Source organism: Saccostrea echinata, unplaced genomic scaffold (genome assembly GCF_033153115.1).
Source record: "Saccostrea echinata isolate AGI-Se365-2 ecotype Australia unplaced genomic scaffold, CSIRO_AGI_Sech_v1 ptg000028l, whole genome shotgun sequence".
In the NCBI taxonomy this organism is placed as follows: Eukaryota; Metazoa; Mollusca; class Bivalvia; order Ostreida; family Ostreidae; genus Saccostrea; species Saccostrea echinata.
The window spans coordinates 1,962,346-2,106,524 of NW_026889777.1; the positions used below are offsets into that span (position 1 = coordinate 1,962,346).

The 144,179-nt window shown below is 32.9% G+C and overlaps 2 protein-coding genes and 1 long non-coding RNA gene across 3 annotated transcripts; 1 reads left to right on the plus strand and 2 right to left on the minus strand.

The window, feature by feature from the left end:
• Positions 1–6,783: 6,783 nt before the first annotated feature.
• Positions 6,784–31,535, minus strand: LOC133193621 (uncharacterized). Its single transcript, XM_061329578.1, has 7 exons — positions 31,407–31,535; positions 28,706–28,999; positions 24,389–24,424; positions 13,617–13,712; positions 9,936–10,052; positions 8,064–8,152; positions 6,784–7,700 (listed from the first exon to the last, which is right to left on the minus strand). Exons 2-7 carry the CDS (start codon positions 28,890–28,892, stop codon positions 6,972–6,974), a joined length of 1,254 nt encoding a protein of 417 aa, XP_061185562.1. The 5' UTR covers positions 28,893–28,999; positions 31,407–31,535; the 3' UTR covers positions 6,784–6,971.
• LOC133193894 (uncharacterized) lies at positions 29,794–53,561 on the minus strand. Its single transcript, XM_061329810.1, has 6 exons — positions 53,473–53,561; positions 43,371–43,508; positions 38,748–38,940; positions 33,459–33,664; positions 31,407–31,490; positions 29,794–29,807 (listed from the first exon to the last, which is right to left on the minus strand). Exons 2-6 carry the CDS (start codon positions 43,471–43,473, stop codon positions 29,794–29,796), a joined length of 600 nt encoding a protein of 199 aa, XP_061185794.1. The 5' UTR covers positions 43,474–43,508; positions 53,473–53,561.
• A 4,457-nt stretch (positions 53,562–58,018) lies between these two features.
• On the plus strand, positions 58,019–82,874 carry LOC133193622 (uncharacterized). Its single transcript, XR_009721953.1, has 3 exons — positions 58,019–58,103; positions 82,195–82,290; positions 82,601–82,874. It is a non-coding gene; the product is annotated as an uncharacterized LOC133193622 (long non-coding RNA).
• Positions 82,875–144,179: the final 61,305 nt, after the last annotated feature.

A 144,179-nucleotide genomic window follows, 5' to 3' on the forward strand; every position in this document is an offset into this window, starting at 1 on the left:
TGACTGGGAACCAAAGCGTCCGGATGAATGAGGCTCCACTGTATATATATATATATATATATATATATATATATATATATATATATATATATATATATATATATATATATATATATATATATATATATATATATATATATATACAATGTATATATATATATATATATATATATATAGAAAGCACTACAAAAACCAACAACACTGTATATCCTAAGTGTCGGATCTACTAGATAGATACAAGGTCAAGGATGGAAATTTATATAAAGCACTAAAAATGACCAACGACACGAACAATAGAAATTGTCAAATTTTCGGGACGCCCTGTCCCTTCCTCAGGATTAAGAAGTCATAAAAACAAAGGAAATAGAAAAACAAAAACGGCTAGCACTACTACTAAACTACCAAACACTATTTATTTACAATGTTACATGTTGAATTTGAATTTTATAATCAGTTGTAAAGAAATAAATCCGGACCGCTATGAAATGCGTCCGGTCTCTCGGGTGTACTCTGGTGAAGCAATTTCATTATGGGGGAACAACCAAACATTTTCAGTTGGGTGATTACCAAGCAAAAATTCCTTGTCAAGCAAAATTACAAAAAAAATTATTAAACGTTATTATTGAGGGATCACAGGAATAAACTACATATAGTTATGTTTTCTACAGTTTACTGTATGTCGATTAATAGATGTTTGAGCTCAACAAAGTTGTGGTCAAAATTCTGGTAAGCCATCACTTGTCAGAAATATAAATGTGATTTGGGAGAGTACGATGGCCTGTTGCAACTACTAATGAAATAACGCTCACTATTAAAATATTAATTTCAATAGTGGTTGAAAATACATTTCAAAACCCAAACAAGGTGGTTTCACTATTGAAACAAGAGACCCATGGGCCACATCGCTAACGAGAACATTGGCTATGAAAAAGCATAAATCAGTTTAGTATTGAAAAGTTTACAGGGGTTGGGGGGGGGGGGGGGTTGTGGCAAACTTGAATTTTATACACTACCAAAGGATGCTCCTATATCATTATAACTAATGGCTTCGCTGCTCTTGAACAGAGGATTTTTAAAGATTATTTCCTTTATATTCATTGTGCCCCCCCCCCCCCCACCCTTATCCCCGGCGGGGAGGGGGGGGGGGCATGCGTTAAACAGATTTAAATCTACATTACCTTAGGATGCTTCCATTTTAATATGACTAATCATGGCTCTACTGTTCTTGAGCAGAGGATTTTAAAGATTTATTTCTTATATATTCCTATGTTAAAATTTGATCCCCCATTGTGACCCAACTCTACCCCCGGGGGTCATCATTTGAACAAACTCGAATCTACACTACCTGAGAATGCTTCCATATCAATATGACTAAACATGGCTTTTCTGTTCTTGAGAAGAATTTGAAAGATTTTTCCTATTTATTCCTGTGTAAAACTTTGATTCCCCATTGTTGCCCCATCTTATCCATGGGGTCATCATTTGAAAAAAAAAAATCGAATCTACACTACCTGAGGATGCTACCATATCAATATGACTAATCATAGCTTTGCTTTTCTTGAGAAGATTTTAAAAGATTTTTTTCCTATTTTTCCCTATGTAAAACTTTGATCCCCCATTGTGGCCCCACCCTAACCCCAGGGGTCATCATTTGAACAAATTCGAATCTACACTACTTGAGGATGCTTCCATATTAATGTGACTAAACATGAATTTCCTGTTCTTGAGGAGATTTATTTCCAGGCTTTTTGACATCATTGACAGCTGCTTTTTCAATAAAAATGGAACTCGTAAATTTACTTACCTTGTCATTGGTCATTTGCAAAATTATTTTGTTAAAAACAATTTTATTGAACACACAAGTACTCTAAAAATGATATTGAAAAGATGCTTGTGTTTCTGATTGACAATATCTATTTGGTTTTTGGATACCAGGCCCCAAGACCATAAACTGAGAACAGACTTAAGTCAAAATTTTAAACCAATATAACTTTTGAAATAATTTTGATAATGAAACAAAATTTTTATCATATATTTGAATTTAAATGTTATGTAAAATTGCAAATTTTTAAGCAAATACATTAAATAAAACTCAAGATATTAAAAATCAAAATTTGGACTTAAGTCTATTCTCAGTTTATGGTCTTGGGGCCTGGTCTTCCAACGATCTGTTGGAATTCCCGTGGGACTTCAGTAGCATTGTGACATCAGGATTCCCATGGGTATTAATTGTGCCCTGTTGTTAGCATTCATATGAAGCATTATTTATTCAAAATCTTGTACATGAGAAAAAAAATCTCTTGTTTTAGCCTTCAACTCGAGATTTAGATATATCGATGACGTATTATCAATTAACAATAATTATTTCCATTCATATGTCCACACGATATATCCCAGTGAGCTTGAGATGAAAGATACCACAGAGTCAGACACATCTGTTTCATATTTGGATATATTACTAGAAAAGGACGTTAATGGTAATCTAACGACCAAGCTTTATGATAAACGTGGTGACTTTAACTTTTCAATTGTTAACTTCCCTTACTTATGCAGCAATATACCCTTATGACCCTTATCACCTGCATATGGGGCGTATATCTCTCAGTTGATTCGATACGCAAGAGCATGCTCTACCTGTACGTATGAACAATTTTAAAAACGAGGTAAGTTATTGACAAACAAATTAATGAAACAAGAATATCAATAGTCTCGTTTAAAGTCATCATTTCGTAAGTTCTATGGTCTATAAAATGACCTTGTCAGCAAATACAAACTATCATTAAGTCATATGCTGACTGACGTTTTTCATGCTATAATTGTTAAACAATTATTTATTATTTACACACTGTTCCGTTATTTACCGATCATGACAAGGAGCACATAGCGGGTGTGACCTGTCGGCAGGGGTTGCTCACTCCTCCATGGCACCTGATCCCATTTCTGGTGTTTTTGGAGATCCTTGTTTGCTCTGCTCCTGATTTGTATCGTTTTAATGGACTTTGAATAAATTCTGCTTCATATGAATGCAAAAAAAGGTCTGCTAACAACGGGGCGCAATTGGTACCCATGGCAAATAGATATTGTTAATCTGACAGGAACTGAAGTAAACATCCCCTGTTGTCTGGTCACACCCGTCACTTTTTTTTTTGATGATCGGGCAAACGGTAAAATCCGTAGACAATTCAGTGTGTAAATGAAATCATTGCTTTAGCAAATTAAGATGGAACCACTACTCACAAGCGATAAAAAATTATAGACTCAATAGGCTTCCACCTCTTGCCACCAGACATATTTGCATTTAGCAAGAAAACACTGAAAGGTGAAAAGGTTTTCTTAAGGTTTTATTCACAGTATTAGCATTAGACAAGCACATCCTCAACTTTGTTTCTAGAAGGTTATAAATCATTTTATACAATTCAAACAATTTGAGCTTAAATCTAATTTGTCCCTCAAATACAAGGTTTAATTAGTTGTTGTAAAACTTCAGGTTATTTGACATCATTATTCTCTTTGAATCAAACAAACAATATAACAAAAAGAAAAAAGAGATAAATTAGGGAATTTAAGTTCCCCACTTGAGGACAAAAATGTCATCACTTGAGAAATCTCTTTATAAAAGCTCAAAAAGGACTAAAGATATCTTCTGGAAGTCATTTTATGCAATACATGTCGATAAATTTCTGACCTTGCCCTTTCTGACTTTGCCCTTTTGACCTCAAAATCAATTCCATAAGTCACAGAGAGATATAAAAAAAATTCAATGCAAAAATTGAAGAATTTTTTCGAAATCATCAGGATGATGCTCCAAACAATTATGTTTTTTAAAGGACAGAATGATGGACAAACACAAATTAAAATCCCTGTTTTTATTGAAAGCAAAGAAACAGCTATTCATACCGTTACATGTAAATTGTAATCTTGACACTTTTCTTCTAATCTATTGCAAAATATTACAGAATGACTGTTCTTTAGTGCTTATGCTTAACTTTGTGTATCTTTTAGCTGCCTTGAAAGTATGTTTAACTTTATATTTCTTAAGTATTCATGTAACATAGGTTACATGTGCCTCAATATAATGATTAATATAATTTCACTCTGAAGAAAAGTTGTACATAATTATGTGCATGTATAAAGTATTCATGTACATTATACATGCACATAACTATGTCCAACTTTTCTTTGGAGTGAAATTATGATCATTATATTGAGGCACACGTAACCTACTTTAAAGAAATTAAAAAACTTCATTTAGAATTACAAAATATTTCCTTTCAAAAATAATTAACATTAAAATTAGAACCTTTACTACAAATGCCAAGACAATTGAAGATAAAAGCCAAAAAACGTAATGGCACATGAACATTGAACAGTTGTTAAAACCAAACCTTCATAATTTCAGCAATATGCAGACAAACATACACTGTGCTTAATGATAATAAATTATGACCCCCCCCCTCACCCCCCCTCCCCCAAAATGAAAAAAAAAATATTGGTATAAATTAATTCATATGACAACCCTTGAAGCAAGAAAATGTTGGAGACAGATTGGCCATTTGCTCCCAAATAATTTAAAAGGACTACAATAGCACTTTGACTCATAAAAGAATTAAAAAAATAATGTTACAGTATACTTTTTATAAATATAAAATTCTATAACGGCACATACTCTGTAAAAATAGACACAAAAATACATTGTACTGGAAAAAATAAAACAGATCAAAGACTCTTGGCTTTATACCCCTAATAGCCCTATCTAACACAAATTTTTGTACTAACTCTTTGTATACAATAACTGGCAATGATATCGCAGATCAATAATTCCTTTTAAAGTTATAATACCATTTAGAAAAAAAATAATACAGGAACACACAGATTTCATACTTTCATGATTCTGAGTAAAGACAACATATTACATGTACATATGTGTACAAAAGCCCACTGATCAAGAAAAGTATAACATACTCTTGATTTATGAATGAATATTACTATAAACAGAATATTGCACATTTTATATTGTTATAAAATCTATATTAATATTCAAATAGAATTAAAACTCTTAAAAGTATTTAAGTCAAAAATAAAGTTAGCCTAGATAGATACATGTACATGTATGAATATGTTTACATTTAAAATAAAAATTACAATTACCTGGAACATTTTACATTCAATACAAGAGTACTGTAGTGTAAGTAGACCATCTTAATTGGAATGATTTCAATATAATGTACAATAATCAAATATTAATGTATGATGATGTCTTCTCTGCTGGGGAGCTACCCACATCTTACATACACTGTATATAATATACATCACAGTGAACTGTACATTGTATTAACTTGCAAAATAAATACATTTTCAAATATATTTCACGAATATACATGTATATCATGATGCTTCTAGTATAGTTATATACATATATTTACATTTGCAAATGTTTTCTTTTATATAACACTATTAAAAGCAATGCGTATCTATATCTGTATAAACACCGATTCCTCGCGTCATAAACGTTCGACATAATTTCTCAGTGACGTCATAAAATGTCGACGCGCAATCAACAGATCAAACTTGTGCCGTTGAGTTTGAAAAAATAAAACATTTCACACGTTAAAGGTTATAATCAGGCTAAAATATAATATGAATAAGTCACAAATGTAAATACAAGTAATAAGGTATCATTTTAAAACATCTATCGGGATATAAATATGGGTTGGTACAAGATCAAATTTACCATAAAGCCCTTCGGGCTTTATGGAATTTGATCTTGTGACCAACCTGTATTTATATCCCGATAGATGTTTAAAAATGATACCTTATTTCTTAATTGTACAGTTAATGAAAATATCAACTTTAAAGTTTGAACTTATACACACACTACTTACTTTCAATGGTTGATGTTTCAAAGTTTAGGTTACTGTGTCAGTTAAAAAAAAGTGTTTAACATAAAAATCTAAAATGTGTCATGGAAACACTGTCATCACTAAACTTCAAATGAAATAAAGTTCAATAACATGATTAAGATAAGATTGTTCATGATGGCTAAATAAATTATGCAAACAATTTAAGATAAAAAAAATTATTAAAAAAAAAAAAGAAAGAAAAAAGAAAATTAAACTGTATGAAAAGCAAATACATTTTCATGAAATCTTTAGCAAAGTTGTTTTACAGGACTTAGTGTACATGTAGTTTACATAATTCATGAGACATTTAACTATTTTCTGATAAACATGAGCCCCCAAACAATTTATTTACACAAAGTAAAAGGACATTTTAGTTACATGTACTTCATATAAGGGTCATACCCTTTGCAAAATATCTTATCCATGTAAATATGCATTTATGTCTTAATTCAATAAATTTTCATAAACAGTCAAACATCGTTTTATCAAACTTGATGGGACCAAGAAAAAAAACTTATCCAAAGATTGAAGATATCGAAAGCGATATACTTAGAGAAGAAGTGGTGAGATTTCCAAATTACTTTGACATATCCATGGTATTCGAGATATCGGTGTTCAAGATAACCAAAGTTCAACTGAACCTTTAAATTTATCCTTATTTAGTATCTTACCTATAAGGGATGCATGATTTTATTGGTATACTGTCATTTTTAATTGCACAATATGTATCATAATACAAAAACTAAAATACCCATATTTAGGTACATAATCATAAATTTCATAAATTATCTATTTGTTCAAACTTTCAAATTACAATTACAGGAAGTTAAAAAAATGAATAAAATGAGAGAATGGCATTATAGCATCTAAACATGCTTTATATTATGTCAAAAAAAAGAAAAAAAGTGACGTTATGTTTTTCCCAACATACTTGTAAGAAAAATTATGGATATTCATTTAAAATATCATAGAAAAAATTGATGTGTAAAAATGTCATTACATTATTGTGATATTTTGAGGAAAAAATTGTGATATATCGCAATATCAAATTTTTGGCAATACCCATCCCTATTAGCTATCATCTTTCTTATTACTTCTCTTTCTCTCTTTAAAAGTCTTTTCAATTGATCTTTCTAAATAACTAGCAGCCAAATCCAAAATGCAACAAAGGTAACTAAAAAAAGAATAAAACTTATCTAACATCTTTGACTTTACTACCTTAAACATATAGGTAAATTTTTGTTTTAATTTTGAAACTGAATTTTTAAGACATCTTATATTAGATATTAGAGAGCAAAAACAATTTACAAGTAAGACAAGAAAAATGCCAAATACCCCATAGTGCCTCACAAACTCATGCACTTCTTTGTAATCTTTCTCACCAGTTAAAATGTAAGAAACTAAAGAAGCACAATACATTTTATCAGATGAGGTGAGACTATAATTTATGTAACCTAATGCGATCACTTCTTCTATTCTTAGATTTATTTCCTCTAAGGCTGTTTTATTTTTCGGAATGGAATACCAACGGATAAGTTCAACTCCGCACTTGAAATCAAAAAAAGTATTGTTAAAATTGGAAAAACTGACTATGGCCTTTTCACAGAAAATATATAATGGTACAGTTTTTGTCAGATGGAGAACTGTTATGGATTGGTCGTTTGTCTCCAGTGTCAAAAAATGATGATAATAATCATAAAATCCTAGTCGCCTCCTCACTCGGAAGTGAGATCCAAAGCCAACAATTCCATTTTGAATTAGTTCCCTTAATTGGTCCATATTCTTTATCTGCAGACTTTCCTGTAAATCAATTTAAACTTTTCATATTCTATTACAAAAAAAAATTCCATTAAATAAATGATATGATCATACATACAAGTAAAATCTCAATTTTTTTTTTTTTTTTTTTTTTTTTTTTGTATTTTCAACTAAAATGCACATGTTTTAGACACTAACTTTTTCAATTATCTGAAATTTTCTTCATGTGATAGGCAATAAAATTTTGTTGAATTTTGAAAGTGGAAGATTTCAAATGAATTATACTTTCTTGCAAGAACTCTTCTTGCTCACATATTATACATGTAGCATGTAAACAACCATATTCTATTTAAATCTAAATGTTTTACATTTTCTGAAGATAAATGATATGAAATATATACATACAGTGGAATTTTTTCCTGAGGGTACTTCTGTTTGATTGACAATACTCTCTTCTGAATCAGAGCACAAGACTTCATTTATATCACCATGTACTGAAAAAGAAGAAACATACATTTTGAGTTTAATGTTACATTTAATTTGATATACATATACAGTGAAACTTGTCTAATTCAGATGTTGTTTAATTTGAAATCTTGACTAGTATGATATAAACTTTAAGTCCTCTCAGGAAATTCAATTGTTTAAAATGTTGTCTAATCCGACCAATTTCTATGGAACCAGTGGTATCCAGATTAGACAAGTTTTACTGTATATGTATTTTTATTCTTTGTTTTCTTTAGATAATCTTTTATTATTAAATGCACTGAATATAATATATGCACAGTTTCAGTAATTAAACAGCTTGAAAATCAATGCATTTAATTACACTTTCATAGTACCTTAAATTATGAAATCCCTGCTGAAAACTGTATTATATTGTATTTTTTATAAACAAGAGGCCCAAGGGTCAGAACGCTCACCTGAGTAACTTTGGCATTGCTGTTTTTTCACATGATTTCTCCCATTGTAGTACTTATTGTGGCCCCGCCCTACTCCCAGGGGTCATGATTTAAACAGTAAGAATCTACACTATCCCAGAATGCTTCCACATAAGTTTCAGCTTTTCTGGCCCAGTGGTTCTTGAGAGGAAGATTTTTAAAGCTTTTTCCTATATATTTTAATGTAAAAATTGGATTCCCTATTGTAGCCCCGCCCTACCCCCATGGGTCATGATTTGAACAATTTAGAATCTACACTTCCCCAGGATGCTTCCACATAAGATTCAGCTTTTCTGGCCCAGTATTTCTTGAGTAGAAGTTTTTAAAGATATTTTCTACATATTTCAATGTTAAACTTGGGTTCCCTATTGTGGCCCTGCCCTATCCCTGGGGGTCATGATTTTAAGAATTTAGAATCTACACTATCCCAGGATGCTTCCACATAAGTTTCAGCTTTTCCGGCCCAGTGGTGCTTGAGAAGAAGATTTTTAAAGATTGTTCCTATATATTTCAATGTAAAACTTGGATTCCCTATTGTGGCCCTGCCCTTACCCCTGGGGTCATGAATTTAATAATATAGAATCTACATTACCCCAGGATGCTTCCACATAAGTTTCAGCTTTTCTGGCCCAGTGGTCCTTGAGAAGAAGATTTTTTAATGACCCCACCCTATTTTTGTCTTTTCTCGATTATCTCCCCTTGGAAGGGGGCTTGGCCCTTCATTTTAACAATTTAAACTCCTCTTCACCCAAGGATGCTTTGAACCAAGTTTGGTTAAAATTGGCCCCGTGGTTCTTGAGAAGAAGTAGAAAATGTAAAAAGTTTACAGATGGACGGACGACGGACAACGGGTGATCAGAAAAGCTCACTTGAGCTTTCAGCTCAGGAGAGCTAAAAAATTTGGTGGGTAAAGTAGTATTTATAACATCATGTATTAAGACATATTTTTCTCATTTGCATAATATACAATCAAATATTTTCAGGATAAATCTACTTTATGTGTGCCCATTTTTGCAGAGTTCATATTAAACTGCCAATTGCAAGCTACCACGACAACCCACATGAAACCTTCCCCTGATACAAGCATCATTATCATGCCTGACCAAGTTTGCTGATTCAAAGTCTTATACAAGGCAAGGATTGGTGTGGAAAGGATAAATAAACCCATAAAATGCCAAAATGAACTCACAGTTAATTAAACATGTTAAATTAGATAAATTACATTTGAAAAGTGACACACATTTCAAAAGAACATCAATTGAATATAAATCTGAAAAATTTCTCTGGATTAATCAGAGTACAGTAGAAAAAAGTTAAATATCAATTAATATCTTACATTGTACTGGTTCAGTCTCCTCTGCCTCTAGCTCAGTAAAGAGATTCTCAAGTGTGCCAAGATTTTCCACTGTTCGCAGTTCATTGGTTTGTGTTATATGAGCACCTGATGTAAAATCTAAAAGGAAAAAAGAGTAAAAATATATTTCTTGTTTAAAAAATAATGATACCTACTAAACCCTCTTTTTTTTAAGTACTGTTATATGATTTCATACTCAACAAACTTTAAATAATGCTCATCAAAATTTGTCAAAAAAAAAAAAATTGTTAATGAAATACTGTTGTTATGGGGTAAAAAGAAAAATAATTCAATTTTCTTTTTCAACTTGAACAAGAGGCCCAAGGGCCTTAACGGTCACCTGAGTATAATACAACAATTTAGAGGATCCATAGAGTATAAAATGAACTGAAAGAGGAAGCTTTGTTGCCCAAAAAGCAGGAAAAATAGGGTGATCAGGATCAACAGAATAATTAGTCTGGTATTCATTAACAGTTCATAAATTACATGTAGGTTCTAATCTGTTCCCCACTTATCACTATCACCATACAGTATATTAACAAACTATCAGTGCTTCTGTACTATTAAAATTCCTTGTTGAAATCTCATACATTGGCATCTCCTGGTATTTGATGAACATGTAATAAGACAAGTTATTTTTGTCTCATTTTTATTTATCTACTACTTACAAGTCTTCCTGATCATTAAAACTATGAAAATTCTTTTTGTATTATACAATAAAAATTCTTGCATAATTCTCTTATTCTATTTACCTTTCAAGTACATTATTTACAGTGATTAATTATCAAAAGTAAATGGCAAAGGGGAATAATTCCTCTCAGTAGAATACAAATTAATAGAGCCCTGGCAGGACCAGAACACTTGACCAAATGGTCCAGATGTTCAAAAATCTGGTAAAAATACCCTTCCTTATTAAAACTTTTGCCTCTGATATGCCCAGGTGCAGAGAAGATTTTTAAAGAAATAATGCATTTTTACTACAGATTCACTATATTATCAATAGAGCCCCCCCCCCCCCCCCCCCCCCTCCCCCACTGAGAAACACCAGAGCCTCTGACCCTGAAGTTTGCTCATCATAAGTAATCACTTTGTTTATCTGCTTAACACTAAGGAGCAGACAGGATTAATTAATAGAATTATTATTAATGCATTTACACTATATTATCAAGAGCCCCATCCTTACACCAGAACATCTGACCCAGGGGGTCATGCAATTTACTACTCTGGAAGAAGCACTCTTGCTCATCATAACTATACACTTAGCTTCTTTGCTTTTTAACCAGAAGCAGAAAAGAATATTTTCAAAGAAATTTTGCTTTTTCACTATATAATCAATAGAGCCCCCCCCCCCCCCTTTTTACCAGAACCCTTGACCCTGGAGCCATGAAATTCACAATTTTGGAAGAAGCATTCTGTGTATCATAACAATGTACTTAGTTTGTTTAAATAATACCCAGGCGTAGAGAAGAAGATTTTCAAAGAAATAATTCACCTTCACTACCGTATAACGGGTATTTTCTGCGGTTGTCCAATTTTTGCGGAATTTTGCGGATAGGACAAATCCGCAAAAATTACAATCGCAAAATATTTTTCAATATTTCTTCAGATAAATATTTTAAGTATGATTAGTGGTGCGTATGTCCTCGTTGGCAAGAAAATTCGGGTGTCATCGAAATTCGAAGATTTTAGATATCAGGATTTTTCCAAAACATATTGAATTAAAACGTTGCTGTAAATAATATCAATTTAATAAGTTTATACAAAAACATTTTTTCTTGTACCTACATGTACTTCTTTATACGGATATACATGTACATGTAAATGACTAAGAGATATTTCGCAATTAATAGTCCAAACTCCGATAGCTGCAAACAACACATAGTAGCTTTTTCTTTAACACTTTTTTCAATCTTGTGTTTTATCTGGAGACCATAATTACTGCTTGTATACACAAAGTGGCTTGATTGTCTCGTGAATTTCACACAATGCAGACGACTGACAGGATTAGCTACGCCTCAATGCACATGGCACCTGTGATTGTACACGGTCAACTTTAGGTTATTTGATTATGCAACTGTTTGTTTGAGCTTAAAATATAAACACCAGATTAATTTTGATGGCAATTATCTATAAGTGTATTTTTTAGAATATGGCTTGGATGCATTAATTATCTATATATTAAATATTTTAATAGATCGCATAAAACGTTTGTTACAATGTAGAATAGAGATTTTTTTATTGTTGTTTGGGTGGACCGATACTGCAATAATTCATTTCAATTGGGACTCGACATAATTTTACAAAGACTAACTGAAAGATAGTAGTTTAATTAAGCTTAATAGCTTAATACCAGTTCTCATGCAACTTTGATCAATATGTCTCAATGAATTTATAAAACGTAAACATGGCAGCTATCTAATAATTCTTAGAGATTGGTGATCATACCCAGTAAATAATTTTTTGCGGTATAATGCAACCGCAGAAATTGAAAACGCAGAAATTAATTTGCTATCTTTTAGGGGTTAAATCGCAAAAATTTCCAACCGCAGAAAATACCTGTTATACGGTATATAATAAATAGAACCCTGCCCTAACATCAGAACCTCTGATACAGGGGCCATGAAATTCACGATTTTGGAAGAGGCATCCTTGCTTATCATAACTATGTATTTAGTTTGTTTAAATAATACCCAGGAGTAGAGAAGAAGATTTTCAAAGAAATAATGCACTTTCACTATATGATCTATATAGCCCCGCCTTAGCACCAGAACCCCTGACCCTGGGGATATGAATTTCACGATTTTGGTTGAGTCACCCTTGCTTATCATAACTACATGTATGTATTCAATTTGTTTCAATAATACCCAGGAGTAAAGAAGAATATTTTCAAAGAAATAATGCACTTTCACTATATGAACTATATAGCCCCGCCCTAGCACCAGAACCCCTGACCCTGGGGCTATGAATTTCACAATTTTGGTAGAGTCACCCTTGCTTATCATAACTATGTATTCAATTTGTTTCAATAATACCCAGGAGTAGAGAAGATTTTCAAAGAAATATACACATTCACTATATAATCTATATAGCCCCGCCCTAGCACCAGAACCCCTGACCCTGGGGCCATGAATTTCACAATTTTGTTAGAAGGCTCAATGCTTATTACAATCGTGCCAACAGTTTGACTGCTTGATGTCCAGGAGTAAAGAAGAAGATTTTTAAAGATTGCATTAATTTTGGTGGTTTTAGCCCCTCAGGCCCCAGGGGGGCAGAGACCATGAAATTCATAAATTTTGTTACCCTTCACACATAAATGCCATATGCTTAAATTGGCTGAAATTGGTTCAGAGGTTTCAGAGAAGAAACTGAAAATGTTCAAATGTTAACACAAGACGGACAACGCACAACCACGGACGAAAACAGATAGCAATAGGTCACCTGAGTCACTCAGGTGACCTATTGCTATCTGTTTTCTAAAAATAGTAAAATTGATTACGGGACAGTGTTAGACTTAATGCAGCTGTGCCCCAATAACTAAATATTAATATTTTTGGCCTTACAGTCATCTGATTAAGTTGAGCATTTGCTTTTGCCTGTGTTCCCCTAATTACACTGAACCACTACAAAATGTTACATACAATTTCTGATACATATAAAACATACCTCTTTCATTCTCAATACGCCTGTTCTCTATCAGTTGTGATTCAAGATGATGCAAACTTTTCTTGATTCTCTTCTTCTGTTTTTTATCTTCAAAATCTTTCAAAAAAAAAAAAAAAATCATTTTACATTCTGCCACTGTCCTTGTCAATTTAACCTGTATATGTACACTGCCATGCAGCTATAACCCCCCCCCCCCCCCCCCATTTCTTTAATCATGAAATACATATTTTCAAAAATTATTTTCAGAAATATCCATCAGTAAATTTTGATTTTCAGAGATAACTGTAAAGCAATGCTACAGGAAGGCAGTTGCTATGAAACATACATATCTTGATCAAGATCTGTCATGCTACTAATATTTAAATTCATAAATAATCAAATCTCCTAACAAGCAGTAAACAAAGTTCTTAGAAGTAGACAGTATTTACAATGAAGGAAAACAGAATAATGTACCCCATATTTAAATGAATGCTACTGAGGGATTCTGAATACAAAAAGAATTTCAGTCACTTATAGTGTTCAATTTATTGTTTTATTTATAAAATAACTTAAACTAGATAACAATATACATTTCTATCAGAACTAGAAATATGTCCATATGGACATGAATGCCCCGCCAAGTGTATATAAGTAATGCAACATGAAAATTTGTAATAGTGTATGAAATTTGATGAGAATATCTTAAATAACTTCTTTAAAATTGAAATCTAAAAAATTGGATATAGATAATAAATTCACACCAAATTATGTATATGTGCATAAGCTTACATAAAAATATCTTAAATGGTTTCTTTAAAACTAAGCAAAGTGCAAATTAAAGAAAAGTGAGGTCAAGGTCACAGGAAAGTGCAAGGTCAAAAGATTTTGATGCAGTTGAATAGCTCTCACTAATGTGTATCAGCATAATAAGGCTACATAAAATTGAAATTACAGCTCTCAGGCCCATGCGCATCCGTTTTGAGGTAGCCGCATTCCAAATATGGTATTTTTGATAAAATAAAAAGTTGGTAATGTGGAGACTAATCCGAAAAAAAAGTTCCACCTCACTTTCTCATAGTTTAATACTCAACTAGAAATCTGACCAGTCAGCAAGGGCCCCGCCGAGGGGTAGAAATACAAGTATAAGGGTGCAGATTAGGGGATGAGAATTTTACTTGATAACAAAAATTTAAAAATATATAAAGAAGAATAAGCAATTGCTAGATATCCAACAACCTGTAAATATTATCCTTGTATTTACAAAAGGCAGTAAAAAAAATAAATCAATTAAATGTATATTTAAAGAAGAATGAAGCATGTGTTTTCTAAAATGTTAGCCTTCAGTGAATGCAAATACCACCCAAGCTTGACCTTAACTTCAAAACAAACATCAGCTGCATACAAAGGTGTTAATTAATCTTAAAATGACAGAAAGATAACCCTCTAAAATGTTTTGGAAGCAGGAAGATAATCAATCCCAGGGGATTAATTATACTGCTCTCTCATCCTTTTCTTCTACGTTTACAATAAGAATTTTTTTTTACTTTTTCAACAATGATAGAATGAGGTTATTATCTGAATACCTGTTAAAAAAATAGTATTCTTGAATTACATAAGGCAGAAAAAAAGACAGAAAAAATAAAAAATAAAATAATAATAAAGAACATATCTTTATCTATATTTTATTTTTAGAATTCAATAAAATCATAACTCATTGTGTATTTTAACAAAATAAAATATGAACATTTATTTATTTAAGAGCCATTCTCTGTAACAACTTGAACTTTTATATAGGAGCTGTGGCACGCATAGTCTCAGAATTTCTCCAAAGTCTTTGATAATGTAAACTCAAATCAGGTAGAAAATGGTTGCTACGTGACATGGTTACCATGGCAACATGTCCTAAAGTTTGAAAAATGGCATTTTTCAACATGTTCAGAGTCCCACAGTTAACGTTTGCAGCAAAGCAAACAAGTGGCAATGATTGTTTCTGAAAGATGAAGGCCTGATGTCTTAAATGCATGATAAACATGTTTGGTAAATCAACTATTACATTCGTTACTATGGAAACAAAGTATTCTAAAGTAATAATTTTGCCCATTTAATTTTATAAAATCATACACTTAAGAATAAAAAAAAATTATAGGTTGAAATGCAAGCAAATAATAGACAAAAGATCCTTGCAACATATACCAAGGAAGAAATATGATATTTCTTATAGGATGGCAATGGTTGCCATGGTTTTAATACCAAGAAGGGATTTTAAATTTACTCTCTTAGTGTTTAAATCTTATCCTATCTTTTTAAAAAGCATATTTTTGTATAACTAATGATCAATTTTTAAAGACGTTCATGTGACCCTAATTTTCACATTTCAAAAAATTCAAATTCAATTCTTTAAATAGTGCGTTGCTATGGAAATAAGCCGAAAAAATATGCATAAAAATCTTAAAAATATTCTGTTTCCTTGGATACATACCCTTGTATGTAGATTCCCAAAACTTTTATGATTGATAATTATGAACAACTAACCTGACTTTCAATTTTGACTGCCACCCAATCTCTAACTGGATGCAAAAAGCTGGCACATATGGTTTAATATTGATATAAAATTAACAAAATCGAACATTTTCCCTTCTTGGTTACCATAGCAACAGTGTTGTATTTTTCAACAAACGTCATCAATATATGATATTCAACTTTAGTTCTTCCAGATAAGTACTATTCAAGGTGAGTCAAATAATATGTTTCTTGAATAAAAAGTAAGTAAATTCCTATGGCAGCAAAAAAAATATCACTTTAAACAACTGGTACATTGTTTCCATGGTTACACTGCAAAGTAACAATAAATCCCAATTTTTCTTATGTTGTCGGTGTTGCAAGGTCCTAAGGATGTATATGTGCCAGTCATGAATTTTATTGTTTTTCCTGAAGATAGTAGCATTAACCCAATCTTAGCAACATATTTTGTATGGTTACACTGTGTTACCATGGCAACCATGAAAGTTATTTTTAGAGTGATATTTCCAATACTTAATTACTTAAGGTCAAATATTTTTATTGTTTTTTCTTAGGTTGTTGATTGAGTTTGATCATTTAACACCTAACATTAGTGAATATTGAGCGTTTTTCTGCATTATTCAGCATCTAAAAAGTATTCCAAATGTACCCATGGTTACCATTTACTTAGAGATAAATTCTAAATAGTTTCTTTATAGCATAAGTGGCAACAAAGTGTCAGGTTTTTGTGAGAATGGTTTGTTTGTTTTTGTTAGTCTTTATCAAGGCTTAATAAAGATTCAAAGTAGCTGAAAATCTCAATTTTTCCAACTTTTCTGGTTGTTACCATGGCAAACAAGACCCATAGCAACGAAATTTTATTTGATATATGTTTCTGGTGTCAAGTTGTAATAATGAGCAAAGTTTCATCAAAATCGGTGACCATGCGTGGCAAAGAAGTTTAAGTGGTTACAGAGAATCGCTATTAAATCCACATTTCAGAAAATGTAAACATCATTCAGAATTGACCCTCAGAACAAACTTCATTTGCAGACAGAGGTGTTAATTCATCTCAATAAGACAGATAAAGATAAATACTTTGGATTTTCTTCAAGAGGAAAGTTAATTAATCCCAAGAGACTCATTGCAGCCTTTCATAGTTTACAATAGGAACATTCTCAGAAGTTATCTCTCTTTGACTATTCACTCTTATAAAAAGTTGAGGAATTACCCTACCACCCCAGCTCCAAACCGGATGACACAGAGAACCAAATTTAGCATCAAAATATGTCTTACTTCCTATTCAGCCAACATACCAAATTTGAACTTAATTGGTCAACCCTAAACAAGAGGCCCACGGGTCTTATAGGTCACCTGAGTATCATGTATCAACTTTGCCTTGAGCCCTGCCCTAACACCAGGACCCTGCCCTAACACCAGAACCTTGACCCAGGGAGCATAAAATTCACAATTTTGGAAGAGGCACTCTTACTCATCATAACTATATTCTTTGCTCATTGGCTTAATACCCAGGAGAAAAGGAGAAGATTTTCAAAGAATCATTGCATTTTTTACAATGTAATCATTAGAGCCCCCCCCCCCCCCCCCCAAACACCAGAACCCCTGACCCAGGGGCCATGAATTTCACAATTTTTGAAAAAGCAACCTTGTGCACTTATACCATGTACTTAGTTTGTTTAAATAATACCCAGAAGCAGAGAAGAAGATTTTCAAAGAATTAATTCATTTTCACTATATAATCAATAGAGCCCCCCCCCCCCCCCCCCAACACCAGAACCCTTGACCGAGGGGCCATGAATTTCACAATTTTTTAAAAAGGCATCATTACTTGTCCTACCATGCACTTAGTTTGTTTAAATAATATCCAGGAGCAGAGAAGAAGATTTTTGAAGAATTAATGCATTTTCACTATATAATCAATAGAGCCCCCCTCCCCCCCCCCAACACCAGAACCCCTGACCGAGGGGCCATGAATTTCACAATTTTGGAAAAAGGCATCGTTACTTGTCCTACCATGCACTTAGTTTAAATAATATCCAGGCACAAATAGAAGATTTTTAAAGAATTAATGCATTTTCACTATATAATCAATAGACCCCAAACCCCACCCCCCAAACACCAGAACCCCTGACCCAGGGGCCATGAATTTCACAATTTTGGAAAAGGCATCAATGCTTGTCATAACCATGCACTTAGTTTGTTTAAATAATACCCAGGAGCAGACAAGAAGATTTTCAAAGAATTAATGCATTTTCACTATATAATCAATAAAGCCCCCCCCCCCCCCCAAAACACCAGAACCCCTGACTCAGGGGCCATGAATTTCACAATTTTGGAAAAGGCATCAATGCTTGCCATAACCATGCACTTAGTTTGTTTAATTAATACCCAGGAGCAGAGAAGAAGATTTTTAAAGAATTAATGCATTTTTCGCTATATAATCAATAGAGCCCCCCCCCCCCCCCCCCAAACCAGAACCTCTGACCCAGGGGCCATGAATTTCACAATTTTGAAAAAAGGCATCATTGCTTGTCATAACCATGCATTAGTTTGTTTAAATAATATCCAGGAGCAGAGAAGAAGATTTCAAAGAATTAATGCATTTTCACTATATAATCAATAAAGCCCCGCCCTAGAACCAGAACCCCTGACCCTGGGGCCATGAATTTCATAATTTAGGTAGAGGGCCCAATGCTTATTACAATCATGTCAACAGTTTGACTGCTTGATGTCCAGGAGTAAAGAAGAAGATTTTTAAAGATTGCATCAATTTTGGTGGTTTTAGCCCCACCCCTGGGGCCCCAGGGGGGCAGGGACCAAGAAATTCACAATTTATTATATATATATATTATTCACAATTATGATGTCCAGGAGTAAAGAAGAAGATTTTTAAAGATTGCATCAATTTGGTGGTTTTAGCCCCACCCCTGGGGCCCCAGGGGGGCAGGGACCAAGAAATTCACAATTTATTCACCCAAAGAAGCTATATGCCAAATTTGGTTGAAATTGGTTGAGCAGTTCTAGAGAAGAAGTTGAAAACGCACGACGGACGACGACAGACAAAAATGGATAGCAATAGGTCACTGAGTGACTCAGGTGACCTAAAAAAGTTATTAAAAAAAACAGAAAATTTGTGGACAGAAGAAGGACAGACAGACAGACAGACGTTCACACATTGATAAGCAATGGATAATGCAAACCTATTGATCAGACATGGAAAGTATGGAAAGTATATCATCATGAACAAAGAATTTTTATCATTATTGTATAGAAAATTCCGGTATTTAAAAAAACCCTCCCTCATCTACTTTATCCCCAATAAAATGATAAAAAAACAAGAGGCCCAAGGGCCTTAACGGTCACCTGAGTATGATACAATAATTCAAAGGATGCATAGAGTATAAAATGAACTGAAAGGTGAAACTTTGTTGCCCAAAAGAAAAAAAAATAGGTGATCATGATCAACAAAATAATTGGTCATAATATTCATTAACAGTTCATAAATTAGGTTCTAATCTGTTCTCCATTTATCACTATCACCATACAGTATATTAACAAATTATCAATGCTTCTGTACTATTTTAATCCCTTGTTGAAACCTCTTACATTGGCCTTTCTTGGGTCTTTGATGAACATTTAATAAGACAAGTTATTTTTGTCTCATTTTTATTTATCTACTACTTACAAGTCTATCTGATCATTAAAACTATGAAAGTACTTTTTGTATTATACAATAAATGTTTTTGCATAATTCTCTTATTCTATTTACCTTTCAAGTACATTATTTACAGTGATAAATTATCAAAAGTAAATGGCAAAGGGGAATAACTCCTCTCAGTAGAATACAAACTAATAGAGCCCTGGCCTGGACCAGAACACTTGACCAAATGGTCCAGATGTTCTAAAATCTGGTAAAATTCCCTTCCTTATAAAAATTTTTACTCTATTTACCTCAGATATCCCAAGGTGTGGAGAAGATTTTTAAGAAATAATGCATTTTTACTACAAGATTCACTATATTATCAATAGAGCCCCCCCCCCCCCCCCCCAAAAAAAAAAAAAAAAAAACACCAGAGCTTCTGACCCTGGAACCATAAGTTTGCTCATCATAACCAATCACTTTGTTTGTCTGCTTAACACTAAGGAGCAAACAGGATTATTTAATAAAATTAATGCATTTTCACTATATTATCAAGAGCCCCACTTTCACACCAGCACATCTGACCCAGGGGTCATGAAATTCACTACTCTGAAAGAAGTATTCTTGCTCATCATAACTATACACTTAGTTTCTTTGCTTTTTTAACCAGAAGCAGAAAAGAATATTTTCAAATTTTGCTTTTTCACTTTATAATCAATAGAAGCCCCCCCCCCCCCTCCCACCAGAACCCTTAAACCTGGGGTCATAAAATTCACAATTTTGGAAGAGGCATCCTTGCGTATCATAACAATGTACTTAGTCTGTTTAAACAATACCCAGGGGCAGAGAAGAAGATTTTCAAAAAAATAATTCACCTTCACTATAGGATCTATATAGCCCCGCCATAGCACCAGAACTCCTGTCCCCGGGGCCATGAATTTCACAATTTTGGAAGAGGCATCCTTGCTTATCATAACAATGTACTTAGTTTGTTTAAATAATACCCAGGTTCAGAGAAAAAGATTGTTTAAGAATTAAAACATTTTCACTTTATAATCAATAGAGCCCCGCCCTAACACCAGAACCCCTGATCCAGGGGCCACGAATTTCACAATTTTGGAAGAGGCACTCTTACTCATCATAACTATATACTTAGTTAGTTCATTTAATACCCAGGAGCAGAGAAGAAGATTTTCAAAGAAATAATGAACTTTCACTATATGATCTATATAGCCCCACCCTAGCACCAGAACCCCTGACCCTGGGGCCATGAATTTCACAATTTTGGTAGAGGACTCAATGCTTATTACAATGATGCCAACAGTTTGACTGCTTGATGTCCAGGAGTAAAGAAGAAGATTTTTAAAGTTTGCATTAATTTTGGTGGTTTTGCCCCTCCCCTCAGGCCCCAGGGGGGCAGGGACCATGAAATTCACAATTTTTGTTCCCCTTCACCCATAGATACTATATGCCAAATTTGGTTGAAATTGGTTGAGCGGTTTCAGAGAAGAAGCTAAAAATGTTCAAATGTTAACGCACATCGCACGACACACGCCGACGGACAAAAACGGATAGCAATAGGTCACCTGAGTGACTCAGGTGACCTAGAAAAGCCTCCCGCCTGCATCTGCTTAGGAGAAAATTGGCCTGAGAACCAGAGAATTAAATTTATGTAGCCTAAGTTTGATAAAAATATCTTGAATGGTCAAGGTCAAAGGAAATGTCGAGGTCAAAAAATGTTTATGCAGTTGAAAACCTTACATCAGTATGTATTAGCATATGAAGTTAGATAAAAATTTCATGAATGGTTTCTTTAAAACTGAGCTAAACACAAATTTAAGAAAAGTGAGGTCAAGGTCAAAGGAAAGGTGGAGGTCAAACAAGAGGCCCAAGGGCCTTAACGGTCACCTGAGTATAATACAACAATTTAGAGGATCCATAGAGTATAAAATGAACTGAAAGGTGAAGCTTTGTTGCCCAAAAGCAAGAAAAATAGGGTGATCAGGATCAACAAAATAATTAGTCTAGTGTTCATTAACAGTACATAAATTAGGTTCTAATCTGTTCCCCATTTATCACTCTCACCAGACAGTATATAAACAAACTTATAATCAGTGCTTCTGTACTCTTTTAATTCCTTGTTGAAATCTCTTACATTGGCCTCTCTTGGTCTTTGATGAACATTTGATAAGACAAGTTATTTTTGTCTCATTTTTATTTATCTGTTACTTAAAAGTCTACCTGATCATTAAAACTATGAAAGTACTTTTTGTATTATACAATAAAAATTCTTGCATAATTCTCTTATTCTATTAACCTTTCAAGTACATTATTTACAGTGATTAATTAACACAAGTAAATGGCAAAGGGGAATAACTCCTCTCAATAGAATACAAATTAATAGAGCCCTGGCCTGGACCAGAACACTTGATCAAATGGTTCTGATGTTCAAAAATCTGGTAAAAATACCCTTCCTTATTAAAACTTTTACTCTTTTTGCCTCTGATATGCACAGGTGCAGAGAAGATTTTAAAAGCATTAATGCATTTTCACTATATAATAAATAGAGCCCCGCCCTAATATCAGAACCTCTGATCCAGGGGTCATGAAATTCACAATTTTGGAAGAGGCATCCTTGCTTATCATAACCATGTATTTGTTTAAATAATACCCAGGAGAAGAGAAGATATTCAAAGAAATAATGCACTTTCACTATATGATCTATATAGCCCCGCCCTAGCACCAGAACCCCTGACCCTGGGGCTATGAATTTCACAATTTTGGTAGAGTCACCCTTGCTTACCATAGCTATGTATTTAATTTGTTTAAATAATACCCAGGAGTAGAGAAGAAGATTTTCAAACAAATAATGCACTTTCATTATATGATCTATATAGCCCCTGCCCTTGCACCAGAACCCCTGACCCTGGGGCCATGAATTTCACAATTTTGGTAGAGTCACTCTTGCTTATCATAACTATGTATTTAATTTGTTTAAATAATACCCAGGAGTAGAAAAGATTTTCAAAGAAATAATGCACTTTCACTATATGATCTATATAGCCCCGCCCTAACACCAGAACCCCTGACCCTGGGGCTATGAATTTCACAATTTTGGTAGAGTCACTCTTGCTTATCATAACTATGTATTTAATTTGTTTGAATAATACCCAGGAGTAGAGAAGAAGATTTTCAAAGAAATAATACACTTTCACTATATGACCTATATAGTCCCACCCTAGCACCAGAACCCCTGACCCTGGGGTCATGAATTTCTCAATTTTGGTAGAGTCACTCTTGCTTATCATAACTATGTATTCAATTTCTTTCAATAATACCCAGGAGTAGAGAAGAAGATTTTTTTAAGAAATAATGCACTTTCACTATATGATCTATATAGCCCCGCCCTAGCATCAGAACACCTGACCCCGGGGCTATGAATTTCACAAGTTTGGTAGAGTCACTCTTGCCTATCATAACTATGTATTCAATTTCTTTCAATAATACCCAGGAGTAGAGAAGAAGATTTTCAAAGAAATAATGCACTTTCACTATATGATCTATATAGCCCCGCCCTAACACCAGAACCCCTGACCCTGGGGCTATGAATTTCACAATTTTGGTAGAGTCACCCTTGCTTATCATAACTATGTATTCAATTTGTTTCAATAATACCCAGGAGTAGAGAAGAAGATTTTCAAAGAAATAATGAACTTTCACTATATGATCTATATAGCCCCACCCTAGCACCAGAACCCCTGACCCTGGGGCCATGAATTTCACAATTTTGGTAGAGGGCTCAATGCTTATTACAATCATGCCAACAGTTTGACTGCTTGATGTCCAGAAGTAAAGAAGAAGATTTTTAAAGATTGCATTAATTTTGATGGTTTTGGCCCCACCCCTCAGGCCCCAGGGGGGCAGGGGCCACGAATTTCACAATTTTTGTTCCCCATCACCCATAGATGCTATATGCCAAAATTGGTTGAAATTGGTTTGCTGGTTCCAGAGAAGAAGCTGAAAATGTTCAAAAGTTTACGACCGACGGACGACGACGGACAAAAAGAGATAGCAATAGGTCACCTGAGTGACTCAGGTGACCTAAAAATGTTTATGCAGTTGAAAAGCTTACATCAGTATGTATTAGCATATGAAGTTTGATAACACTATCCTGAATGGTTTATTTATAACTGAGCTACATGTAAACACTAATTTAAGTGAGGTCAAGGTCAAAGAAAAGGTCGAGGTCAAAAAATGTTGATAGCTCTCATTAGTATGTATCAGCATATGAAGTTTGATAAAAAATATCTTGAATGGTTTCTTTAAAACTGAGCTAAACACTAATTTAAGAAAAGTGAGGTCAAGGTCAAAGAAAAGGTCAAGATCATGGCCGGGCATAAAAATTCACTTGCCCAATCAGAAAAGTAATTTGACAGTTTCACTTGCACGAACTGAGAATTTACATGTACTTGCCCCAGGCAATTGGGCAACTGTTAATGCTGATCCCTGATTCTTTTTTTCAGGTGACATTAAATATTTCAGAGACAAATGACACAACAACCCTTTAAATTAATGGCTATAGGTGTGCATATCAAGCATAATTATACATGTACACTGTATATATTTTATTTACCTTTCTCCTCCTCTCTGATTTTGAAGTCTTTCATATCTGAAAACATAAAAAAAAAATCTTAATTCTTTCAAATAAAACTAATATTTCTGTCTTATTTTTTATTTCCAATAAGGTTATCAACATAGAATCAATTGTAATTGAAATGTGCATCATATTTGTCGAATTCCATGTCACAACAGATCAACAATTGATTATTACATGTGTAATCATAATTGACGCAAAATCTGACTAGTCAGCAAGGCCCCTGCTAAGAGATGTGTTAAGTAAAATATAAAAATATTGTATTAATCAAAGGACTGAAAGTACTGAAAAGCGGTTAGCATGCTGTTCAGATTTACAAAAAAAAAATACCTTTGCATAAACTGATATTGAAGTACGTATAGCTGTTGTTCAATGTCATCAGAGATATGAAGCAGACATTCCGATCTTTGGAATATTTTACTAAATGACAAAACCAATAACATCCCATTCATACACCAAAACATAATTTTTTTATCAATTGATGTCACAAATGCATTTATAAAAAATATCGAAACATGAATTCTTGAGTTTGATAGATAAAAAGTGCAATTTATAAAATTCACTTTCGGTGGTGACCAGAAGTACTCAGGACGGAAAAAAGTAAATTGATGTAGATTTATCTGTAATGCTCTATGGTTTCTGAAATCAGGTAATTGTTAGGTTGCTAACACACAATTTAAAAAGAAAAAACTTTGATAATTTAAAATTTTTAAATTTATGAATTTGGAGTAGATGCAGATCTTAAGTTCACTGGTCTGAAAAAAAAAATGGAATGGACGAAGAGATTTTTTCAATATTTTTTTTCGGAGAGCTTTAGTTCTGTAGCTATGACTTGATAAAAAGGTAAACTAGTCAGATCAAAACAAACTACAATATGGATTTAAACTTTACACAGGGCTCACGGCGGGTTATTGGTCAACTGTGGATGCTTACTTCTCCTATGCACCTGATCCCACCTCTAAAATTTTCAGGTGTTCATGTTTTATGCCATCTTAACATATTTGTATTGTTTCTATTGTTGATATTTTGAGATCGCTCACTGTTCATTATCTTAACCTTTTACTTTTAAATGTTGAAGTTCCATTTTATAAAGGGATTCTGTATCATTGAGGTACCGAGTACTTCTGTTTAATATTATGTGCTACTACGGTACTACCCTCACTGGAAGACGGACATGTCAACTAGATAATCAAGTTTTTTTAAAACATATACATTATTGACCATGCAAATAATTCAAATGTTCAAATGAGTAAATGGTGTATATGACAATCATTTAAAATAAAACAAGACTCTTGCACAATATATAAGGGACAGATACTGAGTATTTGGCACACACTTTTCATGCTATACTCTTGATATCAAAGAAAACTGTGAAATTAAGTAAAGTTGTCTAATCCAACTATACTAGTTTTTATTATTTCACAAGTACACTTAAAGTTATTGTTTGATAAACAATTTATTTGTCCTCAAGAATTATCCAGGCAACAATGTCACTTACCTCAATATTCAAATTACTAGTATGTTTACAAGTTACATATTTTTCAAATAATAACTATTATTTAAAATCTTCATTAATTGCCAAGATTTTTTTAATTACTCTTTCATTATCTTTTTAAAACTTTCTCAGCTAAATCTTTGCATATTTTATAAAGGTTGGTGAATTTTAGATGAGGATCACAATGCCGATTAAAATTTTCATATGCTTTCAATTTTTCTAAAATTAATTTTACTATTTTACTATTTTCAGTTTCAATAAAATATTACTTTTTTCCCAAAAATAAAAGTATGTGATCATTTATGATTGTTTGTAATAAAAAGAGTGCAGAATATACCCCTATGAGCTAATATTAACTTTTATAATCTTTTAATGAGAGAAGGAATAACTTTTCATTTTGAAAGTAATTCCATTGTTTCTATTAAAACAGTTGTACAATTTACAGAAACTTAAAATGTATTTAATGCTTTTATTCATATATTACTTCACTTAATAAAAAGTAGGTTTAAACACTTTGGGGTAAACTCGTAAATGAAAATCAAACTCGAGAGTTTCGCTGATGTTTTGCAGTCGGTAATAACCCCCCTTTAGTCAGCAATGAACTCATCCATCCAGTGCCCATCATGGCATAATTAGGTCAAATAATAATTGTTCATGAGGGATGTTATAAAAATTTATAAAAAATCGTTCAACTTCCAAAAATAAATATAAACTATAAATCACGACTGCAGGATTTATCGACGAGTTTATACTCAGCAGGTAACCCCTAAAATTCAAATTGAGCCATGAAAGGCAGTAGAGGTAGTGATGGTAAACAGATCATAGGTAGCGCTTTCCGGTGTTGACAAAAATTGCGTAAGACATTTGGTTACATGACATAAAGCGATTAGCGTATACGCTAACCGCTTAAAAAGCAGTTTTCACATTAGTGCTAATTAAATATACGAGGGTTGCTAGAAAAGTTTGAGGACGAGTTCTATTGTGAACGCACTAATTGCATGAAACCAGTAAAACTCTGCAGATGAAAACTATACGTATTTTCCAATATTCAAAGATTTGGTGTTTTCTGATGATCTTTAAAAAAATATACAGCTATGTTATTTAGATAAAACATGCTTCACGGAGAATGTCACTTTTTCACACCTTTACATTACAATGACATTTTTTTTTAAAATCAAAAATTGCACGGTTGTGGCGCATAAAGATTTATGATATTTCACCTGTCGCTACAATATTCATGAAAGGACATTTGGGGAAAACTTGAATTAAATTGAAGGGGATATGACTGTTTTATTGCTAATTATAGGTGATCAATGCATAAAAACAAAGTCAAGAATGACAACATCATTGAATGTCTTGGAGCACCGAGCTGTGGAAAAAGCATTTGTGCAGGCAGGAAAACTTGGCCGTAATTAATTAGCGATAATTAATTCATTCAATTATGTAAATCGCACTTCACCAGAGTACACCCGAGAGACCGGACATATTTCATAGCAGTGCGGATTTCTTTCTTTACAACTGGTTATAAACTTCAAAATAAACATGTAACACTGTAAATACATAGTGTTTGGTAGTTTAGTAGTAGTGCTAGGTGTTTTTTGTTTTTCTGTTTCCTTTGTTTTTATGACTTCTTAACTAAATTTCTTTGTCCTGAGAAAGGGACAGGGCGTCCCGAAAATTTGACAATTTCTATTGTTCGTGTTGTTGGTCATTTTTAGTGCTTTAAATAAATCTCCATCCTTGGCCTTGTATCTACTTAGTAGATCTGACACTTAGGATATACAGTGTTGTTGGTTTTTTTTAGTTTCTCTCTCTCTCTTCACATACACGTCGCCCGCGTGGTGCATTGGTTAGAGCGTCTGCTCTAGAGCGCCAAGTAAGGAGTTGATCCTTACGTCGCAGCTTCAAATCCCACTGTGGGACGTGGAGACAGTCCTTCGGATGAGACCGTATAAACCGAGGTCCCGTGACTGTCGCAGTAGGTGTTGGCATGAAAAAGATCCCTCACTGCTAAATGGCTGTAAGTGCAGAGCATAGGACAAAATTTGCACAAACAAACTCTACACCCACCCACCCACTCTCACACACACCCTCACACACACACACACACATATATATATATATATATATATATATGTGCATTACCATTCCTTAGAAATAGAAACATTTGTAAAGATTTATTTGAACTAGACTAAAGTGAAAATTTTATAAAATGCCAGCCTTCAGTGACAGCAAACATGAATAATGCATGACCTAAACTTCAAACCAAAAATTACTAGCATGGATATGTGTTAATTTATCTTCATGTGACAGATAAAAATTAATAGGCTCTGTATCTTTTGCAGCAGGCATCATAATTAATCCCTATGGAATCTCTGAAGCTTTCGGAAGTTCACAGTACTAAGAAAAATTATCTCTATTAATCAATTCAATCTTAAATAAAGAAAGGCATTCACCCCTTTACCTCAACTGGATGACAAACAGAATCAAACTTGGTGTCAAAATATGTCTTACTGCCTATAAAATCAACATACCAATTCTGAGTTTAGTAGGATAATCATTACAAAAATTACAAGAAAAAACACAGAAAATTTGTGGATGGACAGAATGACAGACACTGTCAGACAGCTTGACAGCCAGAGTGATTACTATATGGCACCTGCAAATTAATGCAGGTCCCTAAATGAAGAACTCATTGATAATGAGCTAGAAAATAGTTTGTACTTTAATGCCAAATTTTTAGATATCTCTGTCTTATTTTTATGCTTTTTTCTATATTTTTTCATATAAGAGTTCCTCACCCCTGCAGATATTATCAACAGTATCCTCTGATGGAGGGTCTCTTCTTTCTAGCATTTCCTCATCTGAAATTAGTGTATTACTGTGAATGTTATTCTCCTCCATAAGGCAGCATTGTATTTCAGCCCGTTCACCTTCAGGGTTGACTTTACTACCATCAGAGATTTTGTTAATGGCATCTTCCTCCATTAGGGGGTCTTTAATTTCAGGCAGTTCATCTTCAGGTATGATTTTGCTACCACAAGACTCTGGTACACCAGTTTTGTTCTTTTCCAAAGTATCTAAGCCACATTCATCTGAAGAAACATCATACATATGTGCAAATGAATATCAATCAACATTCATCAAAACCATCTATTGCACAAATTATTTTAGTGATAGGCATATACTAAATTGTACCCCGATTCTCTTAAAATGTAATTATATCAAATGTTCATTTAAAACAAGTTTTCACTGGGTCAGAATTCAATATTTTGCTTTATCATATTCATTTCAGTAGATAGAAGTGGTCATCTTTATAACCTTCTCAAAATATCATTTTAGAATTTTTACAGCCCCCCTTTTAAAAAGTACTCAAAAGTAGTAGGAGAAAAAAATATAGGTAACTTCAAAATGAAGGAATAGTGGGGTCAAGTTCATAGGGATGGTCAACGTTACAAAATATGACACAGATGAATAGTTCCAAGCAATATGTATCAGTTTAAGACTTTGGACAAAAATATCTTGAACTAGATACTTATTGCCTAGGCAATAACAGGTCTTCCGTTTTCTTGACTTCTTTGAAAAACAAACAGAATCTTCTCAATAAGATTACTCTAAATAATTAACAAAAGTTATCTCAAGGCTTCCAAAGATATGTAAATACAAGTAAAAACAAACGGAATTACTTTCCTGTTTTCTTTATGTACTTCGTCGTGAACGAAAGTGCTCCAAACGAATAAAATGTTCATTCTACACCTAAATTATTCACAACTGATCATCCTTAAAAGTTTCCATGAAAAACTACTCATGTTTGAGACAACTTCCGGGTTTTCGGTTGGCACTTCCGGTGAAAATAATTTGCATGGTTATGGTCTACCTAACATTCGCATTAGCCAAACATTTCTGTAAAAAGAAGAAAAAACTTTAAAAATTCACTTTTTTCATCGCTTCCTGTCACTACCGGAAGTGACGGCAACGTACGATTTTTACATGATGTAGATAAACTGAGGACTGACTATTAGTTCTGAAAGTTTTAGACTTCAGCAATGTACTGTTTCTGAGCAATTTGGTGAACAAAATCTCAATTTGAGGACAGAAAAACACGCGACCGGAAGTGCATTTTCATATTAAGATGGTTATCGTCACACTAGGCAATTGCAGCCTCAATAAAATATATGAAAACCATTTCAAAGACTTTATATATAAGCAATATTTTTGGGAAAGTTAAAAATCCCAATTACATAGTTTTCTCTTATAACCGGAAGTTGTCGTTTTTTGTTTCCAGTGAGACCAACACATATAGAAACTGTGAAAGAGATTCAATTATATGATGCAAGTTTTATTTCAAAAGATAAAAGATAAAATTTTTGATTTCTTTGATCACTTCCTGTGACGACCGGAAGTGACGGCTGACGCTCTTAACCCAAAGGGTTTTGCCTACTCATTAAGTTCTATTACTCATATAAGTTTGGTGTCTTAATCTCTTACCGTTTTTGAGATCTCACTTTGACAAGTTCTTATTTTGCGGACAGTAAAACATGCGACCGGAAGTGAATTTTACCAAGATATTTGACGTTACTCTAGACATTAGCAGTCTAAATAACATATCTAAAAATCATTTCAAATACTTCATCTATAAGCGATATTTATGGGAAAGTAAAATGCTCAAATTATGTAGTTTTTCGCTTATAACCGGAAGTTGACGTTTCTGTTTCCGGTGGGACCAACATATTTCGAAACCACAAAACAGATGCAATAATGTCATGCAAGATTTAATCAAAAACAGAAAAGTTAAAATTTTTGATTTCTTTGATCACTTTCTGTGACGACCGGAAGTGACGGCTGACGGATTTAAAGATATTCTACAAACCTACTTGTCATGGTCTATAATCCCTGAAAGTTTGGTGTCTTAATCTTTTACCGTTTCTGAGAAAACGTCCGGACATGAACTCTTTTGAAAAAACGGAAATCGGACATATCTGACGACCGGAAGTGAATTTTGCAAAATCCTTAAAAATGATTTTAGTTTATTTAATTCTACATAATCCCTGAAAGTTTCAAGAAAATCCATCGAGACATCTCTGAGAAATCGCTTGGACAAAAAATGGGAAAAAAAAAATAATAATAATAATAATAAACAGTACAATCACTATAAGGTCTTCCGACTGAAACGGAAGACCTTAATAATTACTTTGAAATTGATATAAATACAAAATAGGGAATAGTGAGGTCTGAGTCAAAGGGAAGGTCAAGGTCATAAAAATATTCCAGACTTGAATGGTATCAATGTATGAATAGTGGTTAAAATATCTTGAACAGTTTCTTTGAAACATCTTCAACAGTTTCTTTGAAATACCTTCAACAGTTTCTTTGAAACTGGGCGAAATGCAAAGTGTGAAGAATGGACAGATGGAAAGACAGGTAGAGGAATGGAAAGAAAGACATGACAAATATTATATGCCCAGGCTATATTCATAGCTGTGCATAAAATATCACTCTTACTTAATGCCTCAATTTCCTTTGGGTCTTGGATAGAAAGCAGGTCAAATTTACAGACTGGTTCTAAAGCACCTTCTTTAGAGTCATCTGTGGATAAAACATACTATTTATTTTAAGTACACTGAACATGTACAAGGGCTTTTCAAAAAGTTTGTGGACAGTGTTGGTCTTTGTTACTGTACAATAAAATCAAGAAATTCAAGATCAGCATATTATCACATGTAAAAAAAAAAATCATTTTCTTGATGCGCCTAGTTTCATTCAGTTTGTTTTAATGGAATTCATTTTACTTAATTCTATAATTAACGTTTTGCTATGCGGAGCACACTTAACAGCATTAATGTCAAAAAATGAGTTTCTCAAAAATACTCTCTCTATAAATTTCACACATAGTCTTACACCATATCCACTTCAAAATTCTTACTATATTTTTTTTCCATTTTGCACCATTCAAGAGATACATGTATGACTATATAACCATCATCAAGTGCATTGTTTGTAAATTTCTAAATTTTGACCTGCCCCATGATCCCATTTTTGCAGTTTTAGATTTTGTATAAGTTTGAAATATATCAATTTAAGAATGATATATTTGAAGTTTTAAATTCAAACCATTTGAATTTATTATCAAACTATGTCTTCCAAATATGAATATGAAATAATGTTAAATAAAAGAAGTTATGAAAGTCCGTGAACTTCCCGAACAGCCCTTGAACTTTTATATGCTTACGAGGGTTGTCCAAAAAGTGCATGGACAATGGCGTTTTTGTCAAAATGAATAGTTCAAGATATGCTTATTGTATACCAATTTGAAAATATTAGTTATGAAAATCCAAGTCGGAATAGTTTCGTTTTTATTGTTTGAACTTAATATTTTTGCAAAAATCTCCGTCATTAAAGGTCGCCGATAGTGCGCACGGACCAGGGTTAAAATGCCATGAACTTTTAAATAAAGTGATCTGATTGAAATGATTTTTTTCTTTTTAAAACGAGTCAAAGCTGAATAAAAATTTAACATATCACAAATAAAGCGGTTATCGCCATTTTCCGATACCTTTAGTATCGCTTACTAAATAGACAATGAAAATATTAAGTGAAAACCGCAAGAAGTACGTTTCAAAAATTGACAGAAAAAGCGATGTCGCCCATCCGAACAGGACAGTGTCCAATCATACAATTATGGTTAATATAGTTGAAAAGTCGTCAAAAACAAAATATTTATTCAAACAACTTAAATTTATTGGAAAATATTTAGTCTAGTGATTTGTAATTGGTGTATACGATTTTTCAACGGTGTGTAAAATTTTGGAGACACTACAAGAAGTGGAAAACCACTGTTATTTGATGAAAATAGGATATATTCCTATTCATTACGTTGTTATAAATATAGCGCTGTCGGGCTGGCTGTGCATCCTGTGTTTCTGAAGTGTTAATATTGATGATGCTGGTAAATTATTGTGTATTGTTTTGAATTTTAAAATTTAAATTAATTATAATCTATATATAAATATTACTGCACACATTTGGCAATGTGGCATAATAAAAAAAATAGTGTGCGTCTATGAACATGCGATAAAAATTCAAAATTCATATTTCTGACGTTATCATGAAATAAGTGTTACGTCAGACTGGCCCGTGCGACTTGCATATACAAAGTATTTACACCTATAATGTTCAGTAAATAGTGTGCATTGTTTTATTTTTTTGTACATTTACTCAATCATGGTCTATATTAAGATATCATTGTACATGTTTGCCATTGCGGACTTTATAAATGAAAATTAAGCATCTGTCCACGAACTTTTTGGACAACCCTCGTAACTGTCATTTAACATGTTTAAAGAACAATAACAACATTCCTGTCTGTAAGACTTATACTCAACAGTTAAAAAAGAATCCCCTCGCAACACTGCTAAGTACCATTAAGATCAACATAGTTATTACCTGGGTATACACAAGAAAAACTGTGCATTTCAAACGTGGATGTTCAATTATCAAACCCTTCCAATGAGCAAGGTATCAAAATAATTTATGAACATATACGCTTTATATTACCATTAATAATATCATAATGACTCCCTTGTAACCGCAAATGAAGCCACATCGGGGAATTTTGTTCTGATCTGGCTCTTATAACCTGTAAAGGCTGTGACATTTCTCCATTCATGCCATAATATGACACAAATATGTTTATTCCGTATAAGTCTGCCGCAGCTTGAACCATGGCATCTTCTGCCCAGACACAATCTTGCCTATGATTCCTGTTAAAACATGATCATAAATTACTGGCATCATTCACCTCAGCAATTATTTTATAGTTGTTAACTATTGGAAACTATAATTTTGAATAAGGCACAAAATATATGTGAAACAAAAGAAGTGTCTTTTCTTTAGTTTTATTCTTTTTCACTGAAATAAGATGACAGTGTATATCACTCCAAAGTGGGCAATTCACCTCTTCCCGACTCCCTACAATGCATGTAATACTATATCCACCGACGGATACAAGTAAATACCTTTTTTTAATTGATTTAAAGCACATTTGTACAGATATATGATTTATAATTCATTTTCTTAACACAAATTTTCTGATCAACTTTCATAATCATAATACATGGTAAAAAATAAAACATGTAAACATTATAAAGAAAAAAGCCCAAAAATACAAGTAGTGACAGCTAGTGCCAAATAAAAAAATATGTGTGGTTCCGGTTACCCGACCATCTCTATTTTACACCCCTGACCCTAAACTTTTTTTTTCGGCAATTTTCATATTTTTCTGGAATTTTCTCCGAATTCCACAATGTTCCATCATGGGCTCCGGTATTAGTTTTAGTTTCATCAATGGCGACCTCCTTGCAAAACATCGTTTCAACATATAGTGCAAGTGTTTCATAGTCTTAAATCTAAAGCAAGCTAGCATGGCACGGCAGCATGCCTTTTTTTCCAGCACCATGTTTTTATTTTTGTTTTTGGCCAGCCAAATTTAAATATGCCTTACAGTGGGAAGATTCACTAATAGTTGCTAAGTTTAACCAGCACATACTGATTAGCCCCTTTATTTATTTAATGCACGCAAAGGTGTGAAGTCAGGAGGAGGTCAACATTACCGCTACATTTCTTCGAAATTTCGGGTGATCATTACCCCTACATTTTATCAGTAAGACTATTGCCGATTACAACTCATTACCGCTACTTATTGAATCAGCCAGCAATGGCCCGGAATATATTGTATGTGTACTTAAAAAAGTGGGCTTCATATTTTAGTGTCTTTGGCGCAGACAACAAATGCGCTAATTCATGAATACCACTAAGGAATCATTTATAAATACAATGTACGTCACGGACATGTATAGAGCTAATTCATGATTTCGCCAACAACTCCATACCCAGTGATTGTGATAAATTTTGAATTTTCCAATTTATGTACACATATAGTAAGTTCTATTCATTATAATTCATAACAGAGATTTCAAGAAAGCAGCACGTCAAGCAAATGGTCTTCAAAGCTCTACCAATTAGGTAAAGACTATGTGTTTTATCCAAGAATGATGCTTGGTTTTAACACTTTCTTAAATATTTTATTAAATAAAATAGATTTTAAATAAAAATTGAAAACAACAACATTCTGCTCAAAGTCTTACTTTCACCTCCCCATGGTGAGCAGGGGAAACAGGTCTTACGGATGTACATTTTGTATTTTAAATCAATCTGTACATTAGCCGCTGGTTATAATGAAAGAGGTAATGCAGCGGTAATGTATACTTTTAAATGCAGCGGTAATGTAACCTTTTTGTAGCAGTAATTATAATGAGTATGTAGGGGTAATGACATTTTTTGAAAATGTAGCGGTAATGATACGCATCCAAGTCAGGATAGGAAATCACTTCTCACTTGAATGCACACAGACAGCTGGCCAGGTAACATGCCTTTGGGAGTTAGGGGGATGATAAAATGAGAAAATATCATTTGATTGCATTGATTGCACAAGAATTAGCCCAATGTGTTAGATTAACTTGTAAATTATTAAATAATTTATATCAGTATCTTTTCTTTTAAAACGAAAGTAGAAAAAAAACAGTTGATGAGGAAAAGTGACAAACAAGACAGCTGATTTTACCTGAATAAAGTCAACTTATAGTAAAAATAATTGATATATATGAGAAATGAGCTTGGAAGTATGAAGTCTTCAATGAGGCAAAAAGTTTTCATTGTAAGAATTTAAGATTTTAACAATATTAAATATTTATAATTCTCAACACATGAATGATTCTATGTCACATTGCTTATGTGGTTTATTTTGTTTTCAACATTACTGTACAAAGTATAGGTGTCACATTCCTCTGACAGCTCTTAGCAGTGCTCTTTGTCCATTTTCTATTTTATTGTTCTAAATTTATTATTGAATGAAATAAGAATTACTCTGGATAAAAGTCATTAATTTCATTTATAAACATGAACTGAAAGAAGGATGTTCACCTCAAACTTTTTTCTTTTTACCAACAAAGAAAAAAAAAGATCATTTCAATTTATTTGTGTTTTTATTATTTTTGACTTTAAAAAAATTGTTTGATTTTCATAACTAGGGTGCCCCCTACCAATGTTGACTAGTATATTATCACACCACATCTAAATACCATTTGCAAAGCAGTGCTAGGTATTATTTAGAAAAACAAGAGGCCCAAGGGCCTTAACGGTCACCTGAGTATAATACAACAATTTAGAGGATCCATAGAGTATAAAATGAACTGAAAGGTGAAGCTTTGTTGCCCAAAAGCAAGAAAAATAGGGTGATCAGGATTAACAAAATAATTAGTCTAGTATTCATTAACAGTTCATAAATTAGGTTCTAATCTGTTCCCCATTTATCACTCTCACCAGACAGTATATTAAGAAACTATCAGTGCTTCTGTACTCTTTTAATTCCTTGTGGAAATCTCTTACATTGGCCTGAGTAAGACTCTTGGTCTTTGATGAACATTTAAGGTACTGGTATTCCATCCCTAATAGCCTCAGATTCAATGAATTTGAATACATAACAGATGTGTACGGGTGGAATACTCAGTATATTTAGACATAATCTCCATTTATTACTATTAGCATGTAAGAATGGAAGTGTCCTAATTTATGACTTGACCTTTGTTGAAGAGTTATCTCCCTCTTTTTTTAAGTAATAAAAATCAATTTTAAAAAAATATACGATAAAAAAATTGTTTTCAATTGTCATTCTATTTCTAATGATTTAATGGATCTTTCCACCACAGTAGTTATTGATATTCTTATTATCTGAATTTTTATTTTAAAAAAATCACTTGTCTCCATAGACTTCAATGCAATTTCTATTAATTAAATACTGCTTAGTTAATTACGTTTTTGAAACATTCACTTGGTAAATCCTTTTCTAATGTAAAGTTCTTTGAATTAATATCAGAGTATTATATACGTGATTGATATTTAAGGATAGAGAATTAGTTCCTATTAGGGATGGAAAACCTTAATAAGACAAGTCTACCTGATCATTAAAACTATGAAAGTACTTTTTGTATTATACAATAAAAATTCTTGCATAATTCTCTTATTCTATTAACCTTTCAAGTACATTATTTACAGTGATTAATTATCACAAGTAAATGGCAAAGGGGAATAACTCCTCTCAGTAGAATAAAAATTAATAGAGCCCTGGCCTGGACTAGAACACTTGACCGAATGGTTCTGATGTTCAAAAATCTGATAAAAATACCCTTCCTTATTAAAACTTTTACTCTTTTTGCCTCTGATATGCCCAGGTGCAAAGAAGATTTTTAAAGCATTAATGCATTTTCACTGTATAATAAATAGAGTCTCGCCCTAACATCAGAACCTCTGATCCAGGGGTCATGAAATTCACAAATTTGGAAAAGGCATCCTTGCTTATCATAACCATGTATTTGTTTAAATAATACCCAGGAGAAGAGAAGAAGCTTTTCAAAGAAATAATGCACTTTCACTATATGATCTATATAGCCCCACCCTAGCACCAGAACCCCTGACCCTGGGGCTATGAATTTCACAATTTTGGTAGAGTCACTCTTGCTCATCATAACTATGTATTCGATTTGTTTCAATAATACCCAGGAGTAGAGAAGAAGATTTTCAAAGAAATAATGCACTTTCACTATATGATCTATATAGCCCCGCCCTAGCACCAGAACCCCTGACCCTGGGGCTATGAATTTCACAATTTTGGTAGAGTTACTCTTGCTTATCATAACTATGTATTCAATTTGTTTCAATAATACCGAGGAGTAGAGTAGAGGATTTTCAAAGAATTAATGCATTTTCATTATATAATCAAAAGAGCCCCTCACTAGCACCAGAACCCCTGACCCAGGGGCTATGAATTTCACAATTTTGGAAAAGGCATCCTTGCTTATCATAACTATGTATTCGATTTGTTTCAATAATATCCAGGAGTAGAGAAGAAGATTTTCAAAGAAATAATGCACTTTCACTATATGATCTATATAGCCCCGCCCTAGCACCAGAACCCCTGACCCTGGGGCTATGAATTTCACAATTTTGGTAGAGTCACTCTTGCTCATCATAACTATGTATTCGATTGGTTTCAATAATACCAAGGAGTAGAGAAGAAGATTTTCAAAGAAATAATGCACTTTCACTATATGATCTATATAGCCCCGCCCTAGCACCAGAACCCCTGACCCTGGGGCTATGAATTTCACAATTTTGGTAGAGTCACCCTTGCTTATCATAACTATGTATTCAATTTGTTTCAATAATACCCAGGAGTAGAGAAGAAGATTTTCAAAGAAATAATACACTTTCACTATATGATCTATATAGCCCCGCCCTAGCACCAGAACCCCTGACCCTGGGGCCATGAATTTCAAAATTTTGGTAGAGGGCTCAATGCTTATTACAATCATGCCAACAGTTTGACTGCTTGATGTCCAGGAGTAAAGAAGAAGATTTTTAAAGATTGCATTAATTTTGATGGTTTTGGCCCCACCCCTCAGGCCCCAGGGGGGCAGGGGCCACGAATTTCACAATTTTTGTTCCCCTTCACCCATGGATGCTATATGCCAAAATTGGTTGAAATTGGTTCACTGGTTCCAGAGAAGAAGCTGAAAATGTTCAAAAGTTTACGACCGACGAACGACGGACGACGACGGACGAAAAGAGATAGCAATAGGTCACCTGAGTGACTCAGGTGACCTAAAAATTAGAAAATCATTTTGTAAAAAAAAAAAAAAATCCCTACCTACCCTAATTTTTTGGGAGGTGTAACCGGAACCACACATATCTTTTTTTTGCCTAGTACATGTACTACTGATAATAACAAACCTAATATATCCAGCATAATCCTGATTTCTATCAATCAAACCTGCATATCGATCCTCTCGATTCGACATGAAGTTCATGATTTCCTGACGCACAAATCTGTAATTCTCCTGGCTGTGATACCTATAGAGGGACAGAGATCGGTAAAAGCAGTTACCGTCTCTTTCAATTCGTTTTCCTTCAGACGGGTCAGCACCTATCAATAATCATAATATTAAGTGTTCAAAATATCAGGGATTTCAAAATTAAAAATGGTAATTATGAAACATATACTCATAAAAATCAGGGGGGAAAAAAAAGAAATCTCTAAAGGACAAGGTATGGTAATGGCCCAATCTGGCCCCTTATTTGACGTAAAAATCAGAACACAGTTAAAATTGTGATAGTTTGTAGTTAAGAACTTAAAATGATGCTTGTTTTAAAACCAGCACTAACTTTGATTCAAAGCTTACACGGAGGCCACAAGAGGGTGCAAAAGTAGGACATTTTCCCAAATTTCCTCAATTCTGGTCAAATTTTGTCAAATTTGAGATACATTTCACTTCGGGAAACACAGAGCACAAGCTTGCCTATCTGAGATTTTTATACACAAGATGCATCTGATACTAGTGATTGATTGATTATTATTGTTTTACGCCGAGTCGGCAATATTTCAGCCATATTTCGGCGGTCTGATACTAGTGTATGAAATATATAAATTTGGTAGATAGGCAAGCTTGTGCTCTATGTTTTCTGAACCAAAATATGCTGTAAAATCAATTAAAATTTGCATAAAAATGAGAAAATTCGGAAATTGACATATTTTCTGACCTTCCTGTGACCTCTGTGTATCCCATAACTTAGAACCAATACTCATTTTGTGGCAGGGGTGACAACAGGTTTTTAACTGATAAACTGTTGCATCATTCTAAAAGACACCCCAAAACGGGGGCCAAAAAGGGGTCTTAGCCTATCTTGTCCTTTGGGATAAATAAAGGCAAGTCTCAAAATATTCCCTCTGTGTACATGGCTAGGTTAAGGACTCCCATATTTACATCAGCCTAATATGCAGAGTTTGGAAAAAACAAGTGACATCAGGTTAAAACAATACATGAATCTGGATGAATAAACATATGAAATATTCTTTTTATTAAACACTCATTGACAAATACTTTCATTTTCTATAAATAATATAAATTGATGTAACTTATCTTGCCATACTAGCATTAAAGAAAAATAGAATGAAAGCTAATTTATCTCACTGGACTGAGATGGTGTCACTGACTAGTTTGATACATACATGTAAGTTTCTCTGTATTTGAGGCATGGAGCAGGCTATTATCTTAGCTTGTATATCAAAATTAATATGAAACAGGTGTGATATGACCAAGATGGAGACAAATTCTTGAATAAATTAATCAATATTTTATATTCTTACTAACTAAATTCACAACATAAAACTAGAACTGTCCAAAAAGGACAAATACCCCCCGCTGGGTTTTTCAGAGGTGCCAAATCACTAACATTTTATGGATCTAAGAGGTGTTCATAATTTTCTTATAAACATTTAGAGTGAAAAACTAATTATATTTTTTAATGAATGAAACCAAGGAACAACCGAATAAAACATCAATACCAATACATTGTTATTACATTGTTTCTTTTTAATACATTGAAAAAATAAATTGCAACTATCTGTCATCTTTTTGAGACATGACACCCTGCAAATTGATTGTTGAAAAAAATCAATTAATTACAAAATCAAATTAATCTTGATAACTTTATATCAAATTCATTTTAAAAATAAAAGGCTGGTCATCCAGTAACTATGTACTGACAGACAATAAATTACAATTAAGAGAATTAAAGAACAGAGATCTTTAAATTCTCATGAGATATAGATAACACATGCTTGATCAGAGATGCCCCAACAACTTCCTGCACTGAACTCATTAATTTGTCTTTAACTGGATGATGTCCACTCATTACTCCCAAGGGACAAATGGATTTACACTATCTGCTGTGTAATGTAAAAATTGTTTTTAATGCTTGATGATTTTTGTTTTTTGTTTTTTGTTTTAATGAATAGTTTTAAGCTGTAGTTCACATTTTTGTACAGATGTTCTAGATTCTATGTCTCAATTCTTAGAAATAAACCCAAAATGACTAAGTCAATAAAAATGAAAAAAAAAAAACCTGTAAAATGCAGAAAAATTATCAAATAATGTTGAAAATACCAGGTGCATATCTTCATATGGTAAATAATGAGTGTACAAATTTTCAAACAATTCTATGAAATAGTCTTTGAGAAAAGGTCAGGACAAAAGCACATAATAAAAATGAAAAAAAAACACCTGTAAATGCAGAAAAATTATTCAATCATGATGAAAATACCAGGTGCACACCTTCATATGGTGAATAATAAGTGTACAAATTTTCAGACAAATCTATGCAATAGTTTCCGAGAAACCCTCTGGACCAAATCTTGCCTACAGACAGACGGACATGGTGATTCCAATATACCCCCCCTAAACTTCGTTGCGGGGGGTATAAAAACTTCGTTTGCGGGGGGTATAATTATAGACCTTATGTAAAGCTGTAGCAAGGAATACTTGTACTGTATCTTACTAAAATGACAGGCAGAACCCTTTGAGAATCCCAAAAGTTCAATTCACTAAAAATTTTGAGTTTTTAAACACATGTAGCTATTATCTCTACTAATTTGAAAAGTGCTAGGAACTGGTTGCAAGCTGTTGCTTTATTCTGTAATTAACATATTAATAAATTAATAATTAACACGTACCTGAGCATGCCATGTGAGGTACTGTTTATTGCCACCGAAAAACTAATCAAAATTTAATGTCATTGAAATACAAACACCTATTCTTATTTTTGCAAACCAGACAACACACGGAAAGAAATGATCAATACTCCACAATTTTGCATTTCCTTTTCTTGTATAAAATAATACAAAATAATTAATTCAAACTGACATCATTCTACTTGCTTGTGCTATATGTTATGAATAATTTTGAGGTATAGCAACCAATGAGAATTTAGGTCACCAATTGAGAGACGCTAATTATGCACAGTCAAGGATGCCACGCCCTACCAAAAGTCCAAGGTCAACAGAGATTTGTACCATCTGTCAATGCAATATTATACATTCATTGACTGTGTTCTCGGGCAACATGTGTTTTGTCGGACCCAAGAACCAAACTATTTGCCTGAGGCCGTTAGGTCGAAGGCAAACAGTTTGGTTCTTGGGTCAGACGAAACACATGTTGCCCGAGAACACAGTCAATAAATGTTTTGTTATACCTTTTATTTATATATTTTATCATTTTCTTTTTTTGGACATACATGTATGTCGAACACCAACGAATGCAAATGAGATTTAGCTGACCCCGCCCATTATGTGAGGTAAGCAGTCCAACATCTCATCGACAGGTCTCACTAGTGTTGTACCGATAATCAGAAAACATCAATTGTCAACGAAAAAATGCTACCGATTTTGATGATCGATTATAATTTTTCATAATCAATCATAGGAAACATACTTCAAATATAATATACTCCGAAATTATCCATTTCTGGTTTAAAATTTATTTCTTCTTAATGAAAGAAAATGATGTCTGCATCTGATACTAGCCAACTAGCACGAAGCAGAGGTGATTAAGAACCGAAAGGTGCATATATAGGGACTAAAAAAAATTATGTTTGTTTCCTGTAACCCGACCGACCCATTCAATTTACCCCCGGGTGGATTTTTTTTTCTGCCAAATGTTTGTTTGCTCTTTGGTTTGATCAATCAGCTGATTCTTTTTATTTAAAAAATATTAACTGTATCTTTTTTTTGATATAAGATATGCAACTTAGTCAACATTTACATTAAATATAAAGAGTAATCAATTCCCCCCACAACTTTTTGAAGTTCGTTTTCTGCCACTAGGCAGCCATGTCGGGTGTCCACTGTAAATATTACACCTAGATAATTCAGTCCCAGGATGTTTGACCCCCTTATTCATAAGCAAAGAAAAAAAAAAATTCCCGACCTACCGACCGTTGATTTTTTGGGAATGTTACAGGAAACAAACATATTTTTTTAGGCCTAGAAAGTGTAAAAGAAGCAAAACAACAAAGAAAATAATACATTTTATATTTTATATATTCATGTTAAAGAAATAATATGAAATAATTGTAAAAGTCTGTTTTTTTTGTATACAAAACTATGAAATCCAATTATAATTGGTAAAATCGCATCGGAAGCAGTAACCGATTCCAACCGATGATTGATTATGAAAATAAACCAATGTCCCATCACTAGGTCTCATTCCGCGGTCAAAGATCGATTTTTTTATGCCCGCACAGTAAAACATTGGAAATGTTAGACTTTTATTAGTATTGATTTATACATGTTATATAGGAACAAATTTTTAAAGGTTTAACAAAACTTTGTTAGAGAGAAAATGCCTTCTTTAAAATGATCAACATGGATATTTTGTTATAAAAGAATAAGCATCAATTTGAAAATTTCAAAATTAAAAGAATATTTAATGTTTTAATACTTCATGGTTAACAATTTCATTGACTTCTTAATTTTGGAACTTTTTTGATGGATGGCTAATGAGCCTAATCATAACTTACTTTCTCTTGGTGGAATGGGTTTCACAGAATGTGGCTTTGTGGGCTTTATGGCACCAACACCTGTACCCAGCAACACCAGCAGAAGAACAGTGCTAATGCCCATGGTGATCAACAATGGAATCTGTCCCACAAGTCAACCTGTAATCATGGAAATTAACAAACCATAAATTTAGTAAATTTATTTATGAATGCAAATGAAAAAAAATTATCAGAAATTACAATCACAAAAATTGTACATATACTAGAATGGTCCAAGGAACAAGTGTCACCTGCTATAGCTTATAAAGACATGGATAAAGCTAAAGGTTGGTCATTCATGGATTTATCAGTACCTTCTCAGGGTCCGAAATTCAGCCCCATTCCCAATTGAAAATAAGTTCAATTTTTCCCAATTTGGCAGTATTTTTCCCAATTGGTGAGCAATGCTTTTATATTTAATTAACTTGGAAAAACACTGAGTAAAATTGTCAGATTGTCTGTAATTTTCCTCTATGTAACTCATTACCGTCTTCCTTGGAAGACGGTATACAGAGTTGAAGAATTTTACAGTCTTCGGACTTCGCACCTCCTCTCTTTTGTGATTGGTAGAAATTGCATGATGAGAAAATTTTCAATTATTTCATTGGTTGAAATGCTGTTCAAAGCAAGGGAGATAATTTTCTGATGGTCTAATTTTCGTACAGACCCTGAAACGTGCTACTACCCCAAAAAAGCGTGTAACTTTCGTGCGCTTTTCGTTTCGTGCAAACCGTGTAGCGTTTCGTGTAAACCGTGCAGCGTTTCGTGTAAACCGTGCAGCGTTTCGTGCAAACCGTGTAGCGTTTCGTGTAAACCGTGCAGCGTTTCGTGTAAGCTCCAAAGCGTTTCGTGCAAACCGTGTAGCGAGCGTGCGAGAAGCGTGTGAGAAATGTGCGACTTTCGTGTAAGAACCGTGTGAGAAACGTGCGACTTTCGTGCAAGAATCGTGTGAGAAACGTGTAAGATTCATTCGGAAGTCATTTTATTTTAAATATGGCTATTGATGGATTAACATGTCATTCTGTGTTGTTTGTTACTAATATTATTCGGATATATCATACCGGTGGTATTTTAAGGAAAAAAAATACGGAAACAAAATAAAATTACTCAGTAATGTATTTCATATTTGTTTGATTTTCTTTCTTTTTTCATTTAAATAAAGATGGAAAGAAAATGTGTTAAAAGTAATTAATTATATTCACATCAATGTTAAGGTATTTGATTTAATACATTTTTTAAAGGGAGCAATGCTGAACATTTTTTTAAAGGAAATTCATCAGGAATCCGGTCTTGTCCATTTCATTCATTTATTTATTAGAATATCTTCATCATTTTACAATTATGGTATATAGAGATTACAAGAACATATGTGTAATTAATACAAAATAATAGACAGATAAGGCAGGCGTGAAAAATAAAACACAAAATTTAGTGCGTTGCTATAAATGTGGAGTATAGGCAGGGGAACACAATATTTTTCTTTATAAACGAACAAAATTTTCTTATATAACAAGATTGTGATACAAATAATTTTGAAACGATGAGTCATTTATAGTCTTTTTATGCAAAAAATTGGTTGATTAATAATTGTCATATAAAGGAATCATAATTCACATGCATCGGCAAATATAGGGTTAAATATTTCCGGGGGGGGGGGGGGGGGGGGGGGGGGGTTCAAATGAAAACACAAACTTTGAGTTTTTGTTAACACGTTTTTATAAATAATCTTCTTTTTAAAGATGCCCGATGCACCCCTTAAAAATATATTGGAATCTTCTTTACACTTCCAACACTCTTCTTACGACTGTGATCAAGTCATTTACAACAACGATCACGGGCTCCGCGTGCCGGGAACTGAAAACGTGTTCTGCTACGTGTATTACCTCTTGTCAATCATGGCAATCATGGCTAAGATGACAACCGACAATAATTCATGAATTAAATTGTTTTATTAGTATTTAATGGGTAGAAATAAATACCTGTGGATTTTATTTCTTAAATTTAACCGATTGTCTGTGAACAGTGAATTAATTTGCCAGTGTATTCCTCAACAAAAAATTATAAAGAAATAAATCCTGAATAATTATGTACATGTATTCGTTGTTTTATTAATCAGTTCTAGAGCATAATTTTTTTTTAGTTTTTGGTCATTGGACATGTATACATGTACATATGTATATTGAATGTATTGTTAAGAGCGGCGACTATTGATTACATTTTTTTTTTTGGCTAGACGGGGTTTGAAATCAAGGATTTTACAAGGTGGTGGATATATTGTTTTTATTTGATTAACACAGTGCCTCAAAAGAGAACTAAAGAATTACAATACCTATCCCCCGGCTTCTCTACCATATAAAATTTTATGATAAATTAAAGTTCAACTCTGTAATGAAACGATATATTTACCATTCTGAATAAAGTGCATTTAATGAGTTACATGTACATGTATCGGGTCCCGCTGGAGATACGGATATCTTTTTTTCTTAGAACGAGCATTTGTTTATATAATAATTTTTTTTTCAATGGTATGCTTACTGAAACAAGTGCCCGTTATATTTATTCAGGTATAGAAGTAAGATCTCGGTAATCTACCCCCCCCCCTTTTTCACGCAAAATGTTCTTGTTTGATGCAGTGGGCATGTACTTATTACCTTTGCAAATTATAAGCAGAACCTAATTTGATCAAATGAAATTATTTATTTACTAAATTAAAAAATGAATAAATCAATAATTAAAAAGAAAGGAAAAGAAAATCAATCCGTTTACAGAAATCATACGCAATTTAATCATTTGTTTTTCAAATCAATAACTGAGTTTAACAGTAATAAAAACGACTTTTTACTATCAAACTATAGTTGTAAAAACATTGAATGCTCTAAAAGATTATGAATTACAAATATTTTTCTTTTTTCAGTGCGTAATTTAGTGTCTAATGAAAAAGGTTTGTACATAGACGATGATAGTCATTTCACCGGGCGGGTCACATACTCAGTGACAACTATTGATTAATTACAACTGAACATTGAGTATTTTATCTGTTAATATAGTACTGGTGAAGCGAGGTTTAATCTTAACTTAATCAGAATGATTGCAATTCTTAACTAATCTTTGATTAATCCGTAATAATTTAAATAAAGTCCGAGAGATTCCGAATAGAAAATCCAGATCGAGGCCAAAGCGTGCGAGAATCGTGTACAAAGCGTGTGAGAAACGTGTACAAAGCGTTTCGTGCAGGCTTTCGTGTAAACCGTACAGCCTTTCGTGCAAAGCGTTTCTTGTAAACCGTGTAGCGTTTCGTACAAACTGTGTAGCGTTTCGTGTAAACCGTGCAGCGTTTCGTGCAAACCGTGTAGCGAGCGTGTACCGTTCGTGCAGCGAGCGTGTGGGGTAGTAGCACGTTTCAGGGTCTGTATAACTTAACAATTTTTCAAGATTTTCAATCGTAAAAAAATATGACAAAACAAACAGTGGAAATTGGCAGCAATTAATTCCAAATAACATGCTAGTTTATATAGCAATTACCAAAAAGCGTTTCTATATTTTCATTGTTAACAGAATTGATCTTTATTGCATGCAAGCTTTACAGCTTGTATGTATTCTTTTTCCCTTTGTTTTACACTGTCTTTCTAATCTCGGCAGCACTCGGCAACACCTCGGCCTCATCTACATAATTATCACAAAGGTGAAGGAATCAGTTGAGGTTTGCCAAATGATCGCAGCAGCAAAGTTAAAGTTTACAGAGACAGCCGAGCATCTGTTAACAATTCACTTGGGAGGGCTTATGTCAGAAAAAACTAGTAAAGAAATACAAAGCCAAGAAATTTTCAAGAATTATACGACCTGGATAGGTTTAGGTCAGTTTACTGTTTACGGTTATTCCTAAAGACGGTAAGCTTTTTTAAAAAGCTCTACTTGTTTAGCAAAGCTACAGTCATAACACATGTTTTAAAAACACTGTAAAACATTGCAGACTTTTAATCCAAATTTCCTCCGTTTTTCTGAAAATGGTGATATTGTGTGAAAATGTAGATTTATTAAGTTATTTCCACCTACTCAATTGATCTATGAGTGAATGGTAAGAACTGTAGATATTATTTCAGATAGAAATATATATTTTCAATGCATTTTTACATATTAAAATGGAACTTAGTATAATTTTTTTGCAGGAGGTTTATATTCTCCAGAAACAGATTCTAATGACCTAAATTGGAATTTCATACACACATGTACTACCCTAAGTTTTATAAATATTTTATACTCATAAAAGTCATATTTAGTTTTATTAGTTTATTATTATGTCAACCCAAACGAAGTCGGGGGACATATTCCTATTGTACGCATGAAAACTTTGTCCAGGGACTTTCTCGCACACGGCTGGGGCATTCTTGTTGGAACTTTCCATAAAAGATGATCAGACCAACTGTATATATGTGGAAAAAATTTTCAGTTTCAACATGGCTACCATTGCCAGGGAAACATACGAAAAGTGAAGAATTTTGTCCAGAAGTGTTCTCACTGATATCTTAGACAATGGTAATGAATCTTCATAGAAATGATAACCAGTAATTGTACTTTTGCAGATCGCATTTAAAATTTTCAATCCACCCATCCTTGCCATGGAAACAGAAGAAAAGTAAAAATTGCTAAACTTTGATTTTTCAAACTCAGGCAATTATTATGAAACTTGTACGGATTGTTCCTTATATTCTGTCAAAGAAATTTCTATTTTGAAAATTAGAATCTTTTGCAAACAAGTGCCATAGGAATGAAAGAAACAGAGAAAAGTTAATATTCACACAGATGTTTTCCGAAGTGGCTTGGACAATTGTTGTGAAAATTTACAGAAATTATAATTAGACACTCCATTTGTTCAGTCAACATTAAAAAATTTCTTAATGCCTATATATTGTTGCCATGGAAACATAGAAAATATTATTTTTTTTAAATTTTCATTTTTCTCAGTAACTAACAAAGCAAACTTTTCAAAACTTTATTGTTTTAATCCTTTCAATGTATCAAAGTGGATTCTGCATAAAATGGAATTGATGGTCAGCCAAAGGAAGTCGGGACTACTGATTGTTTTTTTCATTCACCTTACTTTTGTGTTGGGGCGTTCTCGTAGTAGGCTTAGAAAATCTTTATGAAACTTCACAGAAATAAAGGTCAACACCTATATTTGTGCGGATATATATTAAATTTTCAAAGGATGTTTAAAAACTGAAAAATTCATATTTGCAGTTTCTTGATACCAGCGGCCAAAAACGTTGTATAAACGTTTATGCTTGTTCTTTTTAAAGCTATAAATTATTCAAATTCTTTGGCTTCCTAATTTCGTTTTTCCTAATATTCCTAGGGTACGCAAGGCTTAATCTATACAGCTTAAACATATTACCAGTTTCTTGACACAATTAAGATGAAATAAAATATCTTAGCATTTCCAAAAAAACGTAGGACCAACGTTTCTTAAACACTACAAACTATTCATTTTATTTTCATTTAAGTAGTTTACGGGAACTGAAGCGCATCAATACACATGGAACAAGTGTAGAGTTAAAACTTCTCTGGTTACAGTCAGCAGACGGAAAACTTTCCTAATGCCATAGAAACGAGTTTGGTATATATCTGGTGGGCAAATTTTATTTTTATTTCCTTCTTTTTAAATATAGAAGACCAATATGTCATAGTTTACCCCCCCCCCCCTTTTTTTTGTTTTAAAGACAGCTAGGTCAATTCACAGATATAAAACTTATGATGGAAGAAGATCTTAAAGAGTTTCATGAATAAAATTCAGTTCCACTGATGTGATCTGATATTTTGGCAGGATTCAGTCTTCTTCTGTTTTGTCTTTAGAATTTATAATAATTTTATTTACAATTAAATTATCTTTAAAAGTAGCGATTGTCAGCTGTATTCATTAGCACTTCACAATTTCTTGTTCATATATTACTTGCATATGAATAATTTCATTCAGTGATAGTTATTAGAATCAATAGAATTTAATTTCCATTAATTTTTTTATTAATTTGAACTGGGATCAGCTCCCGCACGTGCGCGATGGCCTCATCACTACTGTTTAGCACGCCGAGAATGTACGTTCATGATTCTGTTAAACTAAGAAAGTTTACACATACTTTATCATCTCATAAAAAAAATTTAGCCCCTTTCCTATGTAAAAATGCCCCATTTGAAGAGGAAAATTCAGGAATTATTTTGCTTCAGCCATGTTTTGACGTGAACCTTCCTATCTTTAAATTACAGTCTGCCGTCTTCTACGGAAGATCCCTTTGTTATCCTAGGATATCAGAGAAAAATTAATCATTTCATTTTAATCCAATCAGATCTCTCAAAAACAATTTTCTTATAGATAATAATTTATATATATGAAAGGGGGGGGGGGGCTTTTTCTAAGAATACTCACTTTTTAAGCATTGGAACAATCTTACAGTTTCTGGTTCAGTTCGGGGTGACATACGCTATTGCTTGCAATAGCAGATTTTCTAGTTCATAATTGATCTTGTATGATGCAGTTGGATCATATTTAATTGTCTGTTTGGTTGCCCAAATTAGAGTTCATGCTGAAATGTTAAATGAATTAGGCCTACATCTGAATACATGATGTAAGCAAGATTTTTTATTTTTCCCAATTTCATCAAATAGCCGATAATTTTTTCCCAATTCCCCAAAAATGGCATTTCCAAAAATAGGCTAATAAATCCCTGGTGTGTTCACTGTTCAATAAAATTGGCAATTTTTACCTCATTCTGTAATTTCTATTAAATCTTATCATAAATTTTATGCAGAATGTTAAAAAAAATAAAGGGTTAAAAATTACGCCAGAAGGGTGTGTGTGTGTGTGTGTGTGTGGGTGTGTGTGTGTGTGTGCCTTTTCCCACACATTCTAGAAAGTTTCACTTTGGAAAAACTGGCATAGATCAAGGAATTGTTTAAACAGGCTAGGAAGAAATAAAATAGTTCCAGATTACCTTTTTTTTGATTGCCATAAAGAATTCAGAGAGAGAAGAAACACATATTTAATACCGATTTGCAAGTCCAAGTGTCCAATATCAGTTACATTATGTGCTTTAATAACTCCTACAAGCGAATTAAGCTGATCTAGTTAAGTGAGTTAAGAACTTTCCCTTTTGCATAAATCCATTTTCAATATACATGTATTATGTATCAAAATCGGGCTCCAGGGCCAAAAAACTTAGACAAGCTCACTTTGATCTTATAGTCTCACTTTTCCAGTATATATTCATTTTGTAAAAGTGAAACTGAGATCAAAAGTGAGCTTGTCTAAGTCTTATGGCCCTGCAGCCAGCTCTTATTGAAATTGTAAGGTATGTACTACAAACAAAACAGATTTTAGTCTTTATTTAACTTCAGGGAATCTCATCAGTAAAGTGTATAGAAGTAGAGGACATTAAGAAAAATGACATTGTAGAACCTCATAAAACAATGATCAGTGACAGTGCAGTCTGTCTGTATAATGTCTTTTTCATTTGATTGATAATTTGACAAATTATCAACATATCAAACATGGCTGTAGAATGCAGGAGGGGAGTCAGGGCGGGGGCACTTTTTATTGTTGCTATAGTAAACTTTCATTTAGATGCTGGTTGGCCCCCCACTTTTTGTTGCTGTAAGGTCAAGGATCACAAAAAAATGTACTAAAAAGTAAGAGAAAGGTCCACAACCCTCCACCACCACCACCACATATGATATGGAAATAGGATATTTTAGTTTGGACAGTTAAGAGTTTTTTTTTGTTTGTCAGATTTTTTGGGGAGGTTGCCCCCCCCCCCCCCCCATTTTAGGAATAGGAGTAAAATATATGGTTAATTAATGGATATCATGCTTTAAGTGGGGTAACACGAATAATACAAGAAATAATACCCGAAGCGAGCTACAAAAAAGGTCGCCGTAAATGGAAGGTTTTTACAGTGCTTGGATCTGTAGCTCTCTGGTTGTCTGTCCAAATTTTCTCAACCAGAGAGCTACAGTTCTACAGCTACCCCACTTTTAAAACTATTGCTTCGGGCTTGTTAACTAAAATTTTTAAAACTTCTTAAACTTTCTTCGTTTAACAATCCTTATAAATTTTGTATGCAAAGCCTTTGCACTATTGATTTTTTCCCACCAGTCCACAAACTTTTTGATAACCCCTCGTATTTTTACAATATATGTGGTAATGTGTAGTAGTTTAAGGGCTATATATGGACCAGGGATATCGGCCTGGGTAGCTCAGTGGTTAGAGCAGCTGACCAGTGATAAAGGGGTTCATGGATCGATTCATATTAGGTCCCCCCGGATGTTCAAAAAAGGCGGATCAAATACATGTATTATGTGACATCGATCCAACCACATATTTTTTTATTCATGTTCTTCCTACCGAAATGCAACACAACAGTCACTGTTATATATACATATGTAAAAAAACAATTTTTTCTTATTTCATGTATTTTGTTCATCTAATTTATCATCAATGTTTATATGTTATGTGCGCTTGGCAATAGTGTAGAGTTTAATAACCTACTGTATATGGTCTGCATGTAGGCTTTATATTCACAGTCTGATACAATATGTTATGCTCTTAGCACAGGAGTTGGCAGTTTTATCCATAAAGCAACGTAAACAATATCCAGTGAGCTTGGTGAGCGTAGCGAGCAACCAGATAGGAATGCAACGCATTTTTGGCAAATTCTGCTCTAGCGCTTTATTTAAAAAAACTAACAATAACACGTGCACTGGTATAATTCACGTCAGTCGATGTTTCCAACCTGATTTGGAATAATTTATCCAGATAAGTTGTTGAGTTTTATCCAGATAAAACCCCAGCTTTCTGCACAGTTTGAAACTCTTCGCCCAAGAAAAGATAACTCGTCCACAGATGAGAACTATCGTTTTTCGGAAACTTTCAGGACTCTTTGTATCGAAGGTGTTAAATTCTAATTCCACAGTGAAATGTCTGAAAAAATATTTGTCTTAAGGATGTGTGGTAAGGATGAAGGTAATATAATTTTAGAGTCATCTAATTATCAAAATTTATTGCACCAAATTTGATTTTAAAATTCGAATAAATATATTATAGAATTTATGAAAAAAGAAAAAACGGAAGTTGTTGAGTTATCTTTTCTTTGGCGAAGGGTTTCAAACTGTGCAGAAAGCTGCAGTTTTATCTGGATAAAAGCTATTTACATTGGATACATTTGGATTGGGCTGTCACCCGAAATAACCGAGAACCGCGGTCCAAGTTGTTCGGTTCGGTTTTGGTTCCATTTTTCCGGATTTCGGTTCGGGTCTGGTTTATATATTAGAGTCTGTTCAATACAAAAATGGCATCGAAATCAAAGAAATGATGACGATAACAGTGATAAAAAACATCACAACTGAAATCTACTTCATTCCATGGCAAAACACTTGTCACAGAAGTATTAGATAATTATCAAAACGAGCAGGAATGGTCAGGTTGTGGCTAATAGTAGGCCAAGTAGTTCTACACACCGATGTCTAGATGTTCACATCGTTAAGACTTGTTTTCAATGTAAATTTAATGTAACAAATAAAGATTTTTCAAGTTAAGTTTATGAAATTAAGGTTTAAAATAGATGTAAATAACCGAACCGAAAAACCCGAAACCGAACCGAAAATTTACAGAACCGACCTGACCCGAAAAATTTTGGAACCGTGACAGTCCTATATTTGGAATATTTTAGCCAGGATAAGTACTAGGACATCATTTGCGCTAGTGCACATAAGGATTTGAGTAACTTTTCTCAAGTAAGTTGTTTTTTGACTTTGTTTACAAATCGTGTCCTACTTTCGATTCTTCCCTTGTGTATTTTTATATGTGTAGTAGAGAACAGAGCGGATACATGTAAGATGCCCCTGTGGATTAAACTGCTGACTCCTGTGCTCTAAGTAAGATACATGTATTGTACTGTAACCAAAGGTATTCAAGATAAGAATACTACAAAATCAGTTGAAAATACATAGTACCAAATAAAATGGAGGGTTTAACAACAGGTTCAGCACGTGATCTTACCGACACTGTTCATCAGCTCTTTCATGTGTGTATCCCTACCTATGTTGTTATATTGCTCATTTTTGTTTTCACTTGCTTGGACACTAGAAAACACTGCTCGGAGTTTTCGGAGACAGTCGAGTGTCTGGTTGAACTGACTCAGTGACCAGTAGGTGACTTGAGTCTAGACTCCGACCGACTTAGGGGGTAAAAAAAATTTTCAGATTAACGAGCCCGATGTTAATTCTAAGCATAATCATGTACCCCCCTTTTTACCTTTAAAACGTCAAAAATATGCTGTATATTGGCGCTTTGAATTATTTTGAAAAATAGGTCAAAGGTCAAGTTCAACGGTCACGAGGTCGGTAACCATGGTAAATTACAAAAGCCACAGTGGACCGACTTCATTTGTTGAACAGATCGGCCGTACATACGCGGCTATATATCGGAGTAGTTTTCCATTAAAATGCTCTTGAAAATAAAGTGTCCGCCTCTAATACAAAAGTATAACTGCCTAATTTAATTATGCTTGTATGCTTGTAGGGAATGGGCGCATGATAATATAAGGGATTGGAGAGCCTTTGGGGAAACATGGGGAACATCTGTAACGCGGGTTCCCGTTACCATTAGGACTAGTTTATTTTGTATTTAATAGTATATATATATATATATATATATATATATATATATATATATATATATATATATATATATATATATATATATATATATATATATATATATATATATTCATATTCCTCAGTTGCGAAAATTGATGTCACAGACGGATTTTAAATTGATATATAGAATCATATTGTGAATAAGTCATGGTGCGGTGCTTTTTCTTATGATTTTATCCATACTTTAAATCAATAACTTTCATTGCACTGTACAATAACTTCCCAATTTTGAAATTTCAAAGCACCGTTTTTTTTTTTTTATTGAATTGATTTAATTTGTAAACACACAAAATGTAAACAAAGTATGAAAAAATCACACTGTATTCAAAACCCATCACTTGAAACCTAAATAGCGCTGTACCTGCATACATGTAAAATGTTGATTAAAAGAACACTGCATAATAAATTTAAAAGCAAACTTAAGAATACAGGAATTATTCTAATTAATTCAACAGAAATTAAACGAAAATTGACAATTTTGAAACAGAACTTTTTCAGTAATTTCTGAGAGAACACTATTGTTTCCTGTTTCTTGTGCTACGAGAAGTAGAATTATTTGAACATTTCACATCAAATTCCATGGTTTCAACTTCAGCGGATTTCCTACTACATGTAATATGTGTATTATCGGCATTGGAAGAACAAGGCGGTGGTTCAAGTTCAATTTCTTTTTGGTGCGGGCGGATCCAAAATATACTGAACTGTTTCAAGTATTTTATATTTATCAGACGATTTTTTATACCATGGCAAGAAAACTCGTTCGGTAAAGCTTTGGCTTGAACTCAATAAAAGTGCAATTAAAGCTCTACTGATCACAGAAATACCCCTGGGAATGATTCGAGACAACTGATGGCTACGAAAGCCTATTAGGATCAAACTACGGTAAAATAAAAAAAAATTAAAAAGGTGTTATAACGCCTTTTCAAAAGGCGTTATAACGCAAAAAATAATGCAAATAAGGGCGTAATTACGCCTTTCCAAAAGGCGTTATTACGCCTTTCCAAAAGGCGTTATTATGCCTTTTGAAGAGCCATTATTATGTCTTAGACAGACCCGTGCTTTTGGAGGGGGGGGGGGGTGGACAACCTCCCATAAAATTGACAAGCAAACAAAAAAAACAAGAAACACCCCCCCCCCCCGAAAAAAATAAACTGCCTAAACTTGAGGGGAATCTTTTTCTAACTTGTCGGTAAAACTTTTTTAAATGCAATGACTTGCCCGAGTTAAACCATACTGCAACAAAATGTTAAGGGACCAAGCAATCAATAAATGATTTTTTTCATATTTAAACTATAGCAAGACTATTCTCCCAAAAAGTGGGGTGGGACCCCCCCCCCCCCCCGGAAAGGCGTTATTTTAAAATAATAAATATATGAAAGATTGAACACAAGCCATTTTTATTATTGCAATATTTAGATTATAGTTTTTTAAAATATTATAAATTATATTATAAATTATAGTATTTTCTATATTCCTGCACATCTCGCAGACAGTTGTTTGCATGCGTATTAAGAGAAGTCGACACTCTACTTTTGATAATCCAGGATAAAGGCAGTGCCAGCTTTGGGCTTTGCTAGCCAAGTATTAAAAATGTCAAATTTGAAATATTTTTCTCTCCTCTTGGAAAAAAAAGGCAAACTATTTGCAAAGGTATAATAAGCAATTAGCCTTCAACCAAATTTCTGAAATCCATGCACCTTGGTAGAGGTGTCTGGCATCAGAGAAGGACTAAATTGGTTTAACACTGAAAATATTTTACACATTTAAAAATCTTTTTTTTCCCTGGAAATCTAATTATAATCAGCCCCCAGGGTGGGCTAAGTAAGTCATGTATTGAAAAATAAGAGGCGTAATAACGTTATTACGCCTTTTCCCGCGTTATAATGCACAGTCATGGTATGGCAGGGGTATACTGTAGTGAAAAACGTCCCGACAATCCTGTAACATTTTCAATTTCAGCATATTTTCAAATGTCTTTTCTGCAGTGTTATGGCAGATTCAGCTGGAGGGGGTTAGGGGGTTGGAGCGGTCTGGAACCCCTGGGATTTTCAGTTACAACTGTATGAATTTTATACAGTACAATAATAAAAAAATAATCTTGGAGCCCCCACCCCTTTCAGGAATTATGGACCCCTCGTTCGTAAGAAATGTCATATATATTTGAAAGAAAACAACTTATCAAAGAGAAATAGTCCAAGTAACCCCTCCACGAGAAATGGGTACTTGTATTTTGCTATTCTCTATTGAGAAGTTGATGGATCGTTTTAACAGTACCCCCCCCCCCCCCCCTAAACTTCTCTACGAAAGGCCTAACAACAGCAGTTCAGAAATTGACTAAATGAAGAACCAAACCGGGCCCCACTTAGGTCTGATGTGATATCATAGTCGTAGTCTGGATGCACAGATGTTATTCTGCCATATAGAAATGCAAATAAAAAACCAATTCTGCTGACTTAAAACACGTTTTTAATGATAGAACACATACATGTACTTGCGATATCTGTGTCGCCGGATTCGTTTATTCATTCAAAACTGCGTTTGAACCCGGTTTGACCTCTAAACAAGTCTAAAACATTTAATCCAATTTATCCGGAGAAATAGTTTTAGACTTTTTCAGTGGTCAACCGGGTTCAAACGGAGTTTGTACGCTTTTTAAAAAAAAAGCTGAGAGTCAGCCACTGGAATACAGAAAGTTTCTTTCTTGTTTTGTGATGGTATATGATTTGTTTTATCCATCATGTTGTGTTCATTAAAAGTCATTGTCGTCTAAAGTTAAAGTTCGCCCAGTCGTTTCCTTATTTGTAACATAATTTTGTACATAATAAATAATAAAGCATAGAATAAATTTTAGTTAGGTTACATCGTGATCAGTATGATGACTTCCAATTAATTTCTCTTGGGCGCGGACATCAGATAAAGTTCGTCTCAGAAATGAACAAAGCCACTATGATCCCAATCATTTTTACTGTTAAATTCTATAAATGATATAGATTATGATGCTTAAAAGGAAGGTAGACCTTGGGTTAGATTGTGTTAATTATTATTAGATAAATTAAAGTATTTAATCGTGCAGGTTCGAGGCAATGCATGATAGGGGAAGGGGGAGGGGTGCATACTGTATGTATATTTAATTCAAAATTTCTAAATTTAAGCATCCATTTTAGTGTTATTAGGAAAGAAAAGAATTGCTTCCAAAATAAAGTAATAAACGTGAAATTCAAAATATTTTACACATACAGTACGTATACCCTAAAATGATACTGGATTCCATCTCGCTCACTCTCTCTAACTGGGGGGGGGGGGGGGTCTATAAATCCGCGCAGTTTCTCTCATCTATCGCAGTTCTACGTACTGTTTTCAGTTCCTCACACTCACGTGCACACGCGGCACTTACATGTCTATCATCGTGTAAATTATAAGATTTTACACATCTTAAGTGACCTTCTGACGTTTTCATAACTTTCATCATTAAAGTGAAAAGAGATTCTTTTTTCACTGTTTTGGGGACCTTTGTGCAAGTGCATGGATTATTGTGTGAATTCCGACCCGTACATGCCTTATGCAAGGTATTGATCGAGGGAGTCTTGCATCAGGCATTCAGAGGAATACACACAAATCCGTGAACTTGCAACGGCGATTGAGGGTATATATATATATCAACTGTTAAATGTGCTCTGTATATAAACTTCTCATCTTCTATCAGAAGCACTGAAATATTTTCATAGTATCATATTTCCCACTTAGAACAATCTCTTCTTTAATTTTTCGTCGAGAACGACGAAGAACAATGCAGTCTATAAATAGATCGAGGCCGCGTCTTTGTTTAGAGGGTCTTTGTGAAGAATCACGCCCTTTGGTTGGAGCAAATAGCACGAGTTTCTTTAGAACAAGTCGTGTACATCTTTTTCCCAGAATTCCAAATTAGGCAATCGCACTTGCAGTTTCATCCCACCGTAACTAGTCAGCCCGTGGGCTGACTAATAAACGAATCCAGTGACACAGATATCGCAAGTAAGTGTTCTACCGTGATAAATGTTTTTAAGTCAGCAGAATGGGTATTTTTAATCGCATATCCATTGCAAAACAACATCTGTGCATCCAAAATATGTCTATGATAAAGCATCAATACTAAAACATCGATCGAAGTCACTGTGGCTTTCACAAACATAAACTGGTCTGCAGAATGGCAGAATGAAGTTCATATAAACGAATCTGAATATATACACGGTACAGATTTTTGTGATAAGCATTAAGCACGGACACTGATTGTCATCTCCCTCGGGAGATGACACATTAAGTTTGAATCACAGGAAGTGAAGTCCTAGTGTAAGCTGCCATTGATAAGCTGGTGGTCTGGCAAAGGAACTGACGATGACACGATTTCTAAATATAGAGATGTAAACAAAATTGACCAAAGTCTGTCTTATTATTATTAAACAAAATGGTCCATCTTACAGTAAAACTACACCAGTGTTCATTAAGAGTAATAGAGGTAGGATCACTTGGGTGGTGGTGGGTCTTCATTAACGGTTTATACACATAAACATTGTATCTGGGCTATTGCGTAAAACGATGTTCAGCGCGCAGGGATAACAAGAATAGATATGGGTTACCCCATATCCAAGATATTCGACTTTTAATTTATTCGAATTTTCATTGTGTTCAGATGATTTCTAATAAAAAAAAAACAAACATTTACTGACAAAACGTCAGAGATACTCAAGCTGTAGAAAGTCAACTATAAAAGTGCCATATACATAAATATCCTAAAATGACATAATATTTAGGCTACTGAGTTTCAACAGATGTTAAAGATGGTCCAACCTGTCACCTGTTTTAGAGTATTCAATGAACTCGTCCAGTGATGCATTGACGGCCGTTGTTAAACGCAAAGGAAAGCGCGAGATCGGTTGCGGCTATGGAGCATCACTGAATATTCCTCCACCATATACTGATTTTGAATATACAGACGTTTTGAAGATAAACTTCATTTTATTTTTGTTTATAGAAATGTTTTTATTTACAAAAATAGTACATTTTCGTGTTAGATCGATGACTATAACTCAGCCCCTCTAGCCCAGTCTACGGCTTCATCTTGAGTAAAAAACCTGCACTTGTTATGAAACTGGTGTATAGTTCTAAACTTCTTTATGTCCGTAGCAAGTACTGATACCCAGTCTACTGATCTAAGCGTCACTAGGGAACGGTGCACACACCTGTTCTTGCAAGACCAAATAGCCTAGGTCTACACACGTGCGAAGATCTTTCCGAGCTCGGAAAATCACGTTGTTTTGCCGAGAAGTGTTTAACCATAATAACCATTCCGTTATTTAAAAAAGAGAGAAAAAACACACAGTTAATGATTAACATTCTAACTCAAAAGAAAATATACGGCAATTAACGAACAATAATCATGACAGTAATATAATTGGTGAAAAGATTTATCATTATCAATCGAAGTGTGACCTATATATTTTCGTGAAAAAGACTGAGGAGGCAGCGAGCGTAGGAATATGAAAACTTTTTATTTGCTTTTCTGGGGAAAAAGTGATTTTCTTAAAATCTTTTAACGTTAATTTTGTTTTCTTTAACGTATTAAATATACATGATTATTCTTAATATTTGTTGTAATGTTTTATCTACTGATCATGAATGGAACTATTTTCTTCGGAGCAATTGTGTGAAGAGTACCTGACTTTAGTAATATATCTTGAATAGATAATATGCACTGATCGAATATATTAAAAATACACAAAACATGGCATATTGAATGTATAAGCCAATGCGTGGATCCAAGATTTACTGACGAAAGAAAACAGTGAAAACATTTAAATAACAACTCACATTAAATGCATATATACAATGGCAAAAACTTTACTTTTATGTGCACTTTAGTCAATCGATAATTAATGCCGTATATATATATGAAAAATAAAACAGAACTTATTCAAAAAAAAAAAAAATTAATAAAAATAAATAAATAAATTTCGAAGAAAAGAAATTTTACCTAAAAGCACAATTTAGGCAGAAACATAAATGTCTCTGGTTTAAGTAACTCAGTGCTGCGGGCATTGGAATAAAGATCATAAAGAATCATTATATGAGTATTTTCTCGGATGTGTGCACTTTATTCTTTTTTATTTAAATTTACCCCTGTAGAAAAGTATAAGAAAAGATAGTTTTCTTTACCAGATTTTAAGAATTAATAAACAAAGCAACTGTTATAATTTTCTTTATGCAATTCTAATTTGTGTTTTTTCTCAATGAGAAAAGGTTAAAAAGAAATCATTCCTCGTATTCCTCGTATTCTTGAAATAAAGCCAAAATTTTAAATTTTAAATGTGTGTCTCATGGAACAGCCTATAAAATCGATGTTGGTAGATTGGGGTTCTTTTCGGTGTGTTAATACTTAATTTTAAATGGTAACGTTTCAAGTTTATTACCTTTCTATGCATTATTTTTCCCCCAGGAGCGTATACATGTACATGTACTTATATTATACATAATATAGCGTTAGAACATGAATCTGCATGTGCAGCAGAAGGGCATGATGCAGGAGTGTCTCAATTTTTCCTTTGATATTCCCAGTGGCTCGATAATCAATCAAATCCCAGTGGCTCGATGGCCAAGTCACTTCAGAGGATACGATTAAGGAAAATAAGGAAAGTCTTGGGAATTAATTCAGGTATAGATTAATTTAAGTTGCCGCTTTAAAACTTCTTTGCTGCCGTAGTAGGCGGCTATATAAGAACCTAAGTCAAAAGGAACGCTAAGTTTTTATCCCTCTTCTTTCGGAATAATTGTTAAAGCTATATATGGCGTATCTGAGCTAAAAAATAAAAATACGAGATTGGGTGTAGCTAAACATGATATATGTTATTTACGTTGAAATTAAATTTTTCACCGATTTTGAACTTGAATAACCTTATGTTTCCATAGTTCGACTGATTAAAAAAAAACTGTGTCTGTTTAAAATCTGAATCGGTAAATAAATCGGTTTTTGTTTTAAATTTCTAATATCTTTGAAACGTGATTGATTTAAATTGTGTAATTTACAGGAAAGCCCTATTTTTATATAAAGTAATAAAACAAATAGAAAGATCTTTTTAATTTAGGTAGTCTGAACTTATAAAAAAAACCGCAATATATGACTTTAAATAATTCTTACGAATATTTCTCAGTGGTTAGAATTTTTTACAGACATTATACAAAATATATTTAAACTGAATAAAGCATATTTACAACAGGTAAAATAACACAGGCACATAGCACCAAACATTGAAGAGGCGCACCCTTGAACCCTCTTCCACCTTTTGTTGCAGTATGGTACGTCAAATCATCCCATGAAAATGTATAATAATTTAAAATATGTTTGTCGGAAAAGTTGTAATCCCTCCTTCCCTTCCAAGAAATGAAAATGTTGAGTTTGGATAGCCCCTTTTTCCCCTTGTCAAAGATTGTTCAGATAAATCGTCGATTTTTTTTTTGTCCTCCACCCCCCCCCCCCCCATTTTTTCAAAAGCGATACTACTGCCTGTAATAGCTGAGAAAATAATATAACATTCCACTGTTTATTCTGTGACATTAATGAAGCCAAAGAGATGACATTTCAGGCTTTCTGGAAAGCCAAACTTGTTTTATACTTTATTTTCACAAGGTTATAATGAAAATGTAACAGATACATGTACTTCAATATTATGAATACGAAATATATATATATATATATATATATATATATATATATATATATATATATATATATATATATATATATATATATATATATATATATATATATGAATAAAAACAAGTGCACATTTTTCGTCTTTACTTTTTCGTGTTTTTGTGCACAGTCCCATTTGTCTACGGTCTATCCCACTTTAAAATGAGATAGCCCAATGGGCTATTTCATTCTCCTGTTTAGTTTCGCACACTGCTATGGGGTAGATGTAAGTCAATGAATTTCAAATTATGAACTTTAAAGAAATACTACCCCCCCCCCCCAAAAAAAAAAAATAAAGAAAAAAGAAATATCAAGGGTTGTATATCAGGAAAACTTGCAAAATTACCATATTAAGAATTCCAACTTAACAAAAAATTATTAGTGAAAGGGGGGGGGGGCTGAGGAACAACCAAAAAAAAATCACATTGCCTTTCACATGAAGGAATGAAATGTAGCTGCAACATTAGTACTGGAAGTGTGAATATTTCAAAATGGGAGTCCCCCTCCGATGGAAAGAGGGTGTTGCAGAAACTCGCGATTATTCCCTATATCGAGAAGGACATTCAAATACCCACTACGTAGATGACTTTGTGTTTACGGCGGGTATTTCCTGCTTGATATAGCAAAACACTTCACATTTTACGTTTATTTCATGCATAGATTTTCTTAACATAGGAACCGATCGCCGACCTTTTAGTGAACGTTAATCTTTTTATTTTATTTATTTTTACATGCATGTGTCACTATTGCCGTTTTGTATGAGAAAGGTTTGAACAATAAAAAGCACATGCAATGGCCAGTGCACCCTGCACAGCATTTTGAATGATATACGGTAGACAACGTCCGTGAATATTTTTTAAATAAATAAAACTGTGTCCCATAATCACACTGTTTATGCTACATCCAAGACATTCCATTTGTTTCAAATCAAATCTTGGCCACTAAATAACAGACCAAAAATGAATCAAAATGAGTAAACTATGTAAAGAATAAATTATTTAAAACAATACTTTATTTTCCAAGACATCGCCTGTCAACTAAATAGCAGCATTACATCTTTAGTTTTAGGTCACGGTATCAAGGAAGACAATTTAAATCTGCTTGCGTGTAAAATATTACTCAATAACTTTTTGACATTCTCTCTCTCACTCTCTCTCTCTTTCCCTCGCTCTCTTAAAATAGATGTTTTATTGCACTTCCATACATGAAAAAAAGTGAAGAAAAAAATAATACAAAAACGACACATTCCAGGATTCGAACCCATTCTCAGGTAAAATAATTGTCAGGAGTCCACCAGCATAACCACTAAACCATTTCAGACAATGTTTATCTATGCGTTATTTTATGTACACATTTCGCATTTCGTATGGATAATGATTTTTATTCAATTTTTGTGTTTTTCAAAAATATGCTTCTTTGAAACAAAAATCGGAAATGGCAGTTTTGAAGAAAATTCCTGTCTCTTTGTGCATATATCAAATTTATTTTGTTTCAAGGAGGCATTTTTTCAGAACAACGGCGATTCCCTATTTAAAAAACAGAAAATCTGATATATTTTGTTGTTTGACTAATTTACACTTCATTTAATTGCAAATTGAAAGTCAATATGCAGCTTCCAAATATTGTTCTACATTTTGCTGTATATACCGTTGTATCTGAAAAAAATTAACATCGTTTTCAGTGACTTAAAATTCTTCTTTTAATCTGCTACACGTTTAGGGAAAATAATAAAACGACTGCAACACCCTCTTTTAGGATTAATGTAATAATTTGCATTCAGAGATCTAAATACATTTATTCTATAATAAAATGCAGCATGCTTACTTTATCCTCAACTTAATGCATGTTTATTTAATCAGGAAATTTTCTGTAAGTAAAAGGGGAAATTTGACATTTTATTCAGAAGGTGAAAGGATTGTTTACAGTTAATAAATCCTGTGGACCAACTGTTGCGTTTTAGATATGTTCCCTGTGACTGAAAGATTGATTGATTGATTGTGTTTTGTTTAACGTCCCTCTCGAGAATTTTTCACTCATATGGAGACGCCACCACTTGCCGGTGGAGAGCTGCAAATTTTGTCCTATACTCGGCACTTACGGCCATTGAGCAGTGAGGGATCTTTTTCGTGCCAGCACCTACTGCGACACGGGACCTCGGTTTATCCGGTCTCATCCGAAGGACCGGTCTCCACGTCCCACAGTGGGATTCGAACCCGCGACGTAAGGATCAACTCCTTACTTCGCGACTCTAGAGCAGACGCTCTAACCACTGCGCCACGCGGGCGACGTGACTGAAAGAGAAAGTAGTCCTATCATATAAAATATTAAAAATCTTAAGCTTCTTACAAAAAAGTCATTACCTTTAGATCTACTGAAAGTTTTTTTTTTTTTTAACTCTTTCGCTATCTTTTTTATGATTTGAAATTGGTTCATAATAATACACATATCCGTTTTTCCCCACTGTGTAGATATGCATTGGGCTCTTTCGCCGAATCCTAAGTAATGCTTGATTTTGACAAATCATTAGCACTTAGTTCGACTCAAGACGTTCGTGGCCCCGGGGCCAGGTGGACCCAGACAAGACGCGTGCTATGAGCGACTTCCCATTCCAAAAACTCAAAAACAAGTTCGTAGTTTTCTCGGGATGGCCAACTTTTACAGAAAATTTATTCAAGAGTTTGCAAAATTGGCTCATCCACTGCATGTATTGCTGAGTAAGGACAGAAAATTTGAATGGTCTCAAGATTGCCAAAATGCACTCAAACAGATGCTCTCGAATGCACCAATTTTGGCTTATCCTGATTCATCCAAACGATTTGTACTCACTTGTGATACTTCAGATACCGCAGTAGGTTACGTTCTTGGTCAAGTAAATGATGGCAACACAAAGAGTATGTTATTTCCTAAGGTGGTAAGTCTTTAACACCTGACCAAAAGAAATTCAACACAACTGAAAAAGAATGTTTAGCTGTTCTTAATGGTATAGAGACTTACAGGCCATATATAGTGCATAGTCATTTTACAGTTGTAACTGACCATAAGGCACTGGTGTGGCTACAAACCGCCAAACATACAGGTAGGCTTAAAAGTTGGGCTCTCAAACTGCAAAAGTATAATTTCAAGATAGTTCACAGGCCAGGTAAGAGTAATTGTGTAGCAAATTCCCTGAGTAGACGTAACTATCCTGAAGAGGTAAGTACCAGTTTAAGTCCTCATGTCATCTCTGTAGCTGTACAGACAGATGAAGACCCAGTTCAATGTGACCGAGATGTAGAAACTGAGGCAGACTCTAAACCAGAGTACATAAAGGTAACCTTATATTATTTCCAAGAACTGTCGTCACTGAAGATGAAGTGGAGCCCATTAATGTAGATATTTCTACTGTGGGTGAGTTACAAGCAGAATGTCCTCATTTCAAGGACATTTACAGGTATTTATCTAGTCAAGTCTTACCAGTGGACCTCAAGAACGAGACTTTGTGGTGGCAGAGGCTAAGCATTATAGCTTACTAGACGGTAAGTTATATCATTGGTTCCAACGTAGGTGTAAGAACCCTGAAGATGGGATGAAAATGATACGCCAGCTTGCTGTACCAAAAGTACTTACTAGGAAAGATGTCCTGTTATCATATCATGATAGCTTGGCTGGAGGTGGCCATCTTGGGATAGAAAAGGTAAGGACCATCCTCTACTAGAAATATTATTGACCAAGAATATATCCTGATATTGTTGAATATGTCAAATCTTGCGACAGATGCCACCGCGCAAAAAAAGATTATCATCCGTCAAATCCGCCGATGGCACCTTTGCCAACAGTAAATCGCTTTGAGAGATGGCACATTGACATATTAGGCCCATTAAACAAAACAAAAGAGGGGTTTGAGTGCATTTTGTTGTGTGTAGATTCATGCACCAAATGGGTAGAGAGGTTCCCAATGCACACTCAGACAGCCCAAGAAACAGCCAAAGTTCTTTTTAGGGAAATATTTTCAAGGTATAGGGCACCCAAAGTTCTTTTCTCTGATAGGGGACGTAATTTCATGTCAAAGTTAGTCATTGCCCTATGTGAAATTTTCGAAATTATTCAACAACACACGTCCTACAATCACCCTCAAACAAATGGATTAGTAGAAAGGTACAACAGTACTCTAGCCCAATCGCTTAGATCATATTATGGGAAAAATCAAGACAAATGCCCTTACTTAGTCCCTGCAGTTCTAATGGCCTTCAGGAAATCTCCATCTCTGCATTCAACTGAATTCTCACCATTCTATTTACTTTTAGGCGAAGTAATGCGTTTACCTTTTGATGCTGCTTTAGAACGTTTGGAATCTTTAAGTAGAGATGCAAAATAATTTTTGAAAGAATTTTTGAAAAAGAAGATGGGTGAACAAGGCGTGCAGAATGCCTATAGCTTCAGATTAAAAAAAATCATTCAATTTGTGAATGAAGCATTTTAAGTAAAGTTCTCATTATTGCAATTTGTGAAATTATGATCAACAAAACTTTTCTGAGAAAAAAAAAAGATCTCGGAAAAAATTATTCTTTTATTAAAAAATAAAATGGTATTCGGTATTCGTGGGATTCGAACCCTAGCAATAAAAGCACGGAGTATCATATTGCTTTGAGACTAACACGCTAACCACTACGCTACACAGCTCCTGATATATGAATTGTGGCATTTAAATCATGTTTGTGATATGACCCTTGACTAAATGGACTTCAAGTATTTCTCGGAAAGATGCGAATGCTTTGTCATAAAAGTGTACTTTTAAGGTATAGTGGGTCTTTGCTCCATATTTTTGTAAACCAAAAAATGTAGATTTTTATGCAAACTTTTAGGATTAACTTTCAAAAAAAAAAATGAAGCGAAGACTCACTCATATCGAAAATTTTTGTTTAAGTTTGAGAAAATGATCATTTTTGTCCTCTTTAGTGTGTGTATGCTATTTCATAGGCAAATAATTTCAGTCTTTGTGAGATTTTTGTCAATTGCAGAGATTTTACATAAAGTATACTTTAATGTTAGATGAAATATCAAAGAAAATTCTTATATAATTGAGATTTTATCTTTCACTTCATGTTTGTCGCACTATAGGCACTTCGCCCGCCTTGTTCACCCATCTTCTTTGAAAATTTCAAGTGGAATTGCAAAAGAAAACATTGAAAAACATCAATTGCAAATCAAAATTAGGCATGATGCAAAGGTGAAGATTCCTGATTTCCAGTTAGGTGAGCAAGTGCTCATTAAGGTAAACAAAGTACCTAGGGGACTCTCGAGTAAACTCTATGACAAAGCCGGTGGTCCCTATCAAATAGTAGAATCAGGACCAAATTATACTTATAAGTTGCGAGAGGTTGAGAACAACAAACTTCACCCATCTCTGATGAATGCGTCCAATCTCAGAAGGATGTAAGGATCATTTTTTTTCTTTCGTAGTTATGCTACTGTGACTTAGTGCTAGTTAGTTTTGGGTGACGACTCAATCTAACACTGATCCCATGACATCCCTATTTTTTTTTTCATTTGGTGTTTTGTAGGGCCACTATGGGGGATCATGAATACTTGTTTGCTATTCCTGTTTGTCATACTAGTTGTCACCCCGGTTGATTGTAGATTACAGAGAAGTGAAAAGGACATCATTACCAGGATCAACTATGGTGTAATATTTAAGGAACAATCGAACATTGTGATAGCTAGTGAATATTGGTTGAATACATTTAAAATTCCATTACCGAAGCGTTTTAGGGTTCCAAACATTCCCCAATGTCCCCATTCAAAGCAAGACTGTTCTTCTTTCAGTAATTAATATAGCTAATTTTGTACACAATTTGCACGAGGAACATTTTAAGTCATTTCAATGAAACAATGAAATTAATTTTTTGGTTCAAAAGATTGATGTCCCTTCTAAAAATGGTAAACAAACTAAAGCACTACTACCTTTCATTGGGTCACTGGCCAAAGGTTTATTCGGCACAGCGACTATGGGTGATGTAAACATTCTAGCTTCCCATATTAATGCTTTGGTCAGAAAAAGTAATACAATGGCAAATGCTTTAGTTCAACATAGTTCACATTTATCTCTTATATGTCTTTAATTGATAGACGTATGGCCAATTTGAAAAATGGTATCAAGAACAATGCTCAAGAAATTCAACTTTTAGCTGTTAAGTTTCATAATGCTTTTACTAATTTTCAAACACCATTAAAATTTTACTAATGTGTTAGAAATGTTGTTAAGCCAAGTAAACAAGATCACTATTTTCAGAAGTAAGTTGGATAAGTTAGATTCTGCAATTCAGTCATTAGTCGATGGTAAAATTATCTCATTTTTGATACCCAAGGCTTTTTTGATGAACACTCTGACTCATATTGATTATCTTTTGACTATGTGACCGTAAAATTCCGAATTTCTGCACAGAAACATGCCATGAAATAATATAAAGTCATCTCTATGCCCGTCCCTACAACAAATACTCATGCTACTCAGGTATTGTCTTTACCAGGGTATTCAACAGCATCTTCTCATAAGGACAATTATGTACAGTTAGAAACAGCTGATTTCATCGACTGTAAACAGGGAACAACCATGGTTTGTGATACCAACTGGGCCCTGACCCCCATAACAACAACTACTTGTGTTTTGGTTTTTTTCAATAATGACAAGAAAGAAATTCATAAAGTTTGTAATTTCAGATCTAGACTTCATGTTTTAAAACCACAAATTATTGAATAGTCTACAACTTCTGTTTTGTTATATAACAGTCCAAAAGTTACTTTAACTTGCCCAAAAGAAACAAAAGTTCTACCTGGATGCATGTTTTGTATTTTGACCATTCCTTGTAAATGATCTTTGTTGACGTCCACTTTGTATTTTTCACCCCGTTGAATGAACTGTTACAACAAAAACAAAGACTCTCACATATTTTTGGTGATAGTGTTTTTCCAACACCTGTTAATTTTTCAGTGCCAGATTTCAAAATTATTCATTCTTTCAATCAATTTTGAGTCGCAGATAATAAAGCTCATTTGAATTTAAAGAAAATGGCAAAAGCTGCTAGAAAAGATGAAATTTTTTTTAAAATCACTCACTGAACCACTACTTGAAGGGAAAATTGATATTGAACAGAGTTGGCCAGTGTTAATGCAATTTTGATTTTTAGTGGTATTGGATTAGCTATAATTTCTTTCTGATTTAGCATATTTTGTGTAAAAACAGAAAATTAGTCTTAGCTTTAACAATTATTCAACAATTTCAGCAAGTCAAGTCACAAACAGTTCCCACTTTCATTTATCAAGCACCAACTCCTACAGAGTCTACCAAAAGTCATTTTTGAATTTTGGTTGGGATCAGAATTAACATGGGTTCATGCTTCAGTCACTCTTTCGACCATTTTGTTACTCATTTTTGGACTCTGGGCAAACAGAAAAATCCGTAGGCAATTCAGTGTGTATATAATGGCCGTAAGTGACGAGTACAGGTTTAATTTTGCAGCCCTTCAACGGCCAGTGGTGGCGTCTCAATATGAGTGAAAAATTCTAGAAGGGACGTTAAACAACAATTACAACAGCATTAACCCAGTATATGTCGAGTTGGGACCCACATAAAATCAAAATTTCAAATAAATATAGCATGAGAAATAATTTTTATAATGATATAAAATCGTCACATGAAATAACAAAAAAGATAACAAACAGTATTCAACTGTATACAAGCTCAAAAGTCCATTCAAACGATACAGAACAGGAGCAGAGCAAGCAGGGACCTCTGAAACATCAGAGGTGAGATCATGTATCATGCCTGTTTATAGATTCGTACTATTAGTAGACTTTTTTTGTGATTGATCACTGTTAGTCATCTTCTCCTTTCACATTTATGACATACTTACAACAACACTTATGAAAAACGTGATGACTGCGACTTTTCTATCGTCAACTTCTCTTATGTATGTAACAAAAATACATCATCACTGTAAATTCAATATGCAGTGGAATATTCTACGTACTGACAATTTCTAAAACGAGGCAAAGTATTGGCAAATAAATTATTGAAACAAGGATGAAATATGTGGAGATAACGAACAGTATTCAAGCTCAAAAGTCCATTAATCAATACAAAATAGGAGCAGAGCAAACACGGACCTCCAAACATCAGAGATGGGATCAGGTGCCATGGAGGAGTGAGCATCCCCTGCCGACCGGTCACACCCACCGTGTGCTCCTTGTCATGATCGGGAAATAACGGAAAAATCCGTCGACAATTCAGTGTGTAAATAATGGCCTAACAATTAGTGTGAAAAACGTCAGTCAGCATTTGACTCAATGATAAATTGTATTTGCTGACAAGGTCATTGTATCGACCATAGAACTTACGAAATGATGACTTTAAACGAGACAGCTGATATTCTTGTTTCATCAACTTATTTGTCAATAATTTACCTCGTTTTAGAAATTGTACATACGTAGAGCATGCTCTTGCGTATCGAATCAACTGAGAGATATATACCCCGTATGCAGGTGATGAAGGTATATTGCTGCATAGGTAAGGGAAGTTGACGATTGAAAAGTTAAAGTCATCACGTTTATCATAAAGCTTGGTTGTTAGATTACCATTAACGTCTTTTTCAAGTAAAATATCCAAATATGAAACAGATGTGTCAGACTCTGTGGTATCTTTTATCTCAAGTTCACAAGGATATATCGTATCGACATAAGAATGGAAATAGCTATTGTTAATTGACAATACGTCGTCGATATATCTTAATGTCGAGTTGAAGGCCACAGCAAGTGTTTTCTTCTTTTCACGTACAAGATTTTGGACAAATTCTGCTTCATATGAATACAAAAAAAGCTCTGCTAATAACGGGGCGCAATTGGTACCCATGGGAATTCCAATAGATTGTTGGAAGACCTGGTCTCCAAAAACCACCTGGATATTGTTAATCAGAAACTCAAGCATCTTTTGATATCAATAATCTATTAATGAATGTCAAACATTAAGAAAATTCTCTGGTCGATACAAAGTAGCCTAGTTGAAGGGAGTTCGTTTCTTGATCAGGAGACTCGGGTTCGATTGTCGTTCAAATCTAACACGCAAAAATATGTAGTGACTGTTCTTTCGCAAAGCGCCTAGCATAAGAAGTGAAAGTCACAGGTCTTGCGGATGAGACCTTAAAAACCGAGGTCCCCTTTCTTGGTAGACGTTGGCACTATAAAGAACCCTCACTGCTCATTGGCACTGAGTACGAGAATAGGACTAAATTTGAAGCCCTTAACGAGGTTTGAGCAGATTCTTATCTTAACCTATATTTCAAAAATTCTGCATAATGTTTTAATTCTTACAATAAATTTGGATTCTACAATGCCAGTTTAACTATATTCAGTTAAAACTCCATGATTAAATTCCATACCAAAATCATTAAGTGAGGAACTATATTTTGTGGCGGAAGGTTTTTTAGAAGAAAATGATCTTTTTTTCTCTTTCGAAGTATTTAAAGTATGTTAAGTTTGGATTCCTATTTTTACATGCAGGCTGCACACATAGTTATTTTGTGCAGTGGACTGTTTTATACTGGTCCTAAATTATCTATTAAATAAACTGTCATGAATTCTATCATCATATTTGATAAATAGAGCAAATATATTGTGGAAATGAAGAAAAAAATAGCCCTAATTTAAGCTTAAAATTAGCAGTATTTTAGTAATATCTAAAAATTAACATCACAGACCCCCACTTTTAATTTTCTTTTCTGAATATATACGATACTTTTAAGCATTCTTCTTAAATTCAGTAAAATGTCATTACTTTCAAATGATTTTTTTGCTTGTTAAATTTTTAATGCCAGAAAAATGAAAATGTTTGAGTGCTAAAAGGTCAAATAATTGAACATGCGGAGTAATTCCAAAATTTCTTCGTTGTTACAAATTTTAATGTGTCTATTTAAGATGAAATAAGACTGTGTTTGTTCACAATTATTTATTTGAACAAAAAATATTGAAGGAAAAACTTTAAAAAAAAAAATGTGTAAGACGTATTTACAGTGCAAAAGGTCAAACTAAATGCTCTGTAGCGCCAAAAGAAGCGCATTGACCCCCATTTTTTTGTTTTGATTTTTAATACAGCCATGTGTATAAATTCTAAAAATATACTTGATAAAAAAATCTCATTACTTTTGATGGCAGGATCCAACCTCCTTAACAGGTATTTGTTGATATCTCTAAGAGTGAACAATCTCGAATGGGATAAAACAACAACAGCTATCAATCATTCTGGTCGATACAATAACTTTGTTAGGAAATCGCAGCACTGTTAAGGCGTACTTCGAAGAAATCAACAGAATATAAACGTGCGTAAATACATATCTTTTTGAAATGAATTTTAATTTTGTAAAGGTACTATATTATCTTTTGACTTTAACATTCTTTGAAATAACATTGTATACCCCGTTCTGTACTGAATTTGGTTTGGTCACGTTATATGATAGTCACGTGATAAATGCATGTAATGTGTACTGTATGTAGGTCACAAACAAATTTCAATATCGCAAGGGCATACCCTAGATAAAATTAAAAATTAAAGTAATAGATTGTTTCTACATAACTTATAGTTTATGGAAAGTGCTGCTGCTTTAAATAGAATTCGCATTTTGTTAGTTTAAATTTCAAGTTATCTTGCTAATGTCGAAATATGTGTGACCTTTACCAAGTATATTATGTATTTGTTAAGTTATGCATCGATTTCAGGAAAGCAGCAGCACTTTTCAAGTTAAGGAATATGTCCATTATGTGTATTCAAAAAATGGTCAAGATTTATTAAGTGTATGCCCTTGCGAAAACGCGATTTAATGAGGCACCTCGGCGTGAAACATGTACACCCTGTAGACAAAAACACGGTAGAATTAATTCAATACATTCTCTCGATATTTTTAAATAATGGCATTAAACGAACGTTTCAGATTTGTATTAATGGTCTACCTGAGATTTTCAAAAAATATTCTGTTTGATAATAACATGAATTTTTCACTGTGAAAAAATTACTCGATCCGCCTCTCACTGCACATAAAATGCGTCAAACTTCACCATGATGACGTCATGTCGATAAGTGCATTGCGATCAGTGACTTGTTTATATCTTGCTGTATGGGATTTAACTAGCGACAAAAAAGAATGCAGTGGTAAGTTTTGATGTAGTTCATTACTCTTATGCAGTTTAGATTCGCAAATTATTTCATTTTCTGTTATAGTGAGGAATTGCTATATTTGTGTGATGTCACAGTAAACTTTTCACGTATAAATTAGGACCCGCCCCCTTCATGAAGCCTTAACAGAGCTGCGATGCAATCAATTCAGTTAAATGTTGACTGACATTTTATAGACAAATTGTCAGGTCATTGTCACACTGAATTGTCAACGGATTTTTCCGTTTGTCTGGTCATGACAAGGAGCACATCTTGGTGGTGAACGCTCAACAGAGGATGCTTATTTCTCGATGGCACCTGACTCCACTTTTAGCTTTTTAGAAGACCGTCACAATATGTATTGTTCTAATAGACTTCTGAGCTTGATAACTGTTCGTTATCTTCATATTTCATATTATATTCAACTGGACGCCAGGTGCAGGTGGGAAAAAAAACTTTTCATAACAAATTGTGTAAATTTCAAATAAGAAGCTCTTATTCTTGTTTTGGTCCCATGTAAAAAAAATAATACCTACACCTTGAAGGTCTCGTGCAGGTGAACATAAATTATTATATTTCTACAATGATGGATCACAGCATTTAGAGAGCTAGGAATTATTCAATCACTTAATTAAGAATACATGTACTATTACTACATGTACTATCATCCTTATCCGATATCTCCCTTTTTCCTGTCGCTGCTTATCTGAAGCAGTAAACATAACTACTTGTAATTTCTATAGTTAAGTCCGATTTGATTTCTAAATGAAAGATTTTTTAAAAGAAGTGTCATAAGTCAGCTTTTCGTGACTGTTCCATTAATGTAACATATGGATGAAATATGTGGAGATAACGAAAAGTATTCAAGCTCATAAGTCTATTTATTAATACAAAATAGGAGCAAAGCAAACAAGGACCTCCAAACATCAGAGGTGGGATCAGGTGCCATGGAGGAGTGAGCATCTCCTGCTGACCGGTCACACCCACCGTGTGCTCCTTGTCATGATCGGGAAATAACGGAAAATTGAGTGTGTAAATAATGGCCTAACAATTAGTATGAAAAACGTCAGTCAGCATTTGACTCAATGATAAATTGCATTTGCTGACAAGGTCATTGTATCGACCATAGAACTTACGAAATGATGACTTTAAACGAGACAGCTGATATTCTTGTTTCATCAACTTATTTGTCAATAATTTACCTCGTTTTAGAAATTGTACATACGTAGAGCATGCTCTTGCGTATCGAATCAACTGAGAGATATATACCCCGTATGCAGGTGATGAAGGTATATTGCTGCATAGGAAGTTGACGATTGAAAAGTTAAAGTCATCACGTTTATCATAAAGCTTGGTTGTTAGATTACCATTAACGTCTTTTTTAAGTAAAATATCCAAATATGAAACAGATGTGTCAGACTCCGTGGTATCTTTTATCTCAAACTCAGCGGGATATATCTTATCGACATAAGAATGGAAATAGCTATTGTTAATTGACAATACGTCGTCGATATATCTTAATGTCGAGTTGAAGGCCACAACAAGTGTTTTCTTCTTTTCACGTATAAGATTTTGGACAAATTCTGCTTCATATGAATAAAAAAAAGCTCTGCTAATAACGGGGCGCAATTGGTACCCATGGGAATTCCAATAGATTGTTGGAAGACCTGGTCTCCAAAAACCACATAGATATTGTCAATCAGAAACTTAAGCATCTTTTTAATGTCAACTTCAGAGTACTTGTGTGTACAATCAGAATGTTTTTTAGCAAAATAATTTTGCAAATGACCAATGACAAGGTAAGTAAATTTACGAGTTCCATTTTTATTGAAAAAGGAGCTGTCAATTATATCAAAAGCCTGGACTTTAATTTATCGTGGGGAATGGTTGTGTATAAAGTTGAAAAGTCGTTAGTTTTTAAGCTGTTGATTTTGGTAAAATCTTGTATTTCAAATTTTCCAAAAGTTCCTTGGACTTTTTAAGTATTCACATGTGATTTACATCATTTCTCGAATATATTGTTGCACAATACTCTTGAAGTTTCTTCTCCACTACTGTTAATATCTTAGTGAAGAGTAAAGAAAGAGGCTTGGTTGAACATTTACTGGAACCCGCTATGAAGTTTCGGAATCCAATATAAATATGGTAATTCAAATTCATTTTGGTTGTTTGGAATATTAAAAATATTCAAAACTGACATATGATTTTGAAGAATGTCTTCCTTAGAAAGGGAACTATGAGTATAAGTTGGATTACCACTTGTAGAATTAAATTCGAGTTCTTCTAAAATGCATTTAATATAAGGAGCCTTACAAACAATGTTGTTACCTGCTTTGTCAGCAGGGACCAGTAGGTACTGATCATGTAATCTATCTAATTCTTTTTTCACTTCTGGATTATTGAATACAGAAGGATAGATGGTTCTCATATTACCCCTCAATCTTTTAATGCGCGATTTTAACATACATCTGATACATTTAATCCATTCTGACAAAGTGTCAAGGTCTTCTTTTTCATGTCTGGCCCATCGCCTGGCGAAATCCTTTACAGAATCCATAATATTTATGAAATTCCGACGCCAGTTGAAGGATCGGGGTTCCCTATATTTAGGACCTTTTAAAATTAATGATCTAAACTCCTCATTATTAACTATATTTACGTCAGCAGTAATAACGTGTCCAGCAGGACTATAGTTATAGGGTGAAGAAGAACATGAACACGATGGAGGATTATGTTTCAGATGTTCGATATCCAGACCCTGTAAAGTTTTCTTGTAATTAAAAAGTTTGGAAACAATAGTCGATGTATATTTGTAGGAAATACAAGCTGTAGTCTTTAACTAGAAATATGGTGGAATACAAGACTGGACCCTTTTATGATTAAGAATATTACTTATATTAACCGCGTCAATTCCTTTTTTGGCATATTGAAGTTTAAGGAAAAAACGGATTGTTTGATCAATAATGCAATATTATACGTACTTTCAACCACTTTCAATGAATTATTTAAAGACAGATATCTAGTTAAGAAAAATATTTTTCTTGTTAAATGTAAATTAGTCTTCTCGCAAAACGTAATTTTCGCTTAATTATACGAGTCCAATTACTTGCAAAAAAATTAATTCTCGGTTATTATTTGCACTATGAAAGATTTATATATTGTAGATATTACAAGAGTCCGTGAACTTTTTGTCTCACTTATAAATACCAAACTATAACCTCGCGAAAATAAGGCATCGCAAAGAGTTAGTGATTTATCACATTTATTCGGGAATTTAGCTCTGAAACGATGACTGAAAAAATTGCATTACCCACGTACTCGACTCTTAATCTCCGTAAAAATAAACAAGGAAAACAATTCATTCTTTAACTGAATTGAAAGGTGGAAAGAAGTCAATATGATATGTTACAGTCTTGTACTTTCTATGAAAAGATGCTGGAAATGATATCTTTAGAGGATTGAAGAATAAGATTTATATAGATAAGTCATCTATTTAATTCTGAATCAACATGTCTCTTTAATCTCACAGGTAGTCTGGCATTAAGAATCTTAAAGTGCACTGCACCCATAATCATGCTCTTTTTTTTTTAGAGCAGTTACTGCTGGCAGTATTTTGTTTTCCACTTTTTGTAAACCGTATGATGTTACTAGCATCTATGTAATTCGCCGTTTAGAGAACCTTTAATATGTACATGTACTTTTTGTAAACCGTATGATGTTTTCTTAAAAAATATTATATAACGATTATTTGAGCCTCCATTGACGTACGTTAGAAGTCCATGTAAACCGTGTAATGAACAATATCCCAAAGCCCCAAAACTGTATAACCATATAATCCTAAAACATTATAACATGTACTAATGATTATATTTTACTGCGATAGAATTCGTATTGCCTAAACCCTGGCATACAAGAAGGAAGGTAAGATTACGCGGCGAGACAAAGTCCAGAGTAATGTCATTGTTATCTGTATAGTTCCTCTTCTGTAGCATTTCCTAGAATATGTACACAGTTATATCATGGCTATCTTAATTTCATATAATTTGATGTAATGACTTTGATAAATTAATACTGATTAATTGTCGAAGTTTCTTTTTATATATTGTTGTACGTAAAGACATTTTATTTCAAAGGATGACTGCACTTTAAGACATACGAAATCAATTTTCAAAAAGAGCATTTTTTGCTAAATTTCACCTAAGGGACTTGGTCTCTCTTAACGATGTTTGAGCCTCTGCCACCGGTCAGCCGGTGGTGGAGCAAGAATGGTGAACATTTAAACTGCAACTTTATTTAATAAAAATAGATAAAAGTTTGTATTTAGTGTGAAGCCATTTTAGAAGGCAATGGTCAACATGATTACTAAAATTTGCATAGTCAGCGCTTGTTTGTCTATTGTTCTACATTTAACGTAGAACCTACGTCGTATGACGTCATATCGAGTAAACGAGTTTAGTCCGTCTTTTTGGTGCTAAATCCATTATGACGTCAAAATTAATTTAATATTTTAATTAAAATTTTTCCCGTTACTTTAATCCAAGACTGTCTCTTGTAATGAAGTTACACAACTGTGATAATGTGAATGGCATGCAATTATTTTGAGGAATGCATAAATTCTAAGAAATGTAAATAGTACAATATCTTGATGAAATGTGTCTGAGTCAAAGATCTGTTAAAGATTGTGTAAATTTTGTAATGTCTATCATGAAATGACGTGCATTCCTTTTTATAATTATTTGTTAATTACTCAAAATGGTTGTTGTATGATATTAATGTTTCCCTAATATATTATCTTTTTAAATAAAAAAAATTACATTTTTGGATAAATATTCACATTGTGAATCTGAATGTAACCCCAAAACAGTCATTTGATAATTAAATCCTGTGTAAGTGCATAAAGGTCAACAAAAGAAGTAATGATAAATAAAGAATAGAGTGTCTCTCATTTGTTCGCGGAGAAAGGTATATATTTTAATAACTTTTTTAATTATCTGGGTATGTTCTTCATCATATTAAAGATGGAAAACCTTCTGATAAAGACTTTTGAAAAATATTTACACATTTAGGTCGAATTTTGACTCCAAAGATATTGAGCACGTTTGCCTATATTGTTGAAATGTGGACTTAATCTTTTATATCAATTGAATAAAACAATTATCCTTGAATAATATTGCGTAGTACGGTTCAGTTAATAAAGTCTATAAACGACGATGTTTGAAGAAGTATTTTTGTGATTTTCTATATTTTCTTTATGACCAGTACTCCTAAAAATGGCTGAACATATGTAGTCTCAGTGTAAAATTATCATTCCAAGTTGCACAGGTTGCACTACATTTCATAACAAGGGAACATACTATATATTTTTAACTGATTGATAAGTGAGTGCTAAGTTATCATTTTGAAAAGTTTGAAAATCTTGTGACAAAGACTTTTCCGACATAGGTTCTACCTTAAGAGTAATTCTATATTTGTATATAAAATTTGTGTTTAAAGCAGATCAATAAACAAATTTGCGCTCATTGTTCTCAAGAGGAAAAAAATGTTTCTTCTTACATTCATTCTCTCTATAGTGAACAAGCATTGTGTCCTACAGTATATAAAACAAATTATTATTCACCATGCATGCGAAATTTTACCCCAGGTAACTGTGAATTCTAAATTCCGTAACATGTTGTATAAGGTAGAATTCAATATACTTCATCAACTGAGCTATTCGGGAATATTGTTCGAACACAAAATATTATTATGCATTGGCTTACGATCATCTGTACCTAAAACTATATGTGAGGGACCATACTGCTGATTTTGTGTTGAAACCTTTATAAATACTGGCGACATAGGGAAATGAGAGAAAGAGAGAGATATTAGGTATTTTTCTATACATACATGAACTTGATTGTTTATGCTAAATTCCAATTTTTCACATATTCTTAAAGATTTAGCTCCATCTCTTATGCATGTTTACATTTATCAACCTTATCTTTCATCAAGGGCAGTTTAGTTTCAATTCTCAAATCTTAAAGCAATATATATATATATATATATATATATATATATATATATATATATATATATATATATATATATATATATATATATATATATATATATATATATATATATATATATATGTCTATTTTGTAGTCTAAAATTATTTTGATTCAAAATTCGAGCAGATTCTTTGAGAAGTTAAAAGAAGTGAAAAAAGATTTGATATGAAAGTAACAGAAACCAAAAACCCAGTATAATATTTGTTTGTCCTTTCTGCCTTCATAAAAACAACAGATATTGATGATAAATTATATAGAATAAGGTGTAGGTAGGAAAAATGTCTATTATTGCTTTTTCTTGGTAGGGTGAAGGAGGGCAATCATTACAGTATTATGATACATATTCAAATACAATTATTCGCCCGTTTCAATCGTAGATTTTAGAATTTATTCCCACAGAATATTAATAAATTTTAATCCTAGAGTATTATTCAGCATCCAATGTGTTGGACGACTTGATGATATAATCCTTGACACTTAATATGCGATCTATATACGATTTAAATTTCCAAAGGCGTGGCCTAGCACTTCGTTAATTATAAGACCCATAATGCCAAATACCTGAGCATACTTGAAGTTATATCTAGGAATGGGAAACTCAAGCTTTACCAGGATTGTAACTCTCTGCTGCCTCCTTATTGCCTTAGGTGCTACATTTTATGAAATAAGTCGAAAGTCCAAAGTACTTCTTCATTGTAGGAGATGATATGTGCTTTCAAAAATCGAAGGAAATTGTCAAAAGTTACCAAAATTGTAAATTTTTCTAGAGGAGGAATTATAAAATAAAAATAATTACAGGCTAGCTGTAGACACAACCATAATCAGATTAGATGCACAATTTTACACAGACAAAAAATATTTGATATTTTCTTTCTTTTCTTTCTTTTTTTTTTTTTTTGTTTTGACTTCATGGCTGATACAATAGGTTTTTAATGAACTAGCACATGTAGACTGTTTCACTTTTGAAGATGATTTTGTTTATTATACATGAAAGATGTATTCTTGTTTTGAGAATATTAAGTATTCATTAATCTAGTTATAGAAAATTTCTTTACCAAAGCGCAAATTGAAAAAAAAAACACCCAAGGAATATAATATTAGAATTTTAACACTTGTTTATTAACATAACTTTCTTGCCTTTGTACATGGTTCACGCTTCCATAGATAAAATTTCACGAAATCTGCTTCAGAATTTCTAAGAATTTGATTCTTTGGCTCTTTGGAGCATTGAATTAACTTGTTAATAAGGAAGATCTCAGTAAGATATCGTATTTCTGTGCAAGGCGTTCTACAATTTCTCAATTATTATACAATCCCTATACGTATTGTTTTTTTAGGTCACTTGATTCACTCCAGTGACCTATTGCTATCTATTTTCCACCGATATGTGTCGTTCGTCTTCCTTTAATTTTTGAACGTTCATCTTCTTCTATAGAACGGCTAAATCAATTCCAGCCAATGTTGGTATATAGTGTAACGATTTTTGACTATATTATTGAAATGTGTGTTTATCTATTTGTGATCTTAATTTATACCGACCGGAAGATTCATTTATCATTATTTTATGTTTAAACTACATTTAAATTTGTTGTACTTTATTGATTTACCTTATTTATAAGTCAATACATATGTACTTTCATTTTCCATTACTTCCGGTCGCGGGAAATTATGTATAGGTTTTACCTGAAATGTGTCGTGATTTTGGGTTGTGCAACGTCACGTTTGGTTATGTTACGTCACATTAGCGTTAACGTTTACTTTTGTAGTCAGTTGAAGTTTTGGGATTCTAGTGAACGGATGTAGAAATTTTTAGAGTTACTTTGTGGATTCTTTTCATTATTCAATTTTTAGTCGCTCCCAGACTATCTTTGAAGTGTCGAGGTAATATAAATATATTATTGAAATTTATATCATTTATTTATTATTTATGAAATCAGGTATTAGTAATTAACTTTAACTTTCCGAATTTCGGGGTCCGGTAAATCTAGCAAGTGACGTTGTGCGACCATATATATATAAATATAAATTGTTGTTGGTTTTGTTAACTATAATGAGTTTCTGAATATCAGAATATAATTTATGAAAACTTTATTATCTTTTGTTGATTTCTTTCGTAAAAAGCTCCTACCAGGTTATTCATAATTATTTTCGCTACCAGAAATTAAGAGACCAGATCTTAGCCGCAACCAGGCGTTTTTAAAACCATACCATATTTACCCATATTTATCCTATCTTGCGAACTCATTACGGCGAAAACGTTACAATAGCATTCATGGCTAAAAGAGTACAAAAAATGTGAATTATATAGTGTATGCTTTCATGGGGCCTGAAAAAGTCATCTTCTTTACTCTTAAAAGTCAATCTGTTGGCAAAATTACAATATGCAGTGAACCTTTTACCAACATGGTGTAATTCATGGTCCCAGGGTCGGAATTTGTAGCTGGGCTCCATTGATCATATGATGAAATTGAATTAATTCCTTTTCAAATATTACTTATCTGCCTGTGAGCATTAAGCAGACAAACTAAGTGCATGACTATGATGATCAAGGGCACCTCTACCTAAATTGTGAAATTCATGACCCTTGTGGAAGAGTTTCTGGTGTAAGGGTGGGGCTTTATTGATCATAGAGTGAAATGCATTAATTCTTGATGATCTACTTCTCTGCTTCTGGATGGAGAAGGTGTACAGTTGCAATGAGCAAGTATTCTGTACCTATCTTGTAAAATTCATTGCCCAGGGTTAGGGGTTCTGCGATTAGGATGAGGTTCTATTGATTAAATAGTAAAGGTGGATTAATTTTTTGAAAAATTTTCTCTGCTCCTGGTCATCTACAGGATAATGGAGTAAATAGTTGTAATTAGTAAGGTTGTTTTATCAGATTAAGAACTTTATGACACTGGAATAGTTGTAATTAGCAGCAAGATTGTTTTCACTTATTTTTGTTACGGGTATCCAGGAATATTGAATCAATATAATTTCATCAGAATGAAAGTGGAGTAGCAATAATGCTATTAAATTTAATTTACAGTACAAAATATCCATTTGCTTAGCATAAAGAAACTAGTAATTAAGGGATTTAAAAACAATTTACTCCTAAAGTCTAGGCTTTTTTTCGTTGACGTATTTGATTTACTGTATGTTTTTTTTTAGGATCACTTACAGAGGCATGTCCAGAACAGAAACCCTGTCCTAGAAGGTGTTCATTCGGATACGTCAAGAACGCAAATGGATGCAAAACATGCCAATGTAAATATCTATAAGATAATATGCAAGGTCTATTAGTTTTCTTGCATACAAGATTTGAATGGAAAATTGCAAACATTCAATTTATGATGAACCATTCTTTGAAATATAGTGGAATGCTCATATGAGTTATCATTACAGCATCAATCTAAAAATCATTTACATGTCGAACCTACGTATTGTAACTGTACGTATGAAAAATCATTGATGTATTGTGTGACATTAACTGTGTAACCATATGATAATGCTTCCATAGATATTTTTGCCCAATATATATACATGACTGTATAAATTACGATCAATTATGTTTTAGGCTGTCCTGTTTTACGATGTCCATTTTGCTGGCGAGGGTATATCTTGGGCAAAGAAGACAACCAGTGTTGGGTCTGCCATTGTAAATGGGGTCTCTGAAGATTTTTATATAAGCTCATGCAATGGATTACCAACGTTAACGTCGTCTGAAAATTTTGGCTCATAAACTTGACAAATTATATTTCTCGTGAATGTTGTTCATTTAAATTTTTAACATCATTTAGACAGTGTATGTTTGATTTATGTTTATTTGAAGCAAGCATGAACATATCCACATTGTAGCAGAATAAATCTTAAGCATCTTAAAATGATTTAGTTTTTGATAAAAGATGCATGTACCAAAGTAAAAAAAATTAAAAATTAGCAAACATTAGACAAGTGTAGTTATCTAAATATAAATCAACAATACTTTAAAACACACAGACTACTTCACTCAAGCGAAAGGATTAAATAAAGATATAATTTTCCGGTTATAAAATTTATGTATGCCAAAGAGAAATACTATAAATCGGGGCTTATGACCCTGAATAAGGACTACGAAAAGGAAATCTTTTCTTAACGGTTTTTTGTATATAATTGTGATATAAAGTGTTATATTGAATATCGATATTGATATTGAGTACCACCCAATAGTCTAATATCACATTTAAAAATGCAGGATTCTTCACTTTTTCATAGTGATTAACTTCTTGAAATTTGAGGTCGATGGTGAATTTTTGAGATCAAGAAAAAGACATTATAACTTTCAGTAGCAGCTAATAAGAACATAAATTTTAATCTACATTTTGCAGGGAAATAGTCTTGTATAAAATTATGTGCGTCATTACTGTTCTTTATCGATTAGACGGAGATTATTGTTGTGAAAATTAATTTGAAGTATAAATTGCATCTTTGTTTATTAAAGCGGAATTTACCGGTTGCAATCATTGTAGAAAAAATACATAAACTGTATAAACGGGTTATATAAATTTTGTCTGCAATGGTTTGAGCAGTAACATCTGCATTAAAAAAAACAAATCAAAAAAAAAAACAAAAAAAAACAAAAAAAAAAAACAGACATTTATATTTCATATTTATGTCTGAATAAATAAATTACCGCAAAAGTGCTTAAAATATTGTTTTTTTTTTTATCTGTATATCAGTATATTGCTGGAAGAGCCTATTTCGTACATGTTAGATATTCTTCATACAAATGGCTTTAAAAACTCGTTTTGACTTGTTTAGAGTTAATGAACTGTTTAAAGGAATCCGTTTTCCTAAGAAATAAAATGAAAACAATACTTAATTAAGATAGATATAATATTTTTCTATAAACATGTAATTATTTCCTTTTGCTTTTCAGTTCACTACTACTCGCTCTACAGTATCCAAATACCGAAGACGAATATTCAAGGGTTCAAGCATCTTTTCTTATAATTTCAGTGTACTTTTATTTAGAATCAAAATGATTAAAAACAAAGTAATTTTGTAGACCTATCACAAAATAGGAAATTATTTGTGTTCCGTTTTTATTGACCTGTAAGGAATGTTAATCTTCAATTTGAACAGTTGGAAACGTGACTTTGCTTTTGTCGTTTTATCTTATAACTGGAATACATTTCTTAGTTCCTGCAGAAAAAAAGGATTCTTATCAACCACTCTACATTGTTAAAGTCTCAGTTGCACATTTTGGAGATCAAATAACCGATCTCAGGTCAAAGTAAAATACACACAATAGGCAATCATAATAAACTGAAGACTGAGAACACAGGCCTGAAATCAAAGAATTACCAAGATATCGTGGCATTGGAGAAGGACGATTGTGTTAAATTGCATTCAGTTGAAGGCTGTGCAAATTGATCTCGTTAAAAGACTTATCCTATGTTTTAAAATATTTTAGTTTACGCAAAATATTACCTACAACACTTTTTACTAAAATGCTATATTAAATAAATGTTGTAAACATATATGTTACGATATTGAAAGTTGAAATTCAAATACGGTGACATGCATGATTCAATCGGTGATGTTGCAAAAATAGAGTGATGATAATCAAAATAGAGTATGTACATAAAGGATAAACCTATCTGCTGACCTATTTTTTTTCATTTTCATTTCTGACCTGGATATTCCAGACGATGGATCGGGTGCTTGGAAGGAGTAAGCATCCCCTGTCGACCGGTCACACCCACCGTGAGCCCTTTGTATTGATCAGATAGACGGAATATTCCATAGTCAAATTTAGTATAAAAGCAAAGGCCTACCAATTGTTATGTAAAACGTCAGCCAAAATACAACCTAGTGATAGATTATATTTGCTAATAGGGTTATTGTCAGTAACCTTTCTCGATTTAAAAATTAATCATACTCAGAACATGCTATTGAGTAGCAAATAAGTTAGGAGACTTAACCCCCATATGCAGGTGATAGCCAAATATTACTACAAAAATAAGGAAAGATGTCGATGGAAAAGCTGAAATCATCTCGTTTATCATAAAATTTAATTGTTAATTGACCCTTATTGTCTATAGTCAGTGAAACATCCATATATGAAACAGATGTGGCAGACACTAAAGTATCTTTGATCACTGAGATACATCGATTCTACATAGGAATGGAAATAACTAAACAACTATAATTGTTAATTGATAAAACGGCGTCGTTATATCTGAATGTCGAGTTGAAGGCCAAAGAATGTGTTTTTTTCTTCTCGTGTAGAAGTTTTTGAAAACAAATTCTGCTCCATTGGAATATAAGAACTGACTAGTTAATAAAAGAGCATAATTTCTGCCCATCGAAAATTCCAACAGTTTGTTGGAAGACCTGACCTTCAAAGACTATTTAATTGTTGTCAATTAGGAACTCCAGCGTCCTTTATATATTATTTTCAGAGTACTTCTGTGTAGTATCAATGTGCTTTACAACGTTATTTTTTGTCCCCCGCTTTCAATGAATGTTGGTGATATTACTTTTTGTCAGTCTGTCCGTCTGTCTGTCCGTCAGTCCATCTGTAACACTTTCGTTTCCGCGTGATATCTCGAAAAGTCTTCGAGCTTTTGCAATAAAATTTTACATAACAACTCCCCTTGGCCTAAAGAAGACCCCTATTGATTGTGAGGTCAAACTGTTAAAGACAAGGTCATGAATTTATAAATACTGTCTGTTTTAACACTTCCGTTTAGGTGTGATATCTGGAGAAGCCTTTGAGCTTATGCAATGAAAGAAGAAGGTACGGTTTAAGCTTTATTGTGCCTTAAAAATTTAATGTTTTCAAAAAGTTTTGAAACTGGTTTAAATATTAGTTGAGTATATGACTGTGATAAATGAGGAAAGAATATGGCATGAAGGAGTACCATTCTGGAAATATGACGTCATTAATTTGATGCATTTCTCTATTTTAAACAGAAAAAGCCTCAAAATGACCCATATCAAGGGTTATTTTCCTTAAGAAAATAGTGTCCACAGCCGTCGCCCACTTTAGTTTTCGGATATGTTGTGTAAAATTCTTTGAAAAAGAACATATCTCAAAATCTTTGTGGGCGATGCCTGTGGACAATATTCTCTGAGAGAAAATTCCATTGAAAATTGGTGTCTTCTGCAACATTTTAAAAAAATACGGGAAAATGCACAAGTTTATGACGTCATAATTAGCATTTAGAAGGTCATGCGAGAAAAATGATTTGTTTGATCTTTCTGCATGGAATTTCAATGATTCAAAAAGCTTGAGTTTTAATGTTTTACATCACTTTCAGTTTTAAGAAAAACACAGGGCAAGATTTGTATTAAAACCGTACCTTGTTCTTTTACAAGACAACTCCCTGTGGCCTAAGAAAGACCACTATTAATTTTGAGGTCAACATGTAAAAGGTCAAGGTCGTAGCTTCATACATTCCATCTGTGATTAACACTTCTGTTTCCGGTCTATATCTCAAAAAGATTCTGGGCTTTTGCAATGGCATTTTATACTATAACTCCCTAGGACCCCGCCCACCCCTCTCAAAGTGTCCCGTCCTGCGTTCTTTTTTTTTTTTTTTTAAATTTTGGTAATTTTTTTTCCAATTGGAAATTAATTGGCACGATCACGCTAAAAAATTTAGAGCTACTCCCCGTCTGTATTAAAGTCGCGTGGCCCTTGTTTTTCTTTAGCACAGGAGCATATGGAGAGTTGTTATATATTATACAGATTGTCGGCGGACTTCAGATTTTAATTACATCTATATCATTTGTTTAGTACAGGCAAGATTAGACACCATGTGTTGTGTAAAATTTTGTAAATATAGAACGTGAATGTTACCTGCTGTTTGCATTTGATTTGTACCACTCCATGTCTAACGCCTCGTTGGTCTAGGGGTATGATTCTTGCTTTGAATGCAAGACGTCCCGGGTTCAAATCCCGGACAATCCCGTAGTTTTTTATGCCATTTTTTCGATTTACTGAGTGAAAATATTCAACATATGAAATGAAGATATTATGACGTCTGGCATGTTCAAACTTTTTCATAAAATCATTATTACAGTGTGATAAATATTTCATCTAAAAGAATCTTCTGTACACATTTTAAAGAATATGCAATCAAATCTATATATCCATATTGTCATTTTTTATTTTTCATTTTCTTCAGTATATTCATTTAATAACTAACCCTCGAATGGGACGTTAAACAACAATCAATCAATCAATCTAATAACTAACCAAATCCAGGGAGTGCGACCTTCGACATTCCCACCCCCTTCCGATCTGTGCAGGCTCTTTTTTTCTCCTTAAGCAGGGATACAAATTCTCTGAATTACCTTGTTTGATGACAAATCACAAGATCTGAAAATTTCCGAGTTCAATTTTTATTGGAAAAGCCGGTGTGTATGATATTTATATACTCTATTATCTATATAACGTCATTTTAAACAAAATGAACTTAGCTTTGATCTCATTCACTCGGCCATCTAGGCAAGTCAATTTAATGAAACTTGCTCTCAATGCCGATGGAATTTTTTTCGTGCCGCCCTACACTACATAATCATTGAGAATGGAGGTGAGATAGTTATTTGGACATTAGTTTTATTAGATGATCGTTACCGATACATATTGTAATGAAATTAATTTTATATTTAAAGCACATTTAATTTACAACAACTCCTACGAGGGGTAATAAAAAAGTTCGTGGACTGTAAGTCAAATTTTGGGAGGTATTTTTTGGTCTAAAACTTTTGTGTCCAACTTATAAACGGATCCAGAAGAAAGTTCTCTAAACAACATGAAAAAGTACAACCGACGTATAGGCGAATCGACTTATAGGCGAGTATATACTGCATAGAAAACATCAGCTACTTAATGCTTATGCATCCTCAATCAACGTCTGATCTGTGTTAAGATTGGAAGTTTTTAAAAGCTATCAAGATTGTAGTTTGTATGGATATTCATATCTACTTGACATATTTTAAAACTTTGGTCTTTTATTATTAATATTACCTACAATCAAAATTTTTTAAGCCTTTGATTGTTTAAATTTTTAAAACTAAATTTATTGTTCTATAGTAATTTTGAAAAGCAAAAAAGGAGATATTTTCATACGCCGTCGTTCCGCAAAAATTTAGTACTTGCTAGGTTTCAATCTCAGTTCACCATTTCTATTTAAAGTTGTGTAATTATGAAGAGGAAAGATTGATTGATTGATTATATGTTGTTTTACGTCCCATTCGAGAATATTTCACTCATATAGAGACGTCACCATATACTGGTGAAGGGCCTCAAATTTTGACCTTTACTCGGCACTCAGGGCCATTGAGCAGTGAGGGATCTTTATCGTGCCAACGCCTACCGTGACACGGCGCCTCGGTTTTTAAGGTCTCATCCGAAGGACCCACAACTTTCATTTCAAAGTGCCGAGCGCATGGCGAAGGAACAGTTGCTACCTATTTTTTATCGACTTAGGTCATTCGCGGCCGAGATTCGAACTCACGACCTCCCGATCACGAAGCGAGCGCTCTACAGACTGAGTTACCGTGAACGGTGAAGAGGAAAGAAAATTTGATCTTTTAAATCCTTTACAACTAATTATATAAAAAATATAAGCAAATATACTTTGAATATTTCATTTAGTCAGAAAACAAACAAGAATCCCTCCTTAACGAATCAATTGACAAAATTTCTCCTGATCATATCGCGTATACTGTACACAAAGGAGGAAATATATGACCAATCTTATATATTCATAATGTAAATCTATTATATCATTAAATAAATTATAATGAGAATTCAAGTCTATTTTCCTTCACAAAACCCAATTTTTTAAAGTTTCAATTTGTTAATTATATATAATATTTTTTTTGTATTGTTATTTGAATAAATGATCTGTTCGTTGTATATATATATATATATATATATATATATATATATATATATATATATATATATATATATATATATATATATATATATATATATATATAAATTTATATAAGGATTTCTTGATGGTGAAAACTAAGTAAAGGAGGGAAATTAATTTTTTAGATCTTGAATCTCGAAATTTGAGGTTGGAATCTCGTATTTCTTATCTCGAATGAGCCTTCTGGGCTTTCGTAGGACAGTTTTAAAGTTCATTCATAATTGAGACAATATCTAACATAATTGCTTAAGTCCTTTTACATGTTCAGGTTTTAAATTCCTGGTCAACATATCAGGTAACTTCTGTAGGGAATAACCCAGGTCTCTGATTAATTCTAGAATTTATTCACTTTAGTATTAGATTTAGAAAAGAGTATGATAAACAAACAAAAAAAATTTAAAAGGATAATAAGTCATCGACGTCTTAAGATAAAAATAAAAATTGATTTATTCGAGTACACAAAGAAACTGGGGGATAAGTCGAGGAATATGTTTACCTTACGTTAGATAAAAAAATTCGATGAATTTATATCTCAAAAATTCCACTTTTTGTTAAATTTTGGTCATGTTAATTACCATTTACATACAAAATTGACAAAACCTGAATACCGTGATTGCAAAATTGATTATGATAAACACACTAAAATGACAAGTCACTCAATTTACACAAAAACTGATATAAACTGGATGCTAAAACTACGTGTACATTTTTTAATTATTTTTTTTTTGTGAAAACAAATAGTGAAATGTAATGGAAGGATGTTTCTATATATATTTGCAAAAATATATTTGTGAAAACTCTTGCTAAGTACGGATAAGTACTGTTTGTTATTTAAATGGCAACGTCTATGTGACTGGTATATGGTGAAGTGGTCAGCGAGGAGCTGTTGAATTGTGCATCTATTAATAAAGAAGTTCCAATCATGCTCTGATGTTCTGATTTCTTTTTTTGATTTCATAATTAAGTTGAAATATTTCTATAGAAATAAAACATTTTTGCTGAAAATAAATATACGTGTGTAATAATGAACCCAATTACAGTAATTCGTTTTAAAATGCAGAATAAAAATTATGATAAATTTATTAGAGATTTAATAATCCGTCCATGACTTCTAATTTTTTTTGCGACTGACTGAAACATTCTAGATAAATAACTAAATAAATAATGAAATAAATTATGGTTTGCGAAGATAAATATTCACGAGTAAAAGAAGTTAAAAAAAAAACAAAAAAAACAACAACTCAAGAATAATTTACTTTGGTTTACAATTGATGCGTGTCGTTAAAAGACAAGGAGCACAACACCTTCCATGATTATAATATACGTCTATAAAAATATGTCACTTTATTCCCCCACTTAAGTTTGTATTAATGAACATTAGTACTTATAGTTTGATGTATCATTTATAGATACTCTTTCTGGAGATTTATGTCCATGAAATTTTTAAATGTCAATCTTACTACAACAAAAATTGATGTAGGAGAGTTAGTGCCTATAAAATTTTCATGTTTTAGAAACATTAAGAATAAGTTAATGCTTCTTCTGTAAATTATTTAGTGATAAAAATTGTCGGTTTCCTTTAACGGAAGACTTTTGTCGTTTTCCTTTAACTGAAGACTTTGAAGATTTATTTTTGAGAGTTCTTGAAAAATTTATTGTTATAAACAGGAATGCTTTCTTAAAACGTTGATGACTTTAGACAACACTAAAGCAAAAGCGTAAATATGTTTTTCTCATTGTACTTATCAACATTAGCATTTATTTTATTTATTATTATTATTATTATTATTATTATTATTATTGCAGTGACTAACCAGGTTTTCAAACTTATTTTGTGTAAGAAAAGGAATTAATTAAAACAAAAAAACTTAGGACTTACGAAGAAAGTCCTTAAAAATTCTATCCATTGAGAGAGTTGTTGTTTCCTTTCAGAGATGATGGACATAACAAACAGAATTGTATTTTCCTTTGCTGTGATTGCTGGCTATTGTAATGCTTATTTTAGTCAAGAACAAATCATAAAATGGCCCTCTTTGTATAAAGATTTGAAGAATGATTTCCTTTTAATGGAGGACTATGTCAAAAGTAGATTATCATGTGTAACCAAATGCTCAGAAAAGAAGAAAGAGTGCCTATCATTCGCTTGGAATACACAAACGCTTCAATGTTTGTTATATAACAGAATTTTGAAAAGCATCTCATCTTCAGCACAAAACAACAAAGAGTGGGAGCATTTTAACATGAGAGGTATGTAACAAATTATCCCCATACGTCCTACTATATCTTTCTTCATTTACATTCATTTACTGAAAAAACCTAAGCTACCACGACCTTTTGTCGTCTTCTAAATAAAGTAAATAAATGTTACATTAATATTTCAGGTAAAAAAAAAAAATAGAGTGTTCTAAAGAACACTAGCTTTGTAGCTTCATGAAACATGTTAAAGATGTAAAAAAAAAATATAAGAGTGGTGACAGCTTTTTATTTACTATAAGCATGATAGACTGATAGTTCAAGCATTTACCTGCAAAGAAAAAATGGCACCCCTGTATAGTATATGACTGCGATAGAATTTGACAATCAAAGAAAGTATGGTTCCATAGCCCTCAAATGAACAATTAATTGAAATTATTAGAAATAACTATTTTTCATGTTAGTAATACTGTACGCGTGTTTCCAACAATCCTCCAAAAGAGATTTACGCAATTGTCAGTTTACATGATCCATGTATTTTCATGGTATTTAAAAATAAGTTTTTGTGGTAGTTGAATATGATAAAGTTTTAAAGTACTTTTTCATATGCTAAACGTGTTTCCAGCAATCATTCAAAAGAGATTCCAGTCTGTCTTTACTGCAATTATCAGTCTTCACGATCCATTGTGGAATACCGATCCCGATGTATTTTCATAGTATGTGGTAACTGAATAACATACGGTTTCAGAGTACACTATAGCTATCACAAGCTCATAAACATGACTTGTATAAATGCTAATTATCAAAACCCTTCCTCTTAAAATTCAAAAGTCATAAATTTGATTAAACTGCCAAAGATATTTTTTGCAAAGTAGGTCAAAGGTCAAGTGGATTGAAATGCTGGTATTTTTCATATTGTCTTATGACAAACAGCACACATGCCAAAGAGCATAGATTAACCTCTTAAATGTCAACATTATGCTGTAATTCGGCAATATGAACTATTCTGAAAAGAAGGTCAAAGGTCAAGGTCAAATTTACGGGGCCAGTCACCATGGTGCATGTAATTTAAAAAAGCCACAGTGCCAAGCAATATATGTGCAAAATATCAAATCCATACCTCTTACTGTTCGTGAGATATAGGGTGTGACAGACAGACAGACAGCTAGACGGACAGACAGACAGACGGATAGACAGACAGACAGACATACAGACGCCGGGTAAAGTGATCCCTTAGTGCCTCTCTGCAGGCGACACAAAAATAAAACTGTAAAAATTGAATTATTTAATTTCTGTATCTTATATATCAACCCTGTAAGGTTTCTATGCTGGTCCTGGATCACTTGGTGAACTGGTCACTATTGACTGTCCACCCTCTACCATTGGGCGCTACGTCAAAATCTCTTTTGTCACCGCTGCATTGACCCTTTGTGAGGTTGACATATTTGTTATTCCAGTATAAAAGAAGACCTGATGAATGTTGTGAATTACACATTTAAAGACAAATATTTTCTACTTTGATTTATTCTTAAAATCAGTAGATATATATATAGTCTCATCTATCATAGGCGTCGGAACCTGGGGGGGGGGGGGGAGCTAGGGGAGGCTTAGCCCCCCACTTTTTTTGCAAAGATAGACATAATATAGGCATTGAAAATTGGGGCTTACCTTTTTTCGTTGGTTGAGACCCCACTTTCAATTACATGTAGCCACCCCACTTTCAATTTGCTTCCGAAGCCTACGTCTATAAATCATTGTTGTTTATTTGTTCCTTGTTTCAGTAGTAGACTGTGAAAATGAGAATATTTCGATTACCATTCATGTTTTATATTTACCAATTTGCAATACATCTACATGTATTTACATTTGCAAATTTTTTGTAAGTGATGAAACTTTTGAAAAGCAAACATGTTCATTTCTGAGTACTTTTTTAGTGGCCAGTGGTCACCGCTAAACTGTGTAGACCTGAAAAGTTGATGTTCTTGTTGGCTCAATATAAATGGCAATCTAAAATGTTTTGAATCGGAAAATAAAAGAAAATTCATACGTTTAATTGTGTCAGTCACAGTAAAACACACTTAAAGCAAGTACCATCGTAGTTCATGACCTCACGAATTTTCAAAAATTAATTCATTTCTTAACCTAATTGAAATTTTGAACGTTCATTATATCAGAAAACGGACGGCCGTGCTGACAAATTACATAAAGAGCTTATGAAAATCTGTGTGGAAATCTGTCCGAGAATGACTCAATCAACATCCAAATTTTACGATTGACTGTTTACTTTTACATCAAATGATGTCACAGTAGACATTTAATATATCGCTTCCTTGAATATAATGGTCCCCAATTTTTATCGACAACATTTGTACCTCCGCAGTTTTGGCATTATAACAGGGATGACATTATAACGGGGGAATGTAATTAAGCACTTGAAAACAGAAGAAAAAGCAGCTTGATGTTATTAAATCTTTGATAATTTATGTACATGTTTATGTATTGAAATACTTATTTTATTACAGTAAAACACGCATATACCGAAGTGCCAGGGACTGAATTCGTTAAGTTCACAATGCTATAAGCGTAAATTCATTTTAATGCGCATGTTTGCTTTAAGCGTGTTTTGCTGTCCTGTCTGCGAGTTTCACACTTTTGTCCAGCAACTAGTGGTCTATATTAAGACAAATTTGACTTTCAACACATATATGTTCTATCGCTCATGGTCTGACTGTAATGTAGTTTTGGCAAACAATATGTTATTGGGTTTTATGTTAAGGTAGGTCGTGGGTTTACAGCATAAAAAAATCTCACGAGAAAACATATCCTAAAAATTTCATATAATGTTCCTTAGATTTGAAGCATATTATCTGATTTTTTTTTTATCAAATTTGCCTGCGTTTGTTGTTTGTATGTTGTTTAACGTCCCTCTCGAGAATTTTTTACTCATATGGAGACGCCACCACTTGCCGGTGAAGAGCTGCACATTTTGTCCTATACTCGGCACTTACGGCCATTGAGCAGTGAGGGATCTTTTTTGTGCCAGCACCTACTGCGACACGGGACCTCGGTTTATACGGTCTCATCCAAAGGACCAGTCTCCACGTCCCACAGTGGGATTCGAACCTGCGAAATAAGGATCAACTCTTTATTCCGCGACTCTAGAGCAGACGCTCTAACCACTGCGCCACGCGGGCGACAATTTGCCTACGTAGTTTTAGTGCAATATTACTGTACACGCGGTATTGCTTTGGAACCATTTTTACGTTTTATTATAGAAATGTATAGACAAACAGCGTTTTATAGCAAATTTTACGGAACGATTTTTTTTTTTAAAGAAGGTCAGATTATTTATTAAAGACGTAGACGAATTATTCAGGAAGTTTATAATGCCAAGACGAGGTAAAATTAAAACTATTGAGATTAAAAAACTAATATTGTCTTTTCGCTAGTTTTTTGCCATCTAATTTCAAAGTTTGCGTTTATTTTGCCAAAATGTTGCGTTTATGTGGTTATTTATGACTACAACGTAATGTTGAACTTTATTGCGTTTATATAAATATCTTTGTATTTGAAATGTGCAGGATCTAAAAAGTGACATTGATGTACATTGTTATAATTTATTCATCATTTCTCAAAATGCAGAAACGTGTTAGGAAGACCAGCAACTCATCTATATTAGTTGCGTAAAATTAATATACTGGCCATGAAGGCAGAATGAACGGTATATTGATATAAACATTCTTCCTACATTAGAATTAATTTACAACGACACCGCGAGTGTTAATTCATTACTTCATTTATTTTTTGGATGTTCATGTTATAAAGATTTCAAACATAACACATGAATTTGAAAACTTCAATCGAATATAATAAGGAAAAGGTCATCACTATTGAGGAAAGGGGGGGGGGCGGTAAGGGAAATGTTCTTTTTATATCGGTCGCATGCCTATACATAGCCCTAACTTTCAAATATTTAACTTTTAATGAAATTTTCATTGGCAAAATGTAAAATACTTGCATTCAGCTTATACACAGGCAGTTTTTATTATATAGAAAACAATATGTGTTTTTGAAACACTCAATCCCCCGTTTGATGGCAACTTATATAGCAAAGATTAAACTTTCTCAAATACAAATCAAATACGTTGATACCCAAAGTAAAGTCTTGTCTTGAGGAATATACTTATGAAATATGAAAGCCCTTGCAGCAATCAAAATGTTTCAAAAGTAAGTCAAACATCAAAGTCGAGGTCAAATAATGAAAATAAATGGTGCCCAAGGAAAGGCCTTCTCATAAGAAATTCATTTGTGAAATATGAAAATCGTATCGCCAATTGTTCAAAAGTTATGGCCAAGGTTAAAGTTTTGCAAAAGTAGGTCAAACTCCAAGTTCAAGGTCAATGGATTACAATTTTGGTATCCAAAGGAAGGACTTGTCACAAGGAATAGACATTAAATATGAAAGACCTAGCATCAACTGTTCAAAAGTTATGGCCAGGATTAAAGTGTTCCAAAAGTAGGTCAAGGTCAAGGTCAAAGGTCAAAGTTGTTGGTATTCAAAGGAAGGTCTTGTCACAAGGATTACATATGTGAAATATGAAGGCCCTAGCTCTAACAGTTCAAAAGTTATGGCTAAGGTTAAAGTTTTTCAAAAGTAGGTCAAACTCCTAGGTCATGGTCAAAGTTGTTTATATCCAAAAAAGATCTTGTCACAGGGATTATACATTTTGAAAGCTCTAGCACCAATTGTTCAAAAGTTATGCCCAAGGATAATTACGGTAAGATTTTGCAAAACTTGGTCAAACTCCAAGGTCAAGGTCAAAAGGTCAAATATGATGGTACCCAAAGAAAGGTCTTGTCACAAGGAATATACATTTGAAATATAGCTCCAACCAATCAAAAATTATGGGCAATGTTAAAGTTTTTGCGGACAAATAGACAGCTAGACAGACAGACAGACAGACAGATGGACGGACAGGGCAGAAACTATATATCCCCGAATCTTCGATACGGGGGCAAAAAAAAAAAAAAAAAAAAAAAAAACGGAATTGATTCTTATACACGTAATAGTATATTATTATCTGTGCCATATAGGTCCGATAAGTCAGATGTTTTTATTTTTCATAATACATTTCACTATAATTAATCAATTACTTGCCAACTTGCATTCTACGAGATTCACATTCAAAATAAATAAAGAAGCAAAATAATAAGAAAATACACATAATTAAATTTTCCCCATTTCTAGTTTTGAGGATTGTTTTTTTTCCCTGAAAATATACAAATACGATTTTTCCCCTTTGTTCGCATACATGGTGTAATACATTTCCTTTGTACTGCAAATTACTTAAGCACATGAAACTTTTCAAGATTTACGGTAACTTTTTTTTTGCATTCCATTACTTTTTTACTGACTCATTTTGGCTGACTTTTACATGTAGTATAGTATTACTTACTATATAAATTATTTCTTGCATTTGGTATCATATTTATCGCGCTGTATTAGTTTGTTCTAACATTTACACACTATAAACATTACATATAACCATTATGATATGAGAATCAAGACTTGTAAAAATCTTGGTTCATACAAGTTTTACGTACAATTTAATGTACTTTGTATTAATCTTCTTGGTTCGTAAGGACTATTCATAGAATAATTTTTAGAGAATTAAACACAGAAAATTAAACGGGAAGGAATGCAGCGTCGCCTTTATGACGTAACTGACGTCATAATCAAATCTGCAGAAAACAACCGCTCAAATCGTAGAAATTGTGTATTGAAAATGATGAAAAAAGCAAACCCGCGACCCACCTTAAGGGCAAAAGATATGCGGTTTCCTAAACTGTGTGTTTTTGTCCGTATTTAACTATGGTAGTTTTGCGTTTTTGCCTCATATCTTCTTTAGATTTATATGTTTGCTGTTTTTTAGCGAACATTACAGATCGTTGTGTCTTTCTGTGCTACAATGTAGAAATCAATGCACACTTGTGCAGTATCATACAAGGTGCTTTTACATGTAATATTATTCTTAAATGTTACTATAAAAAATAAGATAATTGAATAAATAACGTAGTAATTACCGTCACGGTAGCTCAGTCGGTATATAGCAGTCGGCTCAGTTCACTCCGTGATCGGAAGGTCGTCTGTTCGAATCAGACCTAAGTCGATAAAAAAAAAAAGAAATAAGTAGCAACTGTTCCAAGCGCTCGGAATTTTGAGATGAAAAGTGCGGGTCATTGGGGTGAGACCTTAAAAACCAAGTCCCCGTGTCACGGATGGCATAAGCACGATAAAGAACCCTCGTTGCTCAATGGTCCTAAGTGCCGAGTGAAGCCCTTCACCGGTATATGGTGACGTCTCTATATGAGTGATAATTTCTCGAATGGGATGGAAAACAACATACAATCAATCAATATAACTAAGTAATAAAATAAGAACTGTATTTAAATACAAGAAAAAAATGAGATGACAACGAACGGAGATTAATCTTATAAATTCAGTAAAGAAAGAATACGAATCGTAAACAGGCTATGCATCCCTAGATACACCAAAGTTGCCTTGAAGGAATATGCCCTCCCCTCCCTCCCCCTGTCGACGAAGCACACACGCCAAAGCCCTCGGCTTGATTTTGTGTGAAAAGAGTAATCCAAAGTAAAAATTGATATGTGACCTAATGATACATGTAGGTGGGAAAGACGTTTGTCAAAATACGATCAAACAATAGGACAAGGACACGTTAACGACCTTTGCTGACTTTATTCGAGATAATTGAAAACATTGTAACATCAAATTATTTGTCAGTAGCCTGCCTCTAATGAAACATTGATCTTTTTTTCAGAGCAAGCTCCTGCCTACAAAATCTGTTTGGGGATATAAACACCATATGCTGATGATAGTGGAATATTACTACATAAATACTTTTTTGATAGCTAGTAGGGAAAGATGACGATTAAAAAAGCTGAAGCCGTCAAGTTTGTTGTATATAATTTAGTCTCTAGTTAACTATTTACGTCTTTAGTCAGAAAAGCATCCAAGTGGATTTTTGAGAGAAGCATTGACTTTTACAGTCGACGACTTACTTTTACATTTAAACCTGCTTCATGTGCGGAGGTACGGAATTGATAATAGATAAAAAAAAAAAAAAAAAAAACCTTAAAAATGGTTGTAGGTATGGTGTTTGGGACACTAACAGGTTAACTGGTATGCAATCAACGCAAGAGATGATGGGAGGAAGAATTAAATTACTCATTCGTGAGGGTGAGGGTTAGTATATCCTTTCAATTTCAATTTCTGAAGGAATCAAATAAGAAAGAAAAAACATCCCGGAAGGAAAACTAAGCAAGAGATGGTCAATGTGAGAAAGGAGAGGTTGAGGTTAGGGTGGTTGCCGTTTCCTTCCTAGACAATGTAATATGTGCTTTGAAATGGCCCATTATTATCGTTTAATCAACTGTTAAGCTAAATATCTATATCACAAAAGAGCTTCCATACACTGTCCTAGTGTAGAAGTAAGTCGTCGATTGTAAAACTCAACGCTTCTCGATATATCCATCGGAATGATGAATCGGAGACCAAAGCAAGATTTTCTTCTTCGCATGTAGAAGTTTTTGAATAAAGTCTGCTTCATAAGAATATGAAAACATGCTTGAGCATAATAATACCCATCACTATTTCAACAGATTATTGAATGACCTGGTCTCTTGACATTAAAACCTGCTATGGTTTTACTTAACGTGGGTCGCGGGTTTGCAGGCCATTTAAAAGCGTCCGAAAACATACCATGAAAATTAGTTATATGAATCCACTACCTTCGTTTTATATTCTCTGAAAATTTTTTAAAATTCGTCTGCATCGTTTTTGTGTAATTAAATCCCAAACATGCCATTGTTGTCTTTATATTTTCGACGTTATTCTATTGAATTATATGAGAAAAACGTCGTTTTCGGCTCGTTTTGAGGCAAGATTTTGTTTCAAAAAATATCAATAACTTTTAAATGGTGCAGACGAAATTGTTTTCCCTTTGGTATTTTAACAAAGAAATGATTTGAAATAAATCAATGTGAAAAAATATGTCTTCGGGTTAGTTTTCGCGTAATTTAAATGTGGATAATTGCTTTTATATCGCAAAATGTAACATTTTTAAGAACGACGTCATAAAATATCGCGACGTCATGCTTGACGTCGTGAATATCTATCCGGTATTCAGTGCAGAAAAATAAGCTAAACTAATTTTTATAAAAAAGAAATTCACATCTATCTGCATTCAAGTGACCCGTGAATCGTATCATGATAATTAAATATCTGTGAAATGATTATTAAGGTCTTCCGTTTCCAACGGAAGACCTTCTACTGATTGTGATGATTAAGATTATTAAGGTCTTCCGTTTCCAACGGAAGACCTTCTACTGATTGTGATGATTAAGATTATTCTTTTTTTTTTCTTATTATTATTCTTTTTTTTTTTTCCTAGACGCCAACTTTGACGCTTCATATCTTCCTCATTTTTAAACAGATTTTGTTCAAATTTTCAGAGCTTTTAGACTTTACAAAACACTGTCAGAATACCGTAATACAATTCGGAAATTACCTTCTGTTCACGAGTTATTCCCCTTTGATTGAATTTTGCATGCCTCCGATTTCCAGACAAAGGCTCAGAAATGGTTATAATTGGAGCACAAAACCCTTTGAAATTGAAAAGAGGAAGCATTGAAGTTGTGCACATCGGTTTTTGTTTTTTGATTTTTGCATTAAAAATGGCGCTAGAGAGGGGTCAAAAGTTAGAACGTGGAAAACAGCAAAAAATTTGACATATTTTCCTTCATATCTTGAAAACTAGAAATATTTTGTTAAGACATGTAGAACAAAAGTTGTGCATAATTGCAAGGGCTTTCATATTATACTATTTAAAAGGGGCTGGCCCCTGTGATTAGGGATCTTGGGCCCTTAAAAGTTTTTGCTTTATAACTCAAAAACGGTAAATATTTCGATCTGGATCTTGGAAACAAAATTGTTCTTTTACACCTTTTTGATCTAATGAAAATGTTGTTTTGTTCGAGTATACCATGGGTATTGCGTAATACGTATTAGAAAGCAGGCCAGGTAAACAGGTAACGTTTTTCATTCGGCAAGGAAATCAGACTTCTTCATGTGTATAACTTAAACAGACTTGCTATCAATAATATACCCTGCGGTATTTAATGTTAATTTTCTTTTTAATAAGGTTTAAAACGTGGTTTATGGTTCACTATTAAATTATTTATTACAACTAGTCTTTCTTTTCTTCTTTTTTAAATTAGATTAATAGTGTTCAAAAGCGGGGAATATTAAATCTATCTTTCTACGTTTATTATTACAACAAACTTTGTAAGTGATTTTAAACTGTATGCATTGAATAATTCACGATCATTAGCTGTATGCATATTACGGTCTCCATGTTCAGCTCGATGTTTAGTTATGTAACCCAACGCGCGAATCCCACGCTGTTGATCGAGGTCACCAGTGTACTAGCCACCTGTGGCCATAAACAAAGCTAGTATTTGAGATCGCGTATAATGTCAATTTTGTACAAAGAGCTATTAATTAATGGAAAGTTATGTTTTTAATTATATCGAATCAGTAAGATTACTTTACCGATCTTTTATAATCTTAATTCCAAACACTGGTGCATAAAAATCATTTTGAATTTTAATCGCTGTTTTTGTCTGTTCACGCAACAATACATTTAAAAAAAAAGTATTGCTCTATCCCGTGTTGTTGTATTTTAATTCATCTGCAATTGTAATTGAATGGGGGCTTCGGTAAATAATTGTAATTACTACGCATGCTACGCACATATTATTTTTACCATCACTCTTGTGAATGTCCATTTATTATTTATAGAATTAAATAAACATTAACATAAATAAAAATTCCTTCAAATATACATGTACTATAATTCAAGTCTTTGTAATATAGCAAACAGTTTCATCCATCTCTGCCGCTTTGTGTCTTAAGTGTTGTTGTCCAGTCCTCGTTTACATACACGTGGCCACAGAGAGCCGCGGGCACCTCGATGTTGAAATACATTGTGTACTCTGATAGTTGCTCTACACAGCACAAACAACTAACGTGTACATGCAGTGTAGTAATTGGCAAAGATAGTTTGAAAAATATAAACTCGCATGTGTTCGCTACGAAGCATTCATTTTAAAATTTTATTTACATGTAGATACCTTATAAGAACAAAATAAAGTAAATGTATAACACCTAGAACAATGTTTAAAAATTAAAATACAAATATCGTGTGCTCGGAAGGGAAGATGGCTTGAAAGGGTGTGTCTGTGAATGCTTAGATCTCAGGGTTCAACACTAACGTTAGTCCGTTAGTCTCAGACAAATACATTTTCATTCGGACTAATAAAATATGTGGCTAATTAGTCCGAACGGACCAATAAAAAATTCTGAAAAAGAATATGAATAAATTACTGATGTCCGATTCTCGACAACTTTTGCTAAGAAATCCCGCGTGTATTTTTAGATTTCTAGCTTTTGGCGGGAGTTACGCAATACCGGGTCAATTCAGCGCTTAATTTTTCGACTGATCAATATGAAGTATAAGGTTTTAGCGATCATGATTTAGTGTGACACTTTTAAGAAAGATGTTGGACGTTTTGGATGTAATGTAAAGATAAAAAAAAAAAAAAAACGAGATCGGGAATACGATCGTACTTGCTGATTGCGAGATTTCATGAATCTGTGGAATAATATATTTCACGTAAATACTTTGTTTATTTCAAAAAATAATACGTATATTAATTGTCATGTTAAATTAATGTTAAAAAACATTGATGTTTCTTTTTTTTGACGGACTAATAAAATCGCGTGCGGACTAGTAAAAGTAATGAAGCACTAGTCCGGCTGGACTAAAGCCTTAAAAAGTTAGTGTGCGAACCCTGGATCTAGCAACACACTTCGCAAAGTTAAGCATACTTGTGTCCAAATCCGTTAAAAGTGGGGGCAATCCCCAATCCTCGCACCCTTCCTTTTTGAATCTAAAAATATATACCATACTGAGAGTTGTATATAGAGCGGGAATGTTATTTTATTAGTCCTTAAAGGCACAACTTAAGAAATGACTTATAAATTTTTTTTTAGATAAGATTGTTTCGCGATACAGCTGTGATAAATCTTAGGAACTTCTAATGTTATAACTTAGGCATATCTTAAGATAACTTAGGAAACGTTTTTGAAACAGGCATGTCAAGCATTCAGTCAGATCTATTACGACGTCCATATTACCATATAAGAGAATGAAATTTTGTTTTGTATATAAAGTGGTTATTACAAATATGCGTGTTACAAAAATGTATGTTGAAATCTTCAAAAGCTATCGAATTATTTACTTCTCGCAACAAATATTGATTTGGTTCTAAAGAAATTGATTTCCGATTCACAATATATCTGCATGCGACATTTTTTTAAAATCAGAAATGGTCAAATGAACATGATGAATGAATTAAGCGTCGAAAATTAAGGTGGGACATGCCAGACGTACGGTAATCATATAAAGCCATAAGAATAATTCTGCAATAGGAAAACTTCAGCTATTATTCTTATTTTGAAATGTTTAACTAGCTTGCGTGAAGAAAGAAATGTTTCATTTTCTGGGTAAACATTTTTTGTCTCTGATTTTCATTCTAGGGCGAAATACTTATCTAAAGATTTTCCTCGAATGAGGTCACACTTTGTTTAAAATTGATGTGAATCTGAGAATTTGGGTGTTGATTTCTACGGGCTTGACAACAGGTACTTGTGGACAGACCCCCCCCCCCCCCCCCCCCGATATTCAACCCCGGCGCTTGTTGGACATTTTTTTTTACAAATTATATTTATTGCACTTACTCATCATGTGTACCATATGAAAAAATCGTGAAAACCCCAAAATAATCGTTCCACACAAAAAAAATGCCTCTCTATGTATAGTTAAAACATTAATTTTTCATATTTCTTGATGAAATTAACATTAAAAAAATCAACACAAAATTAATACCGAATTACATATCACTTGAATTTATCATAAAGCAGAAAATCTGTTCTGCGGGCTTCAAGGCCAGCTCAGGAACCTAAAGATGTCCTCATTTTCCAAGTCCAGTACAGAACGTAAAATAAATGAAATAAATCACACGATCACTGGGATGAAGAAAGAAGACTCTTGAGGAAAAGATGTTTTGATTCGACTTATAGACTGAAATAAACCGATATTCTCTTTTTTGCCACTCTTTCCTGGTACCCTGGGACTCTGAATGTAGGATCAGTATTTTTTTCACAGGTCCGTTGTACGGATTGTACGGGGGGGGGGGGGGGCAGACCTTCTGAAAATAGTCTTTTGCTGTAGTTTTAATATGTAAATTTTGATTTAGTTGCTGCTTGCCCCCTCCCCACTCTTTGTTTCTCTACGGTCATACATAGGCGAATCCCAGCAAAAATGTAATGACCACCCCCCTCCAACACACACTTTTTTTTTAAAATGTGTATTGCGATAGGACTTAAAATCGGAAAACATTTTCTGTATATCTCTACATCGAAAAATATAAAACAAATATTTTTTTTTTTATATTTCCTTTTTAAAACAACATAGATAATTATGCATAACTAATTAAATACTGAATTAAATATTTATCTTTGCAGACAATATGCTCTGGGTTATAGAACATGATGTGAAAGCGTATCGTAATGCACCTTGTAATCCTTTGGATTTTCAGATTTAAGGCCAATGCGAAAACCCAAAGACGCCAACATTTTTTTATGCTACTGTAATCGAAGATCCGGGGGGCATACAGTTTTTGGCCTGTCCACCTGTCTATTTGTCTGTTAGACTGTGTTAGCCTCTTTGTCCGCAAAAACTTTAACTATGCCCATAAAATTTGATTGGTTGGAACTACTGCTTTCATATTTCTTATGTGTATTCCTAGTAACAAGGACTTCCTTCAGGTACCAACATATTTGACCTCTTGACCTTGAAGTTGGAGTTTGATCCTCTTTCGCAAAATTTTACCAAACTATAACCTTGGCCAAAACTTTTGAACAGTTGGTGCTATGGCTTTTATACTTCAGATCTGTATCCCTTGTGATAAGTCTCCTCCTTGGGTATAAATATGTTTGACCATTTGACCTTGACCTTGGAGTTTGACCAATTTTTAAACAACTTTAGCCTTGACAATAACTTTTGAATGACTAGTACTAGGGCTTTTATATTACATAGGTAATTTTCTTGTGACAAGGCCTGTCATTGTATACCTATAATTTGGACCATTTTACCTTGACCTTTGAGTATGTCCTACCTTTGAAAAACTTTAACCTTGGTTTTAACTTTTGAACAGTTGGAGCTAAGGCTTTTTTAATACCACATGTGTATTCCTTGTAACAATTAAGACCTTCCCTCAAGTACAAACAATTATGATCCCTTGACCTTGGAGTTTGACCTTTTAAAGAAATTAACCTTGGCCATAACTTTTAAATTGTTGCTGCTGTGGCTTTCATACTAGTATATATTTCACAGTATATTCTTTGTTCAAGACCTTTATTTGGGTAATAACATTTTTTTTTATCTTTTGATCTTGACCATGGAGTTTGACTTGCATTTGAGAAACTTTAACTTTTGCCATAAGATGCCATATGGGGCATCAGTGTTTCAAAAATCACACGTTGTTCAGTATCCAAATCGGGCATAAAACATTTACAATGATCCTTTAAAGCAGTGAGTTGAACCTAATAAATTACGACTATAGAAATTATGATAATTTATATCGATGTATGGTCTAAAAAAACGTTTACTATACCTCTGTGAAAACTAGCTTACAAGTGAAAAATCACTAGTAAAATAGAATTTGATTGGCCGAGAAAGTCACGTATCCATCATGTTTGCCCTGCAACAAAACGTCGTGTTTCACGAGTGTGACGTCACAATTAAACGAGTGAGGAGTTAGATTGTTTATAGCGACGCTGCTAACTTCGTTCGCGCGGTAACAACAACTAAAAATTTACCCCAAAAAATCACCTTAATTAATGGAATTGCATACAGATAGTAGATTAAACGTTCTTTGTTAAAATGTTTGCACTTTTCAAAATTCGTTTATGGAAATGCAGTTAACATACGTCATGAGACGTCACAGTCTAGACGTTCCAAATGTCTCGTGCTGTTTGAAGAGGCGGATCTTAAAATTAAGTGAACAATGCACTCGCCCCAAGGGTCGCACCGTCAACATATTATCGTTGATTGATTGTGTCGATTTAAATGTGTAAAAATGTAATGGTGGTGTTTGAATGTTTCTGGTGTGATCACACAAACCTGTCACGTAGGAATTTTTTTTTAATGAAACGAGGCTATTGGTGTACCTGTAACTTACATCTCTTTCATATCGTTCTCATCAAATGCATGTTTGCTTTATTCATTGGATCTCCTTTGTAATCCCTGCATTTTGGTTAATTCGGTATTATAAACAATTTATTGCATAATAGTGAGGGAGATTTCTTCGCAAATGAAAAATCATATTTCCCTCGGGCGTTGCCTTCGGGGAGTATGATTTTTCATGGGCGAAGAAATCTTCATGTTGCCCTCGGGGAATATGATTTTTTATGGGCGAAGAAATCTTCATGTCTCCCTCACTATCATGTAATAAATGCAAACTGTGAACTTGTCAAGTCCGAAACACACAAAAGGGTATCGCTGATATCATACAGAGTGTATCACTGCCTTGATCAGGCCCATAGGAAGCAAATTCAGTTGTTTTTTTGTTTTTTGTTTTTTGGGGGGGGGGGACACAGCCATGCATTTTCAGTTGACAGTTGAGGGGGCACTACTACCATAAATTTCCTGACAAGCAAAAAAAGGTCACCAACTACCAAAAATTCCTTGACAAGCAAAAAAAAAAAAAAAAAAAAAAAAAAAAAAAAAAAAAAAAAAAAAAAGAAGGTTATCAGACGTTTTTATTGAGGTGGCACAAGCTATAGTATCTATGTCTACTATAGTAATCTATATATCGGCAAAATTATTGGGGGGCACGCCCCCCCCCCCCCGGTTCCTACGGTCATGTTGATTAAATTTAGGGTCACTGAGGAAAGAATGTTTTGACTGGATGAATGGTCTGAAAGAACATGTGTTAACTTGTCGAGTCGGTAACACATAGATGGGGTTTGCTTATAACCAGAGTGTGTCATGGTTTGATACAAGGTCATTTGAACGAGTTCAAGGTCATGAAACAACATTCCTTAACTGTCTTTCTACTGGTGAGACATTGCAAGTTGATACCCCTTACAAGATTGCTCATAACCTTAGAATGTGGCATGACCTTGACTCAAGGTCATTTCTTCCTGTTCGCAGCTCCAACGGAAGACCTACTCGTTGCTTTGCAACGAGCTCTGCTCTAGTTAGACATGTTTTTCTTTAGATTAGGGTTTTTGCACGTCTTATATTAGTGAAAATTCTCACAAGGGGCGTAAAATAGTCATTTCCTTTAGTTTTGTTCTTCCAATTTACTTTCTTTATGTGTTGTTTTCTTACCGTTTCTTTTCTGTTTGTTTTGTTTTGCTTTTTTTCGTTGATTAGACGTATCCTTACATTTGGCTATGTCTTTTTCTTTTCAAGCGTGCTGGCGGAAAACGGTATCCTTTAATTCAAGTAATTCAGTCAAGTATATAAAATGTTTTTATTTAGACCATGCAGCAATTAAAGCGCTCAAATCTACGAATTTCTGCCAAATATCGTCCCGGCTAAATACAATATATTTTCAGTATATATTTAAACAAAATATTTATTTTTACATACCACATTTTCAGAGGGGTAAATGGGACGAGGATTTAAGAATTAATTTTATCTGACGTAATCAACAGCCAGTTTTTTTAGAACATTATTTCTACTTGTTGGACATGGAAAGCAAAGTAGCGAATAAAATCTGTAGCTAACAGCATTGCAAGCTGTTGCTTAGGGGACGATCATTTCAGGGGGGGGGGGGGGCGGCTTACAGATTTTGGAAATAAATAATCTGTCCTCGAAAATGTTGAAAATAAATAATCTGTCCTCGACTGGGCAAGAAAATAAATAATCTGTCCAAGACTAGTTCTAGCACCACCCTCCCCCCCGCCCTAGGAGTTTTCAACTTTGATGTTTTTTTGTTGTTTTTTTTTGTTTTGTGTTTTTTTTTTTTTTTTTTTTGTTTTTTTGTTTTTTTTTTGTTTTTGGCTTGTCAGACTTTTTTCAGTGAAGAAGAAATAAATAATCGGTCCTTGTTTTTGGAAATAAATAATATGTTCTTTCACCGACATATAAACAATCTGACACGGTAAAATTTGCCCCCCCCCTCCTTCAGAATCAAATAGTTGTCCCCTAACAGGAGGTCAGTGTCGCTAAAAATTGTCTTAATTTTTCATCGTATCTTAGCAGTATTTAATTTATGATAAACTTGTACATCTATATATATTTTTTAAAAAAAATATCCTGTTTAAAAATAAAATTTAATCTTTTGATGTAACAGGTGTATTTGCGATTTTCTTAAGTAATGGCTTCTTTCTTAATAAAACAAACTGATAATTCAAATACGATCAAAGGAAAAAAGGTCAGTCGAACCTTGTGTCCATATCGTTTCGCGATACCAAGTGAAAACAAATCAATCGCAATTTCTCGGGCCTTTTCGACAAGCCGAAAAAGAACCACTTGTTTTTCCAAGCTTGCAGGAAAGGCCCGAGAAGATGCGATTGATAACAAATAATCAAACTTTTTAATAATATTATTTATTATTTATAATATTATTTATTTCATTCGAATCGTAATAAGCGTTCTTCACTAAATTACCAATTCCAACAAAAGTTTTGTCTAAGTATTGTATCGACTGTACAAATCGTAAAAAGCCTTCATTATTTGTGATAAGTTGTTGCTTAAATAATATAACACTAAACTATCAATTCCAAGAAAAGTTATAGCTAAATAATGATATACTGAAGAATTTAATAAAACAAAAATCATCCCAGATTTCTTTTTCATTGTGACGTCATAATCAAATGTGCACAAGAAAATCGCCCAAATCATATAAATTGCGTACCTAGTTTTAACGACGTCAGCAAACCCGCGACCTACGTTAAGTGTGGTAAAAATATGGTTCAGTCTTAAGGGGATGAAGGACACATAGTCACATGACTTTGTTTAACTACGTCATAGTTTCCGTTTATATAAGTGCAAAACGTGTAAAGCATCAGTTCTTGTATAATTTTTGACAATTTTTTAACTTTAATTACCATCTTATATAAGAAAAAAATGAAAGTTTTAACATTCTTGTGAATATTAACAAATTATGAAAAAGATTGATCCACTCCTCTGTTTCCCTAAACTGCGCGTCCAACAAGTCGGTGACGTCATACACGATCTGTTAGTACAGCAAGATCATACTCGGTGAACAGAGGGGCGGTATTATTATGTAAAAACGGGTCATAATCAGTATATGATGAAATATTTTGAGAAACGGGGAACACAAAAATTATTTTTGCATGGCTGATGATGGAAATCTTATGTAGGTATATCTTATTTCGCTTATTTAGCTTACGTGTGACGTCATAGTTGGTTTTTCCCGTACTCGAGAAATGTAACATGACACGTTTTTGTCACGCTTATGTCCTCTTTAACGATGTCCTGTGAAATAATGAGGTCAGCTTCATCATTCGAAACTTTTACAGTTAATCAATAATTTGAAGGATTTGCATTTCAACGTAAATTAAAAAAATATTGAATGATAGAATTTTGTGTAAATTACGTTTTTTATTGTTTAAGTTGTCTTAAAAAGTGCGTAATTTTCCCTATCCAGATGCAGTGTGATAGACAAAACTTGCTTTTTCGAATTTTAAATCCTAGGTATACTCTGAAATATTTTGAAAGGTACATGTCCACTTTGAAATTTTTTATGTATGCTTAAAAAATCCCATTATGGACAGAGTGATGAGTCCGGAAACATGGAGAATTAAAACTCCACTTAGATACTGTAGGGCATAGTATTTGTCAATCAATATCTCCAAAATAAGGTAAGAAACCTAATGATATAACTGCTTTAAGATATGTGGGACAAACTTAATTAGAAATAAACAAAATATGAAAAAAATTGAATGACAAGTATTTTTTTAGCTCAAGGTCCTTCTCCTCCTTAAGATCCTCTTAAGTACATGCATTATTTAAGTAATTATGTCTTATGCCGTAAGTAAACCAAACTAGGTCAGGTCTTAGCTAACTCGAACTTTTGTTCACAGAATTTTTTACTAATTAATCGCTCTAATGTTTCAATTTTTGCATATATTTAAATACATGTAAATGAAAAAAAAAAAAAAAATCAATGGAAGATATTTTTACTTTAACTTAAAGTCGATGTCTTTCCTTCCCTTTTATACATAGGTTCTAGTACATTTTGTAAATCATTTTTAATATTTGAAAACAAATAACATGCAGTAACATAGACAGAAAATAAAAATGGTTCTATGTAAATGCATGACTTGTTGATCACCTACATTTTTCATTTTGCCTTGTTATGTCACTTTAATTTTGTTTGACAGATGGTTACTTGTTTTGTCATTGTCGCAGACTAACCACGAGAACAGAACCTCTCTCTATTTGAAAATGAAACTTTTATCTACCAAGTAAAAGTTAAGAGGAAAGTTTTAAATCTTAATTTTAAAACCTGATCATGTTAACTATCAGAAAATGTCAGCTAATAAAGAATATGGACGTTTGATGAAAGCATCTTAATGGTGGTTAACAAAAAAGGGAGGCCAGATTTAATTAGCAATCTTCAATAGTTTTGCCTTTCTGGGGACAATAGACTAATAGCTATAGAGAAACGAAATGTCAAAAATGCACCATAAGTTGACAAAATGTCAAGTTAATCCTTAACTCCCCAAAGTCTGTAAATTATTTTCACCGAAAAAAGGTTATTTTCAATATTAACAAAATGGATGCTACACATCTACTGAATACAGTAGCACTGCCTCTTTTCCCGACCCCTTTGATAACGTTGAATTAATTTAAAACTGAATTATTTAATACTTTTCCTTTACTTTGGTGACTGTGCGTGCTTGAGAAAATTTGCATTGAAAATTGAGTTTTATTTAAGATAAATAAAAAATAATGATTGCTTTGTTGGTGTTAAGTCAAAGATGTAGGGATCGCCCGAGTTGGCTTTTAGATGTTTAATGAATAAACATACGTATTCAACGAAGAAAACATTATTATTTTTTTTCTTTTTTTAATATCTGAGACCAGATTTGCTTCTTTAAATGCACAGTTGCACAATTATGTCAACGAATATTGTCTTAAAAATGTAACTATAACAGGGTTAGTCTTTGATGTTTTTTGAAATATACTAATTACCTATCGATCCATCCCCCAGTTGATCATTCTAACAGGATATAATCGACCAGAAGGCCAACCCTCTATCAAAGCTTGTAACCAGTGAAGCTGTATGGGTATACGTAATATATACGTCAATATTTCCGCATTAACGGCTAAACCAGGTTTGTACTCTATAAAGATTGATGATTGCAATATAACAATTAACAATATAATCTAAAATAAATTTAGAACACAAGCAGTCAAATTTAATTTGCATTAGTTTCTAAGATATATCTTGTGAAATACAAGTTTAAATATCACAATATTGCCTTCAAAAATAATACGTCATTATCAGAGTCACAATCTCAGTCAGCATACTCATCTGGATTCGTTTGTTAAATTTAACCTGCCGTTAATGTTGAAATTAACGGTGAGTTGCATAAAAGTTAATTGACAGTCAAAGCTTAATTAATTTTCTGATTTAATATTTATCTCATATTTGAATCAAATAATGCAAACATTTAATTTATCAGCTGCTCACAAAGTTGTAGAGAAACAAGATTTATGGCGACTATTGTTTGCGGTGGAAGAATATTTAGAAGATTATTCTTCAAATCTATGCATTTGTTTGATTTTATATCTTGGACCTTTAGTCCTTTATATTTTTATTATTATATGCTAGGAATATTACGTATAGGTTTCTGTTAATATCTAAAAACAAATTTTACACATTCACTGAACAGACTGTACATTATTCAGGTGGTGGGGATGTCCGAGCAATATGATCTACATTTCGTATTTAATTTCGCTTCACAATATTTGACTGTCATATCCAGAAAAGAAAAAAAAAACTATGTTTCTTGTCGACGCACTGTTTCCGGAGACTACGGGAGAATTGTCATTAAATCAACTACCACATGTAGCCATCAAACAATAAGAGTACTAGAAAATAAAATAAGAAATGCATAAAATTCTGTAAATTCTTCAAACAGGAAGGCCGTATAGGAGGAAGGATGTGTCACCTATCATTAAGGTATTCAATGTATAAAAAAGGGATATTAAACAATTTTGAATCATTTTAAATTTGTTAAATATAATGAAAGTGAAATGATCCAAATTCACATGACTGATAACATATAAGAAGTCGGTAATTTTGCAGTAGAGCCAACAAGTAAAAGAAACTTTCATACGTGTTGGTTTAAAAAACCTGTTCTAACTAATTTACAGGTAATGGATTGATTTAGGGGAGTTGTTTTCAAGAGAAATAAAAGAGAAAATTTTCAATGGATATAAATAAAGGATATGAAGTAAATATATTTACATGTTAAGCTTGTGGGTGAAATATTAAGATAGCGCAATTAAACCTTTCAAAATGAGTGGACACATTAGATATGAAATCAGATGCCATGAAGGAGGAGGCATATAGGCCATGGGCCATTTGTCTCTTTCGGGTAAATGGACTAGTCCATAGATAATTCAGTTGAAAATACAAGCGTACTTTTATTTTATCAACATATATTGCCTAATCTATCTGTCTTAAATTTAATTTCTATTGGAATTATTGGATCCAAACTTGCCCCTTTTCTATGTCTCTTTGTAATTTGCTTTTTTCTTTCATTTGATACTACGTGCTTTGAGGAATCACTCAGATGGTATGATAATGAATAAGGAGTTTTTAATCCAAGTTTCTAAAATATCTTCTGAATTATCATCTTGTCATTAACTTTAAACCAAAGGTAAGCATTTTAATTCTAAGTACGTATATCGAATCATGCATTAAAAAAACCTCCATTTTTACCTGATCTTTTGACCTCAGAGAATAATGGCGTGGGCCACGATGAAAAAAGTGATATAAATGTAAGAAAGTACTATTCATATCACATATAACTCAACAAATTAGTTCTACTTGTCAAATATATACAGTTATTAGAATATTCAAGAATACTATACAATTAATGTTTGCTGTCAATATATGTGTGATGATAAAGCCAGTACAATGCAATATGGAGAGAGCAAACAGTATCCAATGCTCAAAAGTCCACTGAAACAAAACAAATAGGTAACAGAACAAACACGGACCTCTAAAATATCGGTGGTGAGATCAGGTGCCATGGAGGAGTAAGCACCCCCTGTAGACCGGTCACACCCGCCGTGTGCTCATTGCCATGATTAAGCAAACAGAAAAATCTGTAGGCAATTCAGTGTGTAAATAATGGCCGTAAATGCCAAGTACAGGTTTAAATTTGCTTCCCTCCAATGGCCAGTGGTGGCATCTCAATATGAGTAAAAAAATCTTGAAGGGACGTTAAGCAACAAACAACAACAACAGCAACAACAGTATTAATCCAGAATATGTCGAGTAGGGACCTACATAAAATCAAAATTATAAATGAATATAACATATGAAAAAAAATTTGATAATGATACAAAATTTTCATCACACGAAATATTGAGATAACGAACAGTATTCAACTGTATGCAAGATCAAAAGTTCATTCAAACATTGCAGATCAGAAGCAGAGCGAACAGGGACCTCTAAAACATCAGAGATGGGATCAGGTTCCATGGAGGAGAGAGCATTCCCTGCCCACCGGTCACTCCCGCCGTGTGCTACTTGTCATGATAGTGAAAAAGGAATAATCCGTAGACAATTTAGTGTGTAAATAATGGCCTAACATTTAATATAAAAAACGTCAGTCAGCATTTGATTTAATGATAGATTGTTTTTGCTGACAACCTCATTGTATCAACCATAGAATTTTGACAGTGCCATTGTATCAGCCATAGAACTTGCGAAATAATGACTCTAAACGAGACTGTTGATATCCTAGTTTCATAAACTTATTTGCCAATAGCTTGTCTCGTTTAAGAAATTGTAGAGCATGCTCTTGCGTATCTAATCAACTGAGAGGTAAAAACCCCATATGCAGGTGATACCTGTAAGGCTATATTGCTACATAAGTAAGGGAAGATTGACGATTGAAACGTTGATGTCAAAAAATTTGTTGTTAGGTTAGCATTAACATCTTTTTCTAGTAAAATATCCTAATATGAAACAAATTTGTCAGACTTTGTGGTATCTTTTATTTTCAAGCTCACTGGGATATATGAAGTCGACAATTGTTAATTGAAAATACGTCGTCTAATTATCTAAATGTCGAGATGAAGGCTACAGCGGGTGTTTTCTTCTCATGTATGTATTTAAATAAATTCTGCATCATATATATACAAAAACAGTTCTGCTGATAAACGGTGGGCAATTGGATCCCATGGAATGATCCCATGGAAATTTCCGAAAGATTGTTGGAAGACCTGTTCTCCATTAGCTACATAGGTGTTGTCAATAAAAAAACTAAAGCATCGTCTATATATCTATTTCAGAGTACCTGTGTATACAATCAGAATGTTTTTTTTATAACAAAATGATTTTGCAACTGACCAATGATAAGGTAAGTAAATTTACGAGATGTTATTATATGATTCAATGATTATATGATCGGTTGATTGATTGTAGGTTGTATTACGCCCCGTTCGAGAATTTTTCACTCACATAGAGACGTCACAATATGCCGGTGAAGGGCTTCAAATCTAGACCTTTACTCGGCACTCAGGGCCTTGATTAGTGAAGGATCCTACGCCTACTGTGACACGGGGCCTCGGTTGTTAAGTACTCATCCGAAGGACCCGTAACTTTCACTTCAAAGTGCCGAGCTCTTGGTGACCCTCCGATCATGGAGCGAGCGCTACCGACTGAGCTACCGTGACGGCCTCTATGATTATATGAAACAAACACGTTAAGCATATCTTGCCATCTTTCTTGATTGTTTTGTATATGTTTAAGTCCTAGCCGAACAATTAAAATAAACATAAGTTGCATTCATTTTTAATTTCTTGTTCTACTCCTTTTTTTCTTTTTCTTTTTTTCTCTTTTTTTTTCTTTTTTGGCAATGTAGAAAATAAACACGAAGGAACTTTTAGAAACTTTCAATTTTTTTTTCTAAAATCCAAGACATCAAAATATACCACTTTGAACACTTTATACAGCCATTCCCAAGGATAAATTAAAAACCAGTTTTAAAAGTAGGAATGGAAATCGTAATGTTTCATACCTTGTCATTGGTCATCTGCGTAATTATTTTGTCAAACATAAATAAATAAATAAATAAAATAAAATAAAATCTGATTCTACACACACACAAGTACTCCCTAGTTGATTTTAAGAGATACTCGAGTTTCTGATTGACAGAATCTATGTGTTTTTAGAGATCAGATCCTCCAACAATCTGTTCCATGGAATTTCCATGGATCTAATTGCGCCCGTTATTAACAGAGGTCTGTTTTGAACTTGTCCTGATCCCATCTCTGGAATTCCTATGGGTCCTGTTTACAGATTTGTACTGTTTGTAAACTTTTCTGTGATCGATTACTGTCCGTTATCTTCACCTTTCACATTAATGACAAACTAACTACAAAACGTATGAAAAATGTGATGACTGCAACTTTTCTATCGTCATCATCTCTTATGTATGTAGCAAATTACTATCATCATAGTAAATTCAATATGCAAGAGAATGTTCAGCCTACTAGCAAATTCTAAAAGGAGGCAAACTATTGGCAAATAATTTGATGTAACAAGGATATCAATAATCTATCAATGAATGTCAAACATTAAGAAAATTCTCTGGTCGATACAAAGTAGCTTAGTGGTAGGGCGTTCGTTTCTTGGTCAGGAGCCTCGGGTTCGATTCTCGTTCAAATCTGAGACGTAAAAATATGCAGTGACTGTTCTTTCACAAAGCGCCTAGCATTAGAGGTGAAAGTCACAGGTCTTTCGGATGAGACCTTAAAAACTGAGGTCCCGCTGGCACGATAAAGAACCTTCTCTTCTCATTGCCCTGAGTGCGAAAATAGGATTAAATTTGAAACCCTTCACAGGATATGGTGATATCTCTATGAGAGTGAAACAATCTCGAATGAGACGTACAACAACAGCAATCAATATATTTGGTTGATATAATGACTTTTAGGAATGGCAATTAATTCAGTTAAATGTTGACTGACATTTCATATACAAATTGTCAGGTAATTGTCACAATGAATTGTCTACGAATTTTTCCGTTTGGCTGGTCATGATCATAAGGAGCACGTGGAGGCGGTGATCGCTCAACAGGGGATGCTTATTTCTCCACGGCACCTGATCCCACTTTTAGTGTTTTTCGAAGATCGTCACAATTTGTATTGTTCTGAAAGATTTCTGAGCTCGTTTAATGTTCGTTATCTACATATTTCATGTTATATTCAACTTGAAGTCAGGTGCAGGTGGAAAAAATATTCATAAATTGTGCAAATTTGAAATAAGTTCTTATTCTAATTTTGGTCCAATGTAGAAAAAGTAATGATTTGTTACACCTGGAAGGTCTCGTGCAGGTGAACGTAAATTATTTGATTTCTACAATGAAGGATCTCAGCCATTTAGAGAGCAAATTAGGAATTATTCAATCACTTAATTAAACATACCGGATAAGAATGATAGTACATGTACTATTACTACGTGTACTATGATTCTTATCCGATATCTCTTTTTCTTGTCGCTGCTTATTTGAAGCAATAAACACAATTACTAGTAACTTCAGAATCTATACTTAAGTCCGATTTGATTTCTATATGAAAGATTTTTTATGATTTGTCAATTTTCATGACTGCTCCATTAATGTTACATAAGGATCGATAATGCAATATTATACGTACTTTCAACATTTAATGAATTATTCAAGGGCAGATGTATAGTTAACAAAAATAATTTTCTAGTTTACTGTAAATCACTTTTTACACAAAACGTAATTTTTGCTTATTTATACGAGACCAATTACTTGCAAAAATTTAATTTTTGGTTATTATCTGCACTTTAAAACATATATATATATATATATATATATATATATATATATATATATATATATATATATATATATATATATATATATATATATATATATATATATATATATATATACACACACATATATATATCAATTACAAGAGTCTCGTTTATAAATACCAAATTATAACCTTGTGAAAATAAGGCAATCGTGGACAAGTTTTCAAGCGTGAAAAATAATTATCACTGCGTTCTAAAACTCTCACTACTTTTTAGTACATTTTTCATCAATATACATAGTAAATTTGAAATTGATGTATGCTCAAATAAACAAAATATGAGATTTTATGTTATGTGTGGTATCGCCTTACGGAGCACGAATGATATCTTCAAAGTGTCTAAAGCAGCGTCACGTTTCCTCGCTATTCAAGCATAATAAAATCTTTATTTTTTATCTATTTTTTGTTTTCAAAAAATTAAGATGTACTTCATTATGATAAATAAACATTTGCTGAAAAATTAAGCTTAGTGCGCCCATTTTTTTTAAATAAAATACTTTGTTCACGATTTTACCCGACAATCCTCCTATGCTTTTTTGAGAGTAGTTGCTGCTGGCAGTATTTTGTGATCCATTTCTTGTAAACCGTAAGATAATACTAGCATCCATGTAATTCGTCATTTAGAGAACTTTTATTAAGTACATGTACTTTTTGTAAACAGTATGATGTTTTCATGAAAATATTATATAACGTGTGTGGTTGAGCCTACATTGACGATCGCTTGAAGTACATGTAAACCTTTTAGTGAACAAAATTTCAAAGCCTCAAAACTGCGTAACCATATTTCTTAAAACATCATTACATATACAAATAATTATATTGAACTGCAATAGAATTCATGTTACCTAAACACTGGAATAGAAAACGGAGGAAAGGAATTCGTGGCGAGACAGAGTTCAGAATTATAGTTTAAATTATGTCATTGTTATCTGCATAATTCCTCTTCTTATAGCATTTTCCTATGATTTGACACAGTTTAATATTTCATTTCATTTAGTTTGACATAATGACTATGATAAATTACTAGTGAATGATTGCCAAAATGTCTTTCTATATATTGTTGTAAAGACATTTTTTTTTCCAAAGGATGACTGCACTTTAAGGAGGGATTCTTCTCATAAGAACACTTATTTCTTATATTTAAAAATCAATGAAATTTTCACAGAATCAAGAAGACAATATCACTAAGTGATGGTCTCAGTTAGATTAAATTTGACCGTTTTATATTAGAGGAAAGGTCAGGTCAAGGTCAGTACCTTTTCCCTGGACATTAAGAATAAAAAAATTACTGTTGCCAATCATACGATGCCTACTTCTATTTCAAAAAATTAAATGTTTTTCTTTTTGCATAAAGAGATATTACCATATAGGGTCTATAAGATGATATTACCAAATTGACATAAATAATTTAACTAAAATGGATATTGGCTAATCCGGATTTTCTCTATTTTTCTTAAAATTTTAAGATATTTTAGTTATTTTAAATATGCTTCCTATATTTAATTTTTTTCTTTTTTTCACATATGGTAAAGTTGTCACATAAAGATACAAAATGATATAAAAACAAAAAGTTTTGATCGTTTACTAAGAGAGAAAAAACACTTTTTACGGATTTTGGCTCAAATCTGAACTTAAATTGGAAGCTTTTAAAAGCTAACATAATTGTAGTGTGTTTGGAAAATCATATTTATTTGATATATATTTACATTTAAAAATTTTCTCCAAGTCTTTGATTGTGTAAAAATTATTACTAAATTGATTGTTCTATAATTATTTTGAGAGGCAGAAAAGAAGATATTTTCATACGCCACCATTCCGCCAAAAATATAGTCCCTGCTAGATTTCAAACTCACTTTACCATTTCTATTTAAAGTTGTACAATTGTGATGAGGAAAGAAAAATATGATCTTTTAAATCTCTTACATCTACATATATAAAACATATAAGCAAATATACTTTGAATATTTCATTTAGTCAGAAGCCAGACAAGAATTCCTCCTTAAGACATACAACAGTTGCAACAAGAATGGTGAACATTAGGACTGCAAAATACGTAATAAAAATAGATAAACGTTTGTATTTATGAACTGTGAAGCCATTTTAGAAGGCAATGGTCAACTGGATTACTAGAATTCTCATAGTCAGCAATGATTGTCTATTGCTCTACATTTAAGATTTATTGTATATTTGTATATATAAATTTGTATTAAAAGTAAATCAATAAATAAATTTGCGCAAATTGTTTTGAAGGGAAAACATTTTTTTTTCTTACTTTTCTTCTCTCTATAGTAAACAAGCATATTGTCCTATAGAAAACATACTATTATTCACCAAGTGAAATCTTACCTCAAGTAACTCTGTGAATTCTAAATTCCGTCGAATGTGTATTTTTAGCATTCAATATACTTTACCATCTGAGGTACTCGGAAATATTGTACGAACTCAAAATATTATTATGCATTGGTTTACGATCACCTGTACCTAAAACTATATGTTAGTGACCATGCTGCTGATTTTGTGCTGAAACCTTTATAAATATTGGCGCCATATGGAAAAAAAAAAAACTTTTGACGCAATTTTCAAAGAATTAGCTCCATCTCTCATGCATGTTTATCAACCTTATCTTCAACCAAGGACAGGTAAGTTTAATTCCCCAATTTTTGAAGGCAGTAGGGTTGAAAAAATATTATTTATAGTATCTTTTTTGTTGTCAAAAATCATTGTGACATTCAAATTCGATTCCAAATTGAGCAGATTCTTTGAGAAATTAAACGAAGCAAAAATAGATTTGAAATGAAAGTAACAGAAACCAAAAACCCAGTGTAATGTTTGTCTGTCATCTCTGCCTTCATAAAAACAACAGATATTGATGATAAATTATATAGAATAAGGTGTAGGTAGGAAAATTGTCTATTATTGCTTTTTCTTGGTAGGGTGAAGGAGGGCAATCATTACAGTATTATGATACATATTCAAATACAAATTATTCGCCCGTTTCAATCGTAGATTTTAGAATTTATCCCACAGAATATTAATAAATTTTAATCCTAGAGTATTATTCAGCATTCAATGTGTTGGACGACTTGATGATATAATCCTTGACACTTAATATGCGATCTATATACGATTTAAATTTCCAAAGGCGTGGCCTTCGTTAATTATAAGACCAATGATGCCAAATACCTGAGCATACTTGAAGTTATATCTAAGCATGGGAAACTCAAGCTTTACCAGGATTGTAACTCTCTGCTGCCTCCTTATTGCCTTAGGTGAGTACATGTATAAAAAATATAGACTAATTAATTTGGCATTTCAATGGCCACTCGGGTTTCAATTATTTACAGAACTATAGCACTGCAGGGCGTCTTTTAACAGTAGGTATGAGAGTGCTACATTTTATGAAATTAGTCGAAAGTCCAAAGTACTTCTTCACTGTAGGAGATGATATGTGCTTTCAAAAATCGAAGGAAATTGTCAAAAGTTACCGAAATTGTAAATTTTTCTATAGGAGGAATTATAAAATAAAAAAAATAATTACAGGCTAGTTGTAGACACAACCATAATCAGATTGGATGCACAATTTTACACAGTCAAAAAAATATTTGATATTTTCTTTCTTTTCTTTTTTCTTGTTTTTGTTTTGACTTCATGGCCGATACAATAGCTTTTTAATGAACTAGCACATGTAGTCTCTTTCACTTTTTATGATGATTTTGTTTATTATACATGAAAGATATATTCTTGTTTTGAGAATATTAAGTATTCATTAATCTATCTATAGAAAATTTCTTTACCAAAGCGCAAATTGAAAAAAAAACACCCAAGGAATATAGTATTAGAATTTTAACACTTGTTTATTAACATAACTTTCTTGTCTTTGTACATGGTTCACGCTTCCATGGATGAAATTTCACGAAATCTGCTTCAGAATTTCCAAGAATTTGATTCTTTGGCTCTTTGGAGCATTGAATTAACTTGTTAATAAGGAAGATCTCAGTAAGATATCGTATTTCTGTGCAAGGCGTTCTACAATTTCTCAATTATTATACAATCCCTACACGTATTGTTTTTTAGGTCACTTGATTCACTCAAGTGACCTATTGCTATCTGTTTTCCACCGATATGTGTCGTTCGTCATCCTTTAATTTTTGAACGTTCATCTTCTTCTATAGAACGGCTAAATCAATTCCAGCCAATGTTGGTATATAGTGTAACGATTTTTGACTATATTATTAAAATGTGTGTTTATCTATTTGTGATCTTAATTCATACCGACCGGAAGATTCATTTATCATTATTATATGTTTAAACTACATTTTAATTTGTTGTACATCATTGATTTACCTTATTTATAAGTCATTACATATGTACTTTCATTTTCCATTACTTCCGGTCGCGGGAAATTATGTATAGGTTTTTTCCTGAAATGTGTCGTGAATTTGGGTTGTGCAACGTCACGTTTGGTTATGCTACGTCACATTAGCGTTAATGTTTACTTTTGTAGTCAGTTGAAGTCTTGGGATTCTAGTGAACGGATGTAGAAATTTTTAGAGTTACTTTTGTCCAGACCAGACTTGTGGATTTTTTTTATAATTCAATTTTTAGTCGCTCCCAGACTATCTTTGAAATGTCGAGGTAATATTAATATATTATTGAAATTTATATCATTTATTTATTATTTATGAAATTAGGCATTAGTAATTAACTTTAACTTTCCGAATTTCGGGGTCCGGTAAATCTAGCAAGTGACCTTGTGCGACCATATATATATAAATATAAATTGTTGTTGGTTTTGTTAACTATAATAAATTTTTGAATATCAGAATATAATTTTTGAAAACTTTATTATCTTTTGTTGATATCTTTCGTAAAAAACCGCTACCAGGTTATTCATAATTATATTCGCTATCAGAAAATAAGAGACCAGATCTTAGCCGCAACCAGGCTTTTTAAAACCATACATATTTAGCCATATTTATCCTATCTTGCGAACTCATTACGGCGAAAACGTTACAATAGCATTCATGGCTAAAAGAGTACAAAATATGTGAATTATATAGTGTATGCTTTCATGGGGCCTGAAAAGTCATCTTCTTTACTCTTAAAAGTCAATCTGTTGGCAAAATTACAATATGCAGTGAACCTTTTACCAACATTGTGTAATTTATGGTCCCAGGGTCGGGATTTGTAGCTGGGCTCCATTGATCATATGATGAAATTGAATTAATTCCTTTTAAAATATTACTTATCTGCCTGTGAGCATTAAGCAGACAAACTAAGTGCATGACTTTGATGATCAAGGGCACCTCTACCTAAATTGTGAAATTCATGACCCTTGTGGCAGAGCTTCTGGTGTAAGGGTGGGGCTTTATTGATCATAGAGTGAAATGCATTAATTCTTGATGATCTACTTCTATGTATCTGGATGGAGAAGGTATACAGTTTCAATGAGCAAGTATTCTGTACCTAACTTGTAAAATTCATTGCCCAGGGTAAGGGGTTCTGCTGTTAGGATGAGGTTCTATTGATTAAATAGTAAAGATGGATTAATTTTTTGAAAAATCTTCTCTGCTCCTGGTCATCTACAGGGTAATGGAGTACATAGTTGTAATTAGTAAGGTTGTTTTATCAGATTTAAGAACTTTATGACACTGGAATAGTTGTAATTAGCAGCAAGATTGTTTTTACTTTTATTTTTGTTAGGGGATATCCAGGAATATTGAATCAATATAATTTCATCAGAATGAAAGTGGAGTAGCAATAATGCTGTTAAATTTAATTTACAGTACAAAATATCCATTTGCTTAGCATAAAGAAACTAGTAATTAAGGATTTAAAAACAATTTACTCATAAAGTCTAGGCTTTTTTTTCGTTGACGTATTTGATTTACTGTATGCTTTTTTTAAGGATCACTTACAGAGGCATGTCCAGAACAGAAACCCTGTCCTAGAAGGTGTTCATTCGGATACGTCAAGGACGCAAATGGATGCAAAACATGCCAATGTAAATATCTATAAGATAACCTGCAAGGTCTATTAGTTTTCTTGCATACAAGATTTGAATGGAAAATTGCAAACATTCAATTTATGATGAACCATTCTTTGAAATATAGTGGAATGCTCATATGAGTTATCATTACAGCATCAATTTAAAAATGAATTACGTGTCGAACCTACGTATTGTAACTGTACGTATCATTGATACATTGATGTATTGTGTGACATTAACTGCGTAACCATATGATAATGCTTTCATAGATATTTTTGACAATATATATACATGACTGTATAAATGTATATATGTTTTAGGCTGTCCTGTTTTACGATGTCCATTTTGCTGGAGAGGGTATATCTTGGGCAAAGAAGACAACCAGTGTTGGGTCTGCCATTGTAAATGGGGTCTCTGAAGATTTTTATATAACCTCATGCAATGGATTACCAACGTTAACGTCGTCTGAAAATTTTGGCTCATAAACTTGACAAATTATATTTCTCGTGAATGTTGTTCATTGAAATTTTTAACATCATTTAGACAGTGTATGTTTGATTTATGATTATTTGAAGCAAGCATGAACATATCCACATTGTAGCAGAAAAAATCTTAAGCATCTTAAAATGATTTAGCTTTTGATAAAAGATGCATGTACCAAAGAAAAAAAAACTAGTGCTAATTGTAACGGGAACCGTTACAGATGTTCCCCAAACGGCTCCCCAATTCCTTATGATGCCCCATTCCCTACAAGCTTCAATAAATTAGACAATACTTTTGTAGTATAGATGGACACTTTATTTATAAGGGTATTTCATTGGAAAACTACTCCGATATAGCCATATGGGTATTAGCCAATCAAATTTCAGCGCATGTGCTTGATTCTACATTTTTCACATTAATTTTCTTATATTGTCTCACAATACATACATTTGTGTTAAATATTAAAGAATTTCATTGAAAAACAAGAGAGATGTAACCCTTTAAGTATTAGCCAATCAGAATTCAGCATACGCGCATGCATGGCCTTGCATTCAATTTTGATAGTATCATAATGTAGGAGCCCTATGAGCATATCCATGTCGTAAATTCCATCATGTTTTGTTGAAAACCAAATGAGTTATAGACATTTAAAATCTCAGCCAATCAGATTGCAGCACACCTGCCTGCGCGTGGTTTCAAGAGATTTCCTATGTAACATGTTGTAGCACCTTATAATATATACTTATATTTTAAATTTCAAAGTATTTCGTCAAAAAACAAGGAAATTATTGAGATTTTTGTATCAGCCAATCAGAGGAGAGCGCACGTGCATGCGCGTGAGTTCATGCTAATTTGACCATGTCAACTTGTCTAGACTACTAATATATCTTTATATTTTGAGTTTCAAAGCAATTCCTCAAGAAATATAAAAGTTACGGCTTTATCAAGTATATCAGTCATTTCACTCAATGCACGCGCGCGCACGTGCATGCATGTGCGCGCAAAATGACCTTCGTTCCGCACACCTACACAACATGCCTATTTACCCTAAAAAGGTTTCATGTCAATCGGATGAGAGGTTCTATGAGAACACTCCCGGACAAAAAAGTACCGGAGAAGAAAGTAGAAAAAAAGAATAATAATAATAATAATATTAATAATAATAATAAGAAACAGAGTAAAAACAATATGTTCCCAAACTTCATTTGGGGAACATAATAAAATTTAGCAAACATTAGACAAGTGTAATTATCTAAATATAAATCAACAATACTTTAAAACACACAAAGACTACTTCACTCAAGCGAAAGGATGAATAAAGATATAATTTTCCGGTTATAAAATTTATGTATGCCAAAGGAAAATACTATAAATCGGGGCTCATGACCCTGAATAAGGACTACGAAAAGGAAATCTTTTCTTAATTTTTTTTTTTTTTTTTTTTTTTTTTTTTTTTGTATATTATTTTAGGAAGGACTCTAATTCTTGGCCAAATTATTCGATTATAACCTGGTTTGGGTCAGTTTACGCTTTATAATCCGCGAAGCGGATTATAAAACAGCGTCCTTATAATTTAATTTTAAAATCATTAAATAACTATGGGTGTAAAATTTCAATGCTTTTTATTAGTTCAAATTTGCCGCTCAATAATACAACCGTAGTAACGGAAGTGATGGGAAGCGAGGGGAGGTAAAAACTTATGCATAGGCCTAGCGGCAGCCTTGTTGTTTGTTTACACGTGGTAAGATCGAATTATTGTTAAGTTAAAGGTACATTTATTAAATCTGGAATTTTCCATGAATCCCGAGGACTGGAAATGAGGGGATTGTAAAAAACGGCGTCATTATATTTGAATGTCGAGTTGAAGGCCAAAGAAAGTGCTTTTTTCTTCTCGTGTAGGAGTTTTTGAAAACAAATTCTGCTTCATTGGAATATAAGAACTGACTAGTTAATAAAAGAGCAGAATTTGTGCCCATCGAAAATTCCAACAGTTTGTTGGAAGACCTGACCTTCAAAAACTATTTAACTGTTGTCAATTAGGAACTCCAGCGTCCTTTATATATTATTTTCAGAGTACTTCTGTGTAGCATCAATGTGCTTTACAACGTTATTTTTTTGTCCTCCACTTTCAATGAAAGTTGGTGATATTACTTTTTGTCAGTCTGTCCGTCCGTCCATCTGTAACACTTTCGTTTCCGCGTGATATCTCGAAAAGTCTTCGAGCTTTTGCAAAAAAATTTTACATAACAACTCCCCGTGGTCTTAGGAAGACCCCTATTGATTGTGAGGTCAAACTGTCAAAGACAAGGTCATGAATTTATAAATACTGTCTGTTTTAACACTTCCGTTTCCGTGTGATATCTGGAGAAGCCTTTGAGCTTTTGCAATGAAATTTTACAAGACAACTCCCTGTGGCCTAAGAAAGACCCCTATTAATTCTGAGGTCAACATGTCAAAGGTCAAGATCGTAGCTTCATACATTCCATCTGTGATTAACACTTTGTTTCCGGTCTATATCTCAAAAAGATTCTGGGCTTTTGCAATGGAATTTTATACTATAACTCCCTAGGACCCCGCCCGCCTCTCTCAAAGTGTCCCGTCCCGCGTTCTTTTTTTTTTTTTTTAATTTTGGTCATTTTTTTCCCAATTGGAAATTAGTTGGCACGATCACGCTAAAAAAATTAGAGTTACTCCCCGTCTGTATTAAAAGTCGCGTGGCCCTTTTTTTCTTCAGCACAGGAGCATATGGAGAGTTATTACAATTATACAGATTGTCGGCGGACTTCATATTTTAATTAGATCTATATCATTTGTTTAGTACAGGCAACTTTGGACACCATATGTTGTGTAAAATTTTGAAAATATCGAACGTGAATGTCACCTGCTGTTTGCATTTAATTTGTACCACTGCATGTCTAACGCCTCTTTGGTCTAGGGGTATGATTCTTACTTTGAATGCAAGACGTCCCGGATTCAAATCCCGGACAATCCCGTAGTTTTTTTATGCCATTTTTTCGATTTACTAAGTAAAAATATTCAACATATGAAATGAAGATATTATGACGTCTGGCATGTTCAAACTTTCTCATAAAATCTTTATTACAGTGTGATAAATATTTTATCTAAAAGATCTTCTGTACACATTTTAAAGAATGCGCAATCAAATCTATATACATGTATATCCATATTGTCATTTTTTATTTTTCATTTTCTTCAGTATATTCATCTAATAACTAACCAAATCCAGGGAGTGCGACCTTCGACATCCCCACCCCCTTCCGATCTGTGCAGGCTCTTTTTTTCTCCTTAAGCAGGGACACAAATTCCCTCAATTACCTTGTTTGATGACAAATCACAAGATCTGAAAATTTCTGAGTTCCATTTTTATTGGAAAAGCCGTTGTCTATGATATTTATATACTCTATTATCTATATAACGTCATTTTAAACAAGATGAACTTAATTAGCTTTGATCTCATTCACTCGGCCATGCTCGGCCATCTAGGCAAGTCAATAAAACTTGCTTTCAATGCCGATGGAATTCTCTTGGCGCCGTCCTACACTACATAATCATTGAGAATGGAGGTGAGATACAGTTATATGGACATTAGTTTCATTAGATGATCGTTACCGATACAGATTGTAATGAAATTAATTTTATATTTAAAGCACATTTAATTTACAACAACTCCTACGGGGGGTAATCAAAAAGTTCGTGGACTATAAGTCGGATTTTGGGAGGTAAATTTTGGTCTAAAACTTTTGTGTCCAACTTATAAGCGGATCCAGAAGAAAGTTCTCTAAACAACATGGAAAAGTACAACCGACGTATAGGCGAATCGACTTATAGGCGAGTATATACTGCATAGAAAACATCAGCTACTTAATGCTTATGCATTCTCAATATTAACGTCTGATCTCTGTTAAGATTGGAAGTTTTTAAAAGCTATTAAGATTGTAGTTTGTATGGATATTCATATTTATTTGACATATTTTAAAACTTTGGTCTATTATTATTAATATTACCTACAATCAAATTTTTTTAAGCCTTTGATTGTTTAATTTTTTAAAACTAAATTTATTGTTCTGTAGTAATTTTGAGAAGCAGAAAAGGAGATATTTTCATACGCCGTCGTTCCGCAAAAATATAGTCCTTGCTAGATTTCAATCTCAGTTTACCATTTCTATTTAAAGTTGTATAATTATGAGGAGGAAAGAAAAATATGATCTTTTAAATCCTTTACAACTAATTATATAAGAAATATAAGCAAATATACTTTGTATATTTCATTTAGTCAAAAAACAAACAAGAATCCCTCCTTAACGAATCAATTGACAAAATTTCTGCTGATCATATCGCGTATACTGTAAACAAAGAAGAAAATATATGACCATTCTTATATATTCCTGATGTAAATCTATTATATCAATAAACAAATTATAATGAGAATTTAAGCCTATTTTGCTTCACAAAACCCAATTTTTTAAAGTTTAATTTGTTAATTATATATAATATTTTTTTGTATTGTTATTTGAATAAATGATCTGTTCGTTGTATATATATAATGAAATTTATATAAGGATTTCTTGATGGTGAAAACTAAGTAAAGGAGGAAAATTAATTTTTTAGATCTTGAATCTCGAAATTTGAGGTTGGAATCTCGTATTTCGTATCTCGAATGAGTCTTCTGGGCTTTCGTAGGACAGTTTTAAAGTTCATTCATAATTGAAACATTATCTAACATAATTGCTTAAGTGCTTTTACATGTTCAGGTTTTAAATTCCTGGTCAACATATCAGGTAACTTCTGTAGGGAATAACCCAATTTTCTGATTAATTCTAGAATTTATTCACTTTAGTATTAGATTTAGAAAAGGGTACGATAAACAAAAAAAAAAAAAAAAAACAAAACAAAAAAAAAAAAAAAAAAAAAAAAAACAAAACAAAAACAAAACAAAAAAAAAAAAAAAAAAAAAAAATTAAAAAGGAAAATTAGTCATCGACGTCTTAAGATAAAAATAAAAATTGATTTATTCGCGCACACAAAGAAACTGGGGGATAACTCTAGGAATATGTTTACCTTACGACAGATTAAAAATTCGATGAAGTTATATCTTAAAAATTCCACTTTTTTGTTAAATTTTGGTCATGTTAATTACCATTTACATACAAAATTGACAAAACCTGAATACCTTGATTGCAAAATTGATTATGATAAACACACCAATATGACAAGTCACTCAATTTGCACAAAAACTGATATAAACTGGATGCCAAAACTACGTGTACATTTAAAAAAAAAAAAAAAGTGGGTCATCGCTTCAATTTTTTGTGAAAACAAATAGTGAAAGGTAATGGAAGGATGTTTCTATATATATTTGCAAAAATATTACTACGAAGACCAACTCTATATAAAAATACAAAATTCTGAGCCCGACAAACTCTTGCTAAGTACGGATAAGTACTGTTTGTTATTTAAATGGCAACTTCTATGTGACTGGTAGGTGAAGTGGCCAGCGAGGAGCTGGTGAATTGTGCATCTATTGACAAAGAAGTTCGAAACATGCTCTGATGTACTGATTTCTTTTTTTTTTTTTTTTTTTTGATTTCATAATTAAGTTGAAATATTGCTATAGGAATAAAACATTTTTGCTGAAAATAAATATACGTATGTAATAATGAACCCAATTACAGTAATTCGTTTTAAAATGCAGAATAAAAATTATAATAAATTTTTAAATAATTATTTTAAATCTAAACCTCTATTTTAAATCCAAGCCTCTAAAGCCAAAGCGAACAACTATCATCATAAATATATATATATATATATATATATATATATATATATATATACACACACACACACACACACACACACACACACACACACACACACACATATATATATATATATATATATATATATATATATATATATATATAAAGCACTAAAAATGACCAACGACACGAACAATAATAATTGTCAAATTTTCGGGACGACCTGTACCTTCCTCTGGACAAAGAAAAAAAGTTAAGAAGTCATAAAAACAAAGGAAATAGAGAAACAAAAACAACTAGCACTACTACCAAACTGCCAAACACTAAATATTTACAGTGTTTCATGTTTAATTTGAAGTTTATAAAACAGTTGTGAACAAAGAAATGGATTGCGTCCGGTCTATCGGTTGTACTCTCGTGAAGTGCGATTTACATAATTGAACCTTGTTTTTATGACTTCTTAACTTTTTTTCTTTGTCCTGAGGAAGGGACAGGTCGTCCCGATAATTTGACAATTTTTATTGTTCGTGTCGTTGGTCATTTTTAGTGCTTTATATAAATTTCCATCCGTGACCTTGTATCTACTTAGTAGTTCCTACACTTAGGATATACAGTGTTGTTGGTTTTTTAGTGCTTTATATATATATATATATATATATATATATATATATATATATATATATATATATATATATATATATATATATATATATATATATATATATATATATATATATATATATATATATACATTAATCATATCTACACTAAAAATACATAATAGAAGTCACTACCAGTTTTGGACATTCTGAAGCCGAAAACGCAAGGCCAAGTGTTTAGCTTGTTTAGAATTTAGATAGACAGTACTGTACACATTTAAATGCTTTGGTGAATGCATACAACTGAGATATTTCCGATTTACAAATTGCTCACTGAACGCTTCTTTCCTTCTTTGAAAATTTATAAAGTTCATAAAATATTAATACAAACCATACCTTAAAATGTATTTGATCTATGAATTGACATACCTTAATTGGTTTGTTTTCTGCCCTCGACATTGATTTTGTATCACATCTGTATCATTAATTTTTAATATTGTTTTCCACTTATAACTTCAGTGGAATATTATATTCAACTATTTGTTTAGTTGCAGCGATGACATGAGTTATTCATAAATTCATAATATTGTCTCGTTAAATAGATTTTGATATGGTGATATCTACTTGTATTTACGACTATAGTATTCAACTGCAGAAGACAAGTTATATTCAACAAAGTTAGATTAAGTTATATAACTTAATATTACACCAATAAAAGTAAAGGCATATTTCTAAAACGGAAACATTTTGAGGAATATAGTCAGATGCATCCATGGGTGTTTATTTCCTATTTTTTTAAAAAATAGATCGTCAAAAATGTTTTTTTAGGATGTGAATGTAGACAATAGAAAAACAGTATTTTGTTAATTAAAGAGGCAAAACACACACACACACACCCTCACACACACACACACACACACACACACACACACACACACACAATTACTTAAAATATGAAACAAAGTCGTGATTTTTCTCTTATTAAAATTCGTAATTCTTATAACAATAGCATAAAGGTGTCTTTGTCTGACCATGAAAAATATTAGCATGCTTCCACATATGTTCAATTCGACCTTATGTTCACAGAATCTAGTTAAATGATTATTCATAATTATATGGAAGATTCTCAGGTAGTGTAGATTCAGGTTTGCCTAAATAATTAACCAGGTGGAAGGGTGGGGCCACTATGGGCGATAAGCGTTTTACGTAGGAATAAATGGAGAAAATCTTTAAATTTCTTCCTCTCAAGAACAACAAAACTATGATAAGTTATCTCTTAACCGAAGCATCTTCAATTAGTTTAGATTCCGATTTGTTCAAATTATGACCCCCAGGGACCACAAGGGCCAATCAAAGTTTTAAAAAAGAAAACATGGGGAAAATCTTTTAAAATACTCTTCTTCTGAACAGCGAAGCCATGATTAGTCATATCCAATGGAAGCATCTACATATTCAAGTTTGTTCAAATCATGACACCTGGGCGTATGGTGGGGCCACAATATATTTTCTTAATTTTACATGAGAATATATGGGGGGACTACTGATGAAGAACACAAGGGTCATAGTTACTCAGGTGAACGTTGTTGTCCATGGGCCCCTTGTCCAATATTCTGTCATTGTGGAGAAATCTTCACTCAAAATGGATATTAATAGTAATGCATGCAGAATCGCAGGTGTTCAAAGTTTTACAACTTAATTTCTTGAGGATCACCGAATTGGTGAATAAAAAAAGAACTCAGAGTATCAAGTTCTGCCTGTTCTGTCAGGTGTGTATAAAGTTTAATCTGATGAAATATGTAAAGTAGTAGTTCATTTTATATTAATTTATACAATTAATATATATATATATATATATATATATATATATATATATATATATATATATATATATATATATATATATATATATATATATATATATATATATATATAAAATAAACAATTTTAATGTTACCTTGTAAATTCTATGGGAAGATAAATGAGCATGAAATAATCAGTGAAGTGCTAGGCATTCGATATGCTTTAAACCTCAAAGGAGTGTTCAATAATACCTTTAACAATAAAATAACGCATAAAAAAATTGAAGCGAGAAGAATAAACAATTTAATTATGCTTTTATAGTCATTTGATATTATAGTACTTTTTAAAAAGACCGGAAAGCAAAAATAGTTCTGTCCTCTCATATTTCATGTGCAAAATGAAAAATTTAAAACGCTTGAATACATAAAAGTAATTTTTATAACTCATTGATAATAAAACTCTAGGATACCTTTGGGAAGTTTGCTCATAAATTTCATTAAACATTCATCAGGAAGTTCAGAAAATACTGGAATTAATATGGGTTCTTAAAATTATACTTAACAGTGGGGTATTACAGCTGTAAAGCTTAGAAACCTTTCAAGATAAACTCAGAAAAGACGAAAAACGATGTCAATGTTTCTATTCAGCTACTTAGTAGCTGAAAAGAATACTGTACGTGTACATACATTGGCGTATTCAAAATTTAGCGCAATCACTGGGTAAGGAGTTGTTGGCGTAATCATGAATTAGCGCTACACATGTCCGCACCGTGTACTGCATTTATAAATGATTTCTTAGCGGTATTCATGAATTAGCGCATCGATGTCCGCGCTAAGGTCGCTAAAATATGAAGCCCGCTTTTTTAAGTACACATACAGTAACTCTTTTTTGTTGGTACCTTTCGTTGTGATTATGTCAAATATTAAACATTCCACATAAAACAGTGGTAGCATCAGACACTGGTGTAGCCAGTACGATGCATTGATTAAATCTGACATGTCATCGAGGTATAATTAATCTTTTCTTGTTTTTAACAAACAATCATTCTTTTTGATTTATTTTATAACTCAAGAACTTTCACAAATAGAAGTTTCAAGAAATTTTAAACATCTTAAACCGAGGGATTGTGTCAAAACAGGAAGTGCTATTGATTTAGCATGTCCTTGGATGTATATCTAATGGGTAATATCCACCACATGTAAGAGATAATTTTCTATATTAGTAAACGTTTTCACTTAATCTTGTTAATTTTTCATCATATATACATACCGGTAGTATTACTTTTGATTGCTAACATTAATCAAACTTAATGAATGTAAAAAAATCCAATTCAACGAAATTCATAATACTTAAGTACTTTTGTTCTTGTTTTTATTAATGAGATATCTGGATGGACCATCAGGGTTATCCATGGGTCGTTAAACGTGGCGGCCTTGCCACAGTTAAATTCCATTGCGCCACAGTTAAAAATACAGTCGAACCTCGGTATCTCGAACTCAATGGGACCGAAGAAAAAAATCGAGATATCCAATGATTCAAGATATATAGGGTAAAATACTTAATGAATTAGTGGACTGGACCTATTGATCACTTTGACATATGCATGCCATTCGAGTCCCAGATAGCATGACTTTGTTAGGCCAAAGTTGTTATATAATTGTACTATTGGGCGATGGGTAGTAAACGTAGGACCAGCTTTAGACCAATGTTACAATGTTAGTTTTCTCTTTAGTATCCAACTATGTTTGAATTCTTACGTTGGCCCAAAGTTGGTCCAATGATAACCAACTCCTCTTTGGTATATATTCTCCACAAAAGCCCAGCGTTTGTAATGCACCTTTAACAAACTTAAGTTGTTTTATTTTATCAATAATCAATTAGTCAATAACAAACCTAATAAATTTTCTGTCTATGACCAATAGCAGCTAATGAACCTATCAAGATCAATTACAAATAAATGATTTTTCGTCTTCGCAAAATTAATATCCTTCAATCGTTATCTCCTTATTTACTGATTACGTCACTGAAAAGGGGCGCTACCTTAAATTTATTCGCCACAATGACAAATCGGTTGGGATATAGCGAATTAAATTCTTTTTTCTTTATATCTAGATGGTTTAAAGAGGGTATCTAAATTGTGTGATTTTATATTTACTTTATCCAACGAGTTGAAATGACATTCAGATGTATATTCGCGAGGTTGGCCAAGTGACACAGTTAATTTATTTTTCAATTGGCAATAATATTCATATAATTTATTTATGAAACTAGTGATTCAGAATAGTGTATTTTTCAATTTATTTAGTGATTTCTCTGAAAAGTCGGGCGCGAAATGACCGCGAATATCAGCACTTTGCGGAAGTCTTCTACTACATGAAATTGACGTAAAACCCTGATTTTTATTTGAAAGTTAATTAATTTAATTTCAAATAAAAATCAGTAAACGACACTAGTACTATACAATTTTAAAAAATCTTCAATTAGCATTAAATTATAGTGTTTGTTTTCAATGCAGGCTGCTTGATAGAACTAGTGTATTTTTGTTTTATATTGAAAAATAATTACACATTTTATCCTTGTACAACATTGTTTATATTTATTCATAACAACACCAAACTGGATAAATACAAGGAAATGGACATCTAAGAACAAAATCTCGTAAAATACTTGTATTAAAAATATCACAATAAGTAATAAATATCATTTAAACATTTATTTTTTTAATGTGGTTCTTATCCCCGGTATTCATTTAAAACGTCATAAATATTGCCAAAGTTTTCATTTTTAAACATTCAAAATATGTTCCGTCTACCAGGGTTTCCTTTTTTTATCGACATCATTAGGTATTTAAATGCACCGTAATTTTTTTTTAACTTTACAGTAAAAAGATCCATTGAAGATTGTAAATATTCTCGAAGATCCATGAATCGTTACCTTTATTTTATCGAATCTGTTTTGTAAATAATTTTGAAAACTGTTCTTGTTGCACGTCATATCTTAGTTATACATGTAAATATTCTTTCTTTCAATCAAGGGTTCGAATCTCGACCGCGACTGACCTAAGTCGATAAAAAATGGGTAGCAACTGTTCCTTCGCAATGCGCTCGACACTTTGAAGTAAAAGTTGCGGGTCCTTTGGATGAGACCTTTAAAACCGAGGCCCCGTGTCACGGCAGGCGTTAGCACGATAAACTGCTGCCAAGTAAAGGTAAAAATTTGAAGCCCTTCACCGATATATGGTGACATTTCTATATGAGTGAAAAATTCTCGAATGGGACGTAAAATAACATACAATCAATCAATCTTTCAATCTAACTGATCATTCAGAAAAATCATGCCTTAATTGATTGTTAACATCTCGTTCCAATTACACTATGTTTACCCAGCGCCATTTTGGAAACAAGTCCTAGGGTCATGACCACAGCAGAAATGACAATATAAAGACAAAAAACATACCAATTCTGATATACGATTTCTGTTGACATGTACACTTGAGACAGGTCGTAAGAAAAAAATAGATTAACCTTCCTTGTCAAACATATAAATACTGCAAGTAATCTTGGTTTGTCGTCCTTGACAAAAATATATTCTAGATTTTTCCTTTATTTCAAATTCCTATGTAAAACGTTGATCGCATATTGTTTCTATAAACATCTGACAAGTCTTGATTTTGCTGTTCTTGAGAAGAAGATTTTTAAGATTTTTTTCCCCATAAATTCCTATGTAAAACGTTGATCGCATAATGTGGCCACACCCTACCCAGGGGCATCATGATTTGAACAAAATTAAATCTACACTGCCTGAGGAAATATGATTAAACATGACTTTCCTGTTCTTGAAAATATTTTAAAAGGCCCGCCATAGCTCCATGCATGGCCATACATGAACAATCTTGAATTTACAACATGAAATATAGCTTTTACATAAGTTTCATCTTTTATGGTTCATTGGTTACTTATGCTGAATTATTTTCCCTTGTAAGAGGGCATGTTCCTTTAATTTAGAAAGATAAAATTATTATCACCCAAGGATACTATGTGGCAGGTGTAGTTGAAATGAAAAACGTGAAAAGTTTACAGAACACAGAAAACAGACGACACATGAAACAAGACACACGACAGACGGAAGCTGGAATCCCTTCCATCAAAAAAGCTCATCAGGGTCCCGGCTTATTTGAGCAAAGAGGCAATAAGCGATATAGAGTGAAGGATATTCGTAACGTTTTAGATGAAATTATAGCCACTAGGAGTTTCTGCAGTGGAGTTTGTATTGGAAGTGACTGTTGTAGACTGGAAACCTTTCACATTACGTTTGCAACTCATAGGTGTTAGCCAATAAATGAATGGGTTGACTGCATAATTCATCAAAAATATCACGATACCAAACTCTAAAAGCGTATCATAGTTCTTTTCTGGCCATACGAGAAGACCAAATGTCTCACACGTAGAAATAATATCATAAACAACATACGGAATTTGAGACAAAATGTAAATAATCACGATAAGGTAAACAATTTTCGTCATACGCCAATGTTGTTGCATATTTTTTAAATGTTTGGTTCCTAAGATTTTTAATTTTGAAAGCTTTACTGTTTTAATACAGTGAAAAAGCATTAAAGAAATTGAGGATAAAAATATTAAAGGAAAGCTTATAAAGGCGTAATAATCTGAGTCGAATAAATAATTTGGGCAATTGGTTGTTTCTGCCATGGCAATGGCATAACTTGTATTGATGATGAGAATAATTACAAAAGCTATAAGTGCCCTGAATACAGCCTGCTTAGCTGTATGAGCCTTCATGTATGCAAGTGGGTTGGTAACAAGAACATATCGCTCATATGCCATAAGTACAACATTAACACTAGAACAAAGGTAGGGTGTGTAGAACAACACAAAGAAAATGATACAGAATGGTTCAGTAAAACCATATTTGAAATTAAAATAATCTACATTTGGATATAATATGAACTCACGAGCAATGTTACACAAAAGAGACCAAGAGTCGTTGATAGCCAAGATCAGAATACACGTGTGTGAAGTCTTCTTGTAGAGTCTCTTTCTTCTCATTATCACAATGACAGCTGAATTGCCAATGATACCGAGCAGGAATACCAACAAAGTTATAACTGTAGTAGGGCATTTATATGGAAAGTCTTTCGAACATGGGAAGACCATATCAAAAGTATCGTTATACGTCCGGAAATACGTATTATTATCAATACTAAAGTCCTCTTCGGTAGATCCGGTCAGATTTGGAATGGTGGTTGAAGTATTGGCAAAAAGTACCTTATCTGTATCCCTTTGTTCATTGGAACTGTTCATTTTATTTTGTAATTCTCCTCTTCTTTTCTCAGGTTCTGAAATCGGAATAAAAAATAATATTATAAGTGACGTTAAAAATTTTAGAAAATAATTAGAGTGAATCAAAATTACATCGAGTAAGGAATGCAAAAGCTTTGACTGTCTTCAGGATGGTTAAAAGAAAAATCTTAAGCCAAACAAAAGAATCGTTTTCTTGTTTTTTTTAACTTACTTTAAACTTATCGCTCATTCGTAAGGAAAAGGCCCTATGCTCCATTCATTTTCTATATTATATTTTATTTGTTTTAACACGTCCAAGCATTGTAGCTAGAATGATAAGCACATGTATTACAGATCGTTTATATTCATTCCTCTAACGGCTTCATTTGTAACATGTCGGGTATTGTGTATATTTTAATTATTTAAGACATCATCCTGTTGCGTACAGAAATGATTTAAAAGGATCATTCAACGTTAATGAACCATACTTTAATTTTTCCTTTCAGTAGACTGTGAAAAATATAGATTTTAATACATTATTCATTGTTCATTGCTATTTAAGAAAGGTCAGAAAAAGTTAATGAAAATTACATGTTTCGTGAGAGCGCAGCTTTGAGCAACCATTTTGGTACTTATGTAGATGCAAAAACATTGTCCTACCTTATACAATGCATGAACAACCATGTCCAAACTTTTCGGTATTATATGTAATGCAGTTTTTATGAAAGGAAATTTTCAAAAATGAAAAAAAAAAATAATAAAATAAAATAAATTAATAAAATAACATCTCCATGCAATTTAAAAAAAAAAAGTTTGTTTAAATGAAACTGACTCATTTCTTCTTAAGACAGATATTTATTTTAACCATGGCTATCAGGAAAATTTCAATTAAACTTTATTTTATTATGTATTCAAAAGGGCTATAGTGTGTTTCAATCACCTGCTTCACTTTATATCCCATATTAACAAAATCTGTTTCCTAGAAAGATGCATGCTTCTATCCTAGACAATTCTTTCTCAAAAATGCTGTTTAGTTTTTAAAAAAAAAAATAAAATAAAATATTGATTCAAAATATCACCTTTTGTTTACAAATTACCGTTACAAGTCCTTCATATTTTGTTGACTTATCCTCTCTGATTTAAATAAATCGCAAATGTGAAGCCATCATATATAGTATGTTGCAATAATGTCTGTGGAACATTGCAATAATTCGGCGATGTTTAATTTTAGTGAAAGAATCTATATGCATTATGTTAGTGTGGCATTGAGGAATTTTAATAGATTAAAGTGTATAAGTCGTCCAAATCAGGTCAAAAAAGTCCTTTGTAAGATATTCTTGCCATAAATAAATTGCCAAACTTTGAAGGAAGTCTATTTGAAAAATATTTTTATAAGAATATATCGATTTTTCTGACAATTCAACAAAGCTATCTGACAAGTTGACAAATAATCTAACACATCAACAAAGTTATTTAACGATTCGACATGACTTTTTAGCAAGTTGTCATAATTATCTGATGAAACGAAATAAATAACTGACAAGTTATATAATAACATGTATCTGGCAAGTCGTCTTACATGTAACGTCTGACAAGTCGGCTTCATTTTCTGAGAAGTCGACGCAATATCTCAAAACTTGACAAGTGTGCATAACATCCGACAAGTGGATTTCAGAAAACTAAGACAATTTGTCAGAATGTATGTCGAGTCGTAAGATAATTATGTTGACTTGTTATAAAGTTATGATGACTTGTTATAAAGTTATGATGACTTGTCATAAAGTAATGTTGCCTTGTCAGAAAGTTATGTTGCCTTGTAAGAAATTTATTGTAAACTTGTCAGAAATTCAATATTTATTGTTCAACATTTTAAGAGATTCCCATTTTAATAAATTAAAAAAGACGTTGAATAATGGACAAAATATTATATATGTCATTAAATTTTAGGTGTTGTATCGTTTTATTTATTCAATAATTATAAATGAATAGATTTAAGATGTATTAGACATGTTTTAACCCGTGTTATTTAGAAAAATAGAAATGGTATGTATAAGGACGGGTTGCTTTCAAGTTTTTAATATTAGCGTTTCATGAAAACAATTAACATACTAATTTTTTTCAAAAGGTTCAATGTCGTTAAACCTAAACTCCTTATATAATTTGTACTTTAATCTCGGACAAACAAATTGGATATGGAAATATAACTAAAATTGAAATTAAAGCCATGTAAATATATTTTAAAATTATCAAGAAAGAGTGATACATTAACTATCAGGTCACTTTTCTCAGTCATATAGTTCAGCCCATGAAAACTTTAATAGTGATTATTGTGTTAGGAATGTATACTGTAGATTCCTTAGTTTTCACGAGTACTTATCATTGCGAAACACTAGCCCATAGACGTTAAATCGCGAGAACGCATGTGACAGTACATATTTTCGTTCTGTACATATTGTCCACAACAATGTGTACCTAACCTCACTGCACATATTGACGTCCATCGGTATATCTTTTCCCCGGCCGAAAAGTTACATATGTACATACTTTCACATGCAACAATATGTGCCTACATCACTGCACATATTGTCGCCCTACAGATAGGGTTGCTTAAGGGTTTTCTTCGGGTTTTGTGAATGTACTTAGTGTGTAAATCACATAGACGTTTTTCGGTCAACTGACGGTACATATTGTCGTCCTGTACACATCGTCACCGGCGTCATTGTGTTTGTCATATGTTCCTTCGATAATTTTTCACTTATATTAAAACGCCGCCACATGGCGGTGGAGGGCTGCGAATTTAGACCTATGCTCGGCACTTCCAGCCTTTGAGCAGTGAGGGATCTTTTTCGTGCCAGCAGCTACTGCGACATAGGACCTCGGTTTATACAGTCTCATCCGAAGGACTGTTCACATGGTGGAATCGAACCCGCGACGTAAGGATCAACTCCTTATTCTGCGATTCTAGAGCAAACGCTCTAACCACTGTGCCACCCTGCGACATTTTATATCTCCCCTTACTGCACATATTGTCGTCCTTCGGTATATATTGTCGCAGGCTGCTAAATTATACATGTACATGTCGATGGCGACAAGATGTGCGTACCCTTACTGCACATATTGTGATAATGATGATGATAAAGATGATGATGATAATTATATGATCAGAAAAGTTTAGGAGGCTAGATTGTAGGCAAATTATACATAAATTAAACTTTAATTTGAAATATTAATACCAATTATCTCCTTATTTTAATTTAACTGTAAACTAGAGGGATGTGAGCACTGAGCTCACAAAATGATAACCTCCCCCGTTCTAGTAAGAGTATGATGGCCAAGTCAATGTTTTTCTATGGGAAACCTCAAATATTTGTCAAATCAGAACATAACATAGTAGGTGCAAAATGGCACTATGTAATATAGATTATGTTTAAGTCTCATTAAATTTTATCAAGTAGTAATGGAGGGAATCGGATAAGAGATGGGTAACCTTATGTTATAGAAAGAGTGGAAGTGTCCATGTTTTGCTATAGGAAACCCTCTTTGTCTGTCCGATCAAAAAAAAAAAAAATAGAAGTTGCAAAATGGTACTATGTAAATAAAGATTCTGTGAAGTGTTACGGACGAACGGAGAGACGTAGGGAAGGACGGACACCCCCATGACTATACACCTCCCTCTTTTCAAGCTGACATCAAGTCGCATACAGTTTTAACCAATTTCATATAACTTCTATAGAAGCAGGTTAATTTAATGAAAAGACAACACAAAATATAAATGGAGGTAAAATAACATTACTTTAAAAACCACTTATTTGTGAGGGGTGGTTTCTCCTTTCAATCTCATTTTCTGAATGAATAAAATAAGCGTATTCTGGACGGGTAACTTTGAAGTAGTTGTTGATGGTTGGGAGGGGTGTGGATGTTCGGGTAAATGTGGTTCCTTTCCTAGACAACGTAGTTTGTATTAGTATTTAATTACCGGTTGTATCTTTTAATCAATCGTAAATGTAAATATTTTTATCACAAAAGAGACCCCTTGTATTTCCCTAGTAGAAAAATGCAGCGCTTCTCGAAAAAGTCCACTGAAATACAAATTTATTTTACATGTCTATATTACTAAATGATATTTGTTATTGAATACTAAATTATAATCAAAACATGACCATTTTTATAAATGATTAGAATTTTCAGCAGCTACAATATTCAAGAAATTAAGAAGAATCTATAATTTTGACTAATACTTAACACTTTATTGAGCGATTCCTCTGAAATATATTGTAAGATAAATTCTTAAACTTTTTACACAATAAAGAAAACAATGTTTTTAAGTGATGATATCTGGTCAAAGTTGAAATGTTTTAGTGGACATTAACGATAATAAAAATTTCTGTTTCCTATCATGTTATGCCCACTTTTAGTTTAAAGTATTATCTGACAATCTTTTGGTATAAAAGATAATACTACATAAGGGATTTTCGTTCACCAAAATAGATATTTGAAAACCTTAAGTTCCTATTTTTTTCATATTTAAAAAAAAATGAAAATTCGTTTTTTTCCCTCGGCTTCTAATATATACTGTACGTTTCTAACGACTTATTTTCAAATGTTTTGAAGAACTCTTGAATCGATACAAAATGAAGCAAAAACAAACAAAATTTATATATTGATCGTTAAATACGAGATAAAAATGTGTTTATTGACTTTTTACCACTCAATTTCTTTTTATAGATTCAAAATTTACAAAGGCTAACAAGTTTGTAGTGTGTTTGGAGAATCTTACTTATATAATGTATTCTGAAATTTAAGTCCCTTATTATAAATTTTATTTACTACAAAAAATCTTTTACTTGATTGATTGTATTTTACCGTGAACAAAATGAATTATTCTAAATTTGAAAAGCAAATCGCGTGATACAATGAATTTTTCTATTGCGTGTTCCGCTTAAATATAGTCTTTGCTAGATTTTAAATTCAGTGTACCATTTCTTTGTCAAATATTAATTATACAGTTGTAAAATGGAAAGAAAAATATGACCTTATAAATTCTTAACATATCAATATAAATAAAATATATGCAAATATTCTTCAATATTTCAATTAGTCAAAAGCCAAACAAGAATTCCTTCTTAGCATATCAGCTGAAGGCCAATAATGTAGGTATTTCAATACTTCCTGAATTTTGCTCGAATCAATTAGGAAATGACATAAAACCTGTACGTTACACATGAGGTAAACCCTTCACGTGTGAAATTAAAAGATCTCCGTAAAAGTTAGAACTAGTTACAATTGTTTTACAAGCCAAGTTTTCATTTGCAATATAAATCTTTTAAGGTGCTTCAAACTGTATTTTAGAAGTTGTGAATTCGTAGGGGAGATTAACTATATGTATCGTTGTTAGACTTTAGCGAACGTAAATCGAATTTTTACGAAACAGGAAGGACCATGAGTTCAAAAAAATTAAAGTGTATAAATTTTCACAACCCATAAAGATTATGCTTTATTGAATGGTGTAATATTATACAATTTCTCTTGAAAAGATTTCATGAACGGAAACTAAATTCGGAAAATGTGAAATGTGTTTTTCAATTTACCAATTGATAATAGGATAAATTTAAAATGTATTTCAGCCTTAAAGGAAATAAAATAGAAATGAAAATTTCACCCTCCAAAAAACAAAAAAAAAAAAAAAAAAAAAAAAAAAAAAAAAAAAAAAAAAAAAAAAAAAAAAAAAAAACAAGAAAACAAAAAATAAATGAATAAATAAATAAATAGATAAATTTTAAAAAGAAAAACAAAAAACAAAAACAAAACAAAAAGCATTTCCGCGGTGATATTTAAAATTAATTTGGGCCTTTCATACAACGTTGACTAAAGTAAGATCCAGCTACTGGTTTTCTAATGTTTCGAAGTTGTTTTTATAAGTTGTTTGTTTGGACATATATGTATAAAAAATTTATTCTATAATAATATAAATTAAGTTAGAAGGATACAATCAGAATATTACTGATAAAAAAGATATCAAAAAGATTGTTTAGTGTAAAACACTACCTTTCATGTATAAGGATTTTCGTTTTTTCTTTCTAAACAAGATATAAGCCGAATGCCTGTTTTTCCCCCAAGTCTTTTTAGTCTTTTCCCTTCTACTTCTCTTTTTAACTCGATATTAGAAAAGTTCTTTTAGAACAAGAATCTAAATTCCATACCCTTCTTTTTTCTTCACAGCATTATGGTGATTGTTTTGAATTTGACTATCATTGATCACTTTTCCTAAATATGTTTTTATTAAAAATATTGGTCTCCATTAGTTGCCCTAATTATATCCCTGTCCTGAGGCCTTAGTTTGAACATTTAAGTTTTTATTCATAACAACATAAAAATGATGCATATACATGTACATTTGCGTGTTTAGTCCTTTTCTTAAGAAAAAATCCTTTTAACATTCATATTAGCTATAGACATTTTAATATAGAATTCCGGTGAGGAGCCTTGGTGTTAAAAAACAGACAAGGACGTAAATAATTATACCCAAATAAGAAAAAATGGTGTAAAAAACAGACAAGGACGTAAATAATTATACCCAAATAAGAAAAAATCGTAGTATTGCCCTTATTAAGAAGATTTTCAGTACATAAATTGCTAATGGTGTTTTATTGTGTTACAGTCTGCTACAAAAGTTTCTTCCAACCCGTAGGGTCGTGCTTTGAATACACTTCAATTTGCATAACATGACTTTCTGCTTGTAAGCGAACATTTTCAGGAGATGATTCTTAAGATTTTCCAGATTTATTCATTGTTAAACTAAGGGCCCATCCAAGCGCCTGGAGCCATAGTTTTTTGCATCTCCTTGGCAAATTTGGTTGAAATTGATCCAGTGGTAGTAGGAAAGAATTACAAAACATCTAAAAAGTTTATGGAGTACGGATGACGACGGACAAAATCAAAAATCAAATGCGGTTCCTGTAGGCCTCTATCTATTGTCCTCTCGCTCAAAGTGAACAATATTTTCAGATTAACGTCCATTTACTACGTACAGCACTATCCAAATGTTTGAATCAAAGTTTACATGAAAATGTGAGTAAAAGTTCTTCGAGGTACATGATTCTTTATAGACTACGTATTCACACTCAGTAGTATTATACAGAACAGAAAAAGAAACAATTATGACATTCACTGACTAACACAAAAAAAAATTTGACGAATGATCGTGATCTTTAATGAAGAAGAATTTATTCAAACCCCTTCTACATGAGATGGACTTCAGGGTCCACGAATTAATTAATCACTTGATTGCTTATTCGCTTGTCTTGCCTTGCTTGCTTATTTGTACAGGTAAAACTTACTCTAATCTATAATATCTTAACTCCCAGAAAGGAGTTTTTCATTGGAAATAAAGGTCATTGATATGAATTGTTAAAGTTTAACAATTTTACACAAAGGAAATCATATCATGTTAAAACTGAGTAGGTTTACATAGAAAAAGAACTTAATTGACAAGGCAAATTTTCACAAAGAGCTAGGTTCGCTTTATGCATAAAATGGCCCTGTCCTTATATCAATTAATTGACTATCACCCTCTGTCCCATTTCATATATCAAAATAAAGTAGAGACTTTTTTCTTTCATTTCCTGTAACAAAATTTCTTTTTGAGAATCCAGGTATTGGATACCAGTCTATTAGAAAATGCAATATTCTTGAATTTTGCAGAAAACATGCGTATTTGACTATCTTCAGCAAAGAATTAAAATATGAGCACAACCCACGATCCAAAAATTAAAACATGTTTTATGATCTTAAGAAACA

What these genes read in the sequence shown, in the direction of transcription:
- LOC133193621 (XM_061329578.1), bottom strand. Translation starts at nt 28,892, where the DNA reads ATGGAGGAAGATGCCATTAACAAAATCTCTGATGGTAGTAAAGTCAAC. An exon ending in TGTTGATAATATCTGCAGGG is followed by an intron (nt 24,425 to 28,705) that starts GTGAGGAACTCT and finishes TTATGTTTTCAG; the next exon opens with ATATGAAAGACTTCAAAATC. An exon ending in AATCAGAGAGGAGGAGAAAG is followed by an intron (nt 13,713 to 24,388) that starts GTAAATAAAATA and finishes TTTTTTTGAAAG; the next exon opens with ATTTTGAAGATAAAAAACAG.
- LOC133193894 (XM_061329810.1), bottom strand. Translation starts at nt 43,473, where the DNA reads ATGGGCATTAGCACTGTTCTTCTGCTGGTGTTGCTGGGTACAGGTGTT. An exon ending in ACCCATTCCACCAAGAGAAA is followed by an intron (nt 38,941 to 43,370) that starts GTAAGTTATGAT and finishes GATTATTGATAG; the next exon opens with GTGCTGACCCGTCTGAAGGA. An exon ending in TCATTATGATATTATTAATG is followed by an intron (nt 31,491 to 33,458) that starts GTAATATAAAGC and finishes TTTTATCCACAG; the next exon opens with ATGACTCTAAAGAAGGTGCT.